Source organism: Hyperoodon ampullatus, assembly GCF_949752795.1.
Source record: "Hyperoodon ampullatus genome assembly, chromosome: 15".
NCBI lineage: Eukaryota > Metazoa > Chordata > Mammalia > Artiodactyla > Ziphiidae > Hyperoodon > Hyperoodon ampullatus.
In genome coordinates this window covers 44,225,394-44,351,979 of record NC_136928.1, presented here as the reverse complement: position 1 = coordinate 44,351,979, position 126,586 = coordinate 44,225,394, and the positions used below count along the sequence as shown (strand labels likewise).

General features: G+C 37.5%; 3 protein-coding genes across 3 annotated transcripts; all 3 read right to left on the bottom strand.

The window, feature by feature from the left end:
• Nucleotides 1-7,227: 7,227 nt before the first annotated feature.
• Nucleotides 7,228-13,700, bottom strand: GPR75 (G protein-coupled receptor 75; the record flags this gene model as incomplete). Its single annotated transcript, XM_079720518.1, has 2 exons — nucleotides 7,228-8,875; nucleotides 13,597-13,700. 2 exons carry the CDS (start codon nucleotides 13,698-13,700, stop codon nucleotides 7,228-7,230), a joined length of 1,752 nt encoding a protein of 583 aa, XP_079576644.1.
• Nucleotides 13,701-17,979: 4,279 nt separating this feature from the next.
• Nucleotides 17,980-113,229, bottom strand: PSME4 (proteasome activator subunit 4; the record flags this gene model as incomplete). The annotated part of the gene is made up of 48 exons (XM_079721213.1): nucleotides 17,980-18,265; nucleotides 18,639-18,689; nucleotides 19,167-19,305; nucleotides 19,995-20,128; nucleotides 21,865-22,033; nucleotides 24,933-25,088; nucleotides 26,124-26,252; nucleotides 28,123-28,208; nucleotides 30,203-30,411; nucleotides 30,788-30,919; nucleotides 31,800-31,891; nucleotides 32,446-32,550; nucleotides 34,430-34,582; nucleotides 35,125-35,250; nucleotides 36,097-36,166; nucleotides 36,714-36,867; nucleotides 38,035-38,116; nucleotides 38,767-38,896; nucleotides 39,157-39,210; nucleotides 40,525-40,661; nucleotides 41,806-42,015; nucleotides 42,911-43,042; nucleotides 44,432-44,527; nucleotides 44,801-44,863; nucleotides 46,179-46,277; nucleotides 46,371-46,426; nucleotides 46,652-46,708; nucleotides 47,702-47,757; nucleotides 54,821-54,916; nucleotides 56,426-56,583; nucleotides 57,102-57,317; nucleotides 57,963-58,030; nucleotides 58,496-58,565; nucleotides 58,786-58,884; nucleotides 60,731-60,881; nucleotides 64,113-64,177; nucleotides 65,120-65,209; nucleotides 65,886-66,072; nucleotides 68,829-69,094; nucleotides 69,891-69,983; nucleotides 72,151-72,273; nucleotides 73,468-73,542; nucleotides 74,146-74,209; nucleotides 75,551-75,700; nucleotides 77,681-77,725; nucleotides 88,288-88,404; nucleotides 89,056-89,196; nucleotides 112,988-113,229. 46 exons carry the CDS (start codon nucleotides 113,227-113,229, stop codon nucleotides 19,171-19,173), a joined length of 5,538 nt encoding a protein of 1,845 aa, XP_079577339.1. The 3' UTR covers nucleotides 17,980-18,265; nucleotides 18,639-18,689; nucleotides 19,167-19,170.
• Nucleotides 95,361-95,831, bottom strand: LOC307064513 (acyl carrier protein, mitochondrial-like; the record flags this gene model as incomplete). The annotated part of the gene is made up of 1 exon (XM_079721120.1): nucleotides 95,361-95,831. The coding sequence occupies one exon, from the start codon at nucleotides 95,829-95,831 to the stop codon at nucleotides 95,361-95,363; it is 471 nt and encodes a 156-aa protein (XP_079577246.1).
• Nucleotides 113,230-126,586: the final 13,357 nt, after the last annotated feature.

Here is a 126,586-nt window from a genome sequence, read left to right as displayed (position 1 = left end):
CTGCTCTTCAAAAGTTTGATGATGTGATCATTTCAACAGAAAAAAATAGAAGGTAAAACATGTACATTCCAGTTACAACTATGTACAAATGCATGCGTATATAGTAATAAGGTTCTGACGTGAATTTTGAGTAATATCTACAATCTTATTTATTGAATTTTAAAAATAACACTCCCATAGAAACTCTCCTAACTGACCTCCACTTTAACAACCCAGCAAGTAACAAGTTCTCTCTTCCCTCTATAGACTATTCTGCAGAGTACCCATGCACACCACATGCTAGTAGTCTACTCTCTATATATAAGCACTTTTGCTGCCATCTCTCTCTGGATCAAACAAACACAATCAGTAAGAATACAGATTTGAACTACACAATCAACAGGCTTGAACTAATGGACCTGTAGAAAACATTTTACCCAACAAAAAATATACATTCTTGGGACTTCCCTGGTGGCGCAATGGTTAAGAATCCGCCTGCCAATGCAGGGGACACGGGTTCGATCCCTGGTCCGGGAAGATCCCACATGCCACGGAGCAACTAAGCCCGTGCACCACAACTACTGAGCCTGTGCTCTAAAGCCCGCAAGCCACAACTACTGAAGTCCGTGCTCCACAACTACTGAAGCCCGCGCGCCTAGAGCCCGTGCTCTGCAACAAGGGAAGCCACTGCAATGAGAAGCCCACACACCACAATGAAGAGTAGACCCCACGCGCCGCAACTAGAGAAAGCCCATGCACAGCAATGAAGACCCAATGCCGCCAAAAATAAATTTAAAAAAAATACACATTCTTTTCGAGTATACTCAGATTGTTTACATAAACTGTCCATCTACGGGAGCATAAAGCAAATCTCAATTTTCAAGTGTTGGAATCGTATATATCTCATTTGCCACAAGGTCATTAAGTTAAAAAATCAATAATTGAAATATCATTATTGGAAAATTAAGAGAATCACTTCTAAATAATTTGTGGACCCAAAGAAAAATAATAATGGAAATTAGAGCATATTTAGAACTAAACGATAATGAAAATAATACTGTAGTAAATTGTATTATTGTCCCAAATAGCTTCTAACTTCCCTGTATAAAATTAACGTCCCTGACACTTTCTCTGCCTTTACTGTTTTATTTTTCTTCATAGAACATATCACCACATAAAAATTACATATTTGTTTACCTGTTTATTTTATCTTCCTTAGCCTAATATAATTGTCATGGGAACAGAAACTTCTCTCTTGTATTCACCAGTGTATCTCAAGTTCCTGGCACATAGTATTCAATAAATATCCATTAAATGGGGTTTCCCTGGTGGCGCAGTGGTTGAGAGTCCGCCTGCCGATGCAGGGGACATGGGTTCGTGCCCTGGTCCAGGACGATCCCACATGCCGCCGAGCGGCTGGGCCTGTGGGCTATGGCCGCTGAGCATGCGCGTCCGGAGCCTGTGCTCCACAACAGGAGAGGCTACAGCAGTGAGAGGCCCGCGTGCCGCATAAAAAAAAAAAAAAAAAAAAAAAAGCCATTAAATGAATGAATACTGTTATTACTTTCCTATTTGGGGGTTCTCTTTATCAATATTAGTTCTCTTCTTTAGTTCTTCTCTGATATTAATGTTGCCACTCCCTTTTTCTTTTTCTTCATGTAAGCTTAATCTACTTTTGCCTCTTAATTTTTACATCAGTTTATCTTATGTTTATCTATTCCAAGCAGCAAATTTTGCATATCTTTTTTTTTTTTTTTTTTTTTGGCGGCGCTTTGCGGCTTGTAGGATCCTAGTTCTCCAACAAGGGACTGAACCTGGGTCTTTGGCAATGAAAGTGCAGTCCCAACCACTGGACTAACAGGGAATTCCCTGCATATCATTTTTTTTTTAATTTATTTAGTTAGTTGCACCGGTTCTTAGTTGCAGCAGGTGGGCTCCTTACTTGTGGCATGCAAACTCTTAGTTGAGGCATGTGAACTCTTAGTTTCGGCATGCATGTGGGATCTAGTTCCCCGACCAGGGATCAAACCTGGGCCCCCTGCATTGGGAGAACGGAGTGTTAACCACGGGGCCACCAGGGAAGTCCCCTACATATTTTTAATTCAAGGATTTTTGTCTTTTATAAATGACATTAAGCATTTACATTTATTTTCTTGCAGTTTTTATTTCTGTAATCCTGCTTTATACTCCCTAAATTTTGTTTTCTTAGTATTTCCTTCCCTCCACTATTTTATAAAAGTTATTTTCTCAGACTATGCAATATGCTAGCAGAGGGCAAATGGATAGGAAGTAGGGAGTAGTGGAAGTTACAAAATACCAACCACAACTTCCTGATCAGAAGCAAGTAAGGCCTATATTAGCACCCATATTTTCTCCCTTATGAAACATTTCAACCTATTTCTTGTTCTTACCCTGTTTTCTCTGCTACTTTCTATAAGATGTGTTTGTTGGTGGTTATTGGGCTGCACCCCACAGGCCTACAAGGCCTGTGCTTGCCCAGCTTCAAGACTGAAGAAAGAGCCTGGAGTCAGCAACAGAGACATCAGTGTGAGACAGGCTGAGACCTGGGACCCTTTGCTGCAGTGCTGCAATGCTTGCGCCTGGACTAACGTCTCCTGGAGCAAGAAAATACTGATACAGGGGCTTCCCTGGTGGCACAGTGGTTGAGAGTCCGCCTGCCGATGCAGGGGACACGGGTTCGTGACCCGGTCCGGGAAGATCCCACATGCCGTGGAGCGGCTGGGCCCGTGAGCCATGGCCGCTGAGCCTGCACGTCCGGAGCCTGTGCTCCACAACGGGAGAGGCCACAGCAGTGAGAGGCCCACTTACTGCAAAAAAAAAAAGAAAATACTGATACAAAGAAAACTATAAGGGACTAAAAGTAGCTGCTGTCCATGCACAGTTTGGGCAAATTCTAGACAAAAGATACAAAAAGACCAAAAAAACCCCAACTGCCACTTCTGAAGAGCTGGGAGTAAAAACAGGGTGTCAGGAGCCAAAGCAGGGTACTGCACGTGCCCCCAGCACTCAATACCAACAAAGGGGTGGGCAAAACAACTAAGCCACCCCTCTGGCGCGACCCCTAGACACACCCCTACCCTCAACCCCATATAAGGAACCAGCTCCTTCCACCTTGGGGAGTGAGCAAGGGAACTTGTTACTTGTTTTCACTACCCTCCTGCTGCAACAGAGGCCCCAGTAAAGCCTCGCCTGAATTTCTTGACTGGCCTCTTATCAATTTATATTGAGAAGACCAAGAACCCTGGTCGGTATCAAATGGTTTAATGGATGGGGGAGCTTACATGTCTGAAGCAAGGTCCTGGAGCGACAGCCCACTGTGTGTGGTGGACGACGGGCAGGACATGGCAGCAGTCTTCGCTCCCTGTGGGGGGAATTACCAGTTATAGGGGAATTGACATCAGGTGGGCTCATTAGTTACCAGGGAAACCAATAGAGGGGCAAGCCTCTTATCACGCCTCTCACTGCCCCTTTGATAAGAACAATCACCAGCTGGGGCAAGTTCGCAGGAAGGTCAGTCATGTGAATAGGGTGCAGGTGAAGCAGGCACCGTTTGGGCAGGGGATGTACAGAGAGCAAGAGAACAGTCATCTTAAGTGGCCGGACCATACAGTGGTAAACTTTACAATTTCATCCTTAGGTTACGGAATATAAAGTTGAGATTTTTGACTGAACCAGAAGAGTAACATTACCAAGAAATAGAATAGTTGATCGGACTTTGCATCTTTCCTCTGGAGGAGAGGAGGCATGTTTTTGTTTAAATGAGAGAAGTTGCATTATTTCAAATGGGAGAGCTCGTGTTCTTTGGAAATATGGCTAAAGGAGCAGCTATAAATGTTAAGCACCAGAAAGATGGACCATTGTGGACGGAGTGGATTGGAACTCAGTATCTGTTCTGAACCTCCTTTTAGTTTATCTTTTTAGTGTAACTACACTTTCCGATTCACAGAAACTAGGGTTTTAAATGTAAATTGGGTTCTGCCAACTAAATGCCTGGTGCCAAATTTCTTTCTGCGGCACTGCTTTGATGTTCAGCATTTGCTTTGGAGGTGTCAAGAGGGTTAGTTGTAGAGGTTGTGGCAGTGCAGCAGCTTCCTGATCTCTCTGGATGTCTACTTCAACAGGTGTCCTTGAAGTCCAAGGTCCAAGGAGGCCTCCTCACTCCTTCCCTTCCTGGCTGTAGCGGAAAAAGCATCTCTGCTGGCTAGTCAGACTGGTAGTGTTTATTCTGGAATGTTTCCTGCAGACATGTCATCATAGAGCCTTGACCTTTTAATGATTGAGAAGACATCTGATTTCTGATATTCAGTTCTTTTCTGCTTAATGTTTTCTGATTCTTAAAACCGTGATTGATAAACTGAAATATCCAGAATTCTGTATCTTTTTCCAGATTCATTTCATTTTAAAGACGTTTTTGAAATGCTTAGTCAGGAGTTTTCCCACTGGGTGATAAACTTAGTTTAGTAAATAATTAACCTTTGGAACTAATTATTCTTGATTATTCTGAGCACAAGTGCATGCTACACAATGTGGTCAAACAAGTAATTTTGTCTTTTAAGGAAAAGAACTCTCTCTGAGTTTCAACACTGCTATTCTCCGATGGTTTTTAAATGATTGACAGGAAAGTAAAAGTATTGCAGTCTGATGTTCAGAAATGTTAGGTTTTTCATTATTTTTATTTTCCAAACATTAGTTTAAAAGAACATTAAAAGCATCAGAAATACAAATCTGACCTAATGGTTAACATCAGAACAATTTGCATCACAGTAAAGCATCAAGAGAAATAATTAATATACCCTGCTAATTAGTCACATTCAACTGAATTCTCATTACTTTTATAAAAGTTCTCATTTTAGCCCTTATGGAAAAGTTATATATGTCTATTTATATCTTTATCTCCATATAGACATAGATATAGATAGACATATATAACTTATGAAGAGACAAGTTACATATATCTATCTCTGTATCTGTATCTACATATATCTACACATAGACATAGATACAGAGATATAAATATACAGGAAGGCTAAGAATCTAGCCTGCTATGTATTTCATGCAAGTTAAATCAATAATTTCTTGATGAGCATAAAGAGACTGAACACCTCATATGCACATGCTTATTTGCTTTATGCTATGATTTTTACCTCCCAAAGATGGGTCAAATCATCTCAGACTCAGAGGTCACAAAGGAAACCTGTCATTTTTAGTTTTACAAGTAGAAATTACTTTTAAAAAAATCTTTTATTGAGTCACATTTGAAATGCCTGGCCAAAAAAGAGATTCATACCTTAAAAAGTATGAAATAGCTTCTTGATTACAATGTTATTACTTATAAAGCTGTTTGGCTTATTGACTTAAATACCAGGTTCTGAATTTAGACAAAAGTTTCATTCCTAATTTGCCACAATTCTTCAAATGATCTTGGGAGAGGATATTATATTTCTTAATTCTTTGTTAAAAAGAGGTAATATACGAACCTACCTCATGGAAGTATTAATAAATGAAAATAGTGTCGTATTAAAAATATAAAAGCGCAGTTGAAATAGGTCATAGTGACTTCCAAAAATAGCATTCAATTACCAAAGGAAAAAAAGAAGAGTGTATATTTTCTCTTCTGTTATAAAATTTAATAGCAAAAATAAAAGGACAAAAGAGAGAGAAGGAAAGAAGGGAGAGAGTCCTAAAAGGTGAATTTAACAGCAAAATAAAATCCATATCTCATACTTAAGCCTCGGAAATAGAAATGACTGGCTGATCCTGGAAGGTAAGAGTTATTAGATGAGACTGAGCAGAGTTCTAGCTGAGTACCAGCTGTCTTCTCCATGTGTCTCATGACCTCTGTATTTGGGAACAGCATGGGAGAGGATGCTATTAACTGAACACCTTTCATCCAAGGGACAAAGTACCTTCCAATCTGCAATAACAGTTCTTGAATATAACAATTTATAAAGATAGGTTTTGTATCTTGATGCTCATCTTATCTAGAAGTTATAGTTCCAAAAGTGTATTGAGTTCAAATGCCAACTGTATAATGAAAACATTTTTACATAAAAATATAAGTTTACAGTTGTTATGCTAGGAATCACAGAGTATATAATAAAATTAGTTTAAATGTAGAAATACTTAATCTATTTTGCCTTATTGCCCATTTCCAGTTTAAGATTCATGGGAGAGAAATAACACAATTAGTTTGAAAACAGATCATCTTAAGAATTTTTCTACCATGGTAATATATAAACAAAGACCAAAAAAATTTTCTAAATAGTTACTTAGTCTTTGTCAGGTTGTCAACAAATCATTCTCACACAGAAGGAAAGCATAAATCGAAACACCCCCATCTCATCCTTATGCCTTCTTGTACATACAAGAGTCAACATACAACAGTCTAGCCTGCTTCCCACATAATAGCACCCTGATGAGATGACCACAGTTACTGCCTACTACCCCATGAATAGCACCCCTCTACTATAGATGCAGTCCTCCTCACTAGGTTTCTTGGGTAAGATTATTCTGAAATAGAATAATTCATTTTTAGCAAGAAAAAACAGACTTCTTTTTAAAAGAACTATACAGCTGCTCAGCTGACACAAAATAATAATGTCTATAATTAGAAATGGTAATAATCTTAATACCCTATTCTTAGTTGGCTGTCTTATGAAAAGAAAGTAACTAATGCTTGTGTATTTTTGGTAAAAATAGTTATAGATAATAATTTCTGATTTTCTGCTTTAACAATGTATTATTTATTCCAGTAAGCCTGCAACCAAAAAAAGTATATTGATCCCAATTCAACACTTCAAAGAGTCAAAATTTATAATTCAGTTAATAAAAATAATGCCTCAGTAAAGATGGTACCTTCACAGTCTTTAAAAATTCCAGCTCATACTTACTTCAAAAACCATAACATTGACTCAAATGACCATAATCAGTTCATTCCCTACTTTAATACAGTAGCATGATCATTCCCTGGCATCTATTTAAAAGTTTAGTACAAAAGATTGGAGCACAGGTCAGGTGTAAAATAATAAACTTTTACATCAACTCTTAAAATGTCAAGAAACTGCAAAGCAAACCAATAGATGCTAATACTTCAGACAAAAGGAAGTCATTAGTGTCAACTGTCTAGGTCTTTAAGTTTTGATGTACCTCTGGTCTCACAGAATTTTAAAAAATCAATTAGTATCAGAAACAAAAACATTTACGTAAGATTCTCTAGCCTCCATGACTCTAAACAGAGGGGACTGGAATCTGCTTGGCTGAAGTGCTATCATACTCTTGCATTAAATCATTAGTGGTGTGATAATGCATGGCAATATATGAATTGGCAAATCCAAAAGAATTTACTGGCTGTAAGTTATGTGGGATGCTCTCTTCCTGGGATGGGCTGCTGTTATAGATACTGTAGTACGGCTCAATCCGAGTGTTGATGGGGGTTGAGCTGCTCTGACCATAGTGTTGATGTCCAGCAGACATCTTGGGACTGACCACACTTTCCTTCGAATGACTTGGGCCACAGGCCTGGTCCACAAATTTCTTCTGGGGCTTTGGAGACAACATGTAGGCAGAGTTTGTTTCATGATGGGAGGATTTGTTTCTGTTGACTTCGAGGTTTCCCTTTCCCATGGCTCGAAGTCGAGTCTTCTGTTTGCAGCAGAAAAAACCCAGGCCTATGTACTGCAGACACCACAGCACTTTCCTCCTCAGCCCTGCACTGTTCCGAGAATATATAAAAGGGTTTAATCCTGACTTGAAAAATACAAGCGTAAAACCAAACAGTTCAAACTGGTAAAGGATGAAGCTCCCTTTGCTGGACAGAACCACCTGCACCAAGGAGATTCCCAGTGGAAGGCAGCACACCAGGACCGACAGCACAATGATCACACAGGTGACCACTGCCTTGGAATCCTTAGCCGTGGAGAGATTGACAGCCGACACCAGCTGGAGCCGGCTGGCTGCAGAGGTTGGCAGCTGGTTGGGACTCTTGGTGTATCCGTGGGTCTGAACGTGCTGCAGTTTGTTGTAGTTCTGGTTCCTGTACAGAGCTGGCATGGTACACTGGATGGGATCTCCACCTCCCTTCACAGGGGCCCCCATGAAAGGCTGTGGTCTGGAAGCATCAACTGTGATCACAGGGGGGCACTTTCTGACTTGAGCATTTTTCCACAGGGTCTGAGCAATCATGATGTAAGACACAGAGACCACAGCAACACAAAAGGTGAAGTCGACCACATAGAGAGACAGGATGGCTTTCCCTTCTCGGGCAATCAGACTGGACATGGGAAGGCAGAGGTGGGACTTGCTGGTTTTCAGGGTGGCCAAGGTGGCGAGGGTGAAACTGGTTGCCCAGAGGAGCAGAGTGAGGAGCAAGGTGCAGAGAAAGGAGGCCGTGCGGTTCGGCTGCTTCCCCAACACCATGCGGAGCCGGTGCAGGGCAATCACCGCCACTGTCTTGAGGGACATGATGATGAAGCCGGAGCTGGTGAGGTGGAAGGTGAAGCAGAAAGCATCCGGTATGCCGCTGGCTGAACTGAAGAACAACACAAAGGTGAACATGGGGGCCGTCACGCCACAAATGAAGAGGTCACAGAAAGACAGGTTCAGGACCATGAAATCAAAGTTAGTTCTGAATTTCCTGAAGGCCGGATCAAAGAAGGACAAGAAGACAATGAAGTTGCCATAAGAGCCCAGGCAGAAGATGATTGCGAGCAGAAAGGTACAGCTCACCAAGGTGGCCGTGTGGATGAGGTCCTGGAGGTCCTCCTGGAGAGCAGTGCTGTTTTCTCCCTGGGAGTGAGGCACATATAGCAGGGTAGTGTTGGGAGCATCCTGAGGGAGGTCCGTTGAGTTCATCTTCAGAGAGATGACTTCCTTCTGTGTGAAGGGAGTCAGGGGCTCAACTCACAGATGAGTGATATTTGACAAAAGAGGCCCAAGGCAGAAAAGCCTGCGCACAAAAATGCATACCCAGAAACAGAAAGGAATTAATGGAGAAAGAAGAGTGACCTCATGATCTCTTACAAAAGCACTAGACTTTTTCAGCTCTGACCCAGTGCCTAGAAAGCATTTCTCCTTGCAAAGCCCCACACAGGAAAGACACAAAGACCTCAAAATACATTCATCCAGCTGATTTCAGGTTTTATGACACAGTGGTTTCCAAACTAGTTTAAGCATCATCTGGAGAGTGGGTTAAACAAAAAACAGATTCCTGGGCCTCACCCTTGAGATTGTGATTGAAGGATGTGTGTGCAGATGTTACCTTCGGAAACTCTGCAGTGCCAGACACTGAAGACACGAGAACATGATCTCTCCACGAAAGAGATCACAATCTAGTTGGAGGAGATCAACCTATGTAATTGCAGCCAAATGTGGCAAATCAGCTGATGGCAGCACACTGTGGGAGGAAAAGAAGGGGGACATAATCCAGCCCGGGGTGGAGGCTGAGAGAGGCTGAAGCAGCTCTCGATAAGGAGGAGCTAGTTGGGTGAAAGGCGAGGGGCAGGGAGTGGGGGACAGACAGGCTGGGAGAAGGGGAGTAGGTCTTTGCAGCAGAAGGACTGAGGCAAGAAACAGCACGTGCTGTGCTTGACGCATAAGCAAGAGGCTACTTTTGAAGTGTGTACTGTGGCCTTTTACCTAACTCCCACACATCACTAACAAATCCAACTTCTTTTCCTAGGAAGAATCCTTTATTTTCCGTTATTTATATTTTCTTCTCCCTATTTGTGATTTCTTGGCCAACTCCACACTCTCCTTTGGAAAAAAACTTTGTGTAGGACTATATTTGAGAGGGAAAAAGTGGAAGTAATGAAGGGTGTCAGAATTATATTTGAGATTTACACTTTGCAAACTCTATATAAATGTGAGTTATCATTATCCCAGCAGGAATATCCTCGTGAAGAAGCAGGAGGCATCCACCCATTCATGCATGCATTCACCCAGTTTATATCTACCGTGTGCATACTCCCCTCCAGCTTTACGGTAGGTACTGTGGGTACAAAGATGAATAAGACACAGCCTCTACTTTTTTTTTTTTGCGGGCCTGTCACTGCTGTGGCCTCTCCCGTTGCGGAGCACAGGCTCCGGACGTGCAGGCCCAGCGGCCATGGCTCACGGGCCCAGCCGCTCCGCGGCATGTGGGATCTTCCCGGACTGGGGCACGAACCCGTGTCCCCTGCATCAGCAGGCAGACTCTCAACCACTGCGCCACCAGGGAAGCCCAAGACACAGCCTCTACTTTTAAAGAACAACTTTTTTTTCTTCTTGGTCCTTTACTTTCTTAATATTTTTTTTCCATTTTGCAATGAGATTTAAAATACACTCACACAATGTTCTGTTGTCCCAAATCCCAAAGACCTGTGTGGCCTGGTGCCCATCCCACTCCCAAAGATGCTTCCAGTGGTACAGCTTAAGTTGTTCCTTGGAGACTGGTGCAATGCTCTTGGCAACCAAAAATAACTTGCTTTAATCCAGTATTTTAGGAATAACCAGTGGTATTGGGGAGGTCCAGGGGTGATGTTCAGAATAGTTAACCACCAGCTCAAGCTGAGTCCCAGAGGCCTCCGGCTGTCCCAGGGTTAACCCTTTAGTTGCTGAATCATGGGGTACAGAGGAAGGGGCCTGGTTAGTGAGGATTACTGGGGCCTCCAAGCAGGAGCTATGGACCACCCAATACAGAAGTCACCCAGCATTCAATAATAGGTACAGCTGTGCCAGTGACTATCAGACAAATTTCAGTCCTGGGGAGATCCATAAAACTAACTAGTGTCCTTCATGAAGGAAGAAGATAACCTCTTCTACATTCTCAATGGTCAAAAGTGCAGATTATAACAATATAATGAATTTCTCCACTGGGAAGTAGGACCAACTTTTCTGTACTTTCCTTATATAAAAGAGATAGAAAAATTAATCCTGACCTTTTGTTTCTTGATGATTAGAATTAAAAAATAATAATAATGGATAGCTTATTATTTTCACTTAAAAGAGTATGTGCCTGTTTCTGAACCCTTTTTTGATACCTGTGTAGTGAAAAAATAAAACCTTTTACTGTTAATTTTTTAATTGCTAATTGGAGGATTGGGGTTAACTGATGAAAAAAGAAATAGAAGAGAAAATCCAATTTGTGGAAGCAAGAAGAGCAGAAAGGTGATACTACTGTTTATAGCAAACTCCCCTGACCCCGAAGAGAGAAGCAGAAATTTGGCTTGGGGAAATTAGAATGATGAAGAGTCTGGAATTAGGATGCTAAGAAAAATATCGAGTAAGTGGGTAATAAAAAAGAAGCGGATGATGGAAGTTATGAAGACCCCAGGCTGGGAGAAATTTGGAAAGGGGAAAATGGAATGATGAGGCACCAACATTAGTCAAGGATAAGAGGCAGAAGGAAAAAAAAAGGATTTGGAGGAGTTGAGGGGCAGCTTTCATTTTCTCTCCAATTATAATTGCTTCAATAAACTTAAATGTTTTCAATACATTAAAAATTAAAGTATACATTAAAAAATAAAGTAGAATTCTGGGTCAGGAATATAAAGATCATTATATTATATATATAATTATAATGATTATGTTATATATTATATATATACTATATATACTATATATATTATATATTATATATATTATATTATATATAATATATTATATATATTATATATATAATGATAATGATCATCATTATCATTAGTATGTTCACTTTACTAAGTGCTTGTGATGTGCCAGGCACTGCTCTCAGTGCTCCACACTATTAATATATTGAATCGTCAAAACAACCCTGAGATAGTATAACTTATCTCTATTTTACAGATGAGGAAACTGACTCAGAGAGAGAGCACCTATCTTAAAGGGGTACAGTATGGATTTGAACCTAAGCACTTACTCTCTAAAGGCAGCAATCCACCACCAAGCCAAACAGAATAGCAAAGCAATCAAGGCAGGGAGTCCCAGGTCAGAAGACAGTTACAGCAGCTATAATTTACTGGGTGGTTATTATATGCCAGGCACTTCTACTAGAAGCTTTACATAGGTTATCAAACTTTATTTCATTCTCATTATAATCCTACGAAGTAGGTATTGCAATCCCTTCCCAACTCAAAGTTCCTGGAGCCCAAAATTTGAATACAGACACACACACACACACACACACACACACACACATATATTTCCATGTACCTTTTTGGCAAGGTTGAAAAATTATGGTTCTGGTATAAAGTAACTATAAATCATTCTGATTTGGGATAATTAGAAAAAAAAGGAAGGAATCAGAGGCTGGGAAGAGAAAAGGGAGAAAAAGCAGAAGACAGAACAGAAGTAAAGGTTTGGGCAGAGAAACTTTAGAAGCAGTAAGGAAATGGAGGGAAAGTAAACCCAGGTCTTAGGACTAACTTCTGAGACTTTAAGAAAGAGGAGGCTGAGATGACAATTTGGGGAAAAGCTATGATAGCAGAACCATAAAACTCACTTATCTGGGGGAGGGGGGAGGTGAAGAATACCTATTTACTACTTACTCCTAAATATTAAATAAAGGTTACCAACATTCTTTTCAGTGCAAGCATACAAGTTACTCTTTATCTCTGGGACCATAAACAAGTTCTGGAAGAAGATGTAATTGAAGTAATAAAATCAGAGAAATTTTAAGTTGGAACACCAGTCTTAAGAAGAAAACATATTAAACACAATAAGAAGGAATGAATTCATATCATATGCATCATATTACAACTAAGAAGGAGAGAGCCTAAAGTAAGCAAGAAATAGTAAGTGAAAATTGTACAGCAATGATTTCTCATTAGGATGTGTGTGAAGAGCCTCTTGATAATCTAGTGTGCTGTCTTAGTATTTTAGTACATATTAAAACATTTTATATGAGCTTTTACAAGTCAACTCATGACCTGGATTCTTCCAACTCTTGTTTTCTCATTATATCCTCAGTTCCTCGAGGGCAGGCATTTTCAGTCTAACCAACTCTCACAAGAAAACAAGGTTCTGTACTATTATTATTATTATTCCCACTGTATTTGTACTGATCAGGAAAACATGAGGGAAGTTAGATGACTTGTCCAAGGTCACTAAGATTCAAGCCAGATTTAACTGATTTCAGAGGCCATGCTCTTTCTCCCCAGTGGAACTACCTTTTGAAGCCCAGAGCAGCTGATAGGGTCGGGTCTGTCAGTGGATGAGGGAGAGGGGAGGCTGGGGAGCACCCCCAGTGTGAGGATGTTGTGGGAGACTTCTGGAAGGGCACAGCGACCCAGACCAAGGACTTGAGATGGGTAGGGGCTCCCCCGGCTGGGTAAGGTTATGGTAAGGAGGGCCTAGGTCGGTCCAGGGAAGCTTGTAAAAGATGCAGCAGAGGGCTGGTGAGGTGGGGAGGGCTCAGGCAGGGCACGGGCGGCGGGGGAGGGGTTCCATGGGCCCCGGCAGAGCCGGGGAACCGGCAGGACAGGAGCTAAATGGTTTCCCCACAGGCCGCGCCAGGAGCGCAGGTGCACGGCGGCCGGGCCTGGACCTGTGCGGCCGCCTCCTAGCTCACCCGGCAGCTTCTCGGGGCCCGGCCCTTCCGGTCCCCGCGGGGTCGTCCTCCTCCAGGGGCCCGTGGTCTCTCACCTGCCCGGTGGCCGCAGCGCCGCCCCTCCTCCTCCATATCGCAGCCCGGACCCCAGCTCCGCCCGCCGCCCGGGAGGATGCAGGGCTAGAGGCATCATCGCCATCGCTGCCGCCTCCGCGCATCCCGGGAGCCGCGGCAAGCCGGGGCGTGGAGGCGCAGTCACGGAGACGCCGAGGGCGCCGCCCCCCACCCCCACGCCGGACACTCCGGCTCGGCGCCTCGCCTGCCCCCGCGCCCTCGACGACTCGCGGGCCTCCCGTTGCCCCGGGGCCCGACCGCTCCCGTCGCCCCGACCTCCGTCCTCCGCGCCGCTCGAGGTCTCAGGCGCGCCGTTTTGCCGCTCGGGTAGTGGCGGCTCCCCGAGGCTGTTACGAGCTGACATACCGAGGAAGAGGGGGAGCGGACTGGGTGGAGAGGAGGGCAAAGGTGGGGGCACCGACGGACACAGCGCGACCCACGGGGGCCTTGTCCCTTAGAGGGTGGAGACCGTGGACAGCGAGGCGTGGCCAGGCTTCACGTCGGTCTTGGCGGGATCTGGGGGCTTCCCAGGCTTCTGGTCGACCCGCCGCCCACCTCTCCCCATTCCTGGCGCTTCCGAGTCCGCCTTCCTAGCTCCTCTTTACGCTGTAGCTAATACTTTTTCTCTTAAACTGGCGTTGTCGTCCAGTTTGGTACTCTGAGACACAGAATCTGTAAATCAAATCATTGCAACAGACTTTAAGTCAAACCAACCATAACGTAATTTTTTCTCCTCTCAGCTCTCTGAAAGTATTAATGAATTTATTGAGGGAACTCAGCAAAGGGCATAACTACTAGGAAACAAATGCGAAGAGCAAAGAAACTACCCATGCAAGTGAAATAACCAAGCCAAGAAATCATCGCCGTTACTCAATGCTGTGTTCAATGTTAATCATCTTGAAAAGCAATGGTGCGATGTATGCAGCTAATTTTAGTAAGCAAGGACACAAACCAAAAAATTTACCAGCCTCTCATTCTAAAGTGCACAGTGTGTCCAAAATAATGAACTCATAAAAGTGGGTTTTAGTCTCAAGAGTTATCAAGTAGCATTCCCAAGGATGTTTGTTACTCTGGGGACAAAAGAAAGACAGTTAAACTCTTTACTACTTCAGTGTCCCAACCTGGGTAATTAGGATCTTACTACTTTTCTGACCTTCTCAGAGGGTACCACTTGGAAACACAGAGTGCTATTTGAATGTTCTTTTCCTTCACCGAGTGCCAGAAAACCAGAAAGTTCCATTCAAGTGAAGTACTTAGGACACTGCTATTGAAACACCTATTTTGGCCAATAGTTTATCTTCTAAAACAGAACAGTTCGGCACCAACAAGTACCAAGTAATTGGATTTACGCATATATTTTTCCCAGCCACCCCCACCACTCTGCTTTCATCAAGAGAAAATCAAGAGGGCTGGATAATTTATGAGGTAGATACCCAGTCCAGGGGTTGACTATGCTATCAGAATTTAGAAATAACTTCAAAAAAAATTTTTTTTCCCACAAGTTGTAAAGGATTCTAGAGAGCTAGAAGAGGAAATCTGGAACCATCAAAGTTCCAGAACTAGTAAGCACGATCAACAAGACGAAAGCTACTATGATCACGTCTACAAAACGTACCAGCAGTGTGTCAAATTGGAAAGAACACTGGTTTAGTAGTCACAAAGTGGAAATCTACAAATAAACAAGCAGGGCTGACCCTAAGTATGTTAAGATATGAATAGGCTATCAATTGGCAGAGAAACCAACATTCTAATACACACTATCATTGACAATGCAAATTGACCCATGCACTTTGAGGAAAGAACATGAGAACCATTAAAATGCTTAGATTCATGACCTAAAAATCTCACTCCTTGGAAATTATCCTAAGGAAATACCTGAATAAAAGAAACAAGTTTTAAGTATGAAGGGATGAAAATGTTCACTGCAGTGTGATCTGTAATAGGGAAAACTGAAAACCTTGATGTTCAACAATGAGGGAATACCCCAAACAGTAACAAGACAAATGGCCCTTGGCCGCAAAAATAACTACAAAGTCTGTAGAAAGTTAATTTTTCCAGTAAGACAAAATTCCTCACTGGTTCTCTCTGGCCACACTACTAATCATTAACATTAAGAAAATAGGTAGGTAGGGTTTCCTTGGTGGCGCAGTGGTTGAGTCCACCTGCCGATGCAGGGGACACGGGTTCGTGCCCCGGTCCGGGAAGATCCTACATGCCGCGGCGCGGCTGGGCCCGTGAGCCATGGCCACTGAGCCTGCGCGTCCGGAGCCTGTGCTCTGCAACGGGAGAGGCCACAACAGTGAGAGGCCCGCGTACCACAAAAAAAAAAAAAAAAAAAAGAAAAAAAATAGGTAGGTAAATTTTCCTCCCAAATTTTGAAACACAATTTGCAAATTCTTTTTTTTAAAGGATTCATTCAGAAACTAAAGATTATTTATTGGCTCATACAACATTAAAGATACAGGCTTTCTCCTCCCCTTACTTCCTACCACTCCCCCCCATCCCCACCCATCCCCACCCGAAACCTGCCTTAGCTCAGTCTTCCAGGCCCAATCAGCAGTGACTTCTAAACACTGGTCTGCCTACACACACCCCCGCCAAACCCTTAACACTTGCGTTCCCTTAACACTGTTCCTGCTAGCGTTCTCCATTCTTTTGAATGCAACATCCATTTAAGAATTTAGACAATAGTGGCCATTCATCCCTTTTCTCTCCCTCCTCCTTTTCATTCTTGAGGCCAATTTAGGAATTAAATAATTCACAATATAACCAGTTAGGGTATCAAAGTAATAAGCAACTTCTAAGCCTGGTATCAGAATCACATTGGGCATGTGATTAAGGTGCCCTGCTTTTAGGCCTAGAGTGGGCCTTAGGAGTCATCACCAGTGGTTCTCAATCCTGGCTGCACAACTGAAGCATTTATGGAGCTTTTAAAAGACTTTTAAAGCTTTTAAAAGACGTTGATGCCTGAGTCCCAACCACAGAAATTCTGACTGAGGAACACAGTGGGTGCCCAGTATCTTATATTTTTTTAATTCCCCACTTTAGGAACCTCACCTATGGCAGTGTATTTTCATACAGCTTAGCTAGGAAAAATTGAAGTGGTCAATACAACATAAAACCTCACTGCTCAAACTGTGGTTGCAGGACCAGGCATCAATATCATGAGCTGGGAGCATGAACTAAAATTCACATTCTAGGCCCATCAATTTGAGAATCAATCATTTAGACCAGTGTTGTCCAAAAGAACTTTCTGTGATGATGAAAACATTTACCTGCCTATTTAACAGGGTAACCACTAGCCAAAAGTGGCTAATGAGCACTTGAAATGTGGTTATTGAGACTGAGGAATTTTTAATTTAATTTACATGTAAACAGTCACACATGGCTATGACCTATTGTGCTGGACAGGTCTGATCTAGATAATTCACTCTGGTCAGAGGGCAGGAATTTACAGATCCAGATCTATGAATGCAAAAGGAATCCATGAGGGTCACTGGCTACAGAACTGTCTTCTCCTTGTAATGAAGACAAAAGCCAGGTGTTAAGAACAATCCATTTATTGGGTTTTAAACTAGTTACACAATTGAAATAATCAGTTTGGCACTACACTATACAGGGATTACGCCTGTGTATGCTGACACTTAAATACTGTACCAGGACCTCTGCTGTGCTTAGGTCTGTATCGAGTCATTCAGCAAGTAGATACTAAAAAATATACCGTAGTGTTCCTTTAAGGAAGAGTGTACAGGGTGGGCTGCAAGATGACATTCACCAACTTGTGAATTAATTGAACCTAGAAGATACCTTGAGTTCTATAAACTGGTCATAGGCAAACATGTAGTGTTCGCATTTAGAGATGCGCACAAAAAGTTACATAAAAGTTCAGACATTCTAACGATAAATAAACTCAAAAAACCCATACCTCAGCTTTTGTAACATGAAAAGATAAAGAAAATAATTTAAAAACACAAAAAAATGGCATTCAATTGGTACAAAAGCCCAAAAAATCACTATAATAAAGAGCTATATGTTTATCTTTACAAATTAATTACACAATGGTGTTGTGTAAGAGGTTGCATCTGTACAAAGTCTTGCCAATGCTATCTCTACAGTTTATACAGTCTTTTACATCTATGTAACATTTATTAAACAAGTCAAATAAATATTAAGACTTATTAGTCTCAATGATTCTGCAGGCAAAAAGAAAAAAAAAGGAAAAGGAAAAAAAATTAAAAAGAAAAAAAATTACAGAATTTCCACAAACACAGCAGACTTCCATTAGTCAAGTGTAACAGTTTTCAAAAAGGGTCAAACAATATTTGCAAAGAATACAGGTAAAAATCAACCAGTCAGGGTTTTTATTGTTGTTGCTGTTTATTTGCAAAATCACACATTGTATACATACATATCAATCAAAATTTATTCACCAAACCCCTAGTTTTTCAGCAACTGCTCTTCTATTCAGCACCAAAAACTCCAGTCTGTGGGAAACACGTGGACACAGACTTCACTTCTGTGTCTTGGTCGAGCAATCCATCAGGTCCTTGGCTGGGTTCAAGACTTGCCCTCTTTTCCTTCCCTCTTCATGGCTCTCCAGACCCAAGGCTCTCAAGGCTTCAGATTTATGGCCCACAGGCCTACTACCATCTAAACCCACAGCCATTTGGAAAGAATTCAAAATAATTTGAGATGAATGAAATGACAGGATCTGTTATTACAGATGGGTCTTCTCCATTCCAAGTAAACTGTTTCGTAATGAGTTCCTACTCTGTCTGGTCTTGGATGCCATGATCATACTGGGTTAATTATTTCTAGTCTGAGACATTATGGCTTTGTCTGATGCCTCAAAGAAAAAATGATTAATATTCCAGAAATACTTCTGGACAAGTTAGGAAATCAAATGGCAGCTGAGAACCTGTGGAACACAGACTAATGAGACCAAACACAGAAACCACCAAAATGATGAGAGCTCAACAGAGGCAGGGTTTTAAAACCTGCAGAAAGCCACCACAGATGGTACCTGAGGATCTGGAATTTTTGATGAAAAGAGCTCGAAGTGAGGACTACTCATCTGTAACAAGGAGGAAAAAAATTTCAGTTAGACAACAGGACATCCAACTCTAAGAGCCCAGAAAATGAAATCTTCATTCATCCTATCTCAGTAGAAAGGTTTCTGGGTCCTCCCTCTTTAATACAGAATGAATGATAAATACTTAAGAATCCAGATGAAATGTTTTCACAACTGTAGAACCTAGAATCCCTACGACAACCAAAAATGGCCAGGCCCCACTCAGGAGGCAATTAAGAGTAAGATCTCTTTTCTTTTATCTAACCATAAGCCCACTCATGTATAAAGGCCCGAAAGCAGTCACATCAATTCTCTGCGTAATACCTAAAGCAGAGAAGAAAGGATAAAATTCTCTGGGAACTTAACTTCCACTGGCCATAGTAAAAGTCATGAAAGAAAAAACCTAGGAATACCCGCTTCTCAGTTATCAAGCCAATGACATTTGAGGATATCAGACTTCTTTAAACTTTGCTGCCTCACCTTTCTATGCATAATAGCAGGGTGACACGAGGAGATCGGTGAGAACAAGCAGCTGGTCATCAGTGAATTGCTGTTTGTGTTCTTGCCAGTTGTCATGGTGCGTCCTTCGGAAATTGGATAAGGTCTTTTTTACAGTCATCTGTAGAGTAGGCAACCCACATACATTTTATTTTAACCTTTCCAGGATTATATTTAGGATACCTTTAGCTAAATAACAATCCCTCTAGACTTCAGATCTTACACTTCACCAAGAGCTACAAAACCAATAAACCAATCTTACTTCAAAAAGCCACCAAGCTTACTTCTTTAGAATTAGTACTAGCTGCAATTTAGGACAAGCAACCAGAACTCGCACCACATTATTAAAACAGTTTCAATATATACTTACATCTATTTATCAAAGTGAAAAGGACAAAGTCATTGGTCTTCCAAGTTGTTTAATGTCGGAACACAGGTGTTCACTAAATAATACCATCACATTTTCCTGTTTAATATTAGCTCCCAGTTAGATACTTCCTAGATATAAAATGCTAGTGAAATAGAAGCATAAAATTTATTCTGACAACACTGACAATACCTTACTTCCACTGGACTCGGAGGGACAGAAGCTACGGTAATTTCCTTGCTACCAAAAGATCTCAAATATACAGGCAGCAGGGTCTCTGCAAGATTTTAATAATTATTGATGAGTAACTTGGCTCTAGCAGAGGTAGGAGTAGTAGCTTTATCAAAGCAGAAGATCCAGAGTATATAGATTAGTATAAATGGTTTCTTACAAAATATCACTGATAATATCTGTGCAAAGAAACTAACAAGGGAGAATTTTACCTCAATAGGCTGAGGATCATTCAGATGTGCACTGAGATTCATAAGGAGCTGGGGCATCCAGGTGGGAACATCATAAGGGCTAGAAAGAACACATGCACCGAGTCCCAGCACCCCGGCATGGCGTTTGACCAACTCTGCAAAGAAAACAGCAATATATGTGCAAATATTTACAGGACTCTATTGCACTTGCTACAGTGAAACAAATTAGTTTTCGATCATGCTAGTTGTTCCCAATGTTTGAATTTCTGCATTTAAAAATGACTCTGTATGCACACATATCAAAAACATGATTTTAAGGCTAAACTAAAAACATCCTATAGCCGTCCCTCAATGACAGCATAATTATATTTGGGTCCAGAAATGTGTCATGTATTTGGTAAAACTAACATAGTAATGGCTTTTTCTGATCAATTCATATCATACGTGAAAGTGCAATCCCTGATCCTAAAAAAATCGCCAGTCAAAATTAGATCCCACTTTTCTGGATGTGACTACCTCCTACAGAATGCATCAATTCATTAGGTAAACACACCGTGAATGTGGAATGTCTGTATTCCGCAAAACAGAACTGCTATGTGTCTGTATTCTACAGGGCCTCTATTCTTCCTTTTTAGTGATAGAAGTTACATTAAAGTGCTTTCAAATTCTCATTGTTTTTTTAATAAAGACGTGTGCATGTATGTGTTTGTAAGTCTATTATATGTGTATACATGAAACGCCATGGATAGGGAGTTGAAATTAAGAAAAAGGGAATTTGGAGTAGTCATAAACAATGCCATTTGGTTATAACAAAAACCTAAAACTACTTTGGTACTTAATTATTAAAAACACAGTTTTCAAGCAAAAAAACTAGAATATATATTGGTATTTTATTGGAAATTGCTATTAGGTAACTATATGACATACTCAAAACCCTGGTAGACACAGAGAACAGACTTGTGGTTGCGGGGCGGAGGGGTAGGCAGTCCTGCTGAGTGTGGGGTCAGCAGAGGCAAACTATTAAATACAAGATGGATAAACGGCAAGGTCCTACCGCAGAGCACAGGGAACTATACTCAGTACCCTGTGACAAACCAGAATGGGAAAGAACATGAAAAAGAATGTATATATGTATAACTGAGTCACTATGCTGTACAGAAATTAATACAACACTGTAAATCAACTATACTTCAATAAAATTAAAAACAAAATTAAAACCTTGCTATAATCAGCACTTAAGAGCTTCATATTCCAAGCATTTTCTGCAAATCCAGTCTGCTTCCCACTTACTAATAGTCTATGTTTTCCATTATTCTTCTATTTGTAGTTAACAGTGGCAAGATCGGGTGCTTCTTTGCAATCACATTAAATTTCTCTTTAAACATGACACAGTCATCAGATCTCATTCTCTTGTTTACCTTCATGCTCAATTAGAGTGGAAGCTCCCATAGAATAATGAGTGTTCTCACCCTCTATCTAACGCCTAGGGAAGTAATGATTTTCCTCTCTCCAAATGAAAGCAAGGCTTGTTTTGTTTACTTAGTTTTTTCTCTTAGTACATTTACACATAAGTTATAAATTCTAAAAACAAATATTTTAGATCCTCCAAAATAATTCTGGATACCTCTCTTTATAAAGAGATTTCAGGTGGGTGGGTGCAGGCTTGATTTACTACAATAGTTGTATGCAGCCGTGTACACATTCCTTTGTACCTCTCTCAATTTCAGCTTTTACACCCCAGGTCTTGCCTTCTACATGCAAAGCTTCTCAAAAGCAGGGTCAGCTATTCCCAGTACCTAGCATAGACCTAGGCACATACAAGCACTCAATAAATATTTGTTGAGTTAAGCCTGGCTAATTCCCAAAAGGTGTTCTCCATCAGTCTTGTTACCTGCAGAAGGAATCGTATTCGTATCTCCTACAAAACCAGGGTCTCGTTTCCTTTTCTTCGGTAGTTTTGTTTTGCAAAGTTGCTCAAAATGAATCTGCATAGGACTGTCCATGGTAAGGAAATTACACTGTAACAGACCACTTAAGGTGGTAGCAGCCATTTCTCGAACCTACAGAAGACAATCACTTCCATTAGAGCCAAGATCCTAAGCCTGGGGAGGTGAAGAAAGTGGTAAGGGGACTGGGGTGGGGATTTTCCCTGATATTTGTATACAAATTGTGTAAATGCTCTTTTGCAGTTTCTTAATAGAGATTTCATTAGATTCTCAAAGGGTCTGTGGCCTCAAGATGGATGAGTCACTACACCAGGTTCACAGAAAGTTTAATGGTTAACCATGCTATACAAAATTAAATTTCTCTATACATTAATTATTTTCTCACTGACTGATAGTTCTTATCTGGGGTGTAACTGTAAAAGCAGTGCCAGAGCCTGACATTAAAATAAAATTTTCCTAGACTCTACATCTCTTAAAACAACTGCTGTTGTTGTTTTCACTGGTAATAAAGATACAGGATAATTTCTATAATTGGCATACATAGTAGAGATTTATATCCATTTTAACTCTTATGAATTTCACAGGCTGTCGTCAGACTATAAATACAGTTTATAGAAGTACTAAATGAAGAGTGTTTAACAGTCCATTTCAAATTGAAATGGGAACTCAAGTTTTGGGAAGACAAAAAAGCTGTAAAAAGTTATCTCAAATATATCACAAAAATTTCTGCTAAATAGTTGTAAGGAAAGGCAATAATAATTTGAAAAAAACCACTCAAACGTTTTGCTACTTATTCATTCAAAAGACTTTTTCTTAAATTTTTCAATGTGACAGTTTGGGGGTTCTTAACATATTCTTTGCTACTTTTATTACATTATTATATGAAATACATTATAAAATGTTTTACTACTTCATACTTGGTTGCATTATTTCCTTTCATACCATGATTTATTTTTATACTCAACTATTGACTAGAATGCTTTCAACTTCTCACTACTATGCTATAAAACACTTAATTTATATAATTTTTCCATATTGCAATGTATTTTCTTAGGACATGGCTAATTCTAAGAATTGGGATTACTAAATTTCAATGTATCTCCAATTTTACTATTAATTTTGTGGCTACTGGTTGCTTTTCAAAAAGCCAGTGCTAACATATACTATGATACAAAACTAATGGGAATACTAGGTTTTAACTTACCAACACTGGTTATTATTATTACACGTTTTTGTCTTTGGTGGGTGGAGGACATGAAAGTAAGAGTCTCATTGTTTTAAGTTTGTATTTCTCTGGTCATTAAGAGAGGTTTGACTTTTGTTTACTGCTTATATTGTTTTCACCCATACATATATGATACCACCACCACCATCTACTCCTCAAGGTCTTAATGGTCTTCTTATGTTTTTCTCTAGTTTGATGCTTGACCAATTAAACTGATGAGTTTCTAATATTCTTGTGGTCAGATCTGCCCATCTCTGGATTTGTGAAATCTATTGACTAAATACTTAGAATGTCATTCTCGGCTCACAGTTCACATAAATATCCAAATTCATTTCTCCTACTTTCTCTAAGCAAAAAGTATGTGTTTGGGGGGGTTGGGGGGTGTATCTATACTATATCTGGAATACACTTCAGTGTGAGATGTTCTAATCTATTTTTTTTTCTCCAAACTGCTATCAAGTTACCCAAACACCTCTAACTGAATTGTTCTCTTTCCCAGTAGTGGCATCTACTTTTGTGATGTTTTGTTCCAAGGGTCAGTCTGTACATGTCTATAATAATTAACTTTACAAGGTAAGCAAAAAAGGTATTTAGCTTTTTTATGTATAAAAAATTTCCCAACATTTCTAAAAATTTTCCTTTAAATCTAATAAAGTTTTCTTTAAACATTTCTCATTTAGATTACCACAAAGTTTTTTTTCCCCAATATTGTCATGAATACTTCTGGCTAATTGTTACTGATATTCAGTACCACATGTTTTAAAACTGATAATTTTAATAAATGTCACGCTTATGTTTACAGTAACAGCTAAGTTTAAGCCTACTACATGGAATAAAATACAAGAATAATCTATAAAAATGTTCTAAAACAAGGTCCAGAAAACAGTCCATTTAGCTATAATATTTAAAGGTAGGAAACACTGACTTTTGAGATTTCCACCTTTCCATTTCCATTCCTTTAAGTTTAATGAAGAAAAAAATAAGAATAGCCTAAAAAAAAATTACAGATAGCTGCAAATATTTTAATCGAAGGCTGTCAGAGTTATAACCACTGGGTGAGTACCCTAGGAACTGGACATATCTGCTCCCAGAACACAAGAAAGCTGGAATGTAAAATACATAGATTCATAAGGGAGGTGGAGAAATTTCCATTCCCAGTTTCCTAGGGATACAAATCTATTTTCAATGCTCTCAAATAAAATACAGATAATTACTGGGAGTGCTCCACTATATGGAAAACCCATAAAGTCCATAAAATAAAATAAGCAAACATTTCACAAAATTTTCAATTACATTTTCTTTACCTAAGGCCAATTTAGGCAGTTATATCTTATTTAATGCTACTTCAGCAAAAAAGTTGACTTTAATTTCTCTACCAAGGAAAATAAAAAGGGACAACAATCTTATCTTAAATCTACTGAATAATAGCACCTATGTGTAGATTTTCATTCTCTTGAAACTGCTCTCATACACATTCCTATTAGCCCTTTAAAAATCAGTAAGGTAAGTAGAGTATTATCACCTGCAGTTTCATAGATTAAGAAAACTTTGGTTCATAAATGTTATCTGCCCAATTGCAAAGAGAAGCCAGAACAAGAATGTGTCCAATGTCTGTTTCCATTTGTACTACAGGAAATGATTGGGGTATCAAAACTAATCACATAGGGCTATGTTAAAATTAAAGTTACTTTTACTTTACATATCAGTGTGTAAATACTTCTTAAAAGAGGTGCCATAATGCTTTCTTTAAATTTATTAAATTTCGGTTTGCTATAACCTAAATTTTACCTCTAGCTGTTCATCCTCCAAAAGACTTATAACCAGCCACCTGATGTCTTTAACTGCATCTTCATTGTTTAGGAAAATAAAGAGGTTATAAAATACCATGGTCTGGAGGTAGGTCAGTACTGTATATCTAGCATGCCAAGAACTGCTTCTTGCTGTCTGTGGATGAGAAATTAGTAGAAATGATGAAAACAGTGCTGGCAAGAACATGAGATGACAGTGAAATTACAAATAATATAGACTTCCGATATAACTCTACTTTTACAGGTATAGCTAGAGCAAGCTCATCTTACACTTCCTTCTAAACAAAAGGTTGCACAAGCTATTTCAGGTAAAAGTTAGCTATTCTGAATGTATGAATGAATGGTTGAGAGTAAAGGGAAAGGAACACAGATATAAGTCAATTTTAGAAGAATTATTTATAATTAATGACTCTTAAGTCCTCCAACGCTTGCACATTATTTTATTTTACTTTTGATAGTAGCTGGTAGGGTAATGAAAGCAAACAAAATTGAGAACTACTAAATTCTACTGCAAAAAAATACCATTTGAGGCTGTTAAAAAATATCTTTCAGGGGAAAGCATGGGAACATGTCCATTTTTTATATTATATAACACATGTGTAACCTGCATAAAGCTGAGCACATAGTACACTAAAAATGCAGCCACAGGACTTCCCTGGTGGTCCAGTGGTTAAGACTCCATGCTTCCACTGCAGGGGGTGTGGATTCAACCCCTGGTCGGGGAACTAAGATCCCACAGATCCCACATGCCTTGCGGCACAGCCAAAAATAAATAAAATAAATAAATAAATATGCAGCCAGAAAATATATACTCACTTAGGTCTTTCTACCACAGATCAGAAAATACAAGTGAATAAAATAAAGGGGAAATGGTAAAAGAGAATGCCCACCCTCTCCCTCATAAGCACTTTGTATCCAAAGTACTTCAATAATTAGCTCTTTATGTATATAGAAAATTTAGAGTTGAGTGACCTGCCCAGTGTCACAGAAGTCGGTGGCAGAGCCAGGTACAGATTCTAAATCTGTTTCTTTGGTCAACATATGTCTCCTCTCATACTAAAATAAGATTCAAAATGAATGCAAGTATCAGGTGTTGTGTGTACCGCAGCTGACTTTGTGAAATTCTTAGAATTGTAAACCAAATATATAAGTGTTTGATATAAATTCTTACTTGTTTTAGCACCCGAAGTACCAAAGGCACTTGATGAGGGTAAAGCAACCCCTGAGACATTAGTGATAAACATAACTTTGCATCTCTTTTCAGTTCATCATAGCTATTGTCATTTTCCACTGGGGCAATCTAGAGAACAACAAAAAAAACCAAAGACATAAACTGAAAAACAGCCAGTAAGTACAAAGGCATCCTTACATGAAAGAAATTACATTTTTAATTTTAACAACTTCTACAGAAAAATCCAAACATACACAAAACTAGAGAATAGTATAATGAATCCCCATGAATCAATCACTTCTTCAACAATGACAAATTCATGGCTAATCCTTTCATTTTTTGCTCCCCTGTGGTTCCCCATCCCCCAATTAAATTATTTGAAGCAAATCCCAGACATATTTCATCCATAAATACTTTATTTTCAGGAATTCCCTGGCAGTCCGGTTGTTAGGGCTCTGTGCTTCTAGTGTAGGGGGCACGGGTTCAGCCCCTGGTCAGGGAACTAAGATCCCACAAGCCACATAGCATGCCCCCCCAAAAAAGTTATTTTTATCTCTGAAAGATAAAGTCTCTTATTTAAAAAACCTGTAATGAAATCATACATAAAAATTCATTACAGTTAAAATATATTCAGTAGTGCTCACATTTCCCCAACTATTTGATGCCTGCATATACCAGATCCCACTTACCATGAAGGCCTAAAGGAGATTCTCAACCTCAATATTTGTATATTCAGGTTAACTGTTAGGCCCGTCACTAGCAAATTATGCAGTACAGCAATCTAATGATACACATTTTTTCTGCAAATTTCAAGTGGATTCAAATAAATCATCCTATCAACCTCATTCTCATATACTATTTGCTTTCTGACATTTTCCTGAGTGAAGAAAAGGGGTGGAACTCCAGCTATCCCAACATTCATTGCACATTACCCATTTACGAACATATGAGATCATGTTCCATACCCACTGGGTATGTGGTAGTGGAAAAAAGTTTAAGCACCACTGCCCTAAAGACAAACCATATCTACACCAAGGACCTACAAGTAACAAAGACCTATCTGTACACTAATGGCTACTGTCCACTTTTATATCCCAAAAGATCCCAAAGGTATCCATGGGTATCAGGCCCTACAGAGCACTTTAAAAAGTATTTTAGTAGTGAATCCTTTGAAAATTTCCAGAAGTGTTATCTTTTTGAAATTTCCTAAAGACAAAATACACAATGGCAGATGAAAAGTTTAGCATGCCATTTGCTAATAAACAGTAACAAGGGCCCTCCGTCTTAAATAATAACAACTGTATTGACCATAATTGTCAAGTAGTGGTGATGTTTGTGCCAAGCCTTCCCAATTTGCAATAAGACTAGACTGTTTTCCTAACCACAACCAACCACAGCCATCACTACCAACTATAATTTTGGAAACTACTATATAATCTTAGTTTACTAGCTTTATCCACTGACTGGAGAGATGAATAATTAAAACCACCTCAGGTTATATCTTACACCAAATAAAACTTCAATATGATTACCAGACACAAGTTATTTCCTGCAAATATTTGTTAGAACCAACTATATATAGTGCCATTTAGCAATGTAAAATAAATACAATATACTGAACACTTTGATTTTCAAATTTATTATACATTGAATTAAAAAGTCAGGAATAGCTATATTCAAAAATGTCATTGTGGCTTTTTTTTTAAAGCTATCAATATTTTCCTAAACTATTACTTGAAAACTGGCTCTCAGTGAAACAATGTTCTGTCTTTAGACTTTTCATGTAACTGTCAAGATCATACTCTTACCTAATATTAGAAAGATTATTTCAACAAATATTTAACCACTAACACTAATGATTTTCCTGTGACTATTCTACCTTTCAGAGATGCAAACAAATCATACACAGTCTGAAAACCTATCAACCATCTGATGATAATTATAAATTCCTTTTGAAGGTCAAAAGGGGATACATTTTTAATTTCAGACATAAACTTACCTTAAAAAACAAAGGTAGAAGCTGAAGTTGTTCAGTGACTGCTGTAGAGAAGGATCTTCCCGCACTTGCCATCAGCCATTTCAATACTTTATGGAAACAAACACAAAGAGTCAGTCTTTGCTATCCAGTTAGAGACTACAAAGTAGAGTGACTCTATAATGCTAGTGTCAGCCACTCTGATAGCTCTTCAATGAAAGAAAGAGGTCTGTGTTACTTCACAAATTAGATCAGCAGTGTGACAGGATCCATAACAAATGGTATCAACTAATCTAGGGGACTGAAGCCACCCTCAAAGAATGAATCAGCAAATTATTAATGGTCTACAAACACTCACACGAAGTACAAATTAAAACTAGCCTTCAAAAATCCTAACAAAGCAAAACTGATGACTAGGTTAGTTGTTTATACTTAGAATCCTTGAAAAAGTTTTAGATATACAAACAACAGGGAACCCCCAATAATCAAGACAATTTTGAAAAAGAAAAGTTGGAGGACTCACAATTCCAGATTTCAAAACTTAATACAAAGCTATAGTAATCAAAACAGTGTGGTACTGACATAAGAACAGACATAGAGACCAACTGAATAGGCCAGAGAGCACAGAAATAAATGCTCACACATATGGCCAATTTTCAACAACAGTGTCAAGACTATTCAATGAAAAAAACTACAGTCTTTTTAACCAATGATGCTGGGAAACTGGGTATCACAAGCAAAAGAAGGAAGCTGGATCCTTATTTTATACCATAGACAAAAATTAGCTCAAAGTGGACTGAAGACTGAAATGTAAGTGCTAAAACTATAAAACTCTTAGAAGAAAACTTAAGGGACAAACTTCATGACGCTGGATTTGGCAACAATTTCTTAGACATGACACCAAAAGCAAAGGCAACAAAAGAAAGAGGTAAATCAGACTTCATTAAAATTAAAACTTTTGTGCATCAAAGGACACTATCAAGAGTCAAAATGGGAGAAAATATTTGCAAATCATTTTCAGATAAGGGACTGATATCCAGAATATAGAAAGAACTACAACTCAACGACAACAAAACAACCTAATTCAAAAATGGGCAAAGGGGCTTCCCTGGTGGTGCAGTGGTTGAGAGTCCGCCTGCCGATGCAGGGGACACGGGTTCGTGCCCCGGTCCGGGAGGATCCCACATGCCGTGGAGCGGCTGGGCCCGTGAGCCATGGCCGCTGAGCCTGCGTGTCCGGAGCCTGTGCTCCGCAACGGGAGAGGCCACAACAGTGAGAGGCCCGCGTACCGCAAAAAAAAAAAAAAAAATGGGCAAAGAACTTGACATTTCTCCAGAGAAGAAACAAAAATAGAAAATAAGCCAATGAAAAGATTTTCAACCACTATTCATAAGGGAAATGCAAATTAAAACCACAAGATACCTTCTTCACACCTATAAGGAGAGCTATAGTCATAAAAGGTGTTGGCAAAAATGTGGAAGAGTTGGAACCCATCTGCACTGCTGGTTGGAATGTAAAATGGTGTGGACACTGTGGAAAGTAGCTTGGTGGCTCCTCAAAAAATTAAACATAGAGTTACCACATGGTCTAGCAATTCTGCTTTCAATACCCAAAAGAATTGAAAGTAGAGACTCAAACATACTTCTACATTAATACTCATAGAAATATTATTCACAATAGTCAAAAGGTGTAAACAACCTGAATGTCCATGAACAGATGAACTGATAAACACTGAAAGCACTACGCAAAGTGAAAAAAGCCAGACATAAAAGGACAAATATTGTATGATTCTCCTTATATGAGATACCTAGAATAGGCAAATTACAGAGACAGAAAGTAGAATGGTGGTTGCCAGGGGCTGAGGGAGGGGAGAATGAGGAGTTATTGTTTAAGGTACAGAGTTTCCGTTTTGCAAGATGAAAAGAGTATAAAGATGGAGGAAAGTGATGGCTGTATAACAATGTAAATGTATTTGATGCCACTCAGCTATAAATTTTACATTATGTACATTTTACCATAATAAAAAGGGGAGGGGGGAGAAGTCAATAGGATAATCTAAAATGTCTGTTTTTAGAGGGAGTTTCTACTAAGTTTAGCCACTCACTAGTTTTTAAGAGTTTAATGCCCTGGGTTCGTTCATCTTCTTCACCAATTCCATTTTCTTCCATAACATGGTTCTGAATTTCTTCATCTACATCCATGAGGGGTTTCAATTTATCTAGAATTCGAGCAGTAAACTCAGGGACACGAGGGGATGCTGTTGGTGCAGTGTTTGGCAAAGAAACATCTATCATGAATATATAGGTCAGCACACTGTAAAATAAAATACATATAATAAGAAGAGATTCCACATTATCAATAAAACTAAGGTTCAAAAGTATGACCCAACCAAAGTAAATTTTCCCAAGACAATCCCTAGAGAGGGTCTTGTGCCTGTGCACACAATTCTGAGGTATTAAAAACTACAGTGTGGCGACTACTCCCCACTGACTTGTGAGCACACTACCGTTCTATTTTACATTCAGAGACTCTTGTCTAATGTCCCACAATACAGTATAAAACAAAATCTGAAGAAGAGGATATCATGAAACTCAATAGTAACATAACGAGTATGTATTACTAGACATTAAATTTTGATAAAAAAAAAAACTCAAGAGGTATACCATACCACAGAGAAAATAATACCTACCTCCCTATTCTTTCCCTGACATTTTTGTAAACCTGGGTGAGTTTGGGTTCCAAGTACTTCAGTAGTCTATGCAATAGCTCAGGTACTCTCCACTCCTGCTGGGCAAGGCCACCTTGCAAGACATAGAGTCGACTAAAAATAAAGCACAGTAGAGTTGTGTTAGTGCCCCTCTCTGCCTTTACATGTTTTTTTTTTTTCCTGTGGCATGTGGGATCTTAGTTCCCCGAAAAAGGATCAAACCCGTGCCCCCTGCAGTGGAAGTGCAGAGTCTTAACCACTGGACGGCCAGGGAAGTCCTGCTTTTACATGTTGACAGTTTACATTAATGATGTCTGTATTCCACTTAAAATTGTTTCATTTTCAAACTAACAATTTAGAATAGCACCTTTAGGAAGATTTTATTAATTTTTTCTACATCATTTTCTCTATATCTCATTTCAACTCCACTGCTATACAATCAAAGGAAACACTGACTTTAGAATACTCATTGAGTTAATCTCTAAGCATCAGAAGTTTCCTCACTAATTAATAATAATAATAATAATTATTATTATTATTCTTGTTACAGGATTATCTAGATTTTGTTCTCTTGTTCAGTAACTTTTGCAGCTCCTTATGCCCAAGTATATATTTCCTTAAAGGGATTACTATCTTCTTTCCTAATAGGAAAGAGTGAAAAATTAACATGTGATAAAGAAGTTAGTAATACTGTCATGGTACAAAAAAGCAGTCCTGATATAAAAGATGTGACAGCAGAGTAGGCTGGACCTACTTTATCTTTGAATTGCTCAGGCTGCCTCCAATTCTCCTACTTGTTCTCAACTGAGAAATAACTGTATTTAGAATCATATGTTGTATTGAATTGAACTATGGTCATCTCCCAGAAGACAGTGTTACATTATGTAGCCTTTAGGAGTATAGACATTTCACTTCTACTTATACATAAAGAACAAAGATGTTATCTTTTGTTGTAAAATCTTTTGTTAACCTCATAAGCTTCCTTCTTATTTACCATGCATCTACAAAGGATCCTCCTTCACCACTCAGTGGTGATTCCAACAGCAGCTCAAAAAGCCAGTGAAGTTTCCGGGGATCTCTGCTTTCCTGTGTTGAAAATATAAAGCAGCAGCAATTAAAACAGAGGTCATATAATTTTTCAAATAAATCAGACATCGTTATTTTAGAAATATAAATAAATATAAGTATAGAGGAAGAAAATCAAACTAAAACTCATAGGCAAGTCAAATCCAAATGTATTCTTATAGCTCATGTTAGAAAGACTAACAGTGAGAAAACTGTTAGCTAAATGGACTCTCTTAAATCAAAGTATAACTGCCCTGGACATACAAGGTGTCAAAAATAATACCTATAACCTTGTATCATCTGGCTTTTACTGTATGTAAGTTACACTTCTAGATATAGGATTTGACTTGTCACTTAATCTAAAAAGGCAATTACCATGGCAGAGAAGGTAAAACAATCACTTAAGAGTTATCACTCAAGGCTTATTTAAAAAGATAAACAGAACCATCTCCAGTCATGTAAGATGATAAAATTTCAGGATTCAAGAGGTATAATGAGATTTTACACATTTTGAGACATGGTATGAAGCAGTTTGAATAGATCAGTGAGACACAAAAATGAATAGGAGAACTTACACAGGATGTTGCTATACAAGTTCCCCAGTCGTTGTAAGTTTCTACTGTAATGTTGGACAATGCTGTTCGAAGCAGAGGACACAAAAGCTCTGAAAGCTTCTCCACCTACTCAAAACAAAATACACAGGAAAATGTTAATGATACTCAGAACATTTTTCTTCAACTATCTTTTTCTGCAAACACACACATACAAATACACAACCTGATACTTCCTTTATTTCTTAGAAGACCCAAATAATCCAAGAAAGTAACATCACCATGTTACCATGATACATATCAGGTAATAAGGCCATCTTTTTCCAAAAAAATAAAACAAAAATCAGAAAAGAGAAGACACTTTATATGGTTTCTTACAAAATCTCTCATACTATTAAAAAGTTCTCTCTTTAAATGTCTGAATGACATAGTACACTGGGCTGAAACAAAACCTCAATCATCTCTGTATTTTGCATGCTTATGGAGGTCACTTGATTGAATCCTAATATAGGAAGCAATGACTTTTCAATACAATTTAGTATTAGCCTGAAGTATAACCTTTAAATTCCAAGTTTTGGATGACTATAAATAGCATTTTAAAGTGTTCAGTTATACAGAGACTGTGAATATATATATGTGTCTAAACACTAAACTGCTTCTCACAGTTTAGTGAGAACATAAATCACCTTGAGATCTTGATAAAACACAGATTCTGATTCATTAGATCAGGGTGGGACCTGGGATCCTACTTTTCTAATAAGCTCCCAAGTGATGCCCAAGCTGCAAGTCCATGGACTATACTTTAGTCAAAAGGACCTATGTAGGACAAATGGGGAGAGAGGGCTTGGGATAAGATTTCCAGTGGTAGCACTAGGCACTGAATAAAAAGAAAAAAACAAGCTATATCTTAAATAACTTATACGGAAAGGAGATGTGTTCTAGAAATGAGGTAACTCAAAAATGACAGAGACAGGATGATAAGGATATGTATGAACATGTTTAAATAAAATTGTTTCATATGTGAGCAGGAAAATGGCAATATTACAAACTAACGAATACTTTAATACATGATTCGAATATGTATAACTAAACTAATATATTAAAAAGTGTTGATAATCCTCCTAAAAGGTATGTGTAATTAAGTTTACCAGAAACAGTATTTGCGTCTTTTCTTTGAAAAATGGCAGCCTACCTTTTACTCAGGCATTCTGGACATTTTACCAGGTTATTTTCAGTCTAGTGCATCTTGCTAAGAAACTAACCTTAGGGTGGATATGTAAAACTTAATCTTACAATTAAAAAGACGGATACTCAAAAAAAGGCTGTCAAACTCAAACCATCTACGAGACCAAATGAGTAATGTAAATTAGCACAGAGGCTAAGAGAAAAGATTTAATGAGAAGCTAGAGAGTGCCTCAGGAAGGGAGAAACCCTTGCACAGCCCCAGCCAACTGATACAGTGCAGCAATGTGGGACCAGTATTCCACAATCTTCCCATTTCTCAAGAGAAACTAAAATCCTTTTTACAGGATGGAAAATAATTCAGATTTTAAAAGACATTCAATGCCACCTATAGACCACGACTTTGTGACCTATACTCAAAAGCAATATAAAGTTAAATATTTCATATTTTAGGTGTTAACATCTTTTTCTTTTTTTAAAAGATGTGTGTGCCCTTGATGCAGCCATGAATATGTTCTGATAAACACACAACCTGCTGTCCACCTTAGAGCTCACAGCACCACGGGCTAACCCCATGGAGATGAGACAAGAAGGTAGGACCACTGTCCGCCCCGCCGCTGCCCCCATCAGCCGCCCGCCCGGCCACCTGTCGCCTTGCTCCCTCCTGAGGACCGCCAGCCCGAGGTGGCACCGGAATGCTGGCAGAGGGTCAGTGGTGGCGGAGGCTGAGGGACTGAGCTAGGTGTTAATACCTAACGCGTTGGGAATTGTTGCATAAATGGATAATGCAGCTTTAAGAGGGAATGCACTGTACAAATTACATCACCTTTTCAAATGTCCAATGTTTAGAGCCTCTGATTAAACCAGCTATAATTTCTGCAACACATCGCTGGGTGCTCTCATGTGAATCTGCAACCAAACGTTCTAAATGGGGCTTCAGAACTGGCAGAAAGGCATCATCAAAATTTCTGAATATACCCTATGCAAATAAAAATAAAAGTTCTTCAGTACTCAAACGACTAGCATCTCCAGTATCACATGCTTATATTTGTTTGTTCTTATTACCACTGTGCTTAAAAAACTCCATATTCTCCCCTATAGAACTTAACTGTTTTAACAATGTCTGTAAGTTAAAATGGTAAAAACACTGTCATTTGCCACATTATATTAAAATATGATCAGTGAAAAATTAATAATCTTTCTAACCTTTTAACCTTAAAAATATCACACACACCTCAAAAAAAATCAAATAAACATGAAATGCACATAGTCTTGTGGGTTTTGGTTTTTTGCTTCTACTGCTAATTATAAATATTAGAGGTAAATACCAAAAAGCTTGGTTTTTTTTGAGTCCTAGACCTTAAGCCAAGATGAATAAGATAGGCATTACTTCCAGAGTCATTTTAGATAAAGATAACAGATGACTAAACTCAAACTTTGAACAAATACTTTAAAACTTATGAACCTACAAATTGACAGTCACTAAGCTTTATGAAAAGGGTATGTAAATAACATAGTTACCTTAAAGAGGCAAAAACGTCGAGGATTAAATTTATCTTTTCCTTTTCTGTCTTCTAAAGATAGAAAAGTAATTAACTGTTCCACAAATTTAGGATCAGAAAAATGATCAAATATAATCTGTTCTGCCTATAAAGTTAAAAAAAAGAACAACATTCAGGGATTAAAATCGATTTAAAAATATGATTCTGAAAACATTAAAATTCAACCATAAAGATTTGAAACTCAACAGTAAGTTTTTATTTTTGTTCTAAAGAATTTTTAGTTCTCATAGAGCCTTTCTGAAACCAAAATAATACTGCCTCCTAAAAATGCTAAATCCTAAGAATAGCTAAAAGTTTTCCTTCAGCTCTTCAAGTTTGGATTCCACTTCTCAAACTGCGAAATAAAACCAAAAATGTTCTGCTTGAGAAATGAAGACTTAATGCTATTGTGCCAATTTCTGTGCAAATTAGGAAAATCCTCCAAACTGCAAACCAAACCCCAGCAAATTATTTCCATATTTATAAAATATCAGCAGTTAAAAGGTAAACTTTGCTCAGAATTAGAAAATAAAAGCTACAACATTAATTGAGGAAGACATAAACCTAAAAGCCCTTCATCAACTTTCAAAATGGTAAAGAAGTTCTACAAAGACTAAGAAGTTCCGACTTAAATCTACAAACATCTATTTACTGAGTATCCATCATTTATACGCAATAAAAAAATTAAAGCCAGTACCCGAGTGCTAAGTAGGTAGTAACTTGGGAGTGACCTTAGATATAGAAGACTTGTGCTAACTGGTCCTAACAGAAGGGGGGACGGCTGGGGGGGAGTAAGGGAGCGCCCATTTACCAATACTTATTGTGCTACACTGCAATACACAAATTGGGGGAAAAAACCCCATGAACTTAGTTTGAAATATAAATCAGGGGCCAAAAGTAAGATGCATCTGAACCAGGTAAGTGTTTACACGTGGTGAAATTAAATGCTTACCTCTGTCAAATCCTCCCTGCTTCTGCCAAGCTTAGGTTGCTCTTCCACACCAGCATAAACAACCATATTCCTACACAGTAAGAGTTTATATTTGTAATACACATAGGAAACATTAGAGCTTCTTGGACAGAAAGCATTAGAAGGCACTTCTAATGAACTCTAATCAGATGCTAAGTTGTGGGTTACGAGTATATCACTCAGTCTTCCACCTTAAAAATCTCAGGTCATTGCATCCTAATGACATAGATTATTGGTGTCAATAAGAGACAAATAAGTATTTCTTGGGGCTGGTTTAGACACGTGTAGTATTAATAGGTAGGAATATAACTTAGAGCAACTATTAACAAACTCCTCAGATGTATAATGGTGGACTAAGGAAGTCTAAGGGTTTCAGTGGAAAGACAAGGAAGGAGGCAGGATGAGGCATAGCACTGGCGAGAACAAAGAAAAAGAGGAAGAGGGAAGAGGGAAAAAGCTAGAGATTGTGTATCTTTGGTGACAAAGTACCTCTAACTGCTTCAACTGCCTCAGAACCTCCCTAGAAATCCAGATGATAAAACAAATTATAACAAAGATAAGTTGTTTAATAATAAGGTGCATGGCAAGTTGCAACTTACTGTGGCCAGGTGTAGTATCCCCAGTGAGTTTTTTCCACAAAGCAACTTGACTCCCATTCTTTTTTAGTTCTTGGTATACTTTTGCTATCATAATGCAACCAATGATTATCAGGTCTATCACCAGCAACAATTTGGGTGGGTTTAGGATATCCACCTAAGGAAAAGACAATTACATTTCGTGAATTTCAAAATAACTGTGCAATAATTATTCTCAAATAGTGCTAGTGTGACTTTATCTTCATAACAAGACTCTGTTAAAATTCGCTCAAGGCAAAAGCACATACATATGAGGCATTTCACATCAGAGAAGGAAAGATGGGATTATCCACTAAATGGTGTTGGGATAGTTATTGGAGGGGAGAAAGTCAAGTTTCATCCATACTTCATCCCTTTTACCAAAATTAAAAGGATTAATTTTCTTAAAATTTTTTAGGTTTGAATTAATTAATTACAGAGCTCAACGAATTCCCGTATACTCTCTTCAACCAGATGCCCCCAATTTTAACATTTCACCATGTGTACACTTTGACATTCTCTCTCTCTTTACACACACACACACACACACACACACACACACGTACACATGCACCTACCCACACTTGTGTTTTGGGACCAATAAATATTCATTTAATATGAGACCTACAAACATGTGTTTCAAGTGAGGGTAAAACAAGATTAGTAGTAGAGAGTATAATGAAATGAAAGTCTTTCCCACATTTAGTTAACACCATTTTATAGTGTTCCAAAATAAAGGTGGTAGTTGGTGCACAGCTACACTCCCTCCCAAAATGGGGTTGGGGGTAAACTGAAGACAGCTGTTTGAATATCTCAGGAGTTATCAGAGATAAAAAAAATGATAGCCAAAGTAATAAAAATGATGTTTTTCTCCCTTCAAAATCAAATTAACCTTGTCCCTAATCCTACTACTGAAGAAGAAACACTTAACATATTGATGAATTAAATAGTAATGGTATTTTAAGCCTTTGAGATACAGTTTGATAAATAACTAGTATAACTGCTTAGCTGATGAGATAAGTAAGTAGATGACATGTGTACCCAGAGTGTGTAAAAGCTACACATTTTATGTATTATAAAGACATAAAGAGCCATCTATTTTTATAAATACTTGTTATCACTAGTTTTTACTAAGTCAACTGTTTGCCCTTTATAATATTATTTCATACTTCACATTAAAATCTTCCTATACTTCTATACTTTGTATAGAAAAATACTTGAGATCAAGAACTGTAATTTATACATTTCAAAGAAACTTTCCAAGTTTGACTGAGAAGCACTACTCATTACGTTTGACAGCACTTACTGATTTCATAAGGATTGATGGTCAGCTTTTTGTGGGTTCTTTTTAGCTGCTTAAGAATACCAGCAACAGCTGAGATTGCCATCTAAAAAAGAAGCAGGTAAGGTACATATATCAAAATTTTAAATCTCTCAAATGGTTGCTCCCTTGATCAAAAGCAGAAGCTGGGTTCTGTTTCTTTCCAAAGCAGAGAAATACCTCACCCACTGACATCTGGCAGCACAGCCACATGAGGGCTAACTCTGACTTAGACTGAGTCAGTTGCAGTTCTTACTCTTAAACCTTCATCCATGCTAGTCTCTGCCTAAAAAACTTTTATCCTTTCTTTGTTAAACCAATTCCTGCTCATTCTTCCTATCTCAGCCTAAACATTTCTTCCTAAGGGTCTTTTCCCAATGTGCCAGGTCAGGTCAGCCCCATCTTGCACCCTACCTCTGTCAGTTTTCAAGGTAAAACCAACTAGTTGTATCCCTCAGATACCTTTCCCTTCCTGTAACATGTTATAACTATAATTAATTTTTTAAAGTCAACCTTTCCAATTAACCTATAAATATGTTCCCTGCTATATCTCCAGTGTTGAAATGCACAGCACCTGAACACCTCCTCATATATTTGTTGGATGAGTTATTATCATCTCGGAACCAACAGAGGTAGATTTCAAATCAATACACTTCAAGGTATCAGGTGAGGCAAAAATTTGCAAACCCAAGATTATAGCTAAAATAAAGTATCTACCTTTCGAACTACAATTGCATCATGGTTGAGATTCTCAACAAAAAAACGTATGGCACGAAGCGGTAACACTCGGTCATCTCTCAAAAGTAGAGACAAAAGCCCAATGCCTATATGTTCAAATTTCCAGGGCCTGAAAAGGGGAGGGGTGGGGGAAATCACAAAACACATCATTCATAAAATCACTTTAAAAAAACAACCCTGTATTTGAAACACTATAATTTTAAGTTTCCCAAGAATCAAAATAGGTATATTGAAAAATACTGCTCCTATCATTAGCCCCATACAGACTACAACTTTTTCTGACAGTCATTCATGGCCTTCAGGGTAGAAACCTCCTATAATACTGAAGATAAAAGTTTGAAAATTAAAAAAATATATTTTTGCACTTACAAGTTTCTCTGCTCCACACCATCTAGCAAAGTGTTTATCAAATTTTCATAGTTCCTTAAAAAAAAAAAAAATTTCAGGTAAGCTATTGTTTTAATACAATACTAAGATGGGGCTCCCCTGGTGGCGCAGGGGTTGAGAGTCCGCCTGCCGATGCAGGGGACACGGGTTCGTGCCCCGGTCTGGGAAGATCCCACATGCCGCGGAGTGGCTAGGCCCATGAGCCATGGCCGCTGAGCATGCGCTCCGCAACGGGAGAAGCCACAACAGTGAGAGGCCCGCGTACCGCAAACAAATGAACAAAATACTAAGATGAACATCAAATAATGTAATATGAATTCAAATTCCGGCCAAATTCACCCTCCTCTTCTCATCACCAGACTATAAAGGGTCTGGTGAGAAGAAAGCCAGAGTGAAAGCAGATGCGTGACCCTGGGAAAAGAAAATGAGAGGCAGAGAAAAAAAAAAAAAGTGCTAAGTACACTGAGCAACTCAACCATTCCTGAGTGGACATTCAAAAGTAAATTTGTGAGTAGTAATCAATTGGTTAGGAGTGGTCTATAACAACCCAGGTAGGTATACACGAGGTAGGCTATAACGTTTATTATTTATATAGAACTGTTAGAAAAAAATTAATAAGCATATTCATATGGCAAAGAAGAAAATAAAGTTAGGAAGTCTCCTGCCATTGAAGTGTTTTGGTCCCAAAAATCTAAAAGCAGTTTACTAATATCCTAATAACAAATTTGTATAAATGTTATCGATCAAAAAGTTATTATAAGAGATATGAAGAGATAAACGTGTTGAACTTGAATTTAAGATTTAATGAGTGGGATATGTGTATTAAAAGAAAAATCAATTCATGTTGAAAAAAACATACGATATTAAGATAACTTTAGGGACTTCCCTGGTGGTGCAGTGGATAAGACTCCACGCTCCCAATGCAGGGGCCCAGGTTCGATCCCTGGTCAGGGAACTAGATCCCACATGCATACTGCGACTAAGAGTTCGCATGCCACAACTAAGGAGGCTGCCTGCCGCAACTAAGGAGCCCATGTGCTGCAACTAAGGGGCCCTTGAGCTGCAACTAAGGAGCCCACCTGCCACAACTAAGACCCAGTGCAACCAAATTAAATAAATAAATAAATAATTTTAAAAAGATAGCTTTTATCGTGAGATGGTGTTTTCTACCTCCATAGCTGAAAGTGACATCAGGGATCTTCACAATAATTACCTCTTAACATTTTGGTATCTCTTCAGAATCAATGTGTAAATTTCATTAGGTAGTTATAGTGCATCTATATTTTAGAGATATTTAAAACCTACTATCTATAAAGTTATATGTCATGATAAGTAGGCATTCATAATTACCTTAGGGCATCAGCATTCCTTTCTTGTTGGCGTTTAAGTCCTTCTTTAATTTCTTCTGAGCTAAGCATTATCTGTTTGATAGAGGGGTTTTTTGATTGTTGAAGTAATTCTGCTATTCCGACACATGACTTTGGAATCTTATTAAAAAGAAAAGCCAGGGAGGAAAATGAAGTACTGAAATACCACGGATGAATCTTCACAACATTATGCTGAGTGACATAAGCCAGATACCAAAGGCCACAAACTGTATAATTCCATTTAGATGAAATGTCCATAATAGGCAAATTCACAGAGAAAAAAGGTAGATTAGTGGTTTCCAGGGGCTAGGGGTATGGGGGAATGAATGGGAAGCAATTATTATTGGGTACAGGTAAAGCAACTATACTCCAATAAAAACTAATTTTAAAAAATTATTGGGTACAGGGTTTCTTTTTCTGAGTAATTACAGTGTTCTAGAATTAGAGTAGTGATGGTTGTACAACCCTGAGACTATACTATTGTGAATATATATATATTCACAATAGTATATAACAGCACACAACTGTTGTGTTAAAAAGGTGAATTTTTTGGTATGTGAATTACATGTCAATTTAAAAAAATTTTTTTAAAAGAAAGCATAATCTAACAACAGTTACAAATAGCAAGAGTATGTTTTGCAGAAAAGGAATACATTTAGAGCAGTGGTTTTTAAAACTGAGTATGGACGTCAAAAATAATCACTGCAGAAAAGAGGGGGATTCAACCACACTCACACCTCTTCTACCCATCCCCAATTCTGATGGGTGTGTAAATAGGCGTTTGAAAATTCTTGAATGATGATCTGCTATCTCTCCCCATTTGAGCTCCATTGAACCTGATATTTACTTTTTCATTTGTCAAATCATCCAATTTTAATCTTCACTATAAATTATGGAGCCCTGTGGTCAATCTTCTGTGACTTTGACTAGTAGAACTGACCTCCTAAAATATAACCAACTCTTTGAAAACTGAGGCCGCGGACATACAGGGGATAATGGTAAATGCAACAATGTAATAACACTTTGTGGCCTCTTGGTAGAAAACCACCTAGTTCTCTCCTGGCCATGCTCCAACTTCCTACTCTACCCTGCCATCTATAGTAATGATCACTAAAGCACTAAAAGGAAACAGAATACAAATGCTTTAAAAAAAATTAGAATCAAACGCCAAGAATATGATTACTAAAAAAGACAAGAAAATAATAGCATTTTGACAAAGCAGTGTTTGCACTAAAATTTGAATTAAAAAAATGATTTTGCTTACTGTGAAGTCCAAGCCAATTGTTTCATATTGCCGATGAATCTTTTCTGCAAGATCATCAAACAGCCTCACTATTGATGGCTTTTCCAGGGACATTGCTTTGCTAAGCCCAGAAGAAACAATTGCTGGCCAAGTCTGTACAATACAGTCCCAATCATGAAGGTTTGCTAAGCATACACCGCTGTGATTGCCAAGGAGACAATACAAGGCACCCTGCAGGAAAAAATGATCAATATGGGAAATAAGAGGCACTGTTTAGTTGTAGCCAACTCACTCACATGTTGTTTTCAAATTTACTAAACACTGATTATTTAAATGCTTGGTACTGGTTATAAAATAGGTCCCCACATTCAATACGTTACTTTTAGAAACCTGAATTTGACACTTAAGTGCAATCCAGTAATATTTTCTCTAAGTCATTTAACAGAGGGTTAGCTCAAAGAACGGCTATTAATGAGGTAATATAGAAATGTGAAGATATTGCTTTTACGGACATAGCTTCCACTCTAATTCTCTTCTACTACATTTATAAAGGCTGTGAAATGTGTCACTCTTAGCATTTTAGGGTGTAACATACAGAATAATTTTTAAAATTGTGGTTAAATCTGGTTGCCAAGTATTTCTCTAAGTATATAAAAACTAGGTTACTTAATTATACTGTGTACTTTTTACTCATAGGAGCTCAATCAATCAGAATGATTCTGATGACAGTAGGTACCTCTTTCTAAGGTACCCCATTTTAATGAAAAGAGCTATTAGTACCAAAACATTTTATTTCCTGAACATTCACCCGAACAATTCCAATCTGGCTTCCTAACCACCCTGGGCTCTAATCCTCTTTACAGTTCTTATAAGGTCACTGTAACTTCAATTTTACTGACTTAATAGACAGTTTCCAATTTTAAGCTTACTTGACTTGTCTGATTTTGTCCATTTAAACTGCTCTCCACAAGGTCGACAACATATCACCCAATGAGTTAGATCCTCTACAACATTCTTGAATTACACATCTGCCTTTGGGGTCAGCAATTCCATTACTGCGAAATTCTTTCAAGCTTTCTCTACGTTTGAAAAATTTCGTAGTAAAACAAAACAAAAAACCCTATACCTTGAACTGCTGTTGCGTGACATCTTGCCTATCAGGCCGTAAGAACTCCAAAACCAGGGGAATGATATCTCTGCAACAGAAGTTATATGCTCCCAAGGCAGCAAAAAATGTTTGCTGGGCCTTATTTCTGACCTAAAGAAAGAGATATTAACAGATGACTTTTATTAAATGGTAGACAAACTACAAAAAAATTTCTAAATGAATCATTAAAACAAAGCAGTGGTAATTTAAATGTTGTCGTAATAACAGAAAAATATACCAAAGCACGTAACTTAACAAAAATGAGTAAATGATAATCTTTTTATCAGAAGGAAAGCAAATTACCACCAACCACATCCATGGTTTAAGTCACACTGGTTCAGGGACTTCCCTGGTGGCGCAGTGGTTAAGAATCCTCCTGCCAACGCAGGGGACACGGGTTCGATCCCTGGTCCAGGAAGATGCCAAATGCCGTGGAGCAACTAAGCCCGTGCGCCGCAACTACTGAGCCCACGTGCCACAACTACTGAAGCCTGCACATCTAGAGCCCATGCTCCACAACAAGAGCCACTGCAACGAGAAGCCCGCACATTCCAACAAAGAGTAGCCCCCGCTCGCTGCAACTAGAGAAAGCCCGTGAGCAACAACAAAGACCCAACACAGCCAAAAAAAAAAAAAAAAAGTTACACTGGTTCAAATATCCTTTTGATAAAGGAAAGACTGAATGGAACTGATATGCATTTGTTCAGTAACATAATCAGCAGACTATTAAACTTTTTATTCTGAGTTACTCTTAATGAGAAGGGTCAGATTTTCTCTGTGTCTACACAAGGACAGTCAAAGACTTTCCAAAACCCAGAGCAACTTAACCTTTTCAATGAAAGCCTTAAGTATAGGCCACATATTTTTAACCCAAGTAAAAGATTCAGTATAAATTTATAATCCATGAACTAGTTAAATAGTAATGAATAACTGATTATAGTAAAAGCAATACACTGTACATATTTCAAACTTTTTAAAACAATACTTTAGGCAAAATCTCTGGGTTAGATTGGTTTCCTAATTTACACTATTTTATAAAGACAGAATCATTGGCTGTACATGAATCTCTTTACTTTTCCCAGTTCTCTGTGTTTAGAGATAAATTTTTGGTCTTATGCTAGCTGAAAGGAGGGACCCCACAATTCACATGGTATCAGCTTCCTGAACTCAAGCAGAATGCCTAGGAAGAATTATATGGCCTTCACAGACAGGCCTTCATAATGTGATTTAATTTAAGTGGCATCAACATTACACTAGCACTATCTACCAACGTTAGTTATATATTTTTTTAAAAAATTTGAGAAGCAATTACGAACAGCAAAAATAAACATTACTTTAAAGAGAAAAGCAAGATTAGTTTGAATATATTTGTCATTTAAAATGTAAATTTTCTTTGCCAATACATTATTTAAATTCCCTTGTTAAAATGGGGATACTTTAGATTGCATGTTACAAAATGGGTGAGAGGGGGCATGCCCAGACTGTTTGGACTAGCCTTACCTGACTGTATGAACTTGTAGATAAACGAAGAAGATCTCTAATCATATCCTGATGTATCTTTTTGTATTCACAACCCTCAACAGTTAGTGTTCGTAGCTACAAAAAAAAAAAAAAAGTGTAAATCAAATCTCAAAGTTTTTTACTAAAAGTTCATTTAATTATGAAGTAACACCAATAATTAAATATTTATCTGAAAAACTGTCATTTAAAAAAGTCACTGTGGGGAGTGCCCTGGTGGCTAGTGGTTAAGATTCCGGGCTTTCACTGCTGTAGCCTGGGTTTAATCCCTGGTTGGGGAACTGAGATCCCACAAGCCGTGCAGCACAGCAGGACAAAAAAAAGGCATCATGATTTTAAAAAGCTATTTACCTCATGCTGCAACATTACTCTGTCAATCAATAGCGCTCTGATGTGTTGCTTTTTCCCATGGAGCTGAAAAACAGTAGCAAACACTTCAACATTTTCCCTAAATGACTTCAACAATGGTTCCCCTGAATCCCTTAACAAAAAATTAGTTCAAAGAAGGTACAGGATGAGCTGGTGGGTACTGAAGCTATTTCATTTATTTTAAAATCATCAGACTTTTATTCAGTCAAATACTAAAAATAAAAAAAACAGCCCACAAAGAAAATTGCTTTACTCTATTACATTTATAAACAGCCTTTCTGGGTAGTTGTGTATGTTTACTACAGAATATAACATTTTTTATTTTTGTAAAAATTATCTTTTAAGCTCTCCCCCACCCCCAATGTTCTACCCAGTCACTAAAGGCAGACGTCTGGAACTCAGACTGTTCCTCTTTCACACCTGTATCTCATTAGTCATCGAGTCCCCACAATTCCATCTTTTTTTTAAAACACCTTATCTCCACCCCAATGCCAGTGACTGGATTCAGGCTGTGCTTTCCCATCTGAACTATTATAATAGTTTAACTAAAGCCTCCCGGCTTCCAGTCTCAATCACCTACTGCTTATTGTTCACAGAGGCAGCAGAGCTTTTCAAAAATTCACTGAATTGAATAATGATCTTTCCAACATTTACATCAGATCTACTTAAGAACTTCTAATGACTCCCCCGTTGCTGAATGTAAAACTGAAGCATTTTCTTGGGACAAAACTAGAAATGACCTAGTTTACCTCCTGCCACTCTTCCCTACAAACACTGTTTGCTAAAGCATGCCATGTTTGTACATCTCCCTGCCCTGTCACATGCCATTCCCTTTGTCTAAAATATGTAGCACCCTGTGCCTAAACAATGAACTCATATAACCTTTTCAGACTCAATTTCAACAAAAGTTTCCTATAGAAGAACACTGCTATGAACATCAAATGGCTGACTTAAGTATTCTTTCTTCCAGGCTCCCAGGGAAGCTTGTATTGACTTCTCTTGGAGAACAAATATAACATAAGATTACATAAAATGCAATGCTTTAAAGTCATGCCTGTGGACAACTCCTATTTTTTACTCCTTCAGTTTCTTACATGGTAAGAAAGCTGTTGCCAAGTTATCAGACTTGATATTGCCATTGAGAGTCCAGAGACTATCATGGAAATTGACAGAAGAGTTTGTCTCAGGGAAGTACATTTTTTCTAGGATACTTTTGATTATACCATCATATAATATTTGAAAATCTACTATTTTTACTTATAGGGAACTTCCTCTGTATGCCAAACAATTGCTACATCAGGTGGTTATATCAATATTATACACCTTTAAAAAAAATCCAGTTTTAGGTGAAAATACTGACCCGATTTTCCATTGATTTCTTTACTAGGTTAAAGCTTTTCCAACGAGAGTCAAATTCATGCTTGTGAGATCCTTGGAATTGCAAAAGGTCTCCAGTAATCTGCGTCAAAGAATTTCAAATTTTATATTTATGAGTCGTCACGTCAAACCCGGTCATATTAACAATTATGCAACTGTTAAATGACAACTGTACCTTTATGATAAGAAACAAGGACTTGGTATCATCTTCTGAATTATTAAGTATGTGGTCTATAATAGGAGGAAAAGAATTTTGGTTAAAATATTTTAAATTACTATAGGACTCCTGATATACTACTTAAGGAAGAAAAACAAAAAACAAACGAACCAAAAAAAAAACACTGCCTGATATTCTCACCATTTAGAATTTTAAAATGGTTAAGTAAAAGCACACATGCTATAAAATAAAATTTCTAACTATTTATTAATAAACATTAAATACATATATGTACTTACTAAGAAGTTTCCTTATGACCCTAGCAATTGTTTCTCGGTGGTTCTCTCTGGATAGATCTATTTTTTAAAAAATGAGAGAAAGCATTTTACACACTGAATGCTGACCAGAGCTTTGAAGTTTATATCAACAGTTATGTCAAGAAGAGATAACGTATCCAGGAAAAAAACAAATGGGTCTCTATATGGGAAAAGAATCTAAAAAAGAGTGGAGATATATTTATATGTATAACAGATTCACTTGGCTGTATACCCGAAACTCACACAACATTGTAAATCAACTATACCCCCAATAAAAATTAAAACAAAATAAACAAGCAAACAAAAAAACAAAGAAAAACCAAATGGGTCTATCTTTACCATAGTTGGTTAGTAGCTTGGCATGATACAGAATAACTTTTAAAACCTTCACATTTATAAGAACCTGCTTACAAAACTTTATTAGGCAGGCAAGGAGGAGGGAGATAAAACTATCTTTGCCAATGTTTCAAAGGCTCTATCCTCTAATTAGAGGCCATAAATGCATAGGATTCTCTAATTAGTTGTGGTAACCCAAATCAAACAAACAAACTACACCTAACTAATTAATGTATGCAATGAACTCCAATGTTAATCCAGCAATAAGTGTGCTAAATTTCTATTAATGTTAGATTCAGAACATTAAATTAACACAAAATGTTTTACATAAGTATTTATATAAAATTTAACTCACTATGATAGAAAGATACTATAAAGATAGTTAGAATATGTAAGGGTTTACATCAAGTATAATACAACAGTTCTATAACAATTCTAACCATAAATGAGCATTACAATATATGAAAAGTCTGCCTTTGCACATAGAAAGCATCTATCTTTTACTGGCTATTCTTTATATAATAATTACCCACTTTCTCCAGAAAAAGCAAAGATAATATTAAGTAATTAATATTCATTTTATATATAAAAAAGAGACTAGAAAAACTGTAACTACAAAATTATCCCATTTTAACCCTTGTACAGTAACTGATGAAAACAGTCCATACAGATTTACTCAGATTAGGATTCACATACCATATTCAAGTCCAGTATACAACTTTGTCTCTTCCAAGGACACCATACTTGGTACCCTGTATAAAAACAAGAATGCTTGTATTTATTAATAATGCCAATAAGGAGGCTTAAAGTGAAAAGTGTCATTGCTAGAATGTTTAAATGATGATCTTTAACAAACACAGATCTCTCATCTTCAGTACTTCAATTCTTTACTCTAGCTTTCTGAAGATTAATGCTCTATCTGTTTCAGTAAGGACAGTATTATTCATCTTTAAAAAAATGTTAATTAAATGTAACAACTTTAGTGGGGGGGAAATTCACTGCCCAAATAAACATAACACTGATATTCAATACTCAAATGTAAAAGCTTAAATCTAATGTTAAACATTTATACAAGGAAAAGTCAGCTTTACAATGTTATAACAAAGGTTAAAACTAGACACCAAAAAATCACCATCAAATTTTACTGTAGAATATACAGCAGACACGCTTCTTTAGATAATCATTACCCTTCCTCTTAAAACCAGCTAAACTGATCTCTCCTGACATCTGCAGTAAAATGCCACTACTTTTGAAGATGTTCAGATGTAAAAATACTACATTAAAAGTCATTTTTTAGGTATGTATGGACAGATTCTGCTGGGGAATATGAACCTTTATATCTGAAATCTAAATCTTCTTTAATGAAAAGTAAATAGACTTTATTTCAAAATATGAGATTCAATTCAACAACTTTTTATAAACAAAGCGATAATACTTTCTAAGAAAAGGAAGACAGGCACAAATGCCAAGGAAACATGGGGTAAGCGTATCCTATACAAGGCTAATTAGTAATAGAAATTTTATAATTATTGCTCATAATTCATGACCTACACAACAGTTGTAATGAAGAAAACACTATTTTGAAATCAACATACCCCTCCCCCGTGCTGTATTTTTTTAAGTTGAATTAATTAAGTTATCTCTACCCTAATATTTGGTTGTTATGAATTCTGGGATTTATCTAAATGGGTAATAACATTAAGATGACTAAAATGCCAGTTATTTAACTATGTTCCTTGCCATAATGTGGATGGCAACAGTACTGTCCCAAGTTTCAAAACCAAGCCTACAGAATATAAACAAAGAATGGTAATATTTCCTAATATAAAATGCTAATTTGCTTTTCAGAGAATTTCAAGAATTTCAAATTCAAATTCTTCTTAAAATCTGGTTTTCATTCCATAAAGTTTCAACTTTTGGCAACAGCTTGCAAACTTGAGCATTCTGTAAAATTATGTATGATTGAAAAATATATTATGTATCCAGAATCTAGTCATTAAAAAATAAAATCAGATTCTTTCACAATGAATTTCACGGGAAGTCCAACATCTTTACTGAAATTAGATTTGACCAAGAAAGAGAAAAGGCTGTGCTCACATAGTAACAAGCGTTAGGCCTAAGACTGTTACCCACCCCCTTCCACCTTCCCTGGTAAAGCATGGGGAAGTACTGGGTCACAAGCTATCACATGAGAGTACATGTCTCCTCACTGCTGCTATAAACATAAGTTGTTTCCTAAAGTAGGAATACAACTGTACCTCACCCAGTCCATACCTAGTACCACACAATACTGAACCAAGCATGCATTTTAATTATTGTCACAAAATTACACTTAACAAATGACATTTTAAAAAGCAATCACTATAGTAAGTTATCCTGAAATTTTTTTTTACTATATCAAACAAACCAACAAGCAAACAAAAGGCTATCAGTTGGGAATTTGAAATGTTTTTCTTATGTGCCTTTCTGACTCTAATAACACCAATTACACTATAACTACATTTAATAACAAGTCTCATCTAAGAACCATGATGCTAATTCTAAAAATCCATGTGTCACTCTGAATTGTTTCCCTATCAGAAAAGTTGATGAAGTACTATCACTTATTACAATTATTTAGAAACATATCAACCTGTGTGGGATTTTAAAATATTAAGTAATAGATTTAAATTAAAATGGCTTAGGCTTTTACTTTTAAAACCTGAACTAAAACACATCTTACACATCTCAAGAATATAGAAGGCATCTGTTTAGACATATAGTTCAGCTTTACTTTATTTGTTCTTATCCATCTCAAGTTTCTTTTATGCTTATTTATCTAAGATTCAGCTTTAATTGATCTCTTCTTATTTAACAAATTAATTAAACTCTGATTGTACTGACACCTTTTACATCAAATGCTTCTCAGCGAGTATAAATACATATTTATACTAAATATTTCTTCTGATCTTTAGAAGAATAATTTTCTAAAAGAAATGTCTATCCATTACCCAAGTAAGACTTTATGATTGTATCTCTTTGTAGTCACATTTTAAGTCTATGTGTGCTGGGCTGTACTCTCTGATACTTAAATCTGCTCTTGTAACTTTTAGTTATGTACAGAATCTTAGCTGAGTAGACTTAAAGTGCTATCAACAATTATAGATCTGCATTCTGATTAAACACTATAGTAGTAATATATACAATTTAAATCAAATACCGTCACTCCCCCACCCCGAGTGAAATTCATTCTACTCATCACTGGTTCATTTTACAAACAGTAATATAAAAATAAAAGTATGACAAATAATTTCAACACAACATATTACAAATAATACCATGTATACAATAATAATCAAGTTAAATCAGGTTCATAGCAACTACATAGGACCACCAAGCCACCTAATTTATAACAAAATGTGTTTAATATCTGTACCACTTAAAAAAAAAACCAAAAAACTTGTACGTTTTCTACATCTACGCTATTTGTACCACTAGATGGCAATCTTCGTTAGATTTGATTAGAGTAGAACGATGAAAATAATCACTGGTGGGAAAGAAAGGATGGTGAAAAAGGAAGAAACGACCAGTAACATAAAAACAAAATATACAATACAAATCAAATATGCAAATGAAGGCTAGGTGAACTATCATGGAACAACTGCAAACAATAATTCTCCCTTTCTGTAAGTGGAAGAACAACCTACCCTGCTCCAAATCCCTCCCCTCCCAAATGAAAACAAACATAAAAGGTATAAAAACCAAGCCACTAACAGATTTTTTTTCCCTCAAGGTAACAAGTGTTTCACAACAGACAACTGGCCTATTTCTGTGTTCTGTTATCCAGTTCAATCCTGGGCATAAACAATAGCTATAAACACAAATGAAAGGCTGGCTCTGACTCTACCATGTGAACAAAAGGTTGCCAAGTAAAGAGAATCTTACATACCGCTAGGTTTAAAATTAACTCGGAGCATAAGAACTATTTCCATGTCTGACACACAAGTTTTTTTAAAAATCAATGAAAACAGTCAGAAGGTGAAATAAGGAGAAAACAGGGTTACTCACCGTGGAGTAGTAACTGTTTCCTTTTCTGTGTGCAGCTCCCCCAGCAGAGCTGGGTAGTTTCCTGGAGGTGCCAAGAGAGGTTAGCTAGCCCTGCCCCTCATCGCATAACAACACATCCTTTCACATATTCATGAAATGGTCTCAACTCTTAGACCTTAAGTATGAATTTTTTTTTTTTTTGAGTGAAAAGTTAGTAAAAGCTGAGCTCCTAAGAATGATTTAACTAAGAATGACTTAACAGATCTATCGGAGGAAAGGGGGCACAAAGTGAAGAAGAAATATTTGAGATGAAAAATGATGACTCCTCTACCTTGAGTAACCCTGTTTTTATAGATGTTAGTTTTTTGCATCCTGTGATAGCTGGTTAGACCTAAAAGATTCTAAAGAAATGGACTGCAAAAGGAGAAATTAATGACAATTTGAGGATTAAAGGCAAGTGTCCAAAATTCCTACATGACGCTGGAAAGACATAATCCAACTTCCACATCTATAAAGGTAGAACTATGAGTATAAATTATAGCACAAATGTTTCTATGAAATCATTAACTAAAGGTTCCAAGAGCAAAATAGAGAGGTTTAAGATTAATTCAGTAACCTTGGTATCTGACAAAACTGTTAAATTTCAAACTGAACTAAACTAAAAAAATTTACCCAATTAAGGGTATATTAAACCCTCAAGGGACCTTATTTCATCCATCCTTTGAAAGAGTAAAATTTATAATATGTACAAGATACTTAATAACCTTATGTTGCTAAAAGCCAAAAAGTACAATGTAGATACCATTAGGTATATAATTTACTTTATACTTAGGACAATCAACTCATCTCATCTAAGCTTTTTATTTTTTGTCAGTCTCTAATCACATAGCATAGAAAATTGTTTTTCACATGTGGTAGCCATTTCCCTGAACAATGGGATCCCATATACTCTATTAGCAATTAAGATTTTCTTACAGGAAAACTCAGAACTGAAATAAGCTTCTGGTTTTTTACTGCTGCAATCTGCCAGAAGACTAATACTACTAATACATGCACAAGGCAAACTTAATAATAAGTGATTTGACAAAAAATAATTAAAGCAGCTAGAATATTTTCCCTAGTTGAGATTTATATAAGAAAAATGTAAGTTTAAATTTAAAAAAGAATTGAGCTGCTAGGTGCTTCCAAAAACTGGTCTGGTGTTTCAGAAAATGCATAATGTCCCACAATACCACAGCCAAACACCACCGGATATCTTAGGCATTACACTAAAGCATTGGTCACCATTATGCGTCTCCTTTTCTCCCCAACTTGGCACATTTTACTCTATATCTCCTTTGGAATAACTCATGTCCAAAATAAAGGAGTTCTTTTCATCTTCTAGTTTCAAATTGACCTGCTACTGATAATCTCCAAGAATTATGCTACAGATCTTTCTTCAAACTAGGCAGTATGATTCACTATCACAGAACAATGGCACCATCAATTGAAATTATTTGATTAGTTCTTTCAAATCAATTTACACTTAGAAGATTTTAATAATTATTGACCTATATTAGAATAAGCATTTTAGAAATTTAAAAGGCTAACTTTATTTTATTTTACTTTAGTGAAAACTAACTTACTATCTGCAAAAAAAAAGTCGTAATGTTACATAAAGTCAATGTAAAAAGTCACACATTGCCAAAATAAATTAAAATTTCAGGTGAAGGTGATACCAGTTAGAAATTGGTTTTTAAAAAAAGGATTCTGTTAAGAGCTAATTAAAAGCCCAGGGAAGACTTTACAAACTCTCTCTTTTGACAATTCAAAGGCAAAGGGATGCTCATTCATCTCTAACTGTACTTTGTATAATCATTACACTGAGTAGGTGTACGTAACTATAAAGAATCCTAAAAATGTGTACTGTTCAGTGATTAAAATGATTGAAGTTTTCCTCGTTGTATATTTTATTTCATTATGTACTATTAAATATAAAAGAAAATATATTTTATAATTAAAATATATAAACACATTTATATTAAACATAATTTTGTATTACTTCATTAGGTTTTATTATGTCAAATTTTCATTAAGTGAAAATTCTAAACGCAACACTTTTAAATCTAAATCATCTTTCCTTTCCAACTTTTCTGAAAAAAAAACCTATAAAGGGATATTCGTTTCAATTTTATAGCTTACAATGTATAGTAAAATGGGCTAACAATCTGCTTAATTATCTTTTGTGGCATTAATAAGGTTTTAATAATATGGTATTGTTTTCCTTATTGAAAATGCATTTCATTATATACATATCTAACTGGCTTTATAATAACCAAATATATACGGAACATTTGTCCTAATGCACATTTATTTCAAAGGATAAAGACTTTGCTTCAATTCACTATGATAGTGCACATGGCTCCATGCTGAAATGAACTGCAACGGAAACCTCTAAGCCTCCTGAGTGTATCGTAATCATCACTCAATACTAAAATAATCTAATTATATACACAGAAGATAAATGCTTTTGCTCTTAGATAAATTATTGGATTAAAGGACCACACTTCAACACGTTCAAGCAGAACTAAGTTTACTGATATAATCGATTTGTTATGTATGAAATAGCTTTTGGGCATGCTGTAAGAGTTAAGTTCTTACTAATTACATACTGTTAAAGATCATTAGGAAAATCAAAACCATTTCTGCAGGTCTCTCATTTTAAAATATTGTTTAATATCTCTCTTGACAAAAATGAATTTTGGTAAAATTGCTCTTATATCAAACTATAAAACTGATGAAAAACAAAAGTTCTTTGAAAGAATTCAGTAAATTCCTAGGCAAACTTAAAACAGATTTCCTTACCTGAGACGACCCTACTTCTCCCTCTTAAATCTAATGAGTAATCTAAAAAGTTCAATGCCTAGAAACAGTTTTTAGATAAGTGAAATAAGTGGGAATTATGAAAATGTACAACCCCAAACAACTGATTATGCAGAATATGGAAAGACAAGCAAGCCACATGTTAAAACCATTCCTGGAAACATTTTAAGATTTTTGTTGCAAAATCAACAAATAATTCTCCCCTTCTGCTTTTTTGAGGGGGCAAGGGTTCCTTACTCATTTTTGTGTGATTTTCATTAACTTATTCAGCAATGAGATGTTGGTGTTCAGAGAAAATGATCTAACATGGTATACTGAAACTAGCATCTATGTACTTGGTAAGTGAGCTAAAGTTATATACGGCTGATTTCATTTAAACTCAATTTTTTTCAACTTAAATGGTAACACTGACAATGGACGAAATCAAGACATTCATTCGAAATAATAATACTCTGAAAAGCACTTAAATTTGTAAAAGCAACTTGGTGGATCTCAAAAGTTCAAGATCATAATGAATAACATAGGACAAATTTTTATTAAAAAACACCCCAGGTTTTTTGCTAGAAAATCCTTACCATTGATTGCAGACCAAAAAAAAGGTGTTTTCCTTTCTTTTTTTTAAAGAATTTATCTTAATTAACTCAGTAAGCTAACAGATGAACTTAATATCTCTAAGTTGATATTTTAAAACTGATTAGCATTGAAAGTTATTCTATGCTGGCACCATATGAAAAATCTGAATAAAGCCCTAAAATTTATAGATCTAAACTGTGCCTCAGGTGTTTTTGGCCTAACAATGACAAAAAGGTTAAAGTGATACAGAAACAACACCAATAACAAAACCAGTGACTCATTTTGTGACTAAGTCTTAAAATATATGCCAAATGGCAAAACAGCAAAATATGTAAAGTAGTTATTTTTACTTACAAGTTAGTAACTGGCTCTCCTTTCAATGGAGGTAGGAGGTTTCCTGAGCCAATTAAACAGTTGTGTACTATAGTCAGACTCTGTAGAACATCATCTCTAGAAAAAATAAAAAGCATTTTCATGTTTGAGAAGACTCCAAATCCCTATTTAAGAAAAAGCCTTGTAGAGTTTAAGGTGAAGTAAAAAACTTTATCAAGTGGGAATATACAAAATTAAGGCACAGAAATGTTTTCAGTTTACCCTCTTAATAGTACAAGGTAATTAAACAGATATTTACTGATAATATTAGCCCTGCTTACATTTAAACAGGCTCTAAATAATCACAAGTAACAACAACTGATTGCCCTTTGTGAAGCAATTCTGAATTTAATTCCCTATTTACCCAAAGATCACAACCACTAACAAAAAGGGAAAACAGTATTACAGAAGATTCTCCACTATAGTCTGTCTTTTAAAATGCACTAGCTAGGGACTTCCCTGGCGGTCCAGTGGTTAGGATGCAGCACTTTCACTGCCAAGGGCCCAGGTTCAATCCCTGGTTGGGGAACTAAGATCTCACCAGCCATGCAGCATGGCCAAAAGAAAAAAAAAATAAGACTAGCTAAACATTTACTCCAAAAAGCAGTTCAGAGCACCACATAGCCAACGTAAGTCAATCATACTTCTTCCTCCTCCAAGCCCATTCCTACTGGATTTGCTTATCAGAATTTCCTGTTATCTGACACATAGTAATTTTCTTGCTATGATTTTAGGAACTTTCAAAGATTCAAACTATAAAAGTCTAGTGGTCTCAAATAATTGTTTCGTGCTAAAGCTCTTTGGGGGAGAAACAATATCTTAGAGATATTTCTCTAAGATAGTATGAATTACTAAAAAGAAACAAGCCAATAAAATCTAAGGCGAATCTAGAAAAACAGGCACTTCCTTACAAAGGGGGCATATTTACACACACTTCCCAAAAGACGCACAAGTGACACTGCTAAATAGAAGGCACTAAAAACAAACTAGAAAAAAACTCTGAGTTTTTCTATTTAAGATGTTTAAATATTATGACAAAATTTCTGTTATTAAACTATAAAATGGTTTTTTATTATATGGTTTTATATTATAGTAATGTGATTAGAAAACCATTTAAATGTATTAAATGGTTTTCTGATCACACTTATGGCAGACATTCAAAACACACACTGAAAATGAATACATCAGGGATCTCCCTGGTGGTGCAGTCGTTAAGAATCCACCTGCCAATGCAGGGGAGACGGGTTCGAGCCCTGGTCCAGGAAGATCCCACATGCCGGGGAGCAACTAAGCCCATGCGCCACAACTACTGAGCCTGCACTCCAGAGCCCATGAGCCACTACGGAAGCCCGTGTGCCTACAGCCCGTGCTCCGCAACAAGAGAAGCCACTGCAGTGAGAAGCCCGTGAACTGCAACTAGAGAAAGCCCACGTTCAGCAACGAAGACCCAACACAGCCAAAAATAAATTAATTTTTTAAAAAAAGAAAATAAATACATCGGATATGCCATCGAGAGAGGGAGAGGCACAAAAAGAATTTTTTAGTCTACAACCATATAACACTAACTGATTATAAAAGAAAACTAACCTAGGCATTTCAAGTTCTCCATCCCCACAACGCTGGAGTTTGATGAGCTCAGGCTGAAGAAAAGAGTCCAACAGATAGAAGGCAAAAGCCACTTCTTCAGAAGAAGGAACATGCCACTGGATCCCCAAATTCCACAAGTCCCCTGGTTTACCCCAGTCCTAGAAAATAGCATTTAATTAGCAAGTTGAGAAGTTGGAAAACAAACAAACAAACATACAAACATATTTTAAAAGGCTTAAAAGAAACTGTATAGGTAATCCAAACCTAAGGCAGCAAGTGCACAAAAAAAAGGTATGAAGACATCATAGGAGTCTTTCATTATCACTCCTGAAAAAGGTCTCCCTGAAGAGCCACTCAAATATGAGTTTACTGTAAGAGTAACAGTAAGTTTATGTAAGGTTATTGCATTCCACCCCCAAATTATATGGAACTATGGAGGTTAAATATCGCATTACAAAGTCATTTCACATACAAACAGAAAAGAAGAAAACTAGAGCTAGATGAGAGCTACATCACACTTTCCAAGTTTAAAACATTCCAATAATAGTTTTAGTAATCTATGTTAAAAATAAAGAAGTGACACCTTAATACACAACAAGGAAAAAACCCGTACTTTGAATCCCTTAGAAAAATAACCCAATATATCCTGGAATCCTAAATTATTGAAAATGCTTGCCTTGATAGGAAAGTATTCAGAAGGAGGCTTGTCAAAGCCGCCTGGCACACTGCAGTATTCTGTAGGGTAGATAAGTGTAGTAGAACGAAGAAGGTGATGCAAAAGGTTACAAGACAGAGTGTAACCCTGCTTACAGGTTAAATGTAGGGTTCTTTGGAGAATCTTTACAAGGTGCTCCCTATAAAGAAGCAACTTCTTCCCATCCACTCGAGTAATCTAAAAAGAAAACAGTTAAAGATATTTTGGTTAAAAGATCAAGAATCAACAATTAAAGTTAACTATGTTTGGCCATTGAAGTAGTCTGAAATAGTAATAGTGTTTCTTAAAATGACTTTAATTCATTTTAGGATTATCATTTTAATTATATTCTAACAATGAATTCTTTCTTAAGATCAAAACACATTTTCTGAGTTTAGGCTCTGAAGTGCCATAGTAACATCCTTTTCAAGAGGCTATCTCCTTAAAGAGATAAAACTTACTTAAATGGATTTCTCTGTTCTTTGGTTTCGGAACTAACCCCTATAGGAAACTGAAGTTTGACTGATGCCAAATTTAGCATGGGGTGGGGGGTGGGGGTGGGGGGAAGATGCCAAATCTGATACACTTTTCAGTCAGAGTTACCCACAGTAGAATTAATCAGTAAAAAGTCAGGTAGAGCATTGACCACGAACTAGTCAACAGTTACCATACTCCTTTTATAATAAGAAAATGAGATTATCTGACTTTTTGTAGTCCCATAAAGACATTTTTCAAACTTATGACTTAACATGTTTTAAAGTTAATTTTTCAAAACAGAATCAATCCTCAGAGCAAGTCAACATTTTCACAGAAATATTTTCTTATTCCAAAGATTTACAATACCTCAGACAAAAGTTGAAGATTCCATAGTAACTCCTTATCTAGCTCTTCTTCATTTAATACATCATCATCTAAAAATAGCAAAATAGTATCAGAGGGAAAAAAAAACAAATATCCAACTAAATGCATCATTTAAAAGTATTTATATTTAATATTTCTAATAGCCGAGAAAAGTCTCTTTTAGGACGTTTTCTTTCTTTCTTCGTTAAGCTGGACTTGCTCCAGAGGAGGTGGAAGCTCAATTTTCAAGAAAATAAACACACCAACCACGACGCCTGCCCCTACACATCTCACAAAATAACAGATATTATAGCAACAGCTGAATGCTTCTTGTATGTATGAAAACATTAATGTAGAGTAAAATTTCTAAGCTACCTGTCAACCTGGATGATACCTTGTTTTGAGCAACTTTACCCCAAACTGTAAAATTAAAATACTGCATAGCTTAGAGAATCTGTTTCCATTAACAGAGTTGTACAAACCAAGAAAAAAATTTGCTAGAGTTACAAATACAGAATAATAACCTTAAGACTTACTCATTGTAAGCTGAGTTATAACACTGCAGCAGTGGGGAACAAATAGCTTCAAAGATTCCTCCGGGCAGCACTGAAAACATATTTGTATAAATAAGTTTTTTTGAAAGGCACAAGTATTGAATAGTCACAAAGTATACACTAGCTCTATTTTCAGTGGCAAATAAGGGCTATAAGCAGCTACTGAAAGAAACGTGTATTTTAAGAATGACAAGCATGTCTAAAATAATTAACCACATAAAACTCGTGGCTACTGATTCATTAATTCATCAGTCCAGAAAACCCCAACTCACCTTTACTGCAGCACGGCACATGTCTGCTACCATGCGGCCTGCAACTCTTGTTTCAAATATATGTGAAATAGAAAAATTAAAAACCTTCTGAAGGGCCACCTATTAAAAAATAACGTAACAAATGAAAATGTCTAACCAGCACGTTTAAGAAAATTAAACATCTTTTGAAACACCAAAGAAAATGATACTTAGACTATACTCAAAATAACCAAGTAGGAAAAATTTAACCATCTGAATACATAAAGATTTGCTTAATAATGCTACATTCAGGTCTACGAATAACCTTTGCACAAAACCCTAATGTGAAAAAAACATTTGCGGCACAAGATTTTATTTGCTGCAGAAATGCTAAGCACAAAACCAGAGTTGCTGGAAGCAAATGCAATTTAATTATCTTGTTGGCCAATCCAATATAACAGAGGGAATTTGGGGTAATATCTAATATTTATAGTTTGTCATTCTGACAACTACAAACTATATTTTTCTCTCCTCTAAAAGACTTGAAGCATTCTATTTAATTTTACAATCAAGTCACAGAATTTTAATTTAATTTCTGAATTAAAGAATTAGCTCTAGACATGGATTGACAATGCTGCAAATGATAACTCCTTTCAAAAGATTTTGGTTAAATAGAGATTATTTATGTTAATTTCTTTATACTAACATAATCTTAGTAAATATTTCATGCAGGTGTAAGGCAGTTTAGCTTTTAACCAGGATAAACACTGAACAATGATAATCTCAGATAGAGAAAGAAGAGACAGAAATGGAAAGAGAGTAGTGGAATAGAAAATATGAAATAAAGACCATATTGTATATAATAGGTATCGAGTAATGCTGAAGAAGTCAATGTTCACAGAATGCCTTATGAGGACAAACTATTTCTCATTCATCATAGTTAGCCAGATTTTTATGTTTAGGATTTAATTTCTATTATGTGATGGCATAAACAATTTTCAAAACTTTTCTCCCAAGTAGTATTTTACTGTAAACTTTAAACATACAGTCAATTCTTGTTATTTGCAGTAGTTATGCTCTATAAAATCACTGTGGGCACTGAATTAGCAAATACTGAACCACAGTTCTTAGAGGAAATACAGGATTAAGTTCCCATAAACCTCTGGTTACATTTTCATCAACTGATAGATATATAGATATATAATTTTGTTTATGTGTGGTTCTCTTTGAAGACATTTTAATATACACTGTTGATTCATGAACCTTGAACTCATAGCCAAAAGCACTGTAAGTCATTTCTGAACGAAGCTTACTTAAAACATGTTAATATTTTCTACCATAGGCCCATCACAACTATCTTTTGCTTAGAACACTAGACAGTGAGTGCATCAGCATTACCCTTGGGGGCCATTTTAAAAAGCAAAATCACCAAAAAGCACAAAAATATGAAAGATCTGGCATTAAATAGATGAAAAAAGGACACTTATTTACATTACAGTATGAGAGCTAAACCAAGATGGCAGAGTGTCACCTTATTCGATTTCAGCTGTAAACACGCACAACTCAAAATTTTTGCCACTTTCAAAAGTTTGCACAAAAGCACTGAGAGTACCAATTTTGGGGTTACAAATAAATTTTAGCAAGTACACTATGTTGAATTTGCAAATACAGAATCTGCAAATAATGAGGATCAACTGTGTATCTTCTCCAAATTTTATTTTATTATTATTTTTTCTGGCCTTGCCACGCCATGAGGCACGCAGGATCTTAGTTCCCCACCAGGGATTGAACTCGTGCCTCCTGCAGTGGAAGCGCAGAGTCCTAATTACTGGACCGCCAGAGAATTCCCCATCTTTTTCAAATTTTAGTATGGAAAGAAAGGATAAGCTGGCATGATATGCATACAAAGTAACCTGAAGTTCAATTTTTAAAACATCAAATAAAACTACAAGTTGGAATTTAATTCTTTGCAGCAATGCACTCTTACCATAAATATTTCTTTGGAACATTGTGTGAGGATTGTACTAAACGTAGAAGACAGACCTAATTCGACCAAACTCTCCAAGTGAGTCATTTTCTCAGTTTCTGTCTCTTCTCTTGTTTGCTCCAATGTGCTACTTTCTATAAGTCCGAAGCATCTAAATAACCCAAAGAAAATAAAATTTTAGCAACTAAAAACTGGCTTAACATTTTTTGTTGTTGATTAGATAAATCTATTGTCATGACTATGCAAGTGATAGCTACTTAATTTGTACATGGATCACAAACCAACTGTCCTTTTGTAACTTGAGAAGAAGCACCAGCCTTGCACAGTACTGGGTTGGCCAAAAAGTGCCTTTGGTTTTTAAGTAAAAATAAAAGACACATTTTTCATTTTCACCAAGAACTTTACTGAACAATGTATTCACCCTTTTGTTCCACTACCTGCTGCCATTTTTCAGGCAACTTCATAATTCCGTCCTCCCAAAACCTTTTATCTTTTGCAGCAAAGAACTGTTCCAGATGCCTTTTACAGTCTTCCAGGGAATTGAAATTTTTTTCCACGAAGAGAATTTTGTAAAGACCGAAATAAATGGAAATCCAAAGGTACTATGCCTGGTGAATACAGCAGATGAATCAAGACTTCTCAGCCAGGGACTTCCCTGGTGGTCCAGTGACTAAGACTCTGTGCTCCCAATGCAGGGAGCCCAGGTTCAATCCCTGGTCAGGGAACTAGATCCCACATGCCACAACTAAGAGTTAGCATGCAGCAACTAAGAGTTCACAGGCCGCAACTAAAGATCCTGCATGGCACAACTAAGATCACGCACGCCACAACTAAGACCCAGTGCAGCCAAATAAATAAATAAATAAATATATATATATATAAAAAGAACTTCCCAGCTGTAACCGTTTTTTTGTTTGTTGGTTTATTTTTTTATTTTTGGCTGCATTGGGTCTTTGTTGCTGCGTGCGGGCTTTCTCTAGTTGTGGCGAGCAGGGGTTACTCTTCATTGCGGTGCGCGGGCTTCTCACTGCGGTGGCTTCTCTTGTTAAGGAGCACGGGCTCCAGATACATGGGCTTCAGTAGTTGTGACCCGCGGGCTCTAGAGCTCAGGCTCAGCAGTTGTGGTGCACGGGCTTAGCTGCTCTGTGGCATGTGGGATCCTCCTGGACCAGGGCTCGAACCCATGTCCCCTGCATTGGCAGGCGGATTCTTAATCACTGCACCACCAGGGAAGTCCCTGAAACAGTTTTTGCCTGGTCATCAAAGAAACATGAAGTCTTGCGTTATCCTGATGGAAGATTATGCATTTTCCTTTGACTATTTCTGGACACTTTTTGTCGAGTGCTGCTTTCAGTTGGTCTAATTGGGAGCAGTACTTGTTGGAATTAATCATTTGGTTTTCTGGAAGGAGCTCATAATAGAGGACTCCCTTCCAATCCCACCATATACACAACATCACCTTCTCTGGATGAAGACCGGCCTTTGGAGTGGTTGGTGGTGGTTCATTTCGCTTGCCCCACAATCTCTTTCGTTCCACATTATTGTACAGTATCCACTTTTCATCATCCATCACAATTTGTTTTAAAAGTGGAATGTTTTCATTACATTTAAGTAGAGAATCACATGTGGAAATATGGTCAAGAAGATTTTTTTCGCTTAACTTATGTGGAACCCAAACATCAAAGTGATGAACACAACCGAGCTAATGCAAATGATTTTCAACACTTGATTTGGATATTTTGAGTATGTCGGCTGTCTCCCGCATGGTATAACATTGACTGTTCTCAATTAATGTCTCGATTTGACTGCTATCAACTTCAACTGGTCTACCCAACGGTGGAGCACTGTCCAGTGAGAAATCTCCAACATGAAACTTCGCAAACCACTTTTTTTCAAAAATTTTTTTAAATTGGAGTATAATTGCTTTACAATGTTGTGTTAGTTTCTGCTGTACAATGAAGTGAATCAGCTATTATATCCCCATATCCCCTCCCTCTTGGGCCTCACCCCCACCCCACATCCCACCCATCTAGGTCGTCACAGAGCACCAAGCTGAGCTCAGCATGTTCCCACTAGCTATCTATTTTCCTGTGGTAATGTATATATGTCAATCCTAATCTCCCAATTCGTCCCACCCTCCCCTTCCTGCCCTGTGTCCACCTGTTCGTTCTCTACACCTGCGTCTCTATTCCTGCCCTGCAAATAAGTTCATCTGTACCATTTTTCTAGATTTCACATATATGCGTTAATATACAATATTTGTTTTTCTCTTTCTGGCTTACTTCACTCTAGACTCTAGGTCCATCCACATCTCTACAAATGACCCAATTTCATTCCTTTTTATGGCTGAGTAATATTCCATTGTATATATGTGCCACATCTTCTTTATCCATTCATCTGTCATTGGATATTTAGGTTGTTTCCATGTCCTAGCTATTGCAAATAGTGCTGCAATGAACACTGGGGAACCCGTGTCCCTTTGAATTATAGTTTTCTCAGGGTATATGCCCAGTAGTGGGATTGCTGGGTCATATGGTAGTTCTATTTTTAGTTTTTTAAGGAACCTCCATACTGTTCTCCACAGTGGCTGTAACAATTTACATTCCCACCAACAGTGCAAGAGGGTTCCACTCTCTCCACACCCTCTCCAGCATTTATTGTTTGATGATGGCCATTCTGACTGGTGTGAGGTGATACCTCATTGTAGTTTTGATTTGCATTTCTCTAATAATTAGAGATGTTGAGCTTCCTTTCATGTGCCCCTTGGCCATCTGTATGTCCTCCTTGGAGAGGTGTCTATTTAGGTCTTCCACCCATTTTCTGATTGGGTTGTAACTGTTTTTTTGATATTGAGCTCCATGAGCTGTTTGTATATTTTGGAGATTAATCCTTTGTCTGTTCCTTCATTTGCAAAGATTTTCTTCCATTCTGAGGGCTGTCTTTTTGTCTTTGCAAACTACTTTTGACATGTTCGATCAGTCACAGCACCTTCTCCATATACTGCACAAATCTTTTTTTTGCATTTCAGTTGCGTTTTTACCTTTCTTGAAATAATAAAGCATAATATGCCAAAAATGTTGCTTTTTTCTTCCACCTTCAATATTAAAATGGCTACACAAAAATTCACCAATTTTTGATAAGTCTTTTTCTAAATGCACCCCAATATGACAGCTGTCGCATACAATCTAACAAAATTGTTTCAGATGAAGTTAAAGACAACTAAGTACTACTAGAGCCATCTTATGGAAAAAAACAAATGAACCTTTTGGCCAACCCAATAATTAAATACAGGTTGCAATGCAGAACGAGGCTAAAGTTGCTGGGACGGGACATCACTATTTTTGAATGTCAGATAAAGGAGATATCTGGGGTACTTGCTCACCTGTCCATAAACTGTAAGACGAAATCCTCAAATTCAGCTGTGGCAGAACAAAGTTCTCGCTCCACCTGTAACATGTCAACATGGAGAAAATTTTAAAATAGTCTTTGATTTTTTTCTCTGAACAAAACTCAATTATAGTCTACAAAATGTCTCTAACACTGCATTATTACATTGAGCGCTGTGAGAAACAGCACCATAATCCCGTATCAATTTAGAATAACTCATCTACTTTCCAGGACCCAAAATAAGAAGTAATTAACATATTTTGTAAGGGCCCAAAACAGAAACCAGGCAGCCATTCTTTAAAAAATTAATATCAGGGCTTCCCTGGTGGCGCAGTGGTTGAGAGTCCGCCTGCCGATGCAGGGGGCACGGGTTCGTGCCCCGGTCCGGGAAGATCCCACATGCCATGGAGCGGCTGGGCCCGTGAGCCATGGCCGCTGAGCCTGCGCTCCGCAACGGGAGAGGCCACAACAGTGAGAGGCCCGCGTACCACAAAAAAAAATCAATAACAGTTTTCAAACTGCTGGTGTATGTGTAAAGGATTATCTCTCACTACTTAAACATCTGAATGCCAAAAGTCAGGTAGTAAAATACTTGTAGTAAAGAAAATTGTTCTAAAAAAAAACCCAGACAGTAATGAAGAAAATTTCTCTTCATTAGATGCCAATCCCCTTAACAGATTTATTCCTAACATAAGATGGAAAAACAAAATGCCACCACCTTTGCTTAACAAAACATTAAAAAGTGACAAAACACTGAAATACACCTTTACATGTCACTTGTTTACTAAAATAGCCTATTTTTGACCACCCCCTTTGGTGGGTGCCTGCAGATTATTTTATCAATGATGATCTCCATTTATATCGTTCTGGTCTCAAAACAGTAATTTTAACTTATGAGCACCTCTGCAAAGTTGCTTTTAAACTATCAAATATTACTACGCATATACAGTAAGAATCAGAACTCAGCTAACCAATCCTTTTACAACCAGAAAGTATCCTTACTTCTGTGAGGTCATTTCTTTCTTGTAGTACAGATGAACAATCTACTAAAGGCACCAGAGTGGAAAATGTTGCTATAAATTGGAATGTGATCTATGGGAAGATACAAAAGATCTAATATTAATTACATAACTCTAGTTCCAAAATACATGTATACCATAAGCTACAATAAAGTACCAAATAAATTATTCTGAGGGAAATCCCACAACAATTTTTCTGAAAGTTTATTTGGTTTAAGCACAAAGTTCTGCAATCTTTTGTCACTGAGAAGTTACTGTGCCTCCCACCAAAAATACAACATTAGCTAAGAGTAAATAGAAAATGCTAATGCAGAAGCTAGAGACCAGGGAAGAGGGAAAGTGAACAATATTGTAAGTCAGAAGGTGTGTGTATAAGGGGAATCTGGCATTTCACACCCAATAATTTTTATCATGTTCCTTGTGACAAGTGCAGACAAACGGAAGCGCAAGTGATCATATGCTATCATTTTTAATGTATCTGCTTAAGGAAGATAGGAGATACACAATGAGCTCTAAAACACCATATGATCATAAATGCACACAGGTTATGGGAAATTACTAAGGAAAACCTTACATAGATCAACTAACTGTCCACAGATCTAAACTTGGGCATCTACAGATATAACTCTGCTACCATTAACAAATTTTACACTTTACTATGTTCTAAAGAATATTTGAAGAAAAAGTAATAGGATATCCATTTACACAATTATAACTTAGATACAAAACAGAATCATAAATATGCTCACCATGCATTTACTAAAGTCATTTGGATCCACCCCAGGCAATGCTCTCATCAACAGAGGTAGCATGTGTGTTGGACCTTCAGGAAACCACTTGCCCCCTGATACCAAACTGCGGGCTACTCCAATTACACAACTTAATGTAGCTGTGAGCTGGTGAGGTTCTGTTAAAGTCTCTAGTGCAGGATATGTTCTACAGTTTGAAAACAGAATTTTAAAAATTTTCCACCGCAGATAAACATACATAACACATTAAACATACTAAATTCATAAACTGCATTTTGGATTAAAGGTTTGTAGCTGGCACAGTATTTTGAGTGAATGTTTGCTCTCAAAGTGAACAGAATCACACAAATAAAGGAAAGGCACATGTTTCCCCAACTCCCTGCCCCCTTACCACCTTCCTCCATGCCAATTCCACACTGAAAAGTAACATTAGCTGGTAGATTTTTGCGTTCTTTCAGCATCTTAATCCATTTCCACATTCCAATAGGACTGCATCTAATCTAACAGTCAGTGATTATTAGAATTCAGGAATAAGAAGTTACAACTACTCCACTCTTCCCTTTTATGGGAAAAAATAATCTTACTAAGATGCTGAAGGGTCTATTTTATACTTTTAAAAAGACTGTATTTTAAAGTTGGAAATCAGCTATCAGAAACATAAGAGAATATGCCTGAGACTAGAGTGAATAAAACAGGGGGAATAAGACAAACGCAATCTTTGATCACTAAGTAAGTATTTACGAGCCAAGAACACTCACTCTATGCATGGCTCAGTGATTTCACTTTTGAGAATCTATCCTATAGGGGAAAAGAAAATCCAAAATACAGTCAGTTTAAATTCCTCTTATACAGAAAAGGTAAATAATAGGAAATTTAATTATAAATAAGTAGGAAAAAAGAAGGATTTCTAACTAAGATTTTTAAAAAAATCAAACCTATGCTTATTTTAAAAGATGAATGAAACAAACCAAAAACTCTTTAGCAGAGGCTGTCTTCAGGAGATGCAAAACTAAGTGCCTAAAATTTTTTTTCTACATTTTTACCTTTAAGAGACTTTTGCTTGGGGACTTCCCTGGTGGTCCAGCAATTAAGACTCTGCGCTCCCAATGCAGGGGGCCCGGGTTTGATCCCTGGTCAGGGAACTAGATCCTGCATGCCTCAACTAAGAGCCCGCATGCCTCAACTAAAAAGAGCCTGCATGCTGCAACGAAGATACCGTGTGCTGCAACTAAAAAGACCCCACATGGCCAAATAAATAAATTATTATTATTATTTTTAAAGACTTTTGCTTGGAAATTCCCTGGCAGTCCAGTGGTTAGGACTCAGCACTTTCACTGCCATGACCCAGGTTCAATCCCCGATCGAGGAACTAAGATCCTGCAAGCTGTGCACTGCAGCCAAAAAAAAAAAAAGAAGAAAAAGAAAACGAAAAAAAAAAAAAAATCTGTCAAAAAAAGGTAGCGATGCCATTTCTAAACAGGGCAAAATTACAACTGAGTCTCAAAAAATGTCATTGTATTGACAATTTTGTTAATTAAATATTTATCTTGGCCAAGCATACATACAGAATATGCTGGTATTAAATTTGTCCAAAATTTTAGAGCTAAAGAAAAATGTGATGGATAATTGTATTTGTATTTATAAGCTTTGTTCCTTCTACTAAAAACCTATCTCACCAGTCATAATTCATCAGCTGGAAAACGTTAAAATAAGGCAAAACAAAGGGAAGTAAAGAAACACCAAAACACCTCAGAGTTCAAAATTTTAACTATGTAAACAACTGAAGTCCCCCCTTAGAGGCAAGTCTCTCCTCTCCAAAGAGCATCAAGGGACTTGCCACTGACTGATAGCTTCTGCTACCATGTGGAGGTCAAGTAGCAAAGAACACTGAAGGCTGAAGACAGAGTAGAAACTGCCTAACTTCCCCATTCCATTTCCTAATTAAGTTGTACATGCTGGAAGTTTCAAGGCCCGAAGATGTATACATAAAAAAACAGGGGAGGCTAGGAAAGTGAAGTACAACTTAAATAGTTACGGCAAAGAGACAGGGCAAGATAGTACAAGCAACTCAAATTACAAATAATGGAGCCCCATTTTGGTGAAGATCTTTAACAGGATACCCTTTGCCAAGTAAATGTCACCAATTTTCTTGTCTCAACAGTTAGTCAGAAAATAAGCTGTCATCTGCATTCTGCCAGTAAGGACCTTGGACAAATCTGAGTTTTAAGAAACTCAAACTGTTAGATCCTTCTGGCCTCCAAAATCTAACATTCTTCTTCTACTTTTGACAAAGCCATTCAGAGAGGAATCATAAAGCTGAAGTTCAGGGAGCAAAGGAATGAATAACAGAAAGCTTAAGCAATCTGCTCCTGAACACTCAAGACAACTGACAGTGGCTCTCTCCTATGAAGCACACCAGGCCTATATTGTGACAGGGATGAGGCAAATGGAGAACTACTTTTGTTACTATTTCAACATACAAAACAACGAATGCAGTAAAATCAACACTGTGGAAATAATACACACAAGGTTATACAATATATGAAAATAATACAGGCAACCAAATTTTCTTCTCTATCATTGAGCCTGAGAAACAGAAATGCAAAATCACATTCAATGCCATGTTCTCAATATTTAGTGACACTCACATTTTGTGAAAAAACAGCCAGAGCTTTATTTATGAGCAAAAGCTTGAGTAGCTAAAATGTGCAAATAATTCAAAATATTTTATTTTATCCATTTCATATCAATTTTCTTTTCTCTCCAATAAACCTTTATCAAGTTACCAATCATTAGGTTAAAATGTCTTGTCTCCTCTAGGAACAGGAAAAAGCACAAAGATAGCAAAACAGAAGCCACAGAAAAGAAAGCCAAGCACAAGAGTATAGAGAATAACAGTAGCCACAGCTGAGGCTTCAAAGAAACAAGTAAAACTATACTTACCTTTCAAGTACAGGGGGTATTACTAACTCCGGTCTCATGAGTGCAAGATTCTGCAGAGCCTGGGCTGCTTCTAAACTACCAGTTTTGCTAAACATAGCCAAGAGGACAGGTTGAATAATGCATTGTACAAAGTCTGTAACATCTTGATCAGTAAGCTTATGGCTATCAGGCACAGGAGTTAACCAAGAAGGCTTCTTGTATCTTTCACGATGTAATCTTCTAACAACACTGTTTGGCAACCGCTGAAGTAGTTTCATTAACTTGTTCTGGGGACACAGAAGCAGAAGGTCCTAGGTAGGTTCTAGTTCCCCTATAGATATTCATAGTTCCTCTCTATCCTCCCAAGTAAAGATTTTTAAAATAACAGCTTGTATAATCTTTCTTTTTTCGACTACAACCTTTTAATTTTTTTATTTTTAAAATTTTATTGAAGTATAGTTGATTTACAACTATACAACTATGTAACAGTGTGTTGTGTTAATTTCTGCTGTACAGCAAAGTGACTCAGTTATACATATATATATTCTTTTTCACATTCTTTTCCATAGTGGTTTTCACAGGACATTGAATATAGTTCCCTGTGCTATACAGTAGGACCTTGCTGTTTAATAGCTTGTATAATCTTATTACAAAGACCTGTATGGCCTAACTAGATAGAATAAAATACTCTTACCAATTAATCATTGATAATAATTAATAAAGATGTGTTCCAAATTTCAGTTTTAATTTCTAGCACCACATGAATCTTCCATTACGTGAAAAGCCATTTTAACCAGGCAACTTAAAAACAAACAAACAAACAAAAAAACTAACATGGTAAGACTGAAAAGATGATTCCATGGGTTTGTGGCATTTTGTTACCAGTTGCCACACTAGTATTATCTTTATTTCTATATGTTCTGTGAACACAGTAACTTAATGTAAACTTGATCATTGACATACAGCCAAATCTTAGACAAAGGACAGAAAATGTATCATAGGTTAAACAATATGCAATAGTTACATGTGACCATATCTTAAAAAATTCCAAACCCTAAGAGTAAAAAAATGAACATTACTCACCAGCCAGCGGCCATTATTTGAAGGATGGTAAAAAGATGTGATGCTGTTAAACAAACCAGCCAAATGTTTTTGCACTAGCTTACTTGGTCCACCCTGTTCAGATAAAAGAGCAAAAATATCAGTACCCAAGTTATCTGTAAAACTGAAGGGGTTAACAGGCCCAGGTCTATATACAGATCTCTTAACGTGGTTCATATTCATCCTGCTGGCAAAAATCAATTCTACCTCTAAATAAAAGTCAAAAACAATTCCCGGATGAACTTCATACAAATCAATTCAAGACAGTCTACTAAAAATAAGGGCAAAAAAAAAAATAAATAAATAAATAAATAAAATTAAAATAAAAAATAAGGGCAACTTACTGAAACCAAATCAGAAAATGGAAAAGGTACCTTTCAATTTAGAATAACAATATCTTTTACTCTTTGCAGTTAAATAATTTTTCTCACTAAGATTGCCATCTTAAAATAACCAAGTGTGGCAACATTAAGCATAAAAAGCATTCCTTAAAAGATTCAAGAAGTGAAGAAGTTCTCACAGCAGGAAATAAGGAGGTGAGAGTTACATAAGTGCATTCAAATATTTTATTATTACTCCTAAATGTTTCAAGTGATTAGACCTGTTATATGTGACCATATTGTGATTCAAAAAAGAAAAAAAATTTTTTCCCTTAATCTGTTACCAAAACAGCCAACCAAACAACCATAGAACCTGGGCTGCAGGACCGGGGTGGGGGTAGGGGGTGGCGGGGGTGGGGGGTGGCCAGGGGAGGCGGCGGCAATGAGGAAAAGGCTGGCAATCATCTTATCAAGTTGAACCACCCTGGGAATAAAGGACTACAACTTGGCCTTGAAACCTCCTATCTGTCTCAAGATGATCTTCTTTCAAGAAACAGCACAGATTTATCATGCATGCAAATGTCAAATCACTGTGTCGTATAACCGAAACTAACATAGTATTATACGTCAATTATATTTCAAGTAAAAAAAGAATCAGCACAGACCTAAGGCAGAATATCGAGTTACATAAGGAACATGTCTTTCTGCTGAAATAAAATCCACATTCACGTTTCCCAATTTAGTACAGGGCAACTACTGAGACCATAATTCCGTAGGAAAATACCAATAAAATTTTCAAAATTCTAACATAATAATTAGCACTGTTGATTTTGAAATTATATTAAATATTCATATTTAACACAAAATGAAACTGCCAATGAGAACACCTATGTGAGAAACAGCAACATTAAAATAAGGCTGATACCAATCACGATCTAATTCTGTGGCTCCTAAAAAACAAGTTCCAACTCATTGCTTATGTAAAATACTAAATATCTGTATGTTTTTGCTGTTGTTGAATATCAGAAAGAAAATGGGGTTTTCCCTCTGTTAATAAAATAACAACGACAAAAAAAAGGAGCTTGAAATTTTCTTTTCTTTTAATCTTACAATGAAATTTAAGAGCTAAACTTCTCACAACCATTCTGTTTTTTTGACAGAAACAGCCAACCGAGCAGTATAACCTGGGAGAAAATAGCAAACACAGAACAATATCAAATATCAAATGCAGAATAATTCAAAAAGGAGATAACTGTAGAGGCAATATGAATGACAATTCAGAAAATTACAGTATAAAGTTGTTTTAATACTCTTATTTGGAAGATGACAGTCAGTAAAATAATCCTTCATACTTCTCCCTTCACTAAGATTACTTGGTCAATAAGCTTTGTGTTCAATATGATGTTTTATGTGAACACTGACAATAAATGCATTAATATTGAGCATATGCAGAACCCTGAGTTCAAATCTACCTTTATCATTATCAATTTGACTTGGGAAAGTTCTTTTACCCATGATTCTGGTTCTTGGTCTGTAAAACTATTACAGACATTCTGAATCTCTTAAAACTCTAACTGCTTCCCCACCCCCCCAAACTAAACTATAATTGACCTATAGCACTGTTAGTTCCAGTGTATTACATAGTGATTTCATATTTCTATATATTACAAAATGATCAGAATAATCAAAACTCTGAACTTCTGACCCTTACTTTTAAGGTCCATTACTTAAGGAGATTTATAAATGGTACATTATGACTACATTCTGAGTCTGAGAAACATAAGCTTACTCCATCAGAAATATCCAAGAATCAAGTGACCAACTAAGCCACTAATCTAGAATTATGTGATTATGTAGAATTTTTGTGTGGTTAACACAAAATTTACATAAACTATATAAACCAAAGATAATGTATTACAAACCATCATGGCGGTGATCCATATTACAGCATGTCCTATATCATAAGCATTTGTTAAAAATCTTGGGACTAACACTTGACTGCTTCCCACTGGGAGGTTCAGGCTTCTCAGAATTCTTGTAAATATCTTTAAAAAGAAAAAAAAAAGAATTAAGAATAAATATTTACAGATATCAAATAACTCATTAAATAACCTAAGTGTTACATATTAGTGTTACTATATTGAATATATATTCTCATTTGATTGGTTTTTAAGCAAAATGACATACTGTTTAGTAATTTGCTTTATTCCTTAGGAATTTCATATAAATATCTGTACACTTTCTTTAATGACACTCTGAGGTCACAGGCATGTGACTATGAAGCACCCATATCCATGTACTCCAAAACTGGCAAATGAGACTTAGTTAAACATAAAAAGGCAAAATGTAGATAACTGTAGTTCAATGTGAAATATTTTGACTACTTTCTGCCTCCCTGAATGCACATAAAATTATTTTTCCTATGCTCTCATTCCAAGCCAAGGATGCACAAAACACAAATATCTTCTGGCCGATTACTCTCCCTCTCAAAATTTTACCATTGACTTTACCCCCTAAGAATCTGCATTTTAATCTGTCATTTAATAACTGTATTTTAATACAATTAGATGTATTTTTTAAATCTGTTGTTAAATATGTCAGATATGGCGGGGCTAAAGACTGGGGAAATTTACTTTTCCTTCTTAGTTTCTATTGCCCAGCAACAGAGAAAGACAGCACAAGCAAAGGCAATCAGAGCATATGCCTTCTGCTGCTCCCCAGCTCTGCTCTACTGTCAGTGTGCAAATCAGAACCACCCGGATGCCCCGTAACAGCCTTTTTGAAGCTCCACAGATGATTCTACTGCAGGTGAAACAACACCGAATATGCAATAATGCACCTAGAGACATTTTCTATCTTTACTTACTCTACGAAAATATACAATATGATTTTAAAAGTGGGGAACACTCTAGAAGAACAATCAAATACAATACACAAAATTCGCTGGAAGGGATGAATGTATGACACCCTGAATAATAGTTTTAGTACTTTCTAAATTACTTACTCTGAAACTTATAGTTCATGTCCTGCATAGGTAAGACAAAATAATCAAACATTTATGATAGCTTGATATGATCCAATTACTTTTTGAAAATAAACGACATATCCTTTAAATTACTTATGTTTTTACTAACAGTCAAAAAATATTTTATGACTAGAAATAAGAATACAAAACATACTTCTTAAAGACATAAAGATGATGTCAGTACTATTGTATATGTTCAAATGTTCTTAATTACCTTTGGTACATAAGGATCCCAATCTATGTACCCTATATTATCTGTAGCCAATCGAGCAAAGAGATTTACTAGTTGCTGAAAGTAAACAAAAAAAAAGACAGTTAATACATTTGTTGTTTCTGTGGGTCACAGTCACACCCCTTATCCATTTATTCTTTTCAGAACAATCACTATGGGCACAACTGAATTTAATATTTGATTTATGACTCAGTTTTTTCATTTCTCCAAATTTAAGTTCTGATTCTCGTCACCCATTTAAAAATCAATTGCAGTTGAAATGCTTATTAAAAAAGGGAAATGACAAAGCATCATCCACAGTGCAAAGAGAAAAATAAGTTTTAATCAAACACACATGTAGAAAACATCCACCAGGTGTCCAGCGCCATGCGAGTAAGGGTACAAAAGGAAATAAACAACAGGGTTTTTACTCTTCATGCATTTCACAGTACATGTATATACTTTCAGATATTGATAAAACCAAAATAAAGAACATTTTGAAAATAAAGAATATAACCAAAATGAATATTCTAGTTCTCTTAGAATACAGCAAATAAAATTCTAAAAAACTGACTACAACACTGCTAATAGCCAATTCTAAGGAACTGAAGTTACTTATCAAATGATCCGATATAGTTACTTCCAAACTAAAAAGTATATAAGAAAAAATGGGATACTCACCCCCTCCCACTGTGGGAGATTTTGCACTGAAACCCAAAGGCCAATTAATTCATCAAACCAAAGTCTGAAGAAGAAAAATGTTGTTAGGAATAGCAAGTGATTTATAGCAAGTGGTTCAAACCCAGGTATCCTTTGTATTTTTTTAATCTATTATTCTTACTGATAACTACACAACCTAGAAAAAATAATACTGAAAGTTACAAACTTAATGGAAAAAGAACTACTTTTGTCTGAATATTCCCCTTTCAATTTATTTATGCTAAAAAGAATAATCTAATCAAATTTCTACTTCATTGTTAAATAATTGTCTACCCCTATCTAACACTGTTTACAAGTTTCTCCTTCCTCTCCCTACGTTTTTGCTTTAATGCTTTCCCTTTACTACCTGTTCCTGCAACTCTCCCTTACTCTCTTTTAACAGGCCAACTAGTAATTACACCATTAACTAGCACTATGGTAAATGCTCCATAAAAGAAATGAGCCACAAAGTGTTAGGAGCAATTAAATTATAGTGGTGGAAAGTCTCAAATTAAAGAAACATTGGATTGGCCAAAAAGTAACATCTTATAGAAAACCCGAATGAACTTTTTGGCCAACAAAACAGAAGAGAATATAGGGGCAAGAAAACATCTGAATATTATTAACCAATCTTTACAAATGTCAAAGAAATTACAAGTTTTTAATTAAAATTTCATAAACATACAGCTAGATACAAAATTTCTGATTTGACTGAAATAAAAGATTTGACATCTCACTACAGAAAACATGTTGGGGGAGTGGGGAGGGCTAAGCATGAACCCATAATATACTGATAATTACTATGATCCTTCCAGTCTTTTCCTCATACCTTTTACTTTTTTCATAAAAGTACAATCTAAATATTTTCATTCTTGGGTTTATGATATACCTGTAGTCATCCAAGAAAAAAAGTTCTTAAAAACAGTGAAAAGACTAGAACAAGTTAAAAAAAAAAAAAAAGACCAAAGAAAAAGTATGCTACACATGAGGGTTAAAAAACCAAGGTTTAGAAAAACACTTTTCCCTTCCCTAAATCTATGCAATTTAACATTTCCACCACTGCCTATTTATTGACATTTTCAACCCCTTTTTGTACTTATTATTCTTTCTCTCCCAATATCTTAAATTAAAGCTCACATCTTACTTGGCTTGACATACAAGTGTTATTCTCTCTTTATTTGCAATCCTATATTTAACTGTTTTAGCCTTCACACACACACTTCAAGTACAAGAAACATAATGGTTGAGTTGGTAAATTTTTTACTTATTATTGCTTTAATAGTTTGCACATGTATATACATACATACATATATATATGTGTATATATATATGTATGTATTCCCTACTATATTCTAGAATTTGTCAAGATATATATATATATACTTACTTAAAACCTTTATGATGAAGTTCTGGAGAAAGGGAGGTAGGAAGAAATATTTCAAAATAAGTGATGGCCTTTTGCATCGTTACATCAAAAGGGCACATTAATGGCCGCCATTCTTCTAGCATCTCAGCTGTGGCATCTGCTGGAAAATACCTAATAAAGAAGGTTTTCATGTATCTGATCATTGGCTAAACGCTCTACATCATTATATGACTGACAAAAAAGAGGGAGAAGGTGAAGATACTCATGAGATAATATCACACACTACCAATGTGTGTGATATTACCTACAAGAAACACACATTTTTACAACTCTAAAATAAATAGCCTATCACACTTAGATAAGATAAATTTTCTTGTCTGTGGACTTGGGAAAATGTTATTGAGTTGGCCAAAGAGTTCGTTTGGGTTTTTCTGTAAGATGGCTGAACAAACTTTCTGGCCAACCCAACATAAAGTTGATAAACCTCAGATAAAATACAAAGCCATTCAAATCACCTACAAACTTAAACATGATTGTTGTATTTTTTCATCCTATGTGCTGTGCAATAGCAATAGAAAAAAAAATCTTGTCATAGGGAATCCAGTCTATATAAGAAATGTATAATCAGCAAAGTGAGAAAGAGAACATCAGCCCAGGAACCTCTAGGCACCTTAGGAATAAACCATTTACCCTCACTGGACCAGAGGTTCCTAGGTTGATGTTCTCTTTCTCACTTTGCTGATTATGCATTTCCTCCTATATACAAGAGAGGATTGGGCTAGATGATCGAGTCCTATAGGCTCTAACATTGTAAAATTCTATGAAATGGGCAGGAGCATCCCTGGGGTATAGAAGATATAGAAAAATAAAATCTGAAGTGTGAAGACACACACAAAATGAAGGTAAATGGATAAGGAGGACCCATTATCCATTTGGATATGGAATGGACACCCAAATGGGTAGGCAACTGAGGTTTAAAATAATGAAAAGCATATGAAAATTTATGATTTGGGTATGGCCCAAAAAGTTAGTAAACCCTTTCAAATACACTTGGAGGTTTGGCCTATACATCATATTATTAATCTTATTATATCTTTATACATCTGTGTTATTAGAATCACACTTCATTTCTTTATGTGAAAAATAAAATTACATTTCTAGTTATTCTTCTGTTGAGTTCATCGAGCATTTATGTACCAGATCATTGTGCAACAGGTTAGAATTAAAAAAATTTTAAATGGCAGAATATACTCATATATTCTACCTTCAAAGATCTCATACACTGATTCCCCTTCCTAATTTTTCAGAATCAACTGTTAGCCTAGTAATCCAAAACAAAAGCTTGGGCATTCTATGAATTATCTAAGAACCTAAAAACCAGTAAGTTCCTTAGTGATGATCAAGTTTCACAAAATAACACTGCTCCTTGGTGGCTTATTGAATGACCCAGGTTAGATCTTAAGCCTCTTAAAAGGAGACATTTTATATCCTGAAAATACATTTGCCCGAGACTGAGTAGTATAGGAGGTCAGGAACAAGTATCTGATCTATAAAATAACTTTAACTCATATTACAAGCATATGATAAATATACGAATTTCCATTCAAAAGAATTCATAGCAGAAGTATGTCTTAGAACAGCCTGATAAACAAGAATGAAAAAATAGTTCAAGTCCACACAACTGGACTTTAATTAAACTAAATTCTATCCATATGCATCTTTAAACATAAGAATATGGGATATTCAAAGTCAAATATTCTACTGAAACAGAACACAGTAGAAAAAAACTTATGTGCCATCTTATTATTATTCATTTTAATATAAGACCTACAAGGCTCATTTTGGAAAATATTTTTGATCTGAGTAACAATACTCTAGGAAAATCTTTCAGATGAAGCCAGTTATAAGTACATTATTGCATTCTTACTTTATAATGGGTGACTGACACCCACACCACTTAAAAATTTCTAAATTTATAAATGAAACCTGAAAAGTTCAGTTGAAGAGCTGGAGATGATATGTTGTGCCCAGTGACTAACATCACAATATCAGAGACTACTTATACCTCTAAATTCCTCTTCAAAGCATACTAAAGATGGGGAAAAGCCCACAGAAACAATAAGAGGCTTTATAAATTGAGAAGCTACTTACGGTCGGCAGCTTTTCACGAGTGTTTTGAGAACATTTTCTACAGAACTGGGGGGAAAAAGCCATTTGATAAATTAGGTTGGTGTATTTTAAGAACACATCTTTAATAAGTATCTCTAAGATACACTCATACATTTAGATATTATCTGTGTATATGGAATAACTAATCCTTCTCTTTCATACAGACAAAACTCTAACAATTAACTACCTAAACTCCGTAATCTACTCTTCCCTTTGCCTTCATTTTGCTCATTCTATGCAGTGAAAAAAAGGGAAGAAAGCTAGAAAAAGGGCAAATCATCTTCGATCTTTACAAAGTGGGCAGCAATGACCATATACCTATCAATACATCAAGAAGTATGTTCAGTGGCTTCAAATACTAATTTTAAATTTTTATTAAAGTGCTTTTACATCAAAAAACAAACAGCAAAGTCTAGTGTGCTTCTGTCAGCAACTACCAGAAACCAGTTTTCTGTAACCTACTGATGAGAGTTTTATAAGCCTCCAAGGCACTTTACTGCCAGCAACGACCATCAAAATAATAAGCAACTGCCACCTTTCTGACCAGCTACTTAAAAAGTTAGCTGAGGAACATTAAAAGCTGTAACTTATTTTCCAACTTGTAGGTGGTTCAAGTGAATTTAGGAAAACAACATAAATATTTGTATATGAACCTATAATAAACACTTCTATTTTAATGAAAAAGGCTAGTGTGTACTGGTTTAAACACACATCACCAGAATGGATATTTAAAATTCTAAGTAGACCACAGTCAAAAGAGGTCAAATGCAAATTAACAAAACAAAGGGTAATTCTGAACTGGAATTTTAAAATAAATGTGTGACGACTTACAACATGATGTATAAAAGTAAAAATAAAACAAGTCCCCAAATCTCAAGAGAAAAAATTATGGGGGAAAGGGGTAACTTTGAGGCAGTGCTTCCACCTGACACTTTCTCATTAAGCTGTTTGAAATTCTTAAGTCCAGAAGTCTATCCAGCTTCTCTGAAAGCTTAAGAACTAATTTGCAAAGAAATTCCAAGGAATAACACAAACCAAACTCAACACAAGTAATCAATGTACTATATAACCAAGAGAGAAAACTATAATTTCATTACTTGAAGCAGTAAGAATCCTCTTTAATTTCTAAAGTACTCAGAAAAAAATTAACTGAAGAGGAAACTGGGCTACAACTCATGAGATAATTCTAAAATAAAAAAGATGACCATATAGCCAGAGAGCCATCGTGGAGCATTTTTTCTGATTATCAAAGAGAGATGTTACCTTCTCTCACAAAAAAAACTCATCAATTCAGAAACAGAGTTTAACTGAGGGAACATCTAAGTTTGCCTAGTTAAAAAAAAAAAGGAGGGGGAGAGGAGCAAACTTCTCTCCAACTACATTTACAACTCCCTGAAGACCACGACTATGATTTTTACTTCTGGGCATTTCCAAAGGGCTTATAACAAGGCTGTGTTCATTTACATATATGCATATATTATAAAAATACTTATTTATTTACAACGCTCTATAAACATTTTCTATCAGGACAACAAAGAACATCGATCTTTGGATCTTCTTTTAGTTTGGACCAAAGAACCAACTTAGAAACACATTTTAGAATTCATAAGGAAGATCTGAAGATTCATCTAGTTCCAAACGAAATAAGAGATCAACTTAAATGCAGATTTTAAAAAAGATAATTCTAAAATGGTAAACTTATGGTCCAAGGAAATAAGCAGAAGATCTATAATTCTACCAGTTCCTAATATTTGTGTTCATGTTAACTTTACATTTACTTTTAACTGTTTCTGTGGCAGCTTGTTTGAGAGTACAACACAGAAAACCTGCTATTTTCACTGGTAATTTTTCTATTCTACCAACAAACTTCCTATAATGTCAAAAATGATTCTAGAAAGCAAGTCATAAAAGGCTGCATAGCTACATGTTTTCTCCAGTTCCCTTCACTCTTCAGAAGAATAGAAGGTTAATTATAAGACTTGATAGCTGTCACTTCACTCATTAGAGGAATAGGGTGTGTGGGAATGTGATTTAGTTCATCTAAATAAAGTCTGTTTCAACCCCTCCTTAATAAGGCCTGTGCCACTGGATTTATACTCTTTATCCAGAAAAGGGTACAATCTCTCTAACCTGTGATATCTGTATAGTGACCTTTTCTGATTCTTGTAATCTCTCAAGATGAAGAGAACAATGTTTCTGTTTAAAAATAAAATAAAAGGTTATTGCTAGATGCTACTAGATTATATTTCACTAATTTTTAGAGGGAGTGAATAATCATTAAAAACTTTTCCAATTGTTGGAAATTTCTAATACTAAAGTGACAACAATTGAAAACACTTTTTTTTTTTTAATCAAAAGGGATCTACATAGGGACTAAGTTTTGGGTGGGTTTTCTCATACCCTATTTCCTCTTAGTAAACACATGTTAGCTTGAAAAGAAAGCCACAGTAATATCATGTAATGAATGGTTCACAGCCTGGGCTTAGAGTCAGACAGATCTGAATTTGAATACCTGTCCTGCTACTTACTAGTAGCGCAGTATTATAGCCTCATATCTATATAAGAGCTGTTACAAAAATTAAATAAGATAATGTAAAGAATGCAGTTATCTGGCCCAGAATTAAGCACAATAAATGTTAACTACAATTATTATTTCATATCTGGCCAAAATAAATTATATTTTCAATCTCCTTAAGAATGAAAATTTGTACTCATTTTGCTTTTACATTTATTCTACTGCCTCTGAGAAGCTATTAATTTACATTTAGGAAATTGCATCAAAATAGGAAAGTCCTTCCCCAACTGCCACCCTATTTATCAGGGCAGAAAGTAAGTTCTTGTCCCAGTTCTTGAGCTCTTGTCCCAGTTTCAACAAATGACTCTGTGTGAATTTTCCTCTCTGGGATGCAATTTCCTTATGATGATTTCTTTATGATTCCTTATGTTAATAAAGTATGCCAAATAAATACTTAAGTACTTAAGTATGCCTTAAGCTAATAAATGCCAAATATGTAGCAGAGAAGCCTGAGGAAAGCCAAAAGCCTTAGCCTCCAGTTACTGAGACAGTGGACTTATATAAACCTGGAGGTTTATGACTCCTACCTCCTTAGCCTTACCTAACTGTCAGGACAATATTCACTTTTTTTTTTTTTTTTTTTTTTTTTTTGCAGTACGCAGGCCTCTCACTGTTGTGGCCTCTCCCGTTGCCGAGCACAGGCTCCGGACGCGCAGGCTCAGTGGCCATGGCTCACGGGCCCAGCCGCTCCATGGCATGTGGGATCTTCCCGGACTGGGGCACGAACCCATGTCCCCTGCATCGGCAGGCGGACTCTCAACCACAGAGCCACCAGGGAAGCCCAATATTCACTTCTAAACCAGAGAAATGTACAGCAAATGACAAATTCAAGATGAGAGTAGTGTGGACTGCCCACGGCCAGAAGTACGTTCAGCTTCACTTCACAATTCTTGAACTAAAATTTAGCTTCAGGGTAATCATATTTGCTTTTCTATAAATGAACTGGGAAACTATAACCCTGGTATATTCTACATACCTCTGCCTCAACCTCCTTGTAACTTAATATATCATTTTTTCCCTGCTTTTCCTAAATCCAAACAAATCCACCATCAGTTAGTCAAACACTATCCATCTCATATCTAATCTTACAAAATCTAATACTGCTTAGTTAAATCAGCAGTCATTTTTCACAGCCACTTCACACAAAATTAGGTTCAAGATAATTTTACTTGAGGACAGTCTAAATAAATTATAACATCTTCATCACTGATGTAGCATTAACATGGGTTTTTCAATACAATTACTTCAAGAAAAAAGTATGCCTCTATGACAAGTAAATGTTAAGAAATTGTAATGATTCTGATCACTCGTGTAAAAAGAGTGTGTATAATTGCTATAAGTGATGACAAGCCTGATCAATGTGAACTGAGTATTTTTTAAATTGCTTTAAAAAGAGCAGTTTCTAGAGAAAGATCATTGTAGCACAACTTTTGAAAGAAGCACTATCAAAGTCATTAATAAAAATTAATAAAATCAACCAATTATTCTCTAATTTCCAAATAAAAATAGAATTTTTTAAAAAGCAAATAGAATGTTCCTCAAATACCATGTTAAAAAAATCACTGCAAATGCCATATTAATAATCATTGTTTATTAACAAAATAACTGTAAACTATTTTAAATTTTTACAGGTCCTCAGACAAATTAGTTTCATATTTCATTATCATGTTAAATTCTGTAGCTAAAGATCATTCTTGAGTTGCTGGTAGTAACTTAAGCTTAGAAATGTGGCTACACATATCAAGAAACCCCAACAGAGGTTAAGAACATGTCATTTTCATGTGTTGATGGGGGAACAAAGAATTTAACTGTATCTTAAGGATAAGAGCACCAATTCAAATGGTCCTTTGATAGATTTAACAGAGAAAGAAGAAATCAAGAACAAGTACCAGAAAAGGGAAATATCAAATTTCTCCAGAGGCAGATTAATATGAAAAATGAAATAGTTTAATACTGTATGATCCACCTTAGAATATATATAAAAGAAAAACAGATATTTAAATATTTTTTAAAATGTAAATGAGTTATCTAGGCCCAAGCTACTCATGATGCAAACATGTAAACCTTTAAAACACCAAACAACCCACAAAAACTAAACTGACAGTGATAAGACTAAATAAATGTATATATATATATATACACATAGCAATTCAAACATGAATTGCCTATGTTCATTTGTAAAAACTGATCTATGCATAATTCCCCCACATTTTGTTAGTAGCAATACCTTTCTTTACCGTGCTGCCTACATTTGTAACCTGTAATATGTTATTCCAATTAAGTGTGTGGGACACTGTTTTACGACATAAAATCATGCCCAAAAGATTCAGATGCTTCTTTTACAAAGTAAACAATAAGCAGCTCTTAAGTTGCTAATATCGAGTTCACAGCTACCTAGGTTTTTTCCAATTTTAATTTTTCTTTTGAATTAAAAAAACCCTACAAATTGTTTCTCCAGTAAAAAAAAAAAAAAACAGATGAAAGTAAAAAGGGTCTTTTGCCACTGAGGCAAAAAGACAGAAAGGAGGAGGGAAGGAGGAGAGGAAGCAAAAAAGAAGAAGGAGGAGGGGACAGAGAAGAAACTAGGGGAAAGGAGGAGAAGAAAGTTTAATAATCCTTGCTTCAAACAATGGAACCAGCTTTTAAAATCATGTTGAAATGCATGGCATTCTAAGCAGTGGTTTCAATAAAGACAAACACAAAAGGCACATGAGTTTAAGACTTGAAAGACAAACAGTTAACAAATGAAGCAAGCTTTCACTTTTGATTATAAAAATGGTATTCTAAAAATAGTTATGAATACATGCAGTCAGCTGACAAAACTGTTTCAAAATGTGTCAGAATACATTTAAGATGAAAATACTCAAAACAAAATACTAACTCCAAAAGCATGCCATATTAAAGGGCTCCTTAAGGAATCTTCTGAAATAAAATGTTTGTAAAAAGTCACACTTCTATCCCTGGGCTATAAACACTTGCTATATACTAGTGTACTAAATAGTATCTTAAGTAGAAAAGTAAATTTTAAAATGTTTTAAATGATCCCATCTTAGAAATTCACTGGACAGAGACTAGCTGTGAGGAACAAAAAGTGAAAGTACTGTTGTATGGCTCTCCAAATAGTGTCTCTAACACATCAGATGATTCCTCCAATATTAAAATCAAGGCAAGTGTGATGAATAAAGTCCAAGAACCAGAGAATCTGAAAATCTTTCAAAGTTAATTGTTGTAACGATATACAGTGTGACCTGAATGGAAATATGGTAACAGGTACTCCTTTCAAAAGGAGAGGTAGGGCTTCCCTGGTGGCGCAGTGGTTGAGAGTCCGCCTGCCGATGCAGGGGACACGGGTTCGTGCCCCGGTCCAGGAAGATCCCACATGCCATGGAGCGGCTGGGCCCGTGAGCCATGGCCACTGAGCCTGCACGTCCGGAGCCTGTGCTCGGCAACGGGAGAGGCCACAACAGTGAGAGGCCTGCGTACCGCAAAAAAGAAACAAAAAGTAGTTCCAGATGCCCAGTATTCTTTCTGATCCCTTCAAACTGGAACAACACATCATCATTTTTAAAAACAGGATGCATCAACAGAGCTGCACTTCACAATGTGTGCTCCTTTTAGTGGACGCACACAGCCCTATGTGTAAGTGCTCAAAGCCACTAGGCCAATAGAGTTCATCTTCTTGGAGCATCAACTTTAGTCAAGAGATACATATGGAAGAAATTTTTACTTATGAAAGCATTACTTAATATGCCTAATAAAGATATGAATGTTTAAGATAAAATGCAAAAATTCCAAGAAATTTCTCACACCACACCTCTTAAGAAACATCTTTGGGGAAAGGGAAGGAAGTATTAAATGGACAATCTGAGAAGCACTGGAACAGGAAAAAGAATACTGGTTTGGAAACTAAAAGACCTGGATCTTATAGAATTAAAAACAGAAAAAAAGAAAGCAAAAAGTGCTGGACCAGTGGTAAGAAAACAGGAGGGACTGATTAATGAGGCAGGAAACTTTAACTTGCATGGATGCAGGCTAAGAGAACAGAAAATCCATCAGCCTCTAACCACAGGCAGGGCGCATTCTGGAAATGTAAGGGACATTTTTAACTATCACAATTGGGGGAGGACTCACTGGACCTTTAGTGATTAAAAGCCAGGTATATTAGATATCCTGCAATTCATGGAATAGCCAGACTCAACAAAAAATTATTACTGCAAGACTTCCAAATGTCCCAATGCACAGTTATACAGCTTAAAAATTCTTGAACCTAAAAGTTAACTGCTTTAAACATTAACTATTTTTCACACAGTTTTAATAGACATTGAATCTCTAGGAATACAACTAACATGTAAATTGAAGGAAGGCTGTACTTTGGCTGAAAATTTTACCTACGGTTATTCATGATTTCTGAAAGAAAAAAAAAATTACAGCATAGTGGCAATTCCAGTTGCCCCACTTGATTTGCCAAAACCAAATCCCTGTGCATGTGTAGTTTTCATATAAATATGTAACTAAGATTGAAGATTGCTTTAACAGTCTTAGAACCAAGTGTCACTACACTTGCAATTAGCAGATACACAAAGAATGAGGATGTCAGAGAATTTCATTAATAATTTTGTTGTTAAAATGCTTCATGTTTTTCTGGAATGTCATCCTTATTTTGGTAGGGCACAAAAGACAATTTATGTTGTGAAAATTACATATTGACATTGTTTATTTTGGCAAAAGTCTGCTGCACAAATTCTCTATGACTTCATATATTAATGTTTCTTTTCCTAATTCATCCTTTGCCTATTTCTTTCACATGTGATAATGTTTAAAAATAATGTTTTGTAATACTAAGTAACTACACCATCCCACATAATTATATAAAGAATTATTGTGACACTATGTTATAAATAAGACCAGCTCACCTGCAACAGTATCTTACTTCTTGTTTTTCCCAGTCAGTAGTCTGAAATTAAAGTTATTTCTCTCTCTCTCTCATTATATTTAAGTAAGTGTGGCCTGTTATTCTGTATCTTAGCACTAGTTTTTATTTCAATGTCCACTAACAATGCTGCTCTTACATTTTCTTGTACTTCTGATACAGAATGTGTTTTGACCTTTTTACTTTTAAATCCAAACTTACTCATTATAAGTAGATGCAAAATCTGAATACCATACTGTTTTGGTTTTTTTAAAATATTTATTTATTTATTTATTTTTGGCTGCGTCAGGTCTTAGCTGTGGCACGCGGGATCTTTCATTGTGGCGCACGGGCTTCTCTCTAGTTGTGGCACGTGGGTTCAGTAGTTATGGCGTGTGGGCTTAGTTGCCCCGTGGCATGTGGGATCTTAGCTCCCCAACCAGGAATCAAACCCACGGCCCCTGCACTGAAAGGTGGATTCTTAACCACTGGACCACCAGAGAAGTCCCCCATACTGCATTTTTTAGTATAATAGTGCATGCATGTTTGAAATATATATTGCTTTATAGTAAACTACTTTCCCATTATTTCTTTTATGATTAAAATATTATTTATATTTATTTTTGAGTGTAGAAAGGTCATGTTATTTATGAATTTCATTTTGGAATAGTTATCTATAGAATACAAAAGTCTATTAGAGTTAAGAGTCACGCTGTAAACCAAGTAAAAATTTCATCAAAGACTTGATGTCTCTTCAAAAGACCAAGAACAGCCATGGTGAAACTTTTAAGGAAGGTTTCCATAACAGCAAGGATGATGTGAAGCTTCAGGAAATGACATGGTAATTAGTATCAAGATGCAGGGAAGGAACTATAAACAATGATTGACACTAACAGTAGTAAGCGTTAACAAAATTTCCTGGAAAACAATGGCATTGCTGAAGAGGAAAGCCATAGATATTTATTAATAACGACACGGTACTTAAAAAAAAAAGTGGCCGCCTTTGCAAAGTTACACCCGTCAGGGCAGGAAGTGTGACACTTGGTTATAAAGAAGTAAAAGAAATGCTGAAGAAGGAGAAATTACTGAAGGAATAGCTTTCCCTCCCCCATGATTTACCAAAGACTTTCAAAGGCAGTCAAAAAATGAGCCAGGAAAATTTTAGAAAGATAACTGATTTTGAACTCCGTTTAAAGGTCCCTGAAATCTATGAAATGGTGATTCTAGTCAAAAGTTCAATGGGCTCGGGACTTCCCTGGTGGCCCAGTGGTTGAGAATCCATCTGCCCATGCAGGGGACACAGGTTCAATCCCTGGTCCAGGAAGATCCCACATGCCGCGGAGCAACTAAGCCTGCGCACCACAGCTACTGAGCTTGCGCTCTAGAGCCCGCGAGCCACAACTACTGAGCCTGCATGCTGCAACTACTGAAGCCTGCGCACCTAGAGCCTGTGCTCCACAACTAGAGAAGCCACCGCAATGAGAAGCCCGCACACCTCAACGAAGAGTAGCCCCCGCTCACCGCAACTAGCGAAAGCCCGTGCACAGCAACAAAGACCCAACACAGCCAAAAAAATAATAATAATAAAATAAAATAAAACAGCTTTAAAAAAAAAAGTTCAATAGGCTCAGATTTTGAGGTCTAGTTAATCCAGTCTGTTCCATGCTCCCGCCAGCAGAAATAAAACTCAAAAGTAATCTTTCATGTTAAATTTGGGGTTTTCATAATAAATATTAGTAAAAACACACTTGAACATTGTACCATTTAGTTTCATGATGAATTCTGCCATTTTTATGGTTGAAATGGGTTTCCTTGCTTTAAAACATGAAATCTTCAGGAAATAAATACCTTCTGACCATGTGACTGACTGAAATACCTTCTGAGAGTATTTGTGACTACTGTCCAAAAAACAATTAGGGCCTAAGTTCACAATTACCTATAGTTTTTTTTTTTTGTTTTTTTTTTTACTCTTTCCATTTACAACATTTCACTCTTTACCTATGACCTAAAAGTCTTTAAAGTCTGCCATCTGCAGGCATTTTCAAAAAAATTCACTTACGACTGCTGACTTAAGTGAGGCCTGAGGATTAATCATGGATTAAATGAACTGAACTGGGTAGACATGTAAATATGTCTAGGATTGAGAGAAAAACCACAGAAATAAATGTTCAAAGACTTCATTTATAAAAGAGAAAAAGGAAAATAATACAGGCATATAAAATGGTGTTCTTCAGGAAATGAGTGCATATGTATATGAGAAACAACTCTAGATAATAAGAGGAAACAGCTATGAAAAGTTTAAAAAAAGATTTCCTAAAAATAAACCTCAATCACAAATTTAAGAGTATTTTAAGCCAAACATGCTAAGACTGAGAAAATTAAGAGCTAGATCAAAACTGGACAAACCCTTGTTAACAGGGAAAAATGACACTTTGCAGTCAAGCCTGAAATCACTATTAATCAAAAAGGACAGATGATTATATTGTACTCTGTAGAGGTTCAGAATAAAATACAAAATGTACCAAAATGAGAGATCTGGAGGAGTCAGGATGTGTGTACAAGAAGCCATAAACAGCCAGAGATTTATAATCTTATTATGTCTAAACATTACTAGAAAATAACATAAACCAAAGACCGTGCATTTGAATAGTTTGTGCTATAACACATTCAATCACTGAAACTGATGCTTCTGTAACTGGGAGTGTGTGTGCTCTGGGATGTGGGTGCCCCCTGGAATAGGCAAAGCTCCTCCTCTTGAAGCATTCATTTTACTTGAAGAATTAAAACACATGTGGATATACTATGAAGAACGCCAAATGTGCATGACAAAATATTAGATTTCAAACAAAAATCTCTTGTTTTCTTTGGCCAGTATGGTGATGTTAGCTGTTAGAGATATGGTGGTGGGAAATTCTTAAGTGCAGCTTCAGGTATAGTTTAAAGAGGGCAATAAATTGTTTCAGGAGTCAAGATACATAAAAATGAGCACATTAAAATGTATATTTGCTTGCTTATCTCAAGTAACCCAACATTTCTCAATTATGATCAAACCCCTAAGAGTTCCCAAAAGTGCTCCCCAAAAGTACTTTAAATGGAAATACTTACTTAGGAAACCAATTTAATCCCAGATGCTCTGTCTTGGAATATAATATTCTTTCCACCATGTCATAAAGTGGTCTCCAAGGTAACTCCAAGTCATCTCTTGAAAGAAGTTCCTTTTTCCTAATTAAAGAAAGAGTAAATACATGTGTGTATGCTCGCTCAGGGTGTGTATACAACACATACTACACAGGGAGAACAGTTGTTAAATGTTGCTGTCATCACAGCGGGTTTTGCTTTTCCCCATCCTCAGCCACTCACTGGCAAAACATGGTAGGAGGAAGAACAATGCACCAGGACTTTTGCTGCTGTCCAAACCTCAAGGGGCACCAGGTAAAAAGAGGCGTTAAAATTTGTGCCACCATTATTGTAGATGAGTTTCATACTTTCCCACACTATCTATGGAGTACTTGATGTTTCCCGAATTGTGCTGGGTGCCTGGGATAAGCAAAAGAATAAATGATCCCTGTCTTCTCAAGGATCTTACAATCTACATAAGGGAAGGTAATTAGTATAAATGAAACAATCAGACAACATATAGTTCAGTATATGCTAGAGAAGAGAAGGCTTCATGGAGGAAAAGGAATCTTAATTAAAAGGTTAATTAACACATGGGGTTTAAACTTATGATAAAGTTTTCTGCAATCTTTTTCCAAAATGGTAATTTGGGACTTGGTCTTCTTACCAAAGAACACTTAACTCTCCTCATTCCCTAAAACCTTGAAGGAGAAAAAAAAAAAAAATCTTAGCAGAAATCACAGGAAATTGACTTACTTTAACAAGTTGATTAAGAGACGTGCAAATCCCTGCATCATGCTGATTTCCAGTTTTGGAATTGAGACCAGCTCATATAATAACTTGATAAAAAGAACATGATCTTCTTTGCTAAATTTTCTCCCATAAAGTCGAATATATCTGCAAGAGAAAAATCGATACAGCCTTTAAAAATAGATATGGTGACACATTCATGTTCATTGCAGCATTATTCACATAGCCAAAGTCTGGAAGTAACATAAATGTCCACCAACAGACAAATGGATAAAGAAAATGTTATATATATATATATATATATACACACACATATATACACACACACATGCGCGTGCGCACACACACACATACATACACAATGGAATATTATTCAGCCTTTAAGAAGAAAGCTGTCATATGCTAAAACACAGATGGACCTTGAGGACATTATGCTAAGTGAAATAAGACAATCCAAAAAAGTCAAATCCTGCAAGATTCCACTTATATGCAGTACCTAAAGTAATCAAACTCATAGAAACAGAAAGTACAATGGTGGTTGCCAGGGGCTGGGAAGGCAGACAGGGAGCTATTGTGCAATGGGTATAGGGTTTCAGTCATACAAGATGAAAAATTCTAGAGATCTGTTGTACAACAATGTACACACAGTTAACAATACCATACTGTACACTTAAAAATTGTTAAGAGGGTAAATTTAAGAGTTTGCCACAATAAAAAAAAATATGTATTGTTACACTTTAATTTCAAAAGTCTTTGATGTCAAACATTTTATCACACTGCACGCTCATCACTGTGCAGGAAAGACTTACTCTATATTTTAATTAAGAGATTAACAAATAAGTATTTTATTGACAAAAAACTTATAATTCAGTTATAATAAATGAATTCACATCAACATTTAATGACCAATTATAACACTGCTGTTTTATTTTTGTATGGTTTTAACTGGCTTTTGGACACAGTAACCTGAAAAGAATCCCTCTGCACCCTTTCCTTTATTAAGCAAGTGCTCATTCAGAATAACAATCTACCTAATGACTTGCTGAAACTACTTAAAAACATCATATCACAACATTATAAAACAGAACAAAAGAGTACAGACATAGAAGTTTACTGTTCTAACCACAAGAATCTTTGATGAACGCTTAATGAGAATCCTGAAACAATACAGCGTTACCTAACTTGTACTATTTGTTTCTAGGCATTAACTCATAACTATAATAAAATTATGTTGCTACCAAAAAAGCACAGTATTTTATCTCAAAATTATGTTTTCAATTTTTTAACTTTAGGGAATCAATGTAATCAAAAGCCTCAACTATAAGCAATTTAAGGAAAAGGTGTCCCCAAAAGCAAGAATGACTAAGCATGGCATAGTTAAGGATTCAGAAGTAACTAAAACTTAAGTAACAAAAACTTACTTAGAACAAATTACTGGATACTTAAAATCATAAACTCCTTTGAGGAAGACCATTTTATAGACAAATACATAATTCAACAGAAGACACAGCATTAACATTCCTTATATGATCTTCAGCACTTCCCCAACAGCTAAGGTCAAATTAAACTTGTGTTTAGCTTCTAAAATTAGAATACCTGTTTTTCTTTTTCCAGAAAATCCTCAATATTTTTGGTCCAATAAGAGCACTCTTTTTTTTTTTAATTTTCTCAGGCTGCGGCATATTTATTCAGCTCTTGTCTGTCTGAACTTTCAAGGTATAATCCCATGATTTCACCTTAGTACTAGGCGATCAAGCAGTATTGGGGCGGGGGTGGGGGGCGAAGGAGACAGCAATGAGACCTGAGATATTGTTTTGCCTCTGTCAGTAATTACCGTGCAAGTTTCTTAACCACCTAGGCCTGGTAAAGGAAATGGGCTAATGAAGATAATACATAGAGACCCTAAGCCCAGGGCTGCCAGAGATACTTCAGGCTGCTGAATAAACACGGTACAGACTCCTGAAGCCTCCCTCAATTTCACTCTAAATTTAGGAGTAAAAGCTAGAATCATTTAAATGCTACTTTCAAGTGAAAACAAACCATATCACCTAAGAAACAGCACATATTTTAAAGATAAAACAGAAGAGTCCAAAGAAACATTTCTTGTTCCCAGTGGCTACCTCAGGCCTTGACAGGGCTCCAAGTGCCCCTGCGGTTATGCACTTACTCTCCCTTGTGGCTAACAGACTTCTGTGGAAAATTGAAGCAACACTGCTCTAAGCAACTGAAATAATTTACCTACAAGCCTTTTTACTATAGTATAAATTGTGTAAACATTAGGGACATAAAATTCATAGAGTCCAAAATTTAATACTATGAAAAGAAGAGACCAACCCAGGGATTCTTAGAGGAGCTAGAACTGCTGAAAAAACTAGAGATTTTAGGGGGATTACTCAGAAACCTATTTGCCCTGTCAACAGCAAATACTTCTTGCCAAGCAGAAAGTGATTCCTGCCTCAGCATTTCTCAAAACACAGACCAAGGGCTTCCCTGGTGGCGCAGTGGTTGAGAGTCCGCCTGCCGATGCAGGGGACACGGGTTTGTGCCCCGGTCTGGGAAGATCCCACATGCCGCGGAGCGGCTAGGCCCGTGAGCCATGGCCGCTGAGCCTGCGTGTCTGGAGGCTGTGCTCCGCAACGGGAGAGGCCACAACAGTGAGAGACCCGCGTACCGTTAAAAAAAAAAAAAGACCACGAAGACTTCTTCTGAAGAGCATAGAAAGTACTAAAAGAAGAAAATTAATAACTGGTCTTCATTAAAATCAGGAACTTCTATTCACAATCAAACACCATCGAAAATAAAAAAGCCCAGTCAGATATTTGGAATACACATCACCATCTGACAAAGTACTCACCCAAACTACTTAAGAACTCCTTCAAATCAATAATAAACACAACCAAATAAACAATGGGCAAAAGAATCAGGAGGGCACTTCTCAAAAGACAACATCCACATGACTGATAAGCATATGAAAAGATACTCAACATCATTGTTCATCAGTAAAAGCAAATTAAAACCACAATAGGGGACGGGAACCAAGATGGCAGAGTAGAAGGATGTGCTCTCACTCCCTCTTGTGAGAACACCAGAATTACAACTAGCTGCTGGACAATCATCGACAGGAAGACACTGGAACTCACCAAAAAAGATACCCCACATCAAAAGACAAAGGAGAAGCCACAATGAGATGGTAGGAGGGGTGCAATCACAGTAAAATCAAATCCCATAACTGCTGGGTGGGTGACTCACAGACTGGCGAACACTTATACCACAGAAGTCCACCCAATGGAGCGAAGGTTCTGAGCCCCACGTCAGGTTTCCCAACCTGGGGGTCCAGCAACGGGAGAAGGAATTCCTAGAGAATCAGACTTTGAAGCCTAGTGGGATTTGACTGCAGGACTTCAACAGGACTGGGGGAAACAGAGACTCCACTCTTGGAGGGCACACACAAAGTAGTGTGCGCATCAGGACCCAGGGGAAGGAGAAGTGACCCCAGGGGAGACTGAACCAGACCTACCTGCTAGTGTTGGAGGGTCTCCTGCAGAGGCAGGGGCGGGGGGTTGGCTGTGGCTCACCGTGGGGACAAGGACACTGGTAGCAGAAGTTCTGGGAAGTACTCCTTGGCCTGAGCCCTCCCAGTCTCTCATTAGCCCCACCAAAGAGCCCAGGAAGGCTCCAATGTTGGGTTCCCGCAGGCCAAACAACCAACAGGGAGGGAACCCAGCCCCACCCAGCAGCAGTCAAGGGGATTAAAGTTTTACTGAGCTCTGCCCACCAGAGCAACAGTCAGCTCTACCCACCACCAGTCCCTCCCATCAGGAAACTTACACAAGCCTCACAGATAGCCTCATCCACCAGAGGGCAGACAGCAGAAGCAAGAGGAACTACAATCCTGCAGCCTGTGGAACAAAAACCACATTCACAGAAAGATAGACAAGATGAAAAGGCAGAGGGCTATGTACCAGATGAAGGAACAAGATAAAACCCCAGAAAAAGAACTAAATGAAGTGGAGATAGGCAACCTTTCAGAAAAAGAATTCAGAATAATGATAGGGAAGATGATCCAGGACCTCGGAAAAAGAGTGGAGGCAAAGATGGAGAAGATGCAAGAAACGTTTAACAAAGACCTAGAAGAATTAAAGAACAAACAGAGATGAACAACACAATAACTGAAATGAAAACTACACTAGAAGGAATCAGTAGCAGAATAACTGAGGCAAAAGAACGGATAAGTGACCTGGAAGACAGAATGGTGGAATTCACTGCTGTGGAACAGAATAAAGAATAAAGAATGAAAAGAAATGAAAACAGCCTAAGAGACCTCTGGGACAACATTAAATGCAACAACATTCGCATTATAGGGGTCCCAGAAGGAGAAGAGAGAGTGAAAGGACCAAAGAAAATATTTGAAGAGATTATAGTCGAAAACTTCACTAGCATGGGAAAGGAAACAGCCACCAAAGTCCAGGAAGTGCAGAGATTCCCATACAGGATAAACCCAAGGAGAAACATGCCAAGACACATAGTGATCAAATTGGCAAAAATTAAAGACAAAGAAAAATTATTGAAAGCAGCAATGGAAAAATGACAAATAACATACAAGGAAACTCCCATAAGGTTAACAGCAGATTTCTCAGCAGACACACTACAAGCCAGAAGGGAGTGGCACGATATACTTAAAGTGATGAAAGGGAAGAACCTACAACCAAGATTACTCTACCCAGCAAGGACCTCATTCAGATTCAGTGGAGAAATCAAGAGCTTTACAGAGAAGCAAAAGCTAAGAGAATTCAGCACCACCAAACCAGCTCTACAACAAATGCTAAAGGAACTTCTCTAAGTGAGAAACACAAGAGGAGCAAAGGACCTACAGGACTTCCCTGGTGGCACAGTGGTTGAGAGTCCGCCTGCCGATGCAGGGGACACGGGTTCGTGCCCAAGTCCAGGAGGATCCCACATGCCGCGGAGCGGCTGGGCCCGTGAGCCATGGCCGCTGAGCCTGCGTGTCCGGAGCCTGTGCTCTGCAATGGGAGAGGCCACAACAGTGAGAGGCCCGTGTACCACAAAAAAAAAAAAAAAAAAAAAAAAAAAGGACCTACAAAAACAAACCCAAAACGATTAAGAAAATGGTAATAGGAACATACATATCGATAATTACCTTAAACGTGAATGGATTAAATGCTCCAACCAAAAGACACAGGCTTGCTGAATGGATACAAAAACAAGACCCATATATGTGTTGTCTAAATAAAAATTCAGAATATCAAAATCAAAATACCAAAAAACTTTTCAAGTGCACATTTGCAATTAATAAAAATTTCCTGAAAAAACCCTAGAAGTCTGATATAAGAGAATGGTTTGTTAAATTGTGGTTTATGCCTTTAGACTACAATGTAGTAATTTAAAATTGTTTTAAAAGAATTTTTATGGATGTGAAATGTAATATATAAAAAATCAGGATACAAAACATTCACAATATGTAACTAAATAAAAAAGAAACAATCATGCATTAAAATTTAAAAATAGGGCCTTTCCTGGTGGCGCGGTGGTTGAGAGTCTGCCTGCCGATGCAGGGGACACGGGTTCGTGCCCCGGTCCGGGAAGATCTCACATGCCATGGAGCAGCCGGGCCCGTGAGCCATGGACACTGAGCCTGCGTGTCCGGAGCCTGTGCTCTGCAACGGGAGAGGCCACAACAGTGAGAGGACTGTGTACCACAAAATAAATAAATAAATAAATAAGACACAAGTCAAAAAAGTTTTTTCACAGATGAAAGGTACTCGTACATGTTTGTTTGGGATCAAAATAATTCATTAGAAAGGGAGAGGTGATGATATGGAGAGAGAGAGATTAGGTCCAGAGCAGGAGTGACATGATGGGAGGAGATCCTTCAGTGAAACGGGAGGGAAGGAGAAGAAAATTTTGTACAGGTGCAAGTAGAATAATAGATTGAGAATCAGAAGATGAGCAACTTCTGATGGCTTCTATTTTCTCAGAGAAGTATGAGGCAATGTCCTCATTTGAAAGTACAGGCTTGTGGAAAAGATGTGAAAGGTGTGAGGTTGAAGTAGAAAGTTGGGGATTTATAGAGGAAGGAGGAAAAAAAAACTATAAAGTGTTACCTTTTTTCTTTTTCTTTGGTTTTACAGATTTATTTTCAAAGGGCAAAAAACACTTAAGATAATTTAAGTACAAGTCTAAACAGAGTTACTCTGTCAAAGTCAGCAATGATGCAGAAATGCGTTCTCACTTCCAGACACTCGCCAGCATCTTCTGAGCGTTCTCGCAGTGAAGAAAAGGGATCTGATATTTTATTCATATACCTCCTCCTTATCTGCAATGTAATCTACAATTTCTTGTGAGCACATTAACTTCCCCGCATCTAGATCAGGAATTTCAAACCCAAATTCGTCTTCCATGTCCATGATAATCTCCACTTGGTCCAAACTGTCTAAGCCTAGGTCCTTCATAAAATGGGAATTTACTAAGAGCTTTTCTGGGTCAGTCTTGTCATAGAGTTTCAAGACGTAAAGAACATGGTCCTTGATTCCCTCTAATGTCAAAGGGGGTGCGTCCCTATACTGGTGGCACAGCTGTTTAACATCGCCTGGAACCTGTGCAAGTACCGAGGCCGGCTGCGGAGCCCCAGGCCTCGTCCGGGCCCCCGAGGGGAACAGGGTGGTGCTGAGCGGCAGGGCCGCAGCCAGCGTGGGGAGCCTGGGCAGCGGCGCGAAGGCCGCGAGCAGTCGAAGGACACAGGCGCAAAGGACACGAGCCGCCATGGCTACGCCGACCCAGGACGGACAGCGCTAAAGTGTTACCTCTTGATGGTCAAACTACTTCATGTTCTTCTATATACCTCTGTTCATTCAAACTCTTCTAAAGTAAACAGGCATTATTTATTATAATTAAAATTAACATGTAAAAACATTTCATATCAACCTCTGTTGTATGTTTAAAATTAGGTAATCAATATTTCTGCATTTCTACTATTATCTTAATTTAAAAATCTACTAAACTCCTACTTAAAAGAGCACAGAAGGGATCCCCTGGCAGTCCAGTGGCTAGGACTCTGGTGCTTTCACTGCTGTGACCTGGGTTCAATTCCTGGTGGGGGAACTAAGATTCCACAAGCTGTGCAGCAGCCAAAAAAATAAAAAATAAAGAGCACAGGAGTCAAGTTGTATAGGTCTCACCAGCCAAAAATGAAACCACGAATCATGATAATTAACTACAATGCATGTTTAAATTCACTAAGTTCATGAAGAATAAAAGGTATCACCATTTTGCAATATCTAACAGATGTAGGACAGTTACTAACATCACAAAAAGAGAAAATCAGGGATTACGCATCTCCTGATAAAATTATACAGTACTGACTATTACATAGTCTTGAAAAAGAAAATGAAACTATGTCCTGAATAGCAGCAACAAAATCAATTACTGTGTCTTTACCACTTCAATTTGACTTCCACTAAAGGTAATTAGAATTATGTAATTAATAAAGCTGATTTTAAAAGATACAAATAAAAATTGTAAGCTTACAGAAACTATGCCCTCTTTTCAATTTTTTGTGGGACACCTATAAAACTGGTTGTAAAATAGGCCACAAAGAAAACCTTGCTTAATTGTAACATGTGAATATTATACTAGCCAAGTAGTCTGATTATAATAAAATGTAAATTAGAAAATATTAACCAAGTATAATAAAAAGGAACCAAATCATTTAAAAGCATGCATATGGGGATTTCCCTGGTGGCGCAGTGGTTAAGAATCCGCCTGCCAATGCAGGGGACACAGGTTCCAGCCCTGGTCCACGAGGATCCCACATGCCACGAAGCAACAAAGCCCGTGCGTCACAACTACTGAGCCTGAGCTCTAGAGCCTGCAAGCCACAACTACTGAGCCTGAGTGCCACAACTACTGAAGCCCACGCGCCTAGTGCTCCACAAGAGAAGCCACCTCAATGAGAAGCCCGAGCACCACAATGAAGAGTAGCCCCCGCTCGCCCCATCTAGAGAAAGCCCGCGCGCAGCAACGAAGACCCAACGCAGCCAAAAAAAAGGTTTTTAATTAAAAAACAAAAATGCCAATACAGTTTCTCACTGCTAGAAACAGTAAGTGAACAGATTAAATGCAGGGTTTTCTCATAAACCCACCTCTCCTCTTTTCACTCAATTACCTATTTATTCAAAAAGCATTTCTAGGGCTTCCCTGGTGGCGCAGTGGTTGAGTCTGCCTGCCAATGCAGGGGACGCGGGTTCGTGCCCTGGTCCAGGAAGATCCCACATGCCGCAGAGCGGCTGGGCCCGTGAGCCATGGCCGCTGAGCCTGTGTGTCCGGAGCCTGTGCTCCGCAATGGGAGAGGCCACAACAGTGAGAGGCCCGCGTATCGCAAAAAAAAAAAAAAAAAAAAAAAAAAAAAAAAAGCATTTCTAGAGCAAATGACATGTACAGCACAAGAGTATGATCCAAAGAGTTCCTTTAGGCTGAGAACTCACAATCAGATGTGAGGAGACATGTACTCAGAAAACTAGGTAATATACTGAAGGAGGGGAATAAATGCAGTTTTATCAGAGTTTTGTGATTCTTTTTTTTTAACCGAAGTTTCATCATACATAAGTGATTATTGAACCGAATCTTGAAAGAATAGAGAGGCATCATGACTCTGAATAGGAAACTCAAGGTTAAGATAATCTGAGCATTTGGGGAAAGAGACAGCAAGAGGCACAAAAGACAGCTCTAGGTAGAGGAACACAGAGAGAACAGCAAACTTCTGTGACAAGTAGACACAGCCAAAAGAACACTGCTTGTTCTATTTCCCCTCTAAAAAGTCAAACTGAGAATCAAAAAAGGGATAGACATCACAAACAATGGGATTTCCCTGGCGGTCCAGTGGTTAAGACTCTGCCCTTCCAATGCAGTGGGCAGGGGTTGGATCCCTGGTTGGGGAACTAAGATCCCACTTGCCTCACAGTGGGGCCAAAACAACAACAAACAAACAAACAAACAAACATGGTTGCTGGTTGGAACGATGGGAACAAAGGTGTTATATAAAGTGGAGGATGTCTTATGTTTCCATGCCAACTTGTTTTGCAATTCCCAACATTATAATCAATTCTGGATAGACAGAATATTTATGGATTTCAACACAGTAGCCAAGCAAGCAGGACAGCATGGTTCTACAAGTTTGCTGAGAATTCACACTGCTCTATGTCAGTCCCTTGGGCAAGTCATTTAACCTCCCAGGCATTTGTAAAACCTGGGTTTTCTCACAGGGCTATGGTGATGGATAATTGATTAATGTGCATGAAAGACATTCTGATTTAATTGTTCTAGAATGGGCTTCTAGGTACCAGTTGTTTTTTGTAAGTTTCCCAGATGTCTCACTATGTTTGAGAACCACTGCACCTTAGCAGACTGACTAGAGCACAATATATGCTTTTTAAACTCTGTTAAAATCATTAAAAATATAATACTAATACAATCTTGTTTCAATTTATGTTCTTTAATTACATATGAGGCTAAATACACCTTAAGATATTTGCCTTTAAAAAATACCAAAAAAAAAAAAAAAGGTCGGGCCTCCCTGGTGGCGCAGTGGTTGAGAGTCCGCCTGCCGATGCAGGGGATACGGGTTCGTGCCCCGGTCTGGGAGGATCCCATATGCCGCGGAGCGGCTGGGCCCGTGAGCCATGGCCGCTGAGCCTGCGCATCCGGAGCCTGTGCTCCGCAACGGGAGAGGCCACAACAGTGAGAGGCCCGCGTACCGCAAAAAAAAAAAAAAAAAAAGGTCAACCCAGAGGATAAACAATGAGTTAAGTAATGGATAATAAGACAATGTTCCTTCAGTATCTGTATCTAGCCATGCTGGAAATCTGTGGATGGTCCCATAAACCTATACATTTTCTTTCTTTTTTTTTTTTTAACCAACTATAAGTTGCATCCTTGAGACTTGAGAGGAAAATATTATTGGGGGGGGGAGATTATTATTATTTTATCAGGAAAGCAATATATACTTATTTAAATGGTTCAAACAGTACACCAAGCATACAAATTTGAAACTGTTGTCTACAACTGTTAACAGCCTGTATAGTATCCTTCTAGACTTTATTTATATACAAATGTACATATGTATATACTTTATAAAAACATAAATGCGGGGCTTCCCTGGTGGCGCAGTGGTTGAAAATCTGCCTGCTAATGCAGGGGACACGGGTTCGAGCCCAGGTCTGGGAAGATCCCACATGCCGTGGAGCAACTAGGCCCGTGAGCCACAACTACTGAGCCTGCACGTCTGAAGCCTGTGCTCTGCGACAAGAGAGGCCGCGAGAGTGAGAGGCCCGCACACCGTGATGAAGAGTGGCCCCCGCTTGCCACAACTAGAGAAAGCCCTCGCACAGAAACGAAGACCCAACACAGCAAAAATAAATTAATTAATTAAACTCCTACCCCCAACATCATCTTTAAAAAAAAAAAAGAAAAAAACCCCATAAATGCAACGATACTATAGATATTATTTACCACTTATTTTTTTCACCTAATAGAAGTCAAGACACTGTTCAATGCCTATAAATATGGATTGGCCATTTTCTTTTTAATAGCTATCTAATATTCCATTATAAAAATAATGATTTCCTCAATCTTCTTTTTTTAGGCATTTATGTTATTCCTGTTATTTTTTTAAATTACAAATAATATTTAGTAGATATCTTTGTATTTACGTGTTTACACAAGTGTACAAGCATACTGAACAATGAATTCCTAGCTCAATTTGTTTGACATATTGGTGGGGAATACAAAAAACAGAAAATAAGACTTATGTTGAAATTCATTACACAAATTAATCTCATCCTGAAGCACTTAGTATAAAATGGAATTGGAATGGTATTTTTGCCTCCCTGAGAGGAAAATACTCTTGATGTCCCAATCAAAAGTGCTATCTTTGTCCTCTCTGCCCCTTATAGCTCGTACCAAACTTGAGTATTTTTCACATTCTATCTCATACTATAGTTATGTATGTAATACATTATTCTATTTCTTTAGCTGACTGAAATCTACATGGTGGCAGGGACCATGCCTCTGTACCTATTTAACCTTCGGCTCTAACCAGAGATGAAACAAGGTGAACATTGAGAAACATTTTGTCAACTGATTGAATGTATAAGTATACCTTGAGAAATATAGTGACATAAGTAATGACAAACAGCTCATCAGGACTAGTTCTATTTTAAAAAAAAAAAAAAACCTTCAAACTAACAATAAATATTTGACCAAATTAAACAAATTGACTTTAAAACATTGAGAGTAGGTTTCCAAAACACTAAAAACCAGATGTATCATCTTTACCAAGTGTAGTACTCCTGATGGAAGGCACTAAACAAGGAGATCTGAGGTCTATACTTCTCTTTACCCCCAACCACCACAGGCTGAACAACACAAGAGTTCCAGCATATTGTATGTCAGTTATATCCTTTATGACTTACTAAAATTGACAGGACAATTTCTAGAGTAATAAAGTCGTTCAATATTAACACCTAACGATGCCTCTGTTCTTTTCCCAGTTGCTTCTCTGTTGAGGCATGGATAAGGGGCATTCATTTCTTGAAATGCTTTACTGAGTATCAATTAAGGGCCAGACATGGCAACAGGCAATGGAAACATAAAACAAGTAACAAATGGCCCTAGAGCATGCAGCCTAGAAAGGGAGACAGACAACTGATTATTTCAGTAAGTTAAAGTCTGAGTAGAGACTTTAACACTTGTGCTCAATTTGCTCCATCTCTGTTCCCACACATTAAATGGCTTTCTCCAAATTCCTCCGTACCTAACCAAATCCTATCTCAAAGCTCAGCTGCCGTTTCTCCTTCACTGGTAGTCTTCCCAGGCAACACAGCCCAGGGAGCTTTCCTCATTCTGGACACATGTTTAAGAGCAACAGCCCTGTGTTCAGCAGGGAAACTGGCTGTTACATAACCTCACTAAGACTCATTTCTTCAATGGTAAAATTGGGATAATAAACGTACCTACAGTTAAATGTTTGTGAAAATCAAATGAAATAATGAATATAAAGCCCTTAGCATAGTGCTGGCACATTCTGAGCCCTCAACAAATGGTAGGTAGTATCTATACCACTCATTTAACAATCTATGGATAATGCTCTCTTGTAAAATCCCTCTGGTTACTGATATTTTTAAACTGTCACAACTTTTTGTTTCCATCTCTTGTATCTTTATAGCTCAATAAGTAGATGTGGATCATATATCTGTAGTACTGAAAGAAACCTGTAAAATCAGTAGCTTTCAAATTTCTTTGGCCACAACCCACAGTAATAAATATATAATACACTATACACAAACACATATGTATAACTGAAACAAAGGTCATGATCGTTCACCCTTATTACTTCCAAATTCACTCTAATAATGTTAGTCTCGTTCAACAAATCAAACCAAACGGAACCAAACCCAAACTGGTCAAGACCTACTAAACTGATTTCACAACACTTCGGTCATAACTGAAAATTTGGGAAATTCTCTATAAACACTTTAAATGAACATACAGATGAAATATTATGAGACACTCCAGACAAACAAACAAAAACAAACAAAAAACAAAACACAAAGTGAAAAGGTCTTGGATATTTGTCTGTTAAATTTTGAGTGTTTTTTTTTTTAATCACTTTTTTTAAAGTCTTTATTGAATTTGTTACAATATTGTTTCTGTTTTATTATATTTTGGTTTTTTGGCTGCAAGGCATATGGGATCTTAGCTCCCCCACCAAGGAGCGAACCTGTACCCCGTGCATTGGAGGCGAAGTCTTAACCACTAGACTGCCAGCAAAGTCCCTAAATCACACTTCTAAATCATTACTGAACTGTTAAATACCAACTTTTCTCCTGCCATTCACAAATTAGGGACCTCTGTTTGTTATATGTTCACAGAAATTTGACATTTTATTAACTAGGATCTCTGGAAGTAACCTACCTTCCCTTAGAACACAAGCTATGCCAACTAAGCTCTTCAGGAATCTGTCCAAAATATAAGCACTCACATGCATTCATAAAATTTCTTGCTCTAAAAGCTTCTACTTCATCCTTGGCTTAAAAAAGAAAACTGTCATATAGAGAACAAAGTAGTGGTTACCAGTGGGGAAAGGCAAGGCGGAAGGGCAACATACGGGTAGGAGATTAAGAGGCACAAACTACTATTTATAAAGTAAGCTACAAGGACATATTGTACAACACAGGGAATATAGCCGATATTTTATAATAACTATAAATGGAGCACAACCCTTAAAAATTGTGAATCATTATCTTGTACACCTGTAACATATATCATACATCAACTATTCTTCAATTAAAAAAATAAAGGAAAAAGGAAAAAAGAAAATTGTCAGCATCAACAGATGAATGGATAAAGAAGATGTGGTACATATATACAATGGAATACTACTCAGCCATAAAAAAGGAACGAAATTGGGTCATTTGTAGAGATGTGGATGGATCTACAGACTTTCTTACAGGGTGAAGTCAGAAAGAAAAAAACAAATATCATATATTAATGCATATACGTGGAACCTAGAAAATGGTACAGATGAACCGCTTTGCAGGGCAGAAATAGAGACACAGATGTAGAGGACAAACGAATGTACACCAAGGGCGGAAACTGGCGAGGGGGTGGGTGGGGGGCTGGGTTGAATTGGGAGATTGGGATTGACATATATACATTAATATGTATAAAATGGATAACTAATAAAAACCCACTGTATAAAAAGTAAATTAAATTAAATTTTAAAAAAAAGAAAAAGAAGATCATCAGAAAATGAAATGAAACTGCCACACTTAACAGTCCAAAGATTACTAACACATTCTATTTAGACTGCCTACCATTAGAAGATTATAAAGAATTTTTTGAAATAGAAACAAAGAAAACAACAGCAAAGATCAATAAAACTAAAAGCTGGTTCTTTGAGAAGATAAATAAAATTGATAAACCATTAGCCAGACTCATCAAGAGGGAGGGGACTCAAATAAATAAAATTAGAAATGAAAAAGGAGAAGTTACAACAAACACCACAGAAATACAAAGCATCCTAAGAGACTACTACAAGAAACTCTATGCCAATAAAATGGACAACCTGGAAGAAATGGACAAATTCTTAGAAAGGTAAAACCTTCCAAGACTGAACCAGGAAGAAGTAGAAAATATGAACAGACCAATCACAAGTAATGAAATTGAAACTGTGATTAAAAATCTTCCAACAAACAAAAGTCCAGGACCAGATGGCTTCACAGATGAATTCTATCAAACATTTAGAGGAGAGCTAACACCCATCCTTCTCAAACTCTTCCAAAAATTGCAGAGGAAGGAACACTCCCAAACTCAATCTATGAGGCCACTATCACCCTGATACCAAAACCAGACAAAGATACTACAAAAAAAGAAAATTACAGGGACTTCCCTGGTGGTGCAGTGGTTGAGAATCTGCCTGCCAATGCAGCGGACATGGGTTCAAGCCCTGGTTCGGGAAGATCCCACATGCCGTGGAGCAACTAAGCCTGTGTGCCACAACTACTAAGCCTCGCCCTAGGGCCCGCAAGCCACAACTACTGAAGCCCGCAGGCCTAGAGCCTGTGCTCCACAACAAGAGAAGCCACCACAATGAGACGGTTGCACACCACAACAAAGAATAGCCCCCACTTGGTACAACTAGAGAAAGCTGGCATGCAACAGCGAGGATCCAATGCAGCCAAAAAAAAAAAAAAAGAAAAAGAAAATTACAGACCAATATCACTGATGAATATAGTTGCAAAAATTCTCAACAAAATACTAGCAAACAGAATCCAACAACACATTAAAAGGATCAAAAACCATGATCAAGTGGGCTTTATCCCAGGGATGCAAGGATTCTTCAATATACGCAAATCAATCAATGTGATACACCATATTAACAAATTGAAGAATAAAAACCATATGATCATCTCAACAGATGCAAAAAAGCTTTTGACAAAATTCAACACCCATTTATGATAAAAACTCTCCAGAAAGTGGGCACAGAGGGAAACTACCTCAACATAATAAAGGCCATATATGACAAACCCACAGCAAACATCATTCTCAATGGTGAAAAACTGAAAGCATTTCCTCTAAGATAAGGAACAAGACAAGGATGTCCACTCTCGCCACTATCATTCAACATAGTTTTGGAAGTCCTAGCCACGGCAATCACAGAAGAAAAAGAAATAAAAGGAATACAAATTGGAAAAGAAGAAGTAAAACTGTCACTGTTTGCAGATGACATGATACTATACATAGAGAATCCTAAAGATGCCACCAGAAAACTACTAGAGCTAATCAATGAATTTGGTAAAGGTGCAGGATACAAAATTAATGCACAGAAATCTCTTGCATTCCTATATACTAATGATGAAAAATCTGAAAGAAACCTACCAAGGGAGACAAAAGACCTGTATGCAGAAAACTATAAGACACTGATGAAAGAAATCAAAGGGGACACAAACAGATGGAGAGATATACCACGTTCTTGGATTGGAAGAATCAATATTGTGAAAATGACTATACTACCTAAAGCAATCTACAGATTCAGTGCAACCCCTATCAAATTACCAATGGCATTTTTTACAGAACTAGAACAAAAGGTCTTAAAATTTGTATGGAGACACAAAAGACCCCGAATAGCCAAAGCAGTCTTGAGGGAAAAACACGGAGCTGGAGGAATCAGGCTCTCCAACTTCAGACTATACTACAAAGCTACAATAATCAAGACACTATGGTAGTGGCACAAAAACAGAAATATAAATGGAACAGAACAGAAAGCCCAGAGATAAACCCACACACCTAAGGTCAACTAATCTATGACAAAGGAGGCAAGGATATACAATGGAGGAAAGACAGTCTCTTCAATAAGTGGTGCTGGGAAAACTGGACAGCTACATGTAAAAGAATGAAATTAGAACACTCCCTAGCCCCATACACAAAAATAAACTCAAAATGGATTAGAGACCTAAATGTAAGATCAGACACTATAAAACTCTTAGAGGAAAACACAGGAAGAACACTCTTTGACATAAATCACAGCAAGATCTTTTTTGATCCACCTCCTAGAGTAATGGAAATAAAAGCAAAAATGAACAAATGGGACCTAATGAAACTTAAAAGCTTTGGCAAAGCAAAGGAAACTACAAACAAGATGAAAAGACAACCCTCAGAATGGGAGAAAATATTTGCAAACGAAGCAACGGAAAAAGGATTAATCTCTAAAATATATAAACAGCTCATGCAGCTCAATATTAAAAAAACAAACAACCCAATCAAAAACTGGGCACAAGACCTAAATAGACATTTCTCCAAAGCAGACATACAGATGGCCAAGAAGCACATGAAAAGCTGCTCAACGTCACTAATTATTAGAGAAATACAAGTCAAAACTACAATGAGGTATCAGCTCACACCAGTTAGAATAGGCATCGTCAGAAAATCTACAAACAACAAATGCTGGAGAAAAGGGAACCCTCTTGCACTGTTGGTGGGAATGAAAATTGATACAGCCACTATGGAGAACAGTATGGAGGTTCCTTTAAAAAGTAAAAATAGAATTACCATATGACCCAGCAATCCCACTACTGGGCATATACCCAGAGAAAACCATAATTCAAGAAGACACATGCACCCCAATGTTCATTGCAGCACTATTTACAATAGCCAGGTCATGGAAGCAACCTAAATGCCCATCGACAGATGAATGAATAAAGAAGATGTGGTACATATATACAATGGAATATTACTCAGCCATAAAAAGGAACAAAATTTGTAGAGATGTGGATGGATATAGAGACTGTCATACGGAGTAAAGTAAGTCAGAAAGAGAAACACAAATATCGTATATTAATGCATATATGTGGAACCTAGAAAAATGGTACAGATGTACCGGTTTGCAGGGCAGAAACAGAGACACAGATGTAGAGAATAAACGTATGGACACCAAGGGGGGAAAGTGGCCAGGGGTGTGATGAATTGGGCGATTGGGATTGACATGTATACACTGATGTGTATAAAATGGATAACTAATAAGAACCTGCTGTATAAAAAAATAAATTTAAAAAGTCTATGTGTTTGAAAAAAAAGATTATAAAGCATTTTTAATAATATTTTAAGCAACCTCCAACTTACTTGAACTAAAATACTACTCTCAAACCCATTTCACGGCTGCAATGGTGTTAAGTTTTTTCTTAGAAAGGGAAAAAGCCTTTATGATACTTTTTAACTCTAAAATTTAGGGTCTGGGTGTTATGAATAAAGCCAAATTAGCATAAAAAGGTAATGACCATTACCAAAATTTTATGGTTCATCTATCAAAAAAATTGTAGTAGTGATACTCTAAATTTTTAAACACTAAATATTTAACAATAACAATGACAGATTTATTTTTAAATGAAAATTTCAAACTCCCTGATGCAACCCAAATAATCTGCTCTCTTCTCTAATTGACTTTGTTAAACCCCACTCCCCATACCCTCTCTCTTTGGGTTATGAAACACACCATTCTCTTACTCAACCAAGTTGCTCCTTCCCTCTTCTTTCATTAAATATACACTTTCTTTTGAACCCAGTATGAAAACAGATCTCACCCTAAATTCGTTTTCTCCATTTTGACTGTAAAAGTAACAATTCATGAGAAACTGCATAATGCTTTAGTTTACAAGGAACAAAAAAGTTAATTCTAATATTACTGAGTACCTATGAATGTATATACTGCTACACTAAATGCTGTGGGTGCAGGGAAGGAGAAGTAAATATGGAAGACTCTGACCTCAAGAAAGCTCACAGTAGAGAGAAGATAGGTACACAAAGAATACAAAAGCATGAATAAGGGATCAAGAGAGTGCACTAAAAGGGAAGAAATGCTGAGCCCAGGCCGAATATGGAAGTAGGCAACTTCAGGATTCCAAATGGGAATATTTATAGTATGTGCTGCTTTTAACATTCCAGTGGCCGGTATCAATGAATATAGAGGATTTTTATTGTTTTTTTGCTTGCTCTTGCTTTTATTACCATGTCTCAGCTTGCTTTTCACACAGTACAAATGAGATTTTGGTCTAAATTCTCTACAAACGTTAGAGGAAACACATATTTGAATTTTATATTAAAAAATGTGGGAGGTGGGGAGGGAGGTTCACTAGAAATTAGTCTCACTTAATAGATAAAAAAAGATAACTCCCAGGTTCTACAATGAGAACAACTGGTTTAGAAGTTGTGTACTTATTTACTAATAAATAAAGGTCCCTTAAAAAACGTTAGTGATTTGCCTCTGTTTCACTTCAATTAAGAACACACACTTCTGGGCTTCCCTGGTGGCGCAGTGGTTGAGAGTCCGTCTGCCGATGCAGGGGACACTGGTTCGTGCCCCGGTCCGGGAAGATCCCACGTGCCGCGGAGTGGCTGGGCCCGTGAGCCATGGCCGCTGAGCCTGTGCGTCCGGAGCCTGTGCTCCGCAACAGGAGAGGCCACAACAGTGAGAAGCCCGCGTACCAAAAAAAAAAAAAAATTAAAAAAAAATTAAAAAAAAAAAAAAAAAAAGAACACACACTTCAAAGACAATTTGATTTTATAAACACTTCATCAAGAAATTGTTTTTAAGTAATACATTCAGATCTCAAAAGAAAAACACATGGTACTGTTTTACTAACTGTTTTCTAACTGCCTTTCTCGGTGCCTCAATGTATGGCATTAAAACACACCAGTCAGATTGAGAATTTTTTTTAAGTAATGCGCTTAGCATTCATATTTCCTTCCCCCAAATTTCTTGTTGGAGTTACGTCTTGCTGGCTCTGTCCTAAATGAACAAAAATGTGCACTAAGAGAAAAAGAACACGCTGGAACTGCCCTGGAGGGCGGAATTCTTTCACTGACATATCCCAAGTGACACAAACAGTGCCCATCCCATACAAGGCACTCACAAAATAATTTGTTCAAAGAAGACTCCTGTCTCTACTACTTTGCATCAAGCTATGTATTAACCTATGAACCTCAGTGTCTTCATTTTTAAAATAGAGATAATTCAAGGGAGTCCTTGTTATCCCAGGATTGATTCTATGTCTTCAAAGTTAAGAGGGGAAGAAAAAGATGTCATAATATGAAAATATTCATTAATGAGCTATTTCTTTTATCTCTATCCATGAGGTCTGTTTATAGTGAGCCTTAGACAAAACAATGCAAATGAAATGGAAACTCAGGAGTAAAATTACAAATTCTGCAAAGAAGCCAACTTCATGAGGTTGATCAAAGTAATATTGTTACTCTTTTAGGTTTGATAATGATATTGGTATTGACTTTTTGTTTAATTCCTTTTCCCTTAAAGATATATACTGGAAATATTTATGAATGAAGAATATGCTTCGAAAAAAAATGGTTGAAGGGGGTGGTGGTAGGAGACACCTAATTGGCCATGAGTTGGTAACTGTTGAACATGGGTGATGGGTACACCCAGGTTCATTATATTATTCTTTCCTCTCCTGTATATGTTTGACATTTTCCATAATAAAAAAATATTTAAAGCAAAGAAAAGAAGTTAGAAAACTATTCACATCAGAATCACACATATAGTCAATGACAAATGAGACTCAGGCAGAAATAGCCAGTTAACTAGTAAACAGAAAACTGACGAGGTGTTTTAAAAGAAAGAGTAAGAGACACCCCTGGAAAATGGGAAGAGCCTCAAATATTTTTAAAAATATACGTTTGACATTGCTATGAAAAATCAAACGTGTGTATGTGTAGGGGCAGGAGGTATATGAGAACTCTTTGTACTTTTTGCTCAATTTTGCTCTGAACCTAAAACTACTCTAAAAAATAGTATGTTAGTTATAAAAAAAAACCAACAGAAAAACGAGTGAAAGATAACTTACTGTGCTGTTATACAACTTTATCAGAAAAATTTGTCTCTCCAAAATCAATCAATTCATGTATTTTGTTTTTTCCTATGGAAAATCAACTTTCTCCCTACAAAATTTTGGGTCCTGTTTTGAGTGTGGCCACTTAAATAACAGAGACAAACCTTTTCTACTACTTTCTCCAACTGGCTCTCACTGATGAATGTGGCAATTTGTCAAGATTTTGAGATTCTTTTACAAATAAAAAGCTTATCTTTATTGTGTACTTCACAATTTCAATACTCAAATATTACTCTATTAAGTACATCATGTTAACAGACAAGATTAACACTGAGATTTAGTGGTTAGCATTTTCTTCTTTCTTCTCTAACATAGAAATGATATGGATTTGGGTGCTCCTGTGGTCACATACTGCTCTCCACAAGAGGAGGTTAGTGTATTTGATAATGTATATTTTGACTAAACAAGTTTCCAGTGGTTGTATAATCTAATTAAATATATTATGTGGTTTAATCCAATTCCTATCAAGTAAGGCCACATAATATTCTTAATAATAATTAAACAAGGGAGCTACAGTTTAATTAGCAAATTAATCATTAGCAAATGATTCCTCAGTATAATACAATCATTTCATTATACATAATACAATCATTTCATTCACAGCAGAGAATATAACATTTTCACTGAAACAAAGCATCTAAATTTGCTTCATAATACTCCAAACTCACACACTTCACTAAAATCAAAATTCTGCTTTAAAAAAAAAACACAAAAGAAAGAAATGATCTAATTTTGTGTTTAAGATTTTGCTTTTATGAAACAATTCGCTGCTAAGTTTTAGGTTTGAAAAGCCATGCGTAGTCTACGCTCTCACTCTTCAAAAGAGGACTCTAAAGCTGAGAGGTTAAGCAAGACCAAGATGATAAGAGTGGCAACACCAGGTACAGATAAACTTCTTCTGACTAGACCTCACTGCCTCTCATGAAAGGTCCAGAAGGACAAGGGAGAAAAAGCGAGCTTCAAGATTACCTTTCTTCAACTCCTTTCATTCTCTACATGGGCCATACCACTTACTTACAGATGCCTTTCACTCAGGGTCCAAGAGCTGTCTTAACTGCTGTTTTTCAAAGACCATTTAGTTTGCGCCTCTCTTCTCTAATTTGTTTCCTTGCTTCTTAAAAACTAGTCTCGTGATGTATGATGTCACACAATCTCACTTCAACAGGCAGTACTAATACTTTAAGCTCTCTGTACAAGAGAGCTTGTATTATGTCACAGGGCCAATTTTTAAAGTACACAGAAATAACCTTTCTTCACAGAGATCTGCTAAACAGACCTGCAAGTCTTGAGATAGATTAAAAGATAGTTATAACCATCAAAATGAGATTAAAAGTTAAAAAAAAAAGGTGGGGAGGGGGTTCTTGAGTATCTCCTAAACCAGAACTCTACCCAGTCCTGTGACATCCAGATTAGGGATGTATACTTCTGGTTGGGGATCCAGTCCCAGTGTCTCTGAACAGCATTTACACTCTGGTCTTCTTTAGGAACGCACTTGATCTGTGCAACTATTTCCAGTAGTTTACAAACTTATCAAACAGTCCTTGGAGAAAGATACACATTGGCTTATTTGAGGCTCTATAGAATAAAAAATAAAATCATAAAATACCAGAGCAGGAGTGTTTCTCAGGAATTACTTAGTCCAACTCCCTCATTTCTCTCACAAGTATACTAAAATACATGATTAAAGTAACTTGCCCACAGTCACAGAGCTAGTGGGAAAAATTAGATTTTATTTTCATTACTACTTTCCATTCTTCTACAAAGTACTAAGTATGATCACTACTAAGGTAACTGAGAGCTATCATCACATGTTTTGGCATCATTTAGATGTAAACTTGTGCAACACACACAAGGCTTAAAAACAACAAGCACAACTATAAACAGGTCACCTTAGCATGACTTAGGAGAAAAAATACACCCAAGATCACAACATGTCCCACCAAGTTCAAAATGTCTCATAGCGTAATCCCAAGAATCAGCTTGCAGCATTTAAGCACCGTTCCAAAATAAAATTCTATCTGATAGCATTTCTTGCTGGTTACTTAGATATAAATGGTTTGATGTTCATAGGTTATAAAGCTGTGTAACTGCAATCTTGCCCTAAACACCAAGGACTGTCTCCACTGTATTTTTAGCCCTTTCTAGGTATAGATACTTATACCTAAAAGCCAAAAATAATAAACCTCCAGGTGTTAATTTGCCAAGCTTAGTTACAATAAAAATGTCAGAAAACAGTGCTTAACTATGCCTGTGTAGATTCTCCATTAATAAATACAAACCAGATATGCATTCACACACTGGTTTATTTATATATTGTGCATCTAAAAGGAGCTGTTTGTGTCCCCCAAAACGGTTATTTTCTGAAAAATCTAATCTAAGTGATTAAAATGAGGAATTACTGGAACTGATAAAGTAACTTATTTTTACTGTGCCCAAGTAACACAAAAACCTAGGAGGCTCACTTGAAAAAACTGTGTGAATTTTAATAATTTATAAAACATTCTTCTGTTTTAACCAAAAGTGGTTCTTCTCCCTGTTGCATTTCTTTTTTCCCAAGTCTCCTATGGATCCTAACACCACAAACTTCTTCAAGCTCTAATCGAGAGGAGAGCTGTTAACCTTGACATAAATATGGTCACTCTTTGAAAAGGGCAAATTAAGCATTTGAGTTTTGCTCTTTAATTAAAAAGGTAATTAGTGCTACCACCAGCGACAACTGGAGATGAGAAATTTGTCAGAGGCTCCCTAATAATTGGGAGATAAGAATCATCCTGTGAGGGAAATGTAGAAAAGACGACTGCATTACAAAACCCTGAGTCATCACCCAGTTCACTCAGCAGATTTGGGTAAACATTAGATAAGTGATTTATGTCTTGTGTGTTCAGCCACCCATACCGACATGCATGAACATACAATGTTACCAGATTTTATGTATAGCCAACCAAACAAGATGCTGCAAAATTCTCTTTTAAAAAAGTTCTTCTGACACAGTGAAGATGCCCATCTAGCAAATGTCTCTAACCTTTCCCCCAACTGTACTTTACTCGGTTTCCCCTAATTTCAGTGGCACTGTAGTTTGCAGCCAGTTTATACCAAAAAAAAAAAAAAAAAAAAGGTAACAAAAGAATAAAACAACTGAGATTGATTTAGGTAATCTATATTCATCTGAGCAGCTCAAAAATTAACACAAGCCCGATACTAATAACGCCCAGGACAACCTGACAGCTTCCTTCTCTATTTTCCTTAGTATGGCACATTTCCAAAGGAAATGTCATAAAAGGAGCAACATACACTTTCCCGAGGTTCTAAGACTCAACATTCTCAACACTAACGTCTAGTACACAGCCCAAGAATGCGCTGAGGGCTGATTTTAAAAGTCTTTTCAATCAAACCCACAAAGACTGAGAAGGCCCAAAAAAGCAGAACCTAGAAGTTCCCTACGGCCTCCTTCCCATTCAGAAAGTTACTAGACGCGAACTGAGGGATAGGAAGAGGCAGGGACCGTAAGGTAAGAAAAAACTGGAGTCAACACCAGGAAAAGTCAAGAGTTGTTCGCCCAAAGACGAATCCTCTCTGCTCCCTCCCGCCACCGGCAAAGGTCCAAGGAGCACCCCTGGGGGACCGCTCCTCTCTTTCCCTGCGGGTCCAGTGCCCTCACGCTCCCCGGGCCCCGAATGTCGGAAGACAACAACCCGAAACCTTGGAGAGAAGCAGCTGCGAAGGACATAGAGGGCTGGTGAGAACCAGGGAGATCCCGTAAGAAAGTGGCAGGGAGGAAGCTTGAGTGCTTCCCAGGCTTCGGTCGCGACCCTGGGATTACTGAACAGAAACGATCCGCCCGAACCGGGGCAGAGTTGAGTGTCCAGCGGTCCGGTGCGGACAAAGAGCCTCCCCCCCACCCCCCGCGGACGCCTTCACACCGAGCCTTTGCCTCCGGCCCATCCTGCAGGCCCCGGAACACTTACGTGGAGAGTTTCCTGGTCCAGAAGAGGCCCCCGGGCCACAGCTCTTGGAGCTGCACTGCCCGGCCCAGGTTGCTTTTGATCTGGGCCAGCTGCAAGTCGGACTCGGCGTCCAGCCGCTCGGCGTAGGGCAGCAGCTTGTTGTAGACGATCTCTTTCTGCGGGACGAAGCCTCGCGGGTCCGGACCGGGGCGCCCGCCCGGCTCCAAGGGATCCCCGCCGCCCGCCCTTTCGGCCGGCTCCATGAGACCAGGACACCCCCCCAACCCCCTCCCACCCTAGCCCTCCCCGGCCCCCACCCCTCTCCGGGCTCCGCCTCCTCCGCGTCGTCGTCGCCCTCGGCCCTATCGCTGGGCCCCCTCCCCTGGCCGGCGTGCTGCTGGCCCCGCGCGATTCCCGGTTCGTTAGCGGCTGCAGCGGCCGCTCCGCCCGCCCCGCACCAGCTCGGCTGGTGACGCTGCAGCCGCCGGGCCCGGAGGTTCCGGACGAGCCTCAAGTCACATCCGGGGCGGGGCGGGGCGACGACGTCTGAGGAGACGGCGACGGCGACGGCGACAGCGACCCTGGGTGCAGCGCCTTCCTGCTGTGGGCCTGGCTCGGAGCCCCCACCCCCGAGGTCCCACCGGCCGAGTTCGAGGCTGTCCCACCGGAAACTCGAGGCCGAATTCCAAGCCGTTGTCCTTCCTCGCGTGGGGTCGTGCGCTCCCTGCGTCTGCCCTCGGGAGCGTGTGATCGCCGTGGCCTCGGACCAGGCGCTCCACGTAGTCCCCCATGCCAAGTTCACGGAAAAACCTAGGTACTCTGTCCATCCCACTTGTTGCTGATAGATTTTTTTTACTGTGTCCCCTTTAAGCCCCCGTCTTTCTGGCATTCTCCTGGCCGCCCTCATTCCAAAGAAAGGGATTCAACAAATTCATTCAACAAATATTAATTGAACTACTGTTTGTCAGACACTCCTTTTAGGCCCTTGAGATGGAAAATTTAAGAGCACCTGGTTTCTGCCCTCCTTGGACTTAACAGCCACATGGAGCTTTGACTAGGGAATAAGCAATTACAAGACAATACTGCTCTTAATTGCTAGATAAGTACAGGATGCTTTGGGAACACCTAAAGAGGACTTCAAACTGGAGGGGTGGCAGGTAGTTTCCTAGAAATGATGCATAAAGTTGAGCTTAAGAATTGCCAATTTTGTTAGGAAAACAAGAGAGGGGAAGGTATATTTCAGCTGGGGGAGAGCTCAGGCTGCAAGCATGCACTCTAGGAATTCAAAGTTCAGAATGACTGAAGATTGCAGAGAGGGGAGTGAAGAATTGAGACTGAGAAGGACATGCTAGGAAGTTTTTAGAGCTTTATCTTAAAGGCAACAGGAAGCGGAAAAACTAAGCATAGCAGTGGCATGATATAATTTACATTTCTGAAGAATCACTCTGGCTTTATGTGGAGAATGGATTAGAACAGACAGAATTGGAAACTGGCAGACCCCTTAAGGAGATGTGACATAACGGTGGGCTGCATGTCAGTTGAAATGATTCGAGAGCTGTTTCAGCAAGAATGGCCTGAACTTGGTAGTTTATTGGATGTGAAGTGTGAAACAGAGAAGTCAGGATGTCAGATTTCTGGCTTGGGAAACTGAGATAGAGAACACAGCAGAAACAGCTATGGAGGCAGAATGCCTAAGGGATGGGAAAATATTATCATGTATGGATCAGAAGAGCCATCTAAAAATGGATATGGATTAAGCATATAGGTGGATTGGAGGGAATGAGATATAGAGTAGCGTTAAAAAATAAACGGAGGCATATTAAAATTTTTAAGAGTTTATCTGAGCAAAAATTGATAGGAATTGGGCAACACCAAACCAGAAGTGGTTAGGGGCACCAACAGGAGGCAGGGGAAAGCCTTAAAGAAGATGCAGAAGCAAAGAAAGGAAATTATTTAATTGGCTACAGCTAAAGCCTAGTTAGCTGTTTGTGACTGGTTGTCCTTAGCGTTTAGATTTCATAATCTTGAGGCATTTACACACTTAGACGTTGGTTTGCTTAAGTAGGCCACCAAAGCATTAGAGCCACCTTAATCTAATGGCCTCCTTGTTTAATTAGTTTAACAGTATGAATAGGGCCCTGAACCAAACTCTAAAAGAACTCCATATTTAGGGATGGATAAAGAAAGAGAGAGAGCACAAAGAATACTCACAAGAAGCAGTCTGAGAGGTAGGCGTTCTAGAAAAGTGGGCTTTTTTAAAAAGAGTTTTCAGATGGAGGAATTGATTAACTATACCAAAGGTGACTGAGCGGTCAAATGAGATAAGACCAGAGAAGGGTTTATTGGAGTTATTGATAAAGCAGATAAGAACAGTTTCAGTGGAGTGTAGGGATGGAAACCAGATTACAGTGACAAAGGATGAGTGGGAAGTAAATAAATAGAGACAGCAAAGGTGGACAACATTTTTTGACAGTTTGAGTGGGAAGAACAAGAGAAAAATGTTAGCTGAAATGAAAAGAGGAATTTTTGAAGGTGGGATATGTTATTTATTTATTTATTATTTGTGGCTGCGTTGGGTCTTTGTTGCTGCGCGCGGGTTTTCTCTAGTTGTGGTGAGCGGGGGCTACTCTTCATTGAGGTGCGCGGGCTTCTCATTGTGGTGGCTTCTCTTGTGGAGCACGGGCTCTAGGCACACAGGCTTCAGTAGTTGTGTGAAGGTGGGATATGTTTAAATATTGATGAGAAGGCACCAGTGGAGAGACAGGTTGAAGATATGTGGATGAAGATGACAGAGTGGGAGAGAATATGGAGTCATTGGCCCTTAGCAGTAAACCATACTCTCCTTCCGTTGTCAGAGGAGGAAAGCAGGGGAGAAGAGATGCAAAAGCAGAAAGGTTTGCAGATTAAGTGCCTGGAAGTTGGAGTTCTTTCTGATGGTTTCTTTTCTTTTTTTTTTTTTTTCCTGTGAAGCAAGAGAATGAGAATGGTGTGAGGACATGATGGATAGGAGATTTGAGGAGATTGGAGAAGGTTTAGAATAGTCTCAAAATTCAGAAAACTGATTAGAGAAACAGAATTGCTTGGCAGTTAAGGCCAGAAGCATGAATTTACCATCACCTGTCTGTACAACTTAGTGACTTTCACCAGTAATGTTTAGCAGCCCAGGATTGTATGATGTACAGGCTGATATGATAGACTGACAAAGAAGCAAGAGAATGTTATGTATGTTAGTGGTAGTGATGGTAGTGGTTTTAGCTACCATTTCTTGAGCACTTCTCTCAGCCTGTGCTTTATCTACGTTATCTCATTGAACAAGTAGAGATCGTGGAGTTGAGAGTATTTGAAAGAGAATGGTTAACATCTAAATTGGTTGAAGTCTAAGAAGAGAGAAGAGGGCTGATAGAGAGTAGAGAGGTCAGGGGACTCAGACCCTGATGAGATACAAGAACAACATGAAAGGATTAGCCTGAGCAAAGGATATGAAACAACAGGAATGTTTAGATTTAAGATTTCAAAGAAGCAGTTCCAGGTGATCTCAGTTTCCTTGCGAATGGTTGTCCGAACTGGAAAAATCGAAAGAATTGTTGGAGCAAAAGGGTTGAAGTCTCTTTCTGTTATTCTATATGAAGTTTAATAGCAAACACTATTCATACCTCTTCAGGGGAGAAAGGTGGGAGACCTTAAATTTCTCTGGAAGGCCTAGGCTACTCATCATTAGAGACAGTACCCAAAGTCTGGGGTTAATTTTCTCTCTCAGACCAACTCCCAAGCATTTTTTTAATCTCTTAGCGCTCAGGATACTCTGCCAAAGAATAACAACCCAGTATGCTTTCAGTCAGACCCTGAGGGAGACATTGACTTCTTATCAGACTCCTCTAGGAAACAGACTATAATCACTTTTCTTGGAAGCCCCAGAAAGTGCAATAGCCCATGGAAAATGTTCTGAAGAGAGAGGTTTCTCCTCAAGCTGGAGGAATTGGCAGAGATAATTATCTATCAAATATTTATGTCATTGATATACTTATTGGCCCACTACTTGATAAACCACTTATTAGTAGTGAACAAAATGACAGGTTGTTAGTTTCATGCCTTCCTCTGCCTTAGTTTTTTCTGTATATGATGTATTTGGGATGGGGGCAGGGTGGGGTGGGGGAGCAGGGAAGTATATTGACAAGTAGATGAATCTCTGTTGTCAGAGCATATTTGGAAGTATTTGAATTATATTAGAATGACTCTAATATAATCAAATATCTAAACTCCTGTTGTGCTGCAGTTATTGAAATCACAAGAATATTGGATCTGAGAAATGAGGATTTTTTTTCCCTAGTTCCTATATGATTTTTTTAAAATAAATTTATTTATTTTTGTTTGCGTTGGGTCTTCATTGTTGCGCGCGGGCTTTCTCTAGTTGCCGTGAGCGGGGCAGGGGCCTACTCTTCGTTGTGGTGTGTGGGCTCCTCATTGCGGTGGCTTCTCTTGTTGTGGAGCACGGGCTTTAGGCACACAGGCTTCAGTAGTTGTGGATCGCAGGCTCTAGAGCGCAGGCTCAGTAGTTGTGGCGCACGGGCTTAGTTGCTCCGCGGCATGTGGGACCTTCCCGGACGAGGGCTCGAACCCGTGTCCCCTGCACTGGTAGGCAGATTCTTAACCACTGGGCCACCAGGGAAGCCCCCCCATATGATTTTTAAGTTTTGAATTTTTCATCCAAAAACCCTTCTCATCCAGCCATAGTATCCACTTCACCAATTAAACTAGAGTATATTTAGAGCTCAATTTTTAATAAGAAGGAAATCACAGCTAACAGAATGAATTTTTCTGTGATTATTTTATACTTTTTCCCTTTCTTGGGCATTTTGCCATTTCACTACAATGCAGCCAGGTGTAGGCTTCTTTTTATTTATCTTGCAGTAGATTTGTGTTTCTTAAATCGAAGATTCATATCATTCATCAGTCATGCAAAATTTTCAGCTATTTTCACAATTTTTTTTGTCCCTCTTCTCTCCTTGTAGAATTCCCATTAGACGTATGTTGTACTTTCTCATTCTAGTCTAGATATTTCTTGATATTTTGCAAGTGTTTGTCTCTCTACCTCATTCCAGATAACTTTACCATATCTATTTCTAATTCTTAGAATTCTTAGTTCATTTGTATTGATCTGCTGTTTAACTTGTCCATTGAGCTTCTAATTCCAATGATTATGTTTTTAAGTTTGGAAGTTCTACTAAGTTTTTTTCAAATATCCCTATTCTATTTTTCATTGAGTTTTGTTCTTTACGGTCCCAATGACTTCTTTAATCATTTTAGACATACTTATTTAATTATTTTAGACAATCATATTCTATTATTTCAAATAATGTGCTGTGTGTTTGTTGACTTTTGTTCATGATGGATCCTTCTGTTTCATAACTTTTTATATGGTGAGATCATCTTCACATGGCTTTTTTTTCCCTGTGGACATCCCATGTGACCCAGAGCAATGTCTTTGTTTGCTTGCACCAGATCCACAGAAATATCATAGGTATAGTACTAACCAATATTTATGTTCATTTTTCAGCTAGTGTAAACTTGGATTTCTATCCTATGCAAGTTACAGGCCTGGGAATTCAGTCTATGGAGAGTTGTGTTTTTATGCAATATTTTATCAATACTTCCAACTCCCTTAGGTCCAGGGTTTCAACTTCTATCCTGGAGTAGATATTAAAGCCCAATTCACTTGCTGTTTCCAGCTCAAGTAACACTACCACAAAGCTGATGCAGAATTAACTAACACGCTTATCACTCTGGCTTTCCTTTCCTCTTTGTTTCTAGGAGATATTCCTTTTCTGTGTGTGAGCTCATCTATGGTTATCTCTTGCTTTCATGTTTAATGTAGCATTCCTGTGTAAAAGGGTTTCTGCATTAACTCAGTCTGCCATGCTACTGGAACTGGGGACCTTTAAGGAATAAACTTCTAACTCTAAAATATTAGACATCATGGGAGCAAAAGGGAGTGATTATGGGTAATTAAGAGCTTTTTTAGAATCTCATATCACATAAGTGGCCATTGATGATGTCTATTCATCAAGCTGTAAAAATGATTGATGATGATTAAAAAATAATTTACTTTTTATTATTTGTAAAACACCTATTTGATATTTAAAAGCAGAAGGAGTTTTTCAACACAACTGAAGCTCACTCTTTTTGACAAGCTGTGAATAATGTAGGAGGTCACAGCTTCCCTCATAATCAAATATAGTAAAGAGATGTATTTTTTAACAGTAGTTGAAGAAATTAACAATAGAGTCATTGGAGAGATGATAACTGATGCACAAAGGGGATGTACACTGTTTCCACCTACCCTCAGTTTTTATATGTATAAATAGAACAGGCCTTGTTCATAGGCAGAAAATGGAATTGTCTGCATGAATAATATGAATACCAGCAAGACACTCACATGTTATCAGGTACTTGAAATGCTACCCTTTTCAGTCTTTTACTTTGTACTAAGGAGAATCACTTTTGAAATTTACAGATTCATAAGAGGGATAATATATCAGATCCCTAATTCTCCATAGTGAATTATATATTCATTAATTCAACAAACATTTATTGAGTGCCTCCTGAGTGCCAAGTGTGAGATCATAAGATGGATGACGCAGTACTTGTCCTTAAGGGGTTCACTGTCTAGTGGGGTGACAGACAAGTAAACAGATAAGATTGTAACCAAATGTCATCTGTGGTCTTTCTACCTCTTAAGATCTCTAGAAAAAAGTAATTTAAACTTCCTTCCATAGACTGTGAGAAGTCCAATGCCTCATCCAATAGTTCTGTCAATTTTGGAGGATGGGGGCTTATGTTTTTATGGTCACTTCCAGCTCTAAACTTTCCTTCTGCTAAACTAGTTCTGTTTACAAGGCTTCTGTTGTCCCTGTTCCAGTACCACTTTAACCCAAACATAGAACCTGGCTTTTTTCCTTACTTTCCACCATTTCCATAAAATAAACCATTCACACAAGGCTTTGTGTGTGTGTGTGTGTGTTTGTGTTTGTGTGTGTTGCTTGTGTCAATAAAATGGAAACAGGTTCAAGGAGACCAAGGAATTTATATGCTAGAAGTACAAACAACTTAAAATTTAACATAAAATATTTCCCTAAAAGTTCTATTTCTGTGTGGTCCATGACATTATCGAGCTTACTATCTAATGGGGTGGTCAGACATTAAACAACTCATTCTGTAGGTATTTAATTATACTTTTCTTAGATGCTTTAGTAGAACAAAGGATGCTCTGATTGTATAAAACAGAGGGACCTAGCCTAGACTGGGAGGCCTAGAAAGATTACTTTGAGGAAGTAGTATTAGATGAATGAAGAGTTGGGGAGAGGATAATAGAAATGATCTGGCTAGGAAAACAGTATGAATGGAGGCTTGAGGTGGGGGAAGAACTTGGCTTGTGAAGCTCAGAAAAGACCAGTGTGCTCAGGGAGAGAAAGTAGGCGTGGCAGATGTGGCTGAGAAGGCAAGCAGAGTTAGATCATATAGTGCCTCGTAAGATGGGTTAAGAATTCTGGAGTTTATCCTAAAAGCTATTTCAGATATACAAATACAGTGCTGCAGGCAGTAACCAAATACTTGGGGGAGCTGAAGGGGTGCTATTAGGGTCTTGAAGTTAACTGGATAGGTATACCCCAGGCAGAAACATCAGTATGTGGAAGGCTGTGGAGTTTTCAGTGGGCCCAGTTAGGCCAGGGAGCATTCAGTACAATGAGGTAGGAGCACAGAAAGTGTGGATAATGGCAAGAGAAGAGGCAAGACAGAGAATAGGTAACAAATAGTCATGTATCTATGTATGGTGGTATTGATGGTAGTAATGTTAGCTCGTACCTACCCATAGAGAGTGGGCTGCCTTTCTGGACTCAGAACCTAATTCATTTTTTCAGTTGCTGCTTTGTTTTTTAAATTAATCTTTTTTTTTTTTTTTTTTTTTTTGGTGCACAGTGCGGCTTGCAGGACCTTAGTTCCCCGACCGAGGATCGAACCCTGGCCCCTGGCAGTGAGAACGCTGAGTCCTAACCACTGGTCTGCCCTGAAATTCCCGTAAATTAATCTTTTTATTTTGAGATAATTGTAGATTCACATGTAGTTGTAGAAATAACACAGAGAGATCTCTTATACTCTTTACCCAGTTTCCCAAAATTGGTATTATTTGTAGTCCAATTTCACAATCAGCATATTTACATTGATACAATCAAGCAAGATAAGAACATTTCCATCACCACAAGGGTCCCTCCTGTTGCCCTTTATGGTCACATTCACTTTCCTGACCCCTCCCATGTCCCTAATACCTGGAAAATTACTAATCTGTTCTTTATATAATTTTATCATTTCCAGACGGTTATATAAATGGAATCATACAGGATGTAACTTTGTGGGTTTGGCTCTTTTCTCTCACCATAATTCCATAAAGATTCATCCAAGTTGTTGCCTGTACCAATAGTTTGTTCCCTTTTATTGCTGAATAGCATTCCATGGTATAGATGTACCGTAGTTTGTTTAGCCATTCACCGTTGAAGGACATCTGGGTTGTTTTTGCCTATTCCAAATAAAGCTGCTATGAACTTTCATCTACAGGTTTTTGTGTGAACATAAGTTTTAATTTCTCTGGGATAAATGCCCAGGAGTGCAATTGCTGGGTCATGCTGTGTTGCATGTTTAGTTATTTATTTATTTATTTATTTATTTATTATTTTTTTTGCATGTTTAGTTTTAAAACTAAAAAACTACCCAACTGTTTTCCAGAATAGCTGCACCATATTACATTCTCACCAGCAATATATGAGTAAACCAGTTTCTCTGCATCCTTTCTAACATTTGGTGTTGTTACTGTTTATTTTAACCATTCTGATTAGTGTGAATGATATCTCATTGTGGATTTCGTTTGCATTTTCCTTATGGCTAATGTTGTTAATCATGTTTTCATGTGCTCATGTGCTTATGAGCTACCTGCATGTCTTCTTTAGTGAAATCTCCGCTCATGTTTTTTGCCTGCTTTCTAATTGGATTGCTTGGTTTTTTACTGTTGAGTTTTGAGCATTCTTTATGTATTCCAGTTGCTACTCCTTCGTCACATATGTGGCTTGCAAATATTTTCTCCTTGTTTGTAGCTTGTCTTTTCATCCTCTTAATAGGGTCTTTTGCAGTGTAAAAGTTTTTAATTTTGATGAGGTCCAATTTGTCAATTTTTCCTTTCATGGGTCAAACTTCTGGTGTCAAATCTAAGAACTCTGCCTAGTCCTAGAGTCAAAGATTTTTTTTTCTAGAAGTTTTATAGTTTTATGTTTTGCATTTAAGTCCATGATCCATTTTGAATTAACTTTTGTGTGAGGTGTGACATTTAGGTCAAAGTTAATATTTTTGCCTATGAATGTCCAATTAATTCAGTTTTAAATAACACCACTTGAAGGCCACCAAGAACCCAGTCATTTCATTTCATAGTCTTTACTCAAACATGCTGTGGAGGGCTTCCCTGGTGGCTCAGTGGTTGAGAGTCCGCCTGCAGATGCAGGAGACACGGGTTTGTGCCCCGATCCGGGAAGATCCCACCTGCCGCGGAGCGGCTGGGCCCGTGAGCCATGGCCACTGAGCCTGCGCGTCCGGAGTCTGTGCTCCGCAACGGGAGAGGCCACAACAGTGAGAGGCCCACGTATCGCCAAAAAAAAAAAAAAATACATGCTGTGAAAGGCACATACTGGCACCGTCCACTCTTGTGATCCACTGTGAGCCAATACTTGTATGAAAAGACATATCTCTCAAGAAAAAAGAGAAAATTTTATGGACGTTTTTTTTTTTTAATTTATTTTTGTCTGCGTTGGGTCTTTGTTGCTGCACACAGGCTTTCTCTAGTTGCGGCGAGCAGGGACTACTCTCCGTTGCGGTGTGCAGGCTTCTCATTGCAGTGGCTTCTCTTCTTGTGGAGCACGAGCTCTAGGCATGCGGGCTTCAGTAGTTGTAGCACTTGGGCTCAGTAGTTGTCACTTGCGGGCTCTAGAGCACAGGCTCAGTAGTTGTGGCACGCAGACTCAGTAGTTGTGCCTTGCGGGCTTAGTTGCTCCGCAGCACGTGGGATCTTCCCGGACCAGGGCTTGAACCCGTGTCCCCTGGATTGGCAGGCGGATTCTTAACCACTGTGCCACCAGGGAAGTATGGACAGTTCTTAAGTCCATAATTAGTAATACAAAGAATACGTTTGACTAATTCTGCTAGAATATGGTCCTGCTAAAAATACACCGAATTTACTTTATTCAGAACACTTAAAGTAGTGGGCATCTGAAATTGTCTTTGACTACTCAGCATCTGAACCCAGTTGCTGGATTTGGGAAATTCCCCGTTGTGTAGGTCTGGGTGAGAAGTAAGCTCCTACCTCTAACTTCAAAAGCCTAAGGAGTCACCCTCTAATCACTCCCCTGACGATCTTGTGATCCAGGTTTGGTCACCAGGTACTTTGAATCTTGAGCAAGTAATGCCAAGATGAGGGGATGATGGATGATATTGGATCTGTGGTAGCTATGGCATAGGCAGTCTGGCATTTGTGGCTGTGTTATCAGGAGCAGTGGTTGCCTACAGTGACTACTGTGTCAAATAGAAGATATGTTGTACATTGGTGGTGGCAGCAGCATCTTAATCAGACTGTTTCACTACCCTGACTCCCTTGATTCTAACCTCTTGTCTGATAATGTTTCTTATCATTTCTCATCAAGTCTATGAGTTACCTGATACTTTCCAATAAATTTACCTTCAATTTAAGTTAGCCAGAGATGGTTACTGCCAATAAAGAACCCTCGCTGATACTTTTAGCAAATGACACTAAGGCAGGGGTCTCCCACCCCCAGAGTTTCTGATTCAGTAGGTGTAAAGTGGGGCCTGAGAATTTGCACTCTAACAAATTCCCAGATGATGCTGATGGTCAAATGACCACACAATCTTCATCAAGTTTGGTGTGATTTTATTTTTCTCTCAAACACCTGCTGATTAGTGTTTCATTGTTTGAATATACCGCAATGTTCTTATCCATTCATCTGATGATGGACATTTCAGTTATTTCCAGTTTCTGGCTATTACAAAGAAATCTGCTGTGAATGTTAATATACAAGTCTTTGTATGGACATATATTTCCTTTCCTTTGGGGTAAATACCTGGGAGTTGAATGGCTAGATCATATGGAAGGTATATGTATAACTTTTAAAGAAACTGCAAGCTGTTTTCCAATGTAGTTATGCCATTTTACATTTTTTCCAACAGTGTATGATCAGTCTTTTTAACTTTAGCCTTTCTAGTAGGTATGTAGTGACGTCTCATTGTGCTTCCAATTTGCATTTTCCTAATGACTAATAGTGATGAGCATCTTTTTGAGTGCTAATTTAGCATCCATATATCTTTTTTGGTGAAGCATCTATTAAAATATTTTGTCCCCTTTTGGGGGCCTTGTTTTCTCATTATTGAGTTTTGAGAGTTCTCTGTATATTCTGGGGATAAATCCTGTACCGTATATGTGATTTGCAAATCTTTTCTCCCAGTCTGTGGCCCTTTTTTTTCCTTCATTTTCTTCATAGGCAGAGAATCATTTTTGCAAAAATTATCAACAGTCTCATCAATTTTCCTAATGACCTCCCTTAACTGTTTGATATTCAAATGATTCCTTCTGGAAACACATTCCTTTTCTATTTTCTCTGCTTCTACTGGTATGATTGTAGAGCCTCAGTTGCCAACAGCATTGTATGTGATTTGAAGAATTCTCTAATATCACTTTCATAAACTTCATGAAATCTTGTACCTATTGCAAAATCTGTGGTTAAATTCTTTTTGATTCATATGATTTGGATTTGTTTGGTAGATATTTTTGGATGTTTACCATAATCTCAAAGTTCAAACCAATGAGGATGTCAACTGAAGGGCCACTGAATGAGATAGAGTGGGGAAAATAAGCACTAGTGTTTTGTATGGAAAAATATTTAAGTAGGGGCTCATTTTATAAATGATCAAGTTCATTAGAGAACATTTTAGTGTTATATGACTTTTGCTTCCATATACCAGCACAGATTTGTGTAACAAATATTCAAAAACAAGGCCCTGAAAGAAAAGACCCCTTCCTCTCTTAATGTTTTGTCTCATATCTTGATCCCCTCTTCCCCCCTCATTCTGCTCCAGGTTCTCTGACCTTCTCTCATTTCCTTGATCAAGCCAAGCTTTTTCACAATGCAAGAGCACCTACTCTTTCTTCTAATCTAATAAGTGGGCCAAGAATTTAGATTTACTCTAAGTGCAGTAGAAATCAATAAACAAGTTTTTAATCAGGAAAATAACATCATTTGATTTAAACTTTCCAAGGATGTCTGACTCTGAATAGAGTTAGATTATTCACAGATAAGAATGGGAATAAGGAGATGAATTAGGAGGCTATTTCAGCAGTCCAGTGAGAGATGATGATGGCTTGTATCAGGGTGAGAAAATGGTCAGATTTGAGAAATATCAATATTTTGGAGGTAGAACTAATGAGATTTGGTGACAGAATGTGGTGTGAGAGAAAGGAAAGAGTCACAGATGACTCAAAATTTCTGCCTTTGGTAATAGCATGTATGGTAGGGTCATTCATTAAGATGGGAAAAACAGAGGATAGGACCAGGTTTGAGAAAAATCAATCATGAGTTCCATGCTGGCCATTTAAGTTTGCCTCCAAGATCCTATATGAAGATTCAAGCAGGCTTTTGGATATCAGTTTCTAGAGTTAGTGGCAGGAACTAGGCTGGAGCTATAAATTTGGAAGTAGTTAGCATATACATGATATTATATTTAATGTTAAGAGACCAAATAAGATCACCTAGAAAATAGTATAGATAGAAAAGAGAGTAAAACCTTGTGGCTCCAAGTGGGACAGAGCAAGAGAAACCAGTTGAGCCTGAGAAAAGGAAAAACCCATGTGTGATATTTCTGCCCAGGAAAGCCCATTAGAGAGTCAGTATCCAAGATTTTTATTGGGGTTTGGTCATATAGGCACCCTCTACTTATAAAATTCCAGATTCCCAGAAGGAAAGCAGGTGTTCAGCATAAACCACATTGTTTATACAGTGTAGGCACAGTGAGCCATCATTTTTCACTTAGAGAACAATGGAAACACTCCTCAAAATGAAGCTCCCAATTGCTAGCAAAAGGCCAACCTTGCAAGCCCCTTCAAAAGCTAGCAGTCTCAGGGCTGCTATGTTAACTTTTTTCTGTACAGAACGGCATCACAGAAGCTAAGAGGAGAATGTTTCTAGGGAGAGATGCTGCTAAAGACTCCAGTAAGGTAAGGACCAAAGTGGCCAGTGGAGCTGGCAATATAGATGTCATTTTTGACCTTGACACACACAATTTCGGAGGCATGCTAGGACAAGGAAGCTGGAGGGGGAAGGATTCAAGAGTGACTTTTTGGTGGAGTGGAAACAGCATGTAGAGACAAGATATTTCAAAAAGTTTTCCATGAGAGGAAGCAAAAGAAAGAAAGCTAGCTTAAAGAAAACACAAGTTGGGCTTCCCTGGTGGCGCAGTGGTTGAGAGTCCGCCTGCTGATGCAGGGGACGTGGGTTTGTGCCCCGGCCTGGGAAGATCCCA